This window comes from Pelmatolapia mariae, linkage group LG13 (genome assembly GCF_036321145.2).
Source record: "Pelmatolapia mariae isolate MD_Pm_ZW linkage group LG13, Pm_UMD_F_2, whole genome shotgun sequence".
In the NCBI taxonomy this organism is placed as follows: Eukaryota; Metazoa; Chordata; class Actinopteri; order Cichliformes; family Cichlidae; genus Pelmatolapia; species Pelmatolapia mariae.
This window is the reverse complement of record NC_086238.1, coordinates 24,796,826-24,941,004: the sequence shown is the minus strand read 5'-3', so window position 1 is coordinate 24,941,004 and position 144,179 is coordinate 24,796,826. Positions and strand designations below refer to the sequence as shown.

Genomic DNA, 144,179 nt, shown 5'->3' with positions numbered 1-144,179 from the left:
GCTGGCAGATTTCAGGTTTGATGTCAAATACAGGCCGGGGAAGGTGAACATTGATGCAGACTCATTCTCTTGGAATCGCGCACTGCTGGCACGGTCTCTGCACACAAAAACAAAATCTAACCTGAATTGAAATTAAAATCAAAACTTTAACAATTCTGTTTTGCAGTGTTAGTCAGTAAGTGACTGGCTGCTCCCGTATGGGATTAGAACGATGCCGCCTTATCCCATAGTCCAGCCAATAATGCGATTCACATTCGTATATACGCTGCTAATGAACGTCGTCGACAGGCTATGACAGCGTCCTTATGTGCACCGGTGTTTTAGCTAGCAAAGCGGCGTGGCTGATGTGGAGTGAAGCCACGTTAATGACAACGTGTACAACCATTGGAGATGTGAGCAGGACAGACGGAACAATTGATGGAAAAAGTGTGGACTTTATACCAGTTTTTAAATTGTGTTGATAGGCCACGTAAAACCAGAGTTATGATAAAAATATCTGCAATGTTTGGTTTTCTTCCTGAATACTAGCGTTGTTTATATTTACTGCGGGAAGAAACGGTAGAAACGGCGTTTTATAAGGAAAACACTCGAAAGCACTCTCCGCCTGTGAGCAAAACCAAAACCAAAACCAAAAAAACCCTTTCCTATTGGTCGAAAAATGTACCATGTCGACCAATCAAATAATGATATGGCGGCATTTAGTTGTTTAGGAAGGGGGAAGTTTTAGGAGTGACGGCGGTGTTTTGAGATGCGAGAGATTTGCGACGTTTAGTGCAAATCTTGTGTAGTTAGTGTGTAGTGTAGTCAATAGTTTTGTTGTGTGTGTCAGAACAATGAGGCGACTACTGAGTGTTATCATGGTCACCACCCATCTTGAGGAGTTTGCCCCCTCACACATACTAATGTGCCACAAACAGGACTTTAATATCACCAACCATTCCCATTTTAGTACGGTGTATCCATATAAATGGCACACCCTGTAGTTAAATTTTCTTTGTACATTTCATTTATCCACCATCATACATTAAGCCAAGAGAGGTCATTATACTAACAAGACAAATCAACGCTGGGCCAAAGTTCAGCACGTGGTTAAAGATTGTAATCCAGCCAGGGTGTAAATATCACTCAGCAGCCAGTCGTAGAGCTGAAGCAGGCAGTATCAACACATAAGTCTACTCTACCCGGCTTAAATCACAAGACCACCTCTGACCGAAAAGCTGTAGATTTTTCTTGTTTGCAAAAATCAATTCAGATTCACATTAATTCTGTTCACAGCTCCAACAACATGAGGAAGACGAGAGGGAGAAAAACAATTAGATTGAATTACAATTGGATGGAAGTCGAGGACAAGGAGAAGGAAGCTTAGGATGAGGAGGAAGAAAAGCAGCAGGAGCATCTTTAGGGATCTCTATGATGTCATTGAGGTTTGTTTCATTAATATTGTCCTCTCACAAAGAAAGATGACTTGTTTTAGTTCACCTACTTCCTGTATTAAATAGTGATGTGCAAAACGTTGTGGAAAACCACGGAGCAGGCACGTATAGTGCATCTGCAGGTAAATGAACATCAAATCTCTCAGACTAAAATCTGTATTATACTTTTAGTCTTAAAAACATATGTTGTATATTTATCACCCTTATGATAAAACCCATGTCAGCCATTGGTTTATGGACTTTGTATTTTGAAGCCTCAACATTTGCTTTATTGCTATTGCTATGTGGGTATTTGTTAGCCTTTTGGGACCATATTAGGTGGAGGGATCAGAATCTGGAGTTGTGCAAACTTCTGTTTCATTTAGAGTGTATCCATAAGATTTGTACAGCAGATCCAAGTTGTGCCTTGAAAACAGGAACGTTGTCTGCATAGAGGAGAACTTTAATAGCAGGCTTGTACAAAGTGAGGCTTTGTGCTCACATTTGCTGCAAACACTCATTTTAATTCTGTTACCCTGTTTTGATGCAGAATTCACTTGAAATCAGGCAAGAACTGGACTTGTTTTTTATAATGTGTTCTTGTGAATTGATTGTGTATCGCATACATTTGATTTGACTTTCTGCGAGGCAACAGTCGTCCGCTGGCCAAAAAAGTTTTCCAAATACCTTCACGTTATCAAGCCTGGATTTAGAAAAGAATAGCAAAAAAATCTGCACCTCCTGCTTCACATGCAATTTGTGTTCGTGTGTTCAGAGGCGGCGGTGAGAGGGGAAACCTCGGCTCACCCAGCTGGAGAGACTGACCAGGAAGAGTCGAACATTAACTCTGCTCTTCCAGGGCACCCTGCAGACTCGGCTGCTGGCATTGGTGAGGGAGTGCGGCCGCCGCTGTGATGACGCCAAACTGGAGTCCATCATAGGTCGACTGCAGGTATGCGAGTCAGACCTTCTGAGGATGGTTTCACTTTTCTCTCTTCTTTATAATTGACCCTTGTTTTCTCTCTCTCAGCTCCTTGTCTCAGAGTGGGAGGGATTTGAAGCACAAAGGGAGGAGCTTGTCGTTTGGTTGGCTGATATGGATGTCCACCTGAGTGCGGTTGACCAGCTGACAGGAAACACATGTGAAAAACTGAAACAACTGCAGGTGTGGGCTTGTTTTGATATGACATATATTTGATATGATACATACGTCAGAGACATTGTCCTAAACTGGACTAACAAAGAACCATGAGTCCAACATGAAACTTACCTTACATAACGTAAGGCTGAAGTTCATTGATAATTTTAATCAAAAACTTGTTGAAATATTTTTACAGATTATGCAAACATCTGCTGATGAAAATGTGTTGATTTATTCGTCTGTTATGAAGCAATTGCTATTTCTAATGTGTCTTTATCACTTTCTGATGTTTTATTAATTAAATAATACATGTATTAATTGTTGTGTTATCTATAGATATAGTATTCATATATATATTTATTTAAAGTATAGTAAAAATGTTTAATTATTACTGTTTAAATGACTAATATGTAACATGTATTAGTAGTGATGTGGTGCTGAGGGTTAAAATGCCTTTTTGTCTTTTGGTATATTATGAAATGACAATAAACCATTAATATATGTCTATGCTGTGCTCGTATTTATTTTATCCTACCTAAATTCAATTTATGATACATTTTATTTTGAAAGATTTAAAATGGTTCTTTAAAATGTTTTTTTTAAAGAACCATTTGAAGGAGCTTTTAAAAATGGTTCTCTAAAGAACCATTTTAAAAAAGGTTCTTTGAAAAACCATTAAAGGTTCTTCAATGAACGACTGAAAGAAATGGTTCTTCAAAGAACCATTGTTTGAAAGGTTCTTTGTGGCACCAAAAAAGGTTCTTCTATGGCATCAGTCTAAAGAACCACTTTTGGTTTCAGTTGGCACCTTTATTTTTCTGAGTGTATGTATATATGTATATATATATATATATATATATATATATATATATATACATAAATAATTCCCCACTCGCCCCTGTGGGCGGTTAATCCTTCAAGCTCGGGTCCTCTACCAGAGGCCTGGGAGCTTGAGGGTCCTGCGCAGTATCTTCGCTGTTCCTAGGACTGCGCTCTTCTGGACAGAGATCTCCGATGTTGTTCCCGGGATCTGCTGGAGCCACTCGCCTAGCTTGGGAGTCACCGCACCTAGTGCTCCGATTACCACGGGGACCACCGTCACCTTCACCCTCCACATCTTCTCGAGCTCTTCTCTGAGCCCTTGGTATTTCTCCAGCTTTTTTTGTTCCTTCTTCCTGATGTTGCTTCCTGACCGCTACCATTTTGTCTGTCTGTATCTGGAAGTCCCACAGGATCTTAGCTCGGTCATTCTCCATCACCCTTGGGGGCATCTCCCATTTTGACCTCGGGACTACCAGGTTATACTCGGCACAGATGTTCCTGTACACTATGCCGGCCACTTGGTTATGGCGTTCCATGTATGCCTTGCCTGCTAGCATCTTGCACCCTGCTGTTATGTGCTGGATTGTCTCAGGGGCATCTTTACACAGCCTGGGGTCTTGCCTGGTGTGATAGACCCCAGCCTCTATGGATCTTGTGCTCAGTGCTTGTTCCTGTGCTGCCATGATTAGTGCCTCCGTGCTGTCTTTCAGACCAGCTTTGTCCAGCCACTGGTAGGATTTCTGGATATCAGCCACCTCCGCTATCTGCCGGTGGTACATACCGTGCAGGGGCCTGTCCTTCCATGATGGTTCCTCGCCTTCCTCCTCTTTCTTGGGTTTCTGCTGCCTGAGGTATTCATATTATTATTGTGCAATTTACTGTACAATATAAAGCGCCTTGACGCGACTTTTGTTGTGATTTGGCGCTATATAAATAAAATTGAATTGAATTGAATTGAATTGAACTGAGCACGCTGTCAGTTGGGGCCATCTTCGTGATGTATTTGTGGATGTTCCTTGTCTCATCCTGGACTGTGGTGCTGACACTCACCAGTCCCCGGCCTCCTTCCTTCCACTTAGCGTACAGCCTCAGGATGCTGGACTTGGGGTGAAACCCTCCATGCATGGTAAGGGGCTTTCTTGTCTTTATGTCAGTGGCTTCTATCTCCTCCTTTGGCCAGCCTATTACCCCAGCAGGGTACCTGATCACGGGCAGGGCGTATGTATATATGTATATGTGTGTATATAAAAAACACCCAGCACGCCCCTGCGGGCGGTTTATCCTTCAAGCTCGGGTCCTCTACCAGAGGCCTGGGAGCTTGAGGGTCCTGCGCAGTATCTTCGCTGTTCCTAGGACTGCGATCTTCTGGACAGAGATCTCCGATGTTGTTCCCGGGATCTGCTGGAGCCACTCGCCTAGCTTGGGAGTCACCGCACCTAGTGCTCCGATTACCACGGGGACCACCGTTACCTTCACCCTCCACATCCTCTTGAGCTCTTCTCTGAGCCCTTGGTATTTCTCCAGCTTCTCGTGTTCCTTCTTCCTGGTATTGCTGTCATTCGGAACAGCTACATCGATCACTACAGCCGTCTTCTTCTGTTTGTCTACCACCACTATGTCCGGTTGGTTAGCCACCACCATTTTGTCCGTCTGTATCTGGAAGTCCCACAGGATCTTAGCTCGGTCATTCTCCATCACCCTTGGGGGCATCTCCCATTTTGACCTCGGGACTTCCAGGTTATACTCGGCACAGATGTTCCTGTACACTATGCCGGCCACTTGGTTATGGCGTTCCATGTATGCCTTGCCTGCTAGCATCTTGCACCCTGCTGTTATGTGCTGGATTGTCTCAGGGGCATCTTTACACAGCCTGGGGTCTTGCCTGGTGTGATAGACCCCAGCCTCTATGGATCTTGTGCTCAGTGCTTGTTCCTGTGCTGCCATGATTAGTGCCTCCGTGCTGTCTTTCAGACCAGCTTTGTCCAGCCACTGGTAGGATTTCTGGATATCAGCCACCTCCGCTATCTGCCGGTGGTACTTTTTTTTCTTTTTCGTTTTTTTCACGTGGTGAGTGATATTCTGTCTATAGTTCATGTTGAATGTTAACATTTGTTTTGGTTCTTTAAATGTTAGGGGTTTAAGAGAATCTGTTAAAAGAAAAGCCTTATTTTTGTACTGCAAAGGTAAAAAATCAAACTGTATTTTTCTACAAGAGACTCATTCATCTGATAGTGATGTATCTTTTTGGTCAAACCAATGGGGTAGCAAAATCCTGTTTAGCCATGGCTCAACGAGGTCGGGGGCTGTAGCAATTTTATTCAATAACTTTCCTGGGGATCTTGTAATACAACGGACTGACTTGAATGGTCATTGGTTGATTGCTGTAATGAGAGTTGAAAGTTTGTTTTTCATTTTAGTCAACGTTTATGGATATAATAATGAAAGTCAGAATAAAAATATGTTAGAAGATATAACTTTAAATATTTTTGAACTTAAAGATCGATACCCTACGGAATATATTTTAATGGGTGGTGATTGGAAAATGACTCGTGATGAATGGACTGATAGATGGCCCTCAAGGACAGGTAGACCACAAAAAAATAACCTAATTATAGATTTTTTGATAAACAACAATTTGACAGATATTTGGAGAGTAAGAAATCCAGGAATTAAAAGCTTTTCCTGGTTTAAACCAAATGGAGCTTGTAAATCTAGAATAGACTATTGGCTAGGAAGTGACAACATTCTTAACCACACTGTAAAAGTTGTGATGTCAAATGTACCTCTTTCTGATCATTGCTTTATTGAACTATGCTTTGAATCGGAAATTAGACATTTAAATAAAAGAACTTATTGGAAGTTCAATGCCAAACTTTTACAAAATGAAGATTACTGCAACATAGTCAAAAAAATTATAAAAGATATTATGGCTGACCATTTAATTGTAGGATATATCAGTAAATGGGAATTCATTAAATTCAAAATTAGAGAATTTAGTATTCAATTCAGTAAAAACATAAGTCGAAAGCAAAGAGAATATGAATGTAAATTATTCCAAGAAATTACTTATTGCTGTAGTAAAGATGATCTAAATAGTCAAGAAAGGAGTAAACTTATGGAGTTGCAAACTAAATTAGATCAGCTCTACCTAAATAAAGCAGAAGGAGCTTTTGTGCGTTCACGCGCCAAGTGGATTGAGGAGGGGGAAAGAAATTCCTCATATTTTTTTAATTTAGAAAAGAGCAGACAGAAAAGAAATTTTATATCTTCCCTGTTAATTGATGGCATTGAATGTGACGACCCTAAAATTTTGGAGAATGAAACTTATACATTCTATTCCAATTTATACTCCTCACAGTTCTCCCAAGCAGATTGTGATGTCTTTTTTGATCAAATAGATAATCTGATCCCTAAAATTGATGAATCATTTAAGGAATTTTGTGAATCTGACTTTAGAATTGAAGAGTTAGATGCATCTGTTAAGAAAATGGCGCTTAATAAATCCCCTGGTCCAGATGGGCTTACAGTTAATTTCTTCCAATTTCTTTGGGAAGACTTAAGGGAAATTTTATTCAAAGCTATACTGGCCAGTATTGAAAAGGGAGAATTGATGTCTAGCATGAAACAAGGATTAATTACATTAATTCCTAAACCAAACAAAGATAAACGACAATTGGATAACTTAAGGCCCATAACTTTATTAAATACAGATTATAAAATTTTCTCTAGCTCAATTGCGACAAGGCTCAAACAAGGGGTTTCAAGTATAATTAGTGAGACACAATCAGGGTTTTTGAAAGACAGGAACATTCATAATAATATCAGATTGGCTTTAGACTTACTGGACTACAATGATCTAATTAGTGATGACAGTTTTATTCTTTTCTTGGACTTTTATAAAGCTTTCGATTCAGTAGAACATCCTTTTATTTTAGAAACACTAACTCGATTTGGATTTGGGGATAAATTTAGGAAGATAATAGATATACTGTATAATGATATAAATAGCTCTGTGTCGTTAGGCTATGGCACTGGTAAAAGATTTAGCGTCAAAAGAGGAATTAGGCAAGGGTGTGGAAGCTCTCCGCTGTTATTCATAATGGTTGTGGAGATGCTCGCAATTTTAATTAAAAACAGCAGCGTTGCCGGAATTGAGATTATGGATAATTTTTTAATAATTAGTCAACTTGCGGATGACACTACTCTTTTCTTAAAAAATGAACATCAGATTCCCCTGGTAAAACAAATAATCACTACATTCTCAAAAGCTTCAGGCTTAAAGTTAAATTTAAATAAATGTGAACTATTGGCGTTAAAGGAGTGTCATTCACAATTACTGTACGATATAAAGGTGAAGAAGGAGGTAAAATATTTGGGCATCACAATTTCAAAAGATCACAAAGTCTTAGAAAAAGTAAATATTTCAGATAATGTTGACAAATGTAAGACAATCTTAAATAAGTGGTTACAAAGAGACATCACAATTTTTGGAAGAATATTATTAACCAAAATGGATAGTTTATCTAGATTTATATAGCCAGCTTACTCTTTATCAATATCAAATAAAGTTATTAAAACAATTAATAGCTTGAATTTTAATTTTATTTGGAGGAATAAGTGCCATTATATATCTAAAGATGATTTGGTTAAACCATACATTGAAGGTGGTGGAAACGCAATTGACTTCGATATAATGAATGGTGTTTTGAAACTTAAATGGTTAAAATCCTTCCTAAATAATCCACACTCCATTTGGTTTTTTATACCAAGTAAGGTCTTTAACACATTGGGGGGTATCGATTTTCTCCTAAAGTGTGACTTTGAAATTACTAAGCTACCTGTTAAACTCTCTGAATTCCATAAACAGGTCCTTCTTTATTGGAAAATGTTATTTAAACATAATTTCACTCCACATAATAGCCCAATTTGGAACAATAGATATATACTAATGAACAGAAAATCTATTTTTATTCAAGATTGGTTATCAAAAGGTGTTTGGGCAATTGCCCATTTTGTAGATGAGGAAGGACATGTTCTAGAACATCAAGATTTTTGCCAAAAGTTTAATATCCAATGTTCTAAAAGTAAATTTAATCGGGTTATAAAATCCATTCCATTGTCACTTAAAAACATAGTTGTAAATGATATAATATATTCTGACATATCCCCCAAGTTAAGGCATTTATATATAGATGATATTCGATTTTGTGATGTTAAATGCAATAATAAGTTTCTAAGATCTTCATTAAGGAGTCTTTATTCTCCAAATTTACTTAGACGTAATTACATATTAAAAGATTTCCAAAGGGAAGAAATTGAAAAAATAAGAACTGATTATATCACCTTCCCTATCCCTCCTAAAGGGAAAGAAGTCCAATTTAAAATTTTGAATAAAATTTACCCGACAAATAGACTCCTTGGTGATAGATTCAAAATAGAAACTGGTAATTGTGTATTTTGTGAAACAGAAGAGGAGGATTTGGACCATCTATTCTTTTTGTGCAATTTTATACAAATATTTTGGTTGGATTTTCATACCTGGCTTTTTTCCAGTGGGATTCAAATTACCCCACTTACCTTAAATATGATCATGTTTGGAGTGTTTTTGAAAGAAAAGAAAGCTAATTATGGTGTTAATGTGTTATTAATCTTGTGCAAGCAATTTATACATAAATGTCGTTTTTTTAAGACCAAACCAACACTAGCTTACTGGAAAAACGCCTTAAACCTGTTGGTTAAATCTTTGACTTTAGTTAAAAAGAAAAAGGCTGCTTTTTTTGTCTCCTTTGTGGAAGATTTTGATTTAGTGAGTTAATAATCTGTTAAATTATGTGACCCCATCTTTATATATATATTTTTTCCTATGTATGAAAGTTGTTAATTTGTAAGGAATGTTTATTCTCTGAATGTATAATATATGGTGCATTTTATTTGTATGTTATCTTTACTAATAATAAAAAAAAACACACTATGACCAAATCAGACAATGCAACACAACACGCAGGTCGCCCCAATGAATTGATTCAGCTTGTAGCAGTGACTTGTTAACTTCTCATTTGTCAAGCATATCTCCCATGAATGATATGAAATCATTTAGAGACATAACATTGACATCACAAAGCAGAAGCTGCAATCAGTTTTTAGGAAAGTGAGTTTAATAGGAGTAGGTAAAATAATGCAGTAATTTCTTAGTTTTATAATCCCTTTATAAATCATGTTGGCTACAGCCTATTTAGCAGTGCAAAAGGAGCATCGGACAAACAAACAAACAAATAAATAAACAGTCAACAACAACAAAAAAGTTAGTACCCAGGGATAAAAATGTTGTGTATGAAAGGGAAACCTAATGGACAGATGTGATGCCTGAACAGTGGTGGCTTTAAGTGATGTATCAACTCAAACATGCATCCATGGTCTGTGTTACATAAGTACGATGATCGGTGGTGACGGTTGGCGCCGCTTTGGAAGCAGAAACTGTTGGTTTGAAAGCCTTCAGTGTCTCCTTGTGGCGGGACTCTTATACTGCACTGTAAGATGTCGAGCAGTGTCAGCCGTATGCTAGAAAGTGATACATTAAAATTCCTGGGGTCACCATGAAGAGCTTACTTCCTTTCTTGCTCAGTGTGTAAAATGTGGTACTTAATGGATTGAAAAGAAAAATGATGGCACCCTTGTAGTTCACACAAGTGGTGATGATTCAGGGTTTTAATTTGTAAGGTTTGAATTTTGAGCCATCATAAATTTTAAAAGCGGAAAGTATACTATTTAACATATGTTAAGTCAAAGCTAATATAGCTGCTCATATATAGCTACTTATAATTTGAAGAGCTGCCTACACCAATGAGTAGACTTCCCAGAATGGAAACAGCACTCTTTGTGTGGTTTGAGAAAACAGTCAAGTTGTTAAGAACTATGACTGAGAAGGATGTGCCTGTGTACAGCAGCAGGCTGCCTTCCTAGAATTTGGATATCCCCCGTGCGCTCGTCTCTGCATTATGTGCATTACCTCTCTTGGAAAATTAAAACCACAGCAGCTTTTTATAGTTTTTTTCATTCACTATCAGCTTACACCAAAAGTCTACTCTGAAGAAGATTATTCAAAACATGCAACACAGAATAAAACAAGTTTAAATTAAAATTAAAGAAATCAAAATCTTGTGGACGTATGCCTTTTACATGTTGGCAAAATATTTAGGATGAGATGGAGATATAACACTCATGCACCCTGAAAATTATGAAGGTCTAAATATGTATCAAAGGGGCTCACTGAACATCAGTGGCTTTCTATGGGGCAAACGTACTTAAACCAGCCACTGTGACCATTGCGGCAGAGCAGAATGAATGATACTGATGGGGACTAAGAGGGTTTGTAGTTAAATTCCTGCTCTTACAGGATCAGTGAGTGTCTGTTTAAAGATTATTAACATACTTTTACATCACTATGGAACACCAGCATTTCTGCAGAGGACAGAACTCCCTGCTTTAATCTACCAAGATGCTCTGTGTTATGTTGTCATGGCAATATGAAGTCAAATAAATACAAATATACAAAAATGCACATTTAAAGGAGGACAAGAAGACAGGCAATTGGAAGAGCTTTTGAAGCAGGAAAACTTTTCTGGATTTCTCTTAATTTAACTGGAAATTTTGCGAATACAAGTCAAGAAGGAAACAAGGAGGCAGCTGGTTGGATTATATCTGAGGACAGGATGCATAAAGGAGAAGCATGAGGAGAGAGAAAACAGCAGAGCGATGGTGCAGAGCCAATCATGGATCAAGTCGAAGAAGCAAGCATCAAAACTGTGAGTAAACATAACACACAAAGAGTTAAAAATTACTGTGCTGATTAAGGAAACATTAAATTTGGTTAGTTTGGGGTCTGCAGCTTCAGGTTTGTGGATTCAGTTGGTCTAAAAATTAAGGAAAGACAAAAAATGTTTCTTTTGAAAGGTTGTTGGAGGATTCTTACTGTAAGAAATATCTGGGTGTGCATCTGCTTTTATTTAAAAAGGTTGAATTTTATTTCGTCACATTGGAAAGGGAAAATTGGAGGATCGGGACAATAATGTGGCCAAATTTACTGTTTCCTTAATCAGAACAATAATTTTGATCTGAACTAGAAATTGTAAAATGGGTTATTTTCTTTCTTCTCTACTGATCACTGTGTTAAATGTTGAGTTACTTGTCAGTCTACATTAATGTTAATGGTACTTTTAAAAAATGCAGTTTATTCGTAATTTTGTAGAAAAAGGCTCTGCACCTGTGAAAAAAAACAAGTATCCACACCCCCAAAATCACTGTGGATCAGAGTAGCTAAGCCCTGGTTAACTGCAATTATATTACAGGAGATGAAAAATATTGGAATGATTGAAAGAAACAAAGATTGCTTTAAGGTTTGAAGATTTGACTTTCTTATTAAAAGAGACAAAAACTAATCTATGTGTGACACTGAGAAAAAAACTGAACGCTTAAAAGATCTGGAGGTCTGACTGTTGTTATACAAATGTGCAAACTTGTTTTAATGACATTAGAAAGAAAAATGGGATGTTTAAAAAGGTAATATATAAAATAGTTTCTATATTACTTGAAAAAATGATGTTGGTTAGCGCTGCTGTATTTGGAAAAATGCTGGCTCACCCCTGGTCTATACAGACAATAATCCCCTCACATATGTGATGAGTACTGCAAAGCTGAATGCAGTAGGCCACCGCTGGGTAGGTGAGCTGGCAGATTTCAGGTTTGATGTCAAATACAGGCCGGGGAAGGTGAACATCGATGCAGACTCATTCTCTCGGTTTCCACTTGACATTGACACCTACCTCACAAAGTGTACTGAAGAGCTGACGAGAGAGGCCATTCAGGCTACATGGGAGGGTTGTGAGTCTGCAAAGAGACAAGATGCTGCATATGTCGCTGCCCTGTGCCTAACATGCCCAGCCAGAGACACCTGTGAACATGTCACCATTGCAGCCTGTCACAGTGACCTGGTAAAATCCCAAAGGAAGGATCCCTCTATCAGTTAACTTATCAAACTGAAAGAAACAAAATCAGTAATAACTAATGATGGCAGAAGGAGAGCCAGTGGCCCTGTGAGAGAGCTTATGCACGAGTGGGGAAAGCTTCATATGGAAAATCAGCTGCAACATCGTACAGCGGCTCAGCGAAGGCAGCTTGTGCTGCCAGCACAATATCATCTCCTAGTGCTTAAACATCTCCATGATGACTTGGGTCACGCAGGGCAGAGAGGGTCATTCACTTGGCACGGGACCGTTTCTACTGGCCTTTTATGAAGAAGGACATTGAGGCGTATGTGACCAGAAAACACCCCTGCATTAAGCAAAAGAAACCAGTCAAACACATCAGTAACCCTACGACACCTGGCTGGAGCTGCTCACTCAAGGACAACACCATGCCATCCAAATGGCAACCCAGCTGAGCGATCTAATTGGATATTTCTTCAAATGCTAAGGACACTGGAGGAGAAGGCAAAGAGCAGCTGGAAAGAGCATCTGCCTCAGATACTACATGCATACAACTGCACCAGGCATGAGGAAACAGACTTTTCACCCCACTACCTCATGTTTGGTCGACACCCCCGTCTCCTAGTAGACTTCATTTTTGGCCTGTTAGCCAGAGATGGGACTGAAACACCTCAGAGCTATGCTAAAAAGTGGGTTTTGTGGATGGAAGAGGCTTATCGTATTGCAGCTGAGAACAGCCAGCACTCTAGTGCAAGGGTTAAGAAGAACTATGATCATCACACACAGAACACAGTCACTCTCCAACCTGGTGAGACAGTGTCCTAGTCTGTAACATGAGTGAGAGGGGAGGACCTGGAAAATTGAGACCTTACTGGGAGCAAACTGTGTATGTCGTCAAACAACAAGTGAGTGACAGTCCCATTTACAAAATGTGTTCAGAGACGTAATGTGTTTACTTCATAGAAATCTCCTACACCTCGTGAAAGACCTACCTGTTGACCACTGGGGGACCACTACCACGTAGAGGGAACCAAAAGAAAAGAAGTCATCGTGTTGGGAGACGTGACTGGTTGGAGACACCTGAAAGCAGTGACTGTGAAAACTCTGAAACAGCCAGAGTAGAATAGAATAGCCTTTATTGTCATTGTACAGGGTACAACGAAATTGGAGTGCCACTCCCTTGGTGCAAAATGCAATAATAAATATAATAAAAAAATAGTAAGATATAAAAGGTACAATAAAACAAACATAAGTACTCAACAAAAGTAAGTATGATATTTACAGGATAGCAGCATTAATATAATGACAGTATGACAGTATGAATAGCAGCATAATAATAATAGCATAATATAATGGCAGTGACAATATGGTATGGCTAAGCAGGTTCAATTGTTTTTGTGCTTATTTGCAATGGTGATAGCTCTGGGAAAGAAGCTATCCCTGAATCTGTTTGTTCTGGTTTTATGTGACCTGTACCGTCTGCCTGACGGTAATAGTTCAAACAGTTGATTGCTGGGGTGAGAATGGTCCTTGATGATATTGCCAGCTCTGCTGAGGTATCGAGAGTTTGCAATGACCTCCAGGCTGGGCAGAGAGCAGCCAGTGATCTTCTGGGCTGTGTTGATGACCCTCTGCAGTGCTTTCCTGTCTGCAGCTGAGCACCCTGCATACATGCATTGTTATGCTGTACGTTAGGATGCTCTCTATGGTGGCTCTGTAGAATGTCACCAGCAGCCTCTCCTCCAGGTTGTTCCTCCTGAGCACTCTCAGAAAGTGGAGACGCTGCTGGCTTAGAGTATCACCACAAGCTCAGCATCAAACAGTGAATATGAGAGCAACAATCCGGTTTGGATCTTGCACTTGTGTCCATCCCATTTACCTCGTGCCGCTGGGCCGTGACAGATGTCATATATGGCATACAGCTTGGTGTCATTTATGTCATACAGCCTTGTCTCATGTATGCACTCAGCTTGAAGTCCTGGAACGAGACAGCTTGATATCATATATGCATTCAGATTGATGTCATATAGGCATACAGATTGATGTCATATAGGCATACAGTATGATGTCATATATGCATACAAATTGATGTCAGGTCAGGCATACAGTGTGATGTCATATAGGCATACAGTATGATGTCATATATGCATACGGTATGATGTCATATATGCATACAGTATGATGTCATATAGGCATACAGTATGATGTCATATATGCATACAGTATGATGTCATATAGGCATACAGATTGATGTCAGGTCAGGCATACAGTGTGATGTCATATATGCATGCAGATTGATGTCATATGTCACCACAAGCTCAGCATCAAACAGTGAATCTGAGAGCAACATATCAGCTGCAGAGGAATCCAGAGAGAGTCCAGAAAATAAATACACATTTTATATGTCAGAGCAACCCAGAGTTACCTCACCTGAAAGGGAAACTGAACAAGAACAAATTTCCTCTATCTGCCATTCTGCAATTCATCTCATGTAAACAATAACATGGCGCACAGCGTGACGTGAAAAAAGGCACAAACCTTTGACGTTGCGTGACGAACTCTGTATTCCTCGTCCACACGTAAACGCAAAAAAGGAGTTTTAAAAAATCTCTGTTTTCGGTGATTCGAAACGCTGTTTACGTGTGGACGTAGCATAAAAGAGTTAATAGTTTATTTTATTACTGCCTGTAATTTATTGCAGATTACATTTTTCTTGTAAAACAAAGGGGGGCCCAGGAAAAAAAGTTTGGGAACCACTGCCCTAGAGGAACTTCAGAATCATCCCTGGCTCAAATGACTTATTGATGCCAAGCAAAACAGGGTCACAGAGCAGAAGCTCTAACAGAGCCTGAGTCAGCCTGAGTTATGAATACAGTTGTGGTCTAATGTTTTGTCAGTGGTACAAAGTTTGCTTTTGTGCACTTTGCCACTTCAGTTTGTATTTAGAGCCACAACTGTATACACAACAGACCGAACATGCTCAGCTTTGCCAAAGCTTGCAGGAATTGGAGTTTAATTTGATCAATGAATTATTTCCGAATCAACAAAAAAATGGGCAAATGTAAAGAAATGTATCAATCAGGGAATTAGTAGCAACATTAACTGGACAATCTAAATTTGTTGGTTAATTATTAAATGAATCTGGATAACTCATCCTGCATCTCCTGTGATTTTAAGTCACTGATATTGATTTATTAACGATTATTTGTTTGTACTAATGTGTCACAATTTCCTTGAACGTTAAAGGGTCTGGATTTCTTCTCTTAAGCGCCTCAGGGTGATCATCCTGTCCTGTCAGACTAAGAAATGCAGTTGTGAGTTTTTCATTGCTTCGCCTGCACAAAATACCTAGGCACCAAAAATGGTCCAGCTCTCTCCTGCTGTCCTGTTGTATAAGGCGCACACAATTCACCGTGATGAGAGGATAACTTTTGTCACTGCTCCTGTCCTTGATCCTCTGAGCCACTTAAACACCAAACTACTTGTGCGCTGTAGGGGCTTTTCTAATGGTCGTGCTAAGGAGTCCTTTCCCTCCCATCAGTTGCAGAATGCACTCAGAGTTGTACAACACTGGTGTAAATATCAAGATGATGCAACTTTGAACATATTTAGGTCAACAGACTTTTGACTAAAGTAAGAAGAAAAGTGAATCTAACAAATAATATGAATTGGTGTTAAATAGTTACTAGTTACTAGACAGTAACTAGGCCAGGGGATGCTAATCACCTGCCAAGGGATATTAGTGACTGACTTATTGATGCTAGTTAATAGCTTAGGTATTCTATGTGGTAACCTGGCAAGTAATCACTTGCCTTAAAAGTCTCGCCAGTCCCCTAGGGACACTTGTTGGTGGTATTTATTTGTTCATGTTACAGGCCTTGCTGTAGTGGGCGTGACCACAGATTACAATCCTGTAAAACAGGAGAGATAATGAACAGAGGAAATTTGTTCTTGTTCAGTTTCCCTTTCAGGTGAGGTAACTCTGGGTTGCTCTGACATATAAAATGTGTATTTATTTTCTGGACTCTCTCTGGATTCCTCTGCAGCTGATATGTTGCTCTCAGATTCACTGTTTGATGCTGAGCTTGTGGTGAAATATGACATCATACTGTATGCCTATATGACATCAATCTGTATGCCTATATGACATCAATCTGAATGCATATACGATATCAAGCTGTCTCGTTCCAGGACTTCAAGCTGAGTGCATACATGAGACAAGGCTGTATGACATAAATGACACCAAGCTGTATGCCATATATGACATCTGTCACGGCCCAGCGGCACGAGGTAAATGGGATGGACACAAGTGCAAGATCCAAACCGGATTGTTGCTCTCATATTCACTGTTTGATGCTGAGCTTGTGGTGATACTCTAAGCCAGTACTGTACTCTGGCTGTTTCAGAGTTTTCACAGTCACTGGTTTCGTAGGGTTACTGATGTGTTTGACTGGTTTCTTTTGCTTAATGCAGGGGTGTTTTCTGGTCACATACGCCTCAATGTCCTTCTTCATAAAAGGCCAGTAGAAACGGTCCCGTGCCAAGTGAATGACCCTCTCTGCCCTGCGTGACCCAAGTCATCATGGAGATGTTTAAGCACTAGGAGATGATATTGTGCTGGCAGCACAAGCTGCCTTCGCTGAGCCGCTGTACGATGTTGCAGCTGATTTTCCATATGAAGCTTTCCCCACTCGTGCATAAGCTCTCTCACAGGGCCACTGGCTCTCCTTCTGCCATCATTAGTTATTACTGATTTTGTTTCTTTCAGTTTGATAAGTTAACTGATAGAGGGATCCTTCCTTTGGGATTTTACCAGGTCACTGTGACAGGCTGCAATGGTGACATGTTCACAGGTGTCTCTGGCTGGGCATGTTAGGCACAGGGCAGCGACATATGCAGCATCTTGTCTCTTTGCAGACTCACAACCCTCCCATGTAGCCTGAACACTTTGTGAGGTAGGTGTCAATGTCAAGTGGAAACCGAGAGAATGAGTCTGCATCGATGTTCACCTTCCCCGGCCTGTATTTGACATCAAACCTGAAATCTGCCAGCTCACCTACCCAGCGGTGGCCTACTGCATTCAGCTTTGCAGTACTCATCACATATGTGAGGGGATTATTGTCTGTATAGACCAGGGGTGAGCCAGCATTTTTCCAAATACAGCAGCGCTAACCAACATCATTTTTTCAAGTAATATAGAAACTATTTTATATATTACCTTTTTAAACATCCCATTTTTCTTTCTAATGTCATTAAAACAAGTTTGCACATTTGTATAACAACAGTCAGACCTCCAGATCTTTTAAGCGTTCAGTTTTTTTCTCAGTGTCACACATAGATTAGTTTTCGTCTCTTTCAATAAGAAAGTCAAATCTTCAAACCTTAAAGCAATCTTTGTTTCTTTCAATCATTCCAATATTTTTCATCTCCTGTAATATAATTGCAGTTAACCAGGGCTTAGCTACTCTGATCCACAGTGATTTTGGGGGTGTGGATACTTGTTTTTTTTGACAGGTGCAGAGCCTTTTTCTACAAAATTACGAATAAACTGCATTTTTTAAAAGTACCATTAACATTAATGTAGACTGACAAGTAACTCAACATTTAACACAGTGATCAGTAGAGAAGAAAGAAAATAACCCATTTTACAATTTCTAGTTCAGATCAAAATTATTGTTCTGATTAAGGAAACAGTAAATCTGGCCACATTATTGTCCCGATCCTCCAATTTTCCCTTTCCAATGTGACGAAATAAAATTCAACCTTTTTAAATAAAAGCAGATGCACACCCAGATATTTCTTACAGTAAGAATCCTCCAACAACCTTTCAAAAGAAACATTTTTTGTCTTTCCTTAATTTTTAGACCAACTGAATCCACAAACCTGAAGCTGCAGACCCCAAACTAACCAAATTTAATGTTTCCTTAATCAGCACAGTAATTTTTAACTCTTTGTGTGTTATGTTTACTCACAGTTTTGATGCTTGCTTCTTCGACTTGATCCATGATTGGCTCTGCACCATCGCTCTGCTGTTTTCTCTCTCCTCATGCTTCTCCTTTATGCATCCTGTCCTCAGATATAATCCAACCAGCTGCCTCCTTGTTTCCTTCTTGACTTGTATTCGCAAAATTTCCAGTTAAATTAAGAGAAATCCAGAAAAGTTTTCCTGCTTCAAAAGCTCTTCCAATTGCCTGTCTTCTTGTCCTCCTTTAAATGTGCATTTTTGTATATTTGTATTTATTTGACTTCATATTGCCATGACAACATAACACAGAGCATCTTGGTAGATTAAAGCAGGGAGTTCTGTCCTCTGCAGAAATGCTGGTGTTCCATAGTGATGTAAAAGTATGTTAATAATCTTTAAACAGACACTCACTGATCCTGTAAGAGCAGGAATTTAACTACAAACCCTCTTAGTCCCCATCAGTATCATTCATTCTGCTCTGCCGCAATGGTCACAGTGGCTGGTTTAAGTACGTTTGCCCCATAGAAAGCCACTGATGTTCAGTGAGCCCCTTTGATACATATTTAGACCTTCATAATTTTCAGGGTGCATGAGTGTTATATCTCCATCTCATCCTAAATATTTTGCCAACATGTAAAAGGCATACGTCCACAAGATTTTGATTTCTTTAATTTTAATTTAAACTTGTTTTATTCTGTGTTGCATGTTTTGAATAATCTTCTTCAGAGTAGACTTTTGGTGTAAGCTGATAGTGAATGAAAAAAACTATAAAAAGCTGCTGTGGTTTTAATTTTCCAAGAGAGGTAATGCACATAATGCAGAGACGAGCGCACGGGGGATATCCAAATTCTAGGAAGGCAGCCTGCTGCTGTACACAGGCACATCCTTCTCAGTCATAGTTCTTAACAACTTGACTGTTTTCTCAAACCACACAAAGAGTGCTGTTTCCATTCTGGGAAGTCTACTCATTGGTGTAGGCAGCTCTTCAAATTATAAGTAGCTATATATGAGCAGCTATATTAGCTTTGACTTAACATATGTTAAATAGTATACTTTCCTCTTTTAAAATTTATGATGGCTCAAAATTCAAACCTTACAAATTAAAACCCTGAATCATCACCACTTGTGTGAACTACAAGGGTGCCATCATTTTTCTTTTCAATCCATTAAGTACCACATTTTACACACTGAGCAAGAAAGGAAGTAAGCTCTTCATGGTGACCCCAGGAATTTTAATGTATCACTTTCTAGCATACGGCTGACACTGCTCGACATCTTACAGTGCAGTATAAGAGTCCCGCCACAAGGAGACACTGAAGGCTTTCAAACCAACAGTTTCTGCTTCCAAAGCGGCGCCAACCGTCACCACCGATCATCGTACTTATGTAACACAGACCATGGATGCATGTTTGAGTTGATACATCACTTAAAGCCACCACTGTTCAGGCATCACATCTGTCCATTAGGTTTCCCTTTCATACACAACATTTTTATCCCTGGGTACTAACTTTTTTGTTGTTGTTGACTATTTATTTATTTGTTTGTTTGTTTGTCCGATGCTCCTTTTGCACTGCTAAATAGGCTGTAGCCAACATGATTTATAAAGGGATTATAAAACTAAGAAATTACTGCATTATTTTACCTACTCCTATTAAACTCACTTTCCTAAAAACTGATTGCAGCTTCTGCTTTGTGATGTCAATGTTATGTCTCTAAATGATTTCATATCATTCATGGGAGATATGCTTGACAAATGAGAAGTTAACAAGTCACTGCTACAAGCTGAATCAATTCATTGAGGCGACCTGCGTGTTGTGTTGCATTGTCTGATTTGGTCATAGTGTGTAAACACCTCTAGAGGCCACTGTTGCATAGCTGCTGCAAACTGAATGTGCCCGTACCAGAGGTTATACTTAAAATGGCAGCTGTCAGGAAGTCTCTTTGGAAATTTGTGTTCGCCCTTTATGAAATAGATATGTTGTATTACAAGGTACTAATGCACCCTTGCATTGGTAAAATGAATTCTGTTAGAATAGCTGATACGCCCTCACAGAAGATTTATTTTGACCTTTCTAAAGCCTTCTTTAAAATTTAGAAAATAAAATGAAAACAGGCATATCAAAACAAGCCTACTAGAAATACTACTCTGTATTACATCCTAACACTTGGCTAAATCCTAATATGTAATTCTGGTTTAATAGTTTATTACACTAAATGCACACAGATGTTTTACTTTGGCAGGAGCTTAAACAACTGAGTTGAATTAACACAAGTTCTTCATATTCAATAAACCTGTGCAATTTGTGTTGATAAAATATGATTGAAACATGTTTTGGTGAAGTAATTTGAGCTCTTGGAATATTTTAATCCTTCATAATTTTCACACTTTATTCCAACACTATTCAGTGGCAAACAAACAAAACCGTACATTTTCTGAAATATTTCTGGGTTTTTCTCGTTTGTTTTTATACTACTTAAACACTAAAGTGACCCTCCAATGTGATGACAGTGCCAGCAGTGGCCCACAGCTCATTTAATGCTTTCTCCTAATTGGCTCATAATAGTCTCGCATATGTATGAACTATGTAGGCTATCTCTATTTTAAAATAATGAGTGGGCAATGAGAGCATCTCCTCACGGTGTACTTTACTGACAACAGGACAACAGGGAATACAGAGAACTGACTGAGGACTTTGTCAACTGGTGCCAGCAGAACCACTTCCAGATCAACACTCCGAAAACCAGCGAGCAGGTAGTGGACTCCACCTACACCAGTGAACATCCAGAGAATGGGCATTAAGATAGCTGACTCATATAAGTGATCTAACCAATAAACTGATCTGGAGTAACAACAGAGAGTCCATCTACACAAAAGGATAGAGACGGTTGTATTTGCAACAGAGAAGTCTTTTGGAAGGGAGCAGGGAGAGCTCCTGAAGACCTTCTAGGACTCTGTGGTGGTATTGTCCATGTTTTATGGTGTGGTCTGCTGGGGATAGGAAGAAACTGAACAGGTTGATCAAGAAAACTAGCTCTGTTCTTGGATGCCCTCTTGACCCAGTGGAGGTAGTTATCTCTGTCAGATAACAGCTCCCACCCCATACAGGCCACCCTGACAACACTAACCTGTTTTCCCTCCAGTGATAGGCTGCTGCACCCACAGTGTGCAAAGGGGAGATTTTGGAGGCTTTTCCCTCCAGCTGCTGTCAGCCTGTACACTGCACAACAGCAGTGAATGTACACCACATATGCACACAGTGAGGTCTTTACATATATCAGTGTGCAATACCTGTTAATACCTATTAACACCCAAACACTGCACTATGAAATGTTTCATTCTTCTCCTACTAGTAATCTGTATTATTGCATCATATATATGTATGTATATAGATCTATATATAGATAGATAGATATAGATATATAAACTTACATATATAAGTACATATCTATTTCTTGGTCTATATTTCTTCTATTTTTGCACAGCATTATTGCTGTTAGGTATGCTGCATGTGTTCATTTGTTCCTGCCTTGTGTCCTCTGTTGCAGTAACAATTTGAATTTCCCAACTCTGGGACTAACAAGGGTTATCTTATCTGAAATGTATCTAAACCCAGCTGATGTCTGGCTACATTTTCTGCTGAGCATCCAAATCACACTGCACTGAAGTTTACACACTGTATAATGCCTGATTTCTTGTAAATATTTAACGATGACCTTATGAAATATATATTGACAAAATGCTTACCAGGCCACATTGAACAATGAAAAATAAACAAAATTAAAACAAATAATTAAAAACACTGAAAAACCCTCAAAAATATCTTTTTTTTTTTAGAGATGACTTAACCTGGTTATGCTGTACCATCCAGATGAAGACGTGAGCCAAAGATTCTTTAAGTTTCATTTACATGGACATAACTAAGCACAAACAGAACATGATGGCTGGGGGGAAAACACACGTGACAGAAGGAATGGGTCACAAGGGGAAAACATGTAAACAAGAGGAGGAGACGGGAGAAAAAGACATTACTGAAATACATGAAGGGCCAGGGCTGGGGCAGCCAACCAGTCAGAGACAAAGAGCCACATTTTTTACTGTGTCACCGCAAAGAGCCACATCATACACCTGGGCACACATGAACATCACCCATCCCTTCCTCTGTCCTGAGTTCAGTTCCGGGTTAGGGTATCAAACTCAGGACCCTAACCTCATCAGGCCGGGGTCTTTGCGTGCAGTTTGCATGTTCTCTCCGGCTTCCTCCCACAGTCTAAAGACATGCAGTTAGTGGGGATCGGTGTGAATGGTTGTCTGTGTGTTAGCCCTGCCACGGGCTGGCGACCTGTCCAGGGTGGACCCCGCCTCTTGCCCTATGACAGCTGTGATAGGCTCCAGCCCCCCACGACCCTGATAAGTGAAAGACGGTGGACGGACTTTGATGACCTCAGTGGATGTCAGGCAAACTTTGACTGGATTGTTAACACTGGGCCGCTCTACATGCCTGTTTCCAGTTATCATGTTTACAGACACAGTGACACCAACGCTACCAAACACAGAAGCTGCTTGGCAGAAGTTATGTCACATTATTGTAACTGAGAAACGTCACAGCATTGCTCACAATGTGAGGGCGGGGCTGCAATAACACTGCTGTGCTTTCTAATGTTTCATATTAAGACTAATCTGTGTAGACCTTTCTCTGATTATTGTTTCATAATGAAGAAAGGTCAAATATTACCAAACACATATGAAAAACTCATCTAAACAACATGTAGTGTAAAAATAAATGTCAGATATTTTAATTGTCGGGTTTGGATTCATGTTTTTTAAAAGTTGAGGACATTTTGAGTTTTGTTGATGATAGCGTTAACGTTTAGAGCGTTCCTAGAATTCATATCCTTGGTAATAACGATTCCCAAATATATTACACAACTTTTCACTGGGATACCGGAAACATAGGACACGGTACACTTGTTCACTGGTAGCAGTTCACACTTATTGCGGTTTAGGAAGAGGCCCGATGCTCTGGAGAAAGACTCAAGGGTGCTGATTGCAACTGAAACCTGAGAAACATCTTTAAGGAAGAGCACTGTGTCATCTGCCAGCTGACTGATAAAAATCTCTCTTCCTGAGGTCTGAGTCCAGCTTTGCAACTCCAGCCAGGTCACATGACACAGGGGTGTGCTCTGATGTCAGCAGGCAGGTCGGTGGAGCCCTCTGGTGATGGATATATGTCAGTGAAACAGGAGGAGGCCTGAGAACAGACAGCAGGCTTAACTAGCAGGACAAAGTAGCATGTAGTACTTGAAGGAGTCATCACAGCCAATCAGTTCTCAGGAAAATGGAACATCACATAAATATTTCTCTTCTTTGATTTTCATCAATGTATTTCCTTTGATATATTTTCTGTCAATACTTCTGCCTGATTAGAAGCTCATAGGCAGTTCCTGTCACTCTACAATAAAATAATGTAAAGGCTGCCCTCTCTGCCCTCCCACTAGCTGACCTAACTGACACAAGTAAACTGTGCTAAGATACCCTACATGGACTAAGGTTCTTGGCCACATACATATAGATTTGCTTGGCTGTAGAAAACCATGCCATGAAGCTCCCAGCGCACATTTTTGATGCTTCTGTTTGTGGCAGAGGAGGTTTGGAGCTCTGCAGAGCCTTGGTGACTTTTACTGACTATGCACCCCTACCCATTTATTATGAACAAACAGCACAACGGTTTTTGCTTTTTTTTTCTATAATACACATGTATGATTTAGATTTGTACTTATGTGGCAGCTATTTACTGACCTGACAAAGTTATTGGAAATGATGTCATGCCATGAATAACACAAGTTATTTTCCATGAAAACTAAAAGTGGGGAGATTCTCAAAAAATGAATGAGACGTGCATGACCTTCTATGACTCTGTGGCGGCCTCAGCCATCTTTTAGGGTGTGGTCTGCTGGGGCAGCAGCATCTCTGCTGGGGACAGGAAGAGACTGAACAGGCTGATCAGAAGGGCCAGCTGTGTTCTAGGACGCCCTCTGGACCCAGTGGAGGTGGTGAGTGACAGGAGAATGGTGGCTAAGCTGTCATCCCTGTTGGACAACATCTCCCACCCCGTGCAGGAGTCTCTGACAACACTGAGCAGCTCCTTCAGTGGCAGGCTGCGGCACCCACGATGTGGGATGGAGAGATTTTGCAGGTCTTTCCTCCCTACTGCTGTCAGACTCCACAACAAAGACTTCAACTGATCAAACACACCCATCCACACATGTGCAATAGCAATAACAGTAAGTGCAATACTCTTTTCCGGCATCGTTGTATTATACTCAATTGTATATAGCATTTGTATTCTATTGTTTTTGATTGTATATATATTTATTTTATTTTATTTTATTTTATTCTATTCTATTGTGTACAGTTTCTATTGATATCACACTCCATTCCAGTGTTTTTCTTTTTTCTAATTCTCCATGTAACTTTGCAGTGTCCACCGCTGTAACAAAACAAATTTCCCGCGCGTGGGACTAATGAAGGTTATCTTATCTTATCTTATGTAATTTGACATATTTTGTTGTTTTGTGTGTGTGTTTGTCTGTGTGAAGCTTTGATGTGTATCTGAAAAACACAATTTTGAAAACACTGGAAAAAGACCTCAAGACATTTTTTCCTTTACTTTCTATGCAAACAAAAATTCCCACCAAGGCTTTTTAGTGTGAAATTTAGTGCGTATAGAAAATACCTGTGCCAGGTTGTCACCATCTAGTGGTGAACATGGCCTTACCACTACATCAGGTGAGTTTTTCACTGTGCACAGTGACACAAAACTCATTTAACAACACAAACTATTTTTAAAAAATGCATTTTAAAATGATGTAGGCAGATCAAGGCAATGTTATAGATTCAGTAAGAACTGAAGTTTATCGTAATCCTTCAAATATGCAGGGCGTCACACTAACACAGTTGCTTATGTCCAGCATAGCTCTGTTATTATCAATTGGATTCAAAGCGCGACCAGTTTAATGTCTTAAACTAAACTGGCATTGAAGTTTCAGTGAACTAAAGTGGTCAATAAAGAGATGCTGAAGAGCATGTTCATGCAAACATCGTCGGGTCTGCCGTGGTAAGTTTAATATGGGACTTCTGCTCCTGAACCTCTGCGCACAGCGTCTGCAAATCAGGGCGTCATGAAGTCACTTTCATCTACGCAGGACTGTAAGCTGTCGTCTGTGAGGCGTGAGTTGTGTTTGTTTGTAACACAGTTCATGGTGGAGAATAGCTGCTCACATACGTATGTGGATCTGAAGATCGACAGGACTCCAAATGCATATTTCTTCATGTTTATGTGTCGGGGATGGCATTCAATGTTTCAAACAAGGTTCTCAGTATCACTCCATTTGTGATTCTGAACAAGAGTGGCCTTCTGATGGGCAACATCTTCAAGATCCTCTGTCAAGCGTATGAATTTGGACACCCTCATATCTTTGTCAGCTATGTCAGCCAGCTCCAGCTCCAGATCAGGTTGACTTATACCTGAAAATCCAGTCACATTTAACAGGGATGGATCGATGGTCAGGGCAGTGACGGGGAAGGATAATGTGGGTTTTTCCTCTCTGAACTCGTGGAATTATTTCCCAAATAATTATGGTGTTTGCAGACTGCAAATGCTCTGAATTTATCACCTTGTGAGCTTGTTTGAACTCCCTTAAAGAGGGGAAGTGAAACAGTGTGCCTCTCTGTGAATCTCTGGCTAAAACTGTCAGTTTGCACTCAAACGCTAACACCTCCTCCAGCATGTGTAACGCTGTGCCTCCTCTCCCCTGCAGAGTTGTATTCAGCTTCTTCAGGTTCGCTGTAATGTCCACGAAGTGCAGCTTTTTCAGCCACTCTGGCTGTTCCAGCTCAGAAAAGGTGAGCCCTTTGCTGCTCATGAAAGTTTTCACCTCTCCCAGACATGCAGCAAAGCGTTTCAGCACCTCTCCTCTGGACACTCTGTTATACAGCAGGAGATCAGGGTAAATGCTCTCCACCTCATCCAGTATTGAACAGAACTGACTGGGATTTAAACCTTTTGCCATTATTTTATTGATGATCTGAATGACAACATTTATGACCTCTGTGCATTCTGGAGGAAAGGTTTGCGCACACAATGCCTCTTGGTGCAGGATGCAGTGAAACGTCAGCAGCTTTCTATCCAGTGACTTCTGCAGCCAGGCCACAAAGCCCCTGTGCCCTCCAGTCATACTTGGTGCCCCATCAGTAGCTACTGACACTAGGTGGCTTGTTTTTATTTCTTTGACTCTTAAACAATCATCACAGCCTCACAGATGTCCTCCCCCGTGTCTGGCATTTTAGTGCTATCAGCTCAATCATTTCTTGCTGTGGTCAGCAGAGTTCACATATCGCTAAAACAGCGCTATTTGTTCACTGTCACTTTTGTCTTTGGACTCATCACAGGCAATTGAGTACGCTGCAGCTGAACTGACGTCTTTAATTTGCTGTCTTGTGATATTTTCTGCCATTTTGATGGTTCTGTCTTTGATAGTCTTTGCAGAGAGAGGCATCGCTCTGATTTTCTGCACGGAGATTGTGCACTCTGGTTTTTAAAGTCAGCGAATAGGTGTTCTGAAATCTTAATGAATGATTCCTTCATATATTCTCTGTCCGTCAACGGCTTCCCACGCCTGACTATTTCCTGAGCGGCCACAAAACTTGCATATGCAGACTTCATCCACTTCTTGAATTGATGTTTCCACAGATCAGCCTTCCAAATCACTTCCAAAAAGGCTTTTTTCCTCTCTTCTCCCTCTGGATATTTTTCAGCAAAGGCTGTGTTTTTATTTCGACATTTGACCTTTTATTGTTAGCCAGTCTCTCTCCACAAATTAGGCATACTGGTAGGCCACTCTCGTCAGAAGTAAATGCAAATGAATCTGCCCAGGCATCATTAAATGTTCTATTTTCTTCTGATATTTTTCTTTTCTTACATTTCTCCATACTTGGCCTACCCGAGGTTGAAAGTCTCGATAAATGCATGGCGTTTTGGCGGGTACACCGGCTTCCACGTTATGCGATGCTTATTTTGAGCAACAAAAATAATAAAATATAATTTTATTATATTTATTATATAACTTAATACTTATCATTAAATACTTATCAATTTAATGATAAGTATTAAATGGAAGTGTATTGTCCCAAGCCACGCGGAGCCGCAGTATAAGGATGAAAGAGCCACATGCGACCCCTGGTCTATACAGACAATAATCCCCTCACATTGCTCTCTTTGGCTCTCAGCGAAGGCGGTCGCACTTTTCTCCTCTCCTCTCCCTTATCTTCCCTGCTTCTTATGTCCTTGTCTCGTCTCATGTGTTTCTTTTCACTTCCCTGGAACAATCTCTCACAGTCTGTGTCTAAAACCAAAAGAGAAGTATGGATTTGATCAACTGGTCTCTGAATGCTATTGACACCCTTTTCTCAACGAGAAGTCTGGGCTCGGGAGAGCCTGAGTGCCCTGGAGGGACTTTCCCTGCTGGATACACGATGGATGGGTGGCAGAAGTGGAGGATCGTGTGCCTGGCGGGACTGTCGATCGAGGACGCTGAAGATATCTACCTATTCGGAACCATGATAACAGGGTTCTTGCTGATCGGAGCTGGCTTGGCCCTGGCTTATCGGAGAATTAAGAAAGCGGAACCGGCTGTTCAAACCCCCACAAGGCTGCCCGCTGGGATTGAATCGATGGGACAAGGTGCGGTTTCTCAGAAAGGGCTCACGGATGGCAGCATGGTAAAGAGCTTGGAAGCACTTGCGGATGCAGTGAATACTCAGAATAAGATCTCTGAGCGGATGATGGGACACATCAGGGAAGAATCCGCTCTGTTCAACACCTATGGGCGGAAGCTGGAAAACATCACGGATCAGTTGGCTGCGGTCGTGAGGTCTCAGAATCTGCTCTGTGAGCAAAAGACTGACAAGACCACGGAGTTAAAGGTAAACAACATCATGGAGAGACTGGCAGCTATCCAAAGGGAGATCGAGAGACCAGTGTCGGAGTGTTAAAACAGCTCGAAATTCTCATGAGTTGTTGTAAAAGAAAATCACAAAGAAAATCACCACCATAATACGGCTACCTCTCCGCCGCCAGCTGTGGGCTCAAGGCTGGAGCTGAACAAAAACTCCCTGATAACGACTGTGTTGAGTCTGTTCCTTCCCATTCCATGCAAGGCCACCTGGGTTGGCTGGAAGACTGTTTACTTAGCCTGGCAGGGCGAAGGACACTGTCTCAGCTGAACTATGGACACGCATACACATACACTTACACTGATAAGCAAACACTGATCCCCCTCCCTTTCCAAACACCTTCGATGCTTGTTTCCTGCGGGGGTAGACGGCGGGTCTGTGTGCCGCGCTGGAATGGTAGCGCTGTGCAGGATGACTGTTGTGTTTCCTCCTCATTACTCCTCACCCCTTACCCAACCCTGTGGCTTGTCACGTGCTCAAATGTTGTACTGTGGACATTTATGTGCTTTCTGTGCAGAGGAGTTTTTTTGTTTCCTGTTCTCATGCTGTCCTCCCACAGGTGCCCAGCATGAGTAGAGGTCTCTTTTTTTCCTCTTGTACTTTCCCATTGTTGTGTACTTTTCTGTGTTTTTCTGTAACGCTGCCGATCTCTGACCTGTATTCCCATGTGATGTCTATGTTGTGTGTGTAGGTCAGGGGGGGTTCTATTCCTCTGCGGGGCAACCTGCATATGGCCAATAAAGCATTCATTCATTCATTCATTCATTCATTCATATGTGATGAGTACTGCAAAGCTGAATGCAGTAGGCCACCGCTGGGTAGGTGAGCTGGCAGATTTCAGGTTTGATGTCAAATACAGGCCGGGGAAGGTGAACATTGATGCAGACTCATTCTCTCAGAATTGTGCACTGCTGGCACGGTCTCTGCGCACAAAAAGAAAATCTAACCTGAATTGAAATTAAAATCAAAACTTTAACAATTCTGTTTTGCAGTGTTAGTCAGTAAGTGACTGGCTGCTCCCGTATGGGATTAGAACGATGCCGCCTTATCCCATAGTCCAGCCAATAATGCGATTCACATTCGTATATACGCTGCTAATGAACGTCGTCGACAGGCTATGACAGCGTCCTTATGTGCACCGGTGTTTTAGCTAGCAAAGTGGCGTGGCTGATGTGAAGTGAAGCCACGTTAATGACAACGTGTACAACCACTGGAGATGTGAGCAGGACAGACGGAACAATTGATGGAAAAAGTGTGGACTTTATACCAGTTTTTAAATTGTGTTGATAGGCCACGAAAACCAGAGTTATGATAAAAATATCTGCAATGTTTGGTTTTCTTCCTGAATACTAGCGTTGTTTATATTTACTGCGGGAAGAAACGGCGTTTTATAAGGAAAACACTCGAAAGCACTCTCCGCCTGTGAGCAAAACCAAAACCAAAAAACCCCTTTCCTATTGGTCGAAAAATGTACCATGTCGACCAATCAAATAATGATATGGCGGCATTTAGTTGTTTAGGAAGGGGGAAGTTTTAGGAGTGACGGCGACGTTTAGTGCAAATCTTGTGTAGTTAGTGTGTAGTGTAGTCAATAGTTTTGTTGTGTGTGTCAGAACAATGAGGCGACTACTGAGTGTTACCATGGTCACCACCCATCTTGAGGAGTTTGCCCCCTCACACATACTAATGTGCCACAAACAGGACTTTAATATCACCAACCATTCCCATTTTAGTACGGTGTATCCATATAAATGGCACACCCTGTAGTTAAATTTTCTTTGTACATTTCATTTATCCACCATCATACATTAAGCCAAGAGAGGTCATTATACTAACAAGACAAATCAACGCTGGGCCAAAGTTCAGCACGTGGTTAAAGATTGTAATCCAGCCAGGGTGTAAATATCACTCAGCAGCCAGTCGTAGAGCTGAAGCAGGCAGTATCAACACATAAGTCTACTCTACCCGGCTTAAATCACAAGACCACCTCTGACCGAAAAGCTGTAGATTTTTCTTGTTTGCAAAAATCAATTCAGATTCACATTAATTCTGTTCACAGCTCCAACAACATGAGGAAGACGAGAGGGAGAAAAACAATTAGATTGAATTACAATTGGATGGAAGTCGAGGACAAGGAGAAGGAAGCTTAGGATGAGGAGGAAGAAAAGCAGCAGGAGCATCTTTAGGGATCTCTATGATGTCATTGAGGTTTGTTTCATTAATATTGTCCTCTCACAAAGAAAGATGACTTGTTTTAGTTCACCTACTTCCTGTATTAAATAGTGATGTGCAAAACGTTGTGGAAAACCACGGAGCAGGCACGTATAGTGCATCTGCAGGTAAATGAACATCAAATCTCTCAGACTAAAATCTGTATTATACTTTTAGTCTTAAAAACATATGTTGTATATTTATCACCCTTATGATAAAACCCATGTCAGCCATTGGTTTATGGACTTTGTATTTTGAAGCCTCAACATTTGCTTTATTGCTATTGCTATGTGGGTATTTGTTAGCCTTTTGGGACCATATTAGGTGGAGGGATCAGAATCTGGAGTTGTGCAAACTTCTGTTTCATTTAGCGTGTATCCATAAGATTTGTACAGCAGATCCAAGTTGTGCCTTGAAAACAGGAACGTTGTCTGCATAGAGGAGAACTTTAATAGCAGGCTTGTACAAAGTGAGGCTTTGTGCTCACATTTGCTGCAAACACTCATTTTAATTCTGTTACCCTGTTTTGATGCAGAATTCACGTGAAATCAGGCAAGAACTGGACTTGTTTTTTATAATGTGTTCTTGTGAATTGATTGTGTATCGCATACATTTGATTTGACTTTCTGCGAGGCAACAGTCGTCCGCTGGCCAAAAAGGTTTTCCAAATACCTTCACGTTATCAAGCCTGGATTTAGAAAAGAATAGCAAAAAAATCTGCACCTCCTGCTTCACATGCAATTTGTGTTCGTGTGTTCAGAGGCGGCGGTGAGAGGGGAAACCTCGGCTCACCCAGCTGGAGAGACTGACCAGGAAGAGTCGAACATTAACTCTGCTCTTCCAGGGCACCCTGCAGACTCGGCTGCTGGCATTGGTGAGGGAGTGCGGCCGCCGCTGTGATGACTGGAGTCCATCATAGGTCGACTGCAGGTATGCGAGTCAGACCTTCTGAGGATGGTTTCACTTTTCTCTCTTCTTTATAATTGACCCTTGTTTTCTCTCTCTCAGCTCCTTGTCTAAGAGTGGGAGGGATTTGAAGCACAAAGGGAGGAGCTTGTCGTTTGGTTGGCTGATATGGATGTCCACCTGAGTGCGGTTGACCAGCTGACAGGAAACACATGTGAAAAACTGAAACAACTGCAGGTGTGGGCTTGTTTTGATATGACATATATTTGATATGATACATACGTCAGAGACATTGTCCTAAACTGGACTAACAAAGAACCATGAGTCCAACATGAAACTTACCTTACATAACGTAAGGCTGAAGTTCATTGATAATTTTAATCAAAAACTTGTTGAAATATTTTTACAGATTATGCAAACATCTGCTGATGAAAATGTGTTGATTTATTCGTCTGTTATGAAGCAATTGCTATTTTTAATGTGTCTTTATCACTTTCTGATTTTTTATTAATTAAATAATACATGTATTAATTGTTGTGTTATCTATAGATATAGTATTCATATATATATTTATTTAAAGTATAGTAAAAATGTTTAATTATTACTGCTTAAATGACTAATATGTAACATGTATTAGTAGTGATGTGGTGCTGAGGGTTAAAATGCCTTTTTGTCTTTTGGTATATTATGAAATGACAATAAACCATTAATATATGTCTATGCTGTGCTCGTATTTATTTTATCCTACCTAAATTCAATTTATGATACATTTTATTTTGAAAGATTTAAAATGGTTCTTTAAAATGTTTTTTTTAAAGAACCATTTGAAGGAGCTTTTAAAAATGCTTCTCTAAAGAACCATTTTAAAAAAGGTTCTTTGAAGAACCATTAAAGGTTCTTCAATGAACGACTGAAAGAAATGGTTCTTGAAAGGTTCTTTGTGGCACCAAAAAAGGTTCTTCTATGGCATCAGTCTAAAGAACCACTTTTGGTTTCAGTTGGCACCTTTATTTTTCTGAGTGTATATATATATATATATATATATATATATATAAATAATTCCCCACTCGCCCCTGTGGGCGGTTAATCCTTCAAGCTCGGGTCCTCTACCAGAGGCCTGGGAGCTTGAGGGTCCTGCGCAGTATCTTAGCTGTTCCTAGGACTGCGCTCTTCTGGACAGAGATCTCCGATGTTGTTCCCGGGATCTGCTGGAGCCACTCGCCTAGCTTGGGAGTCACCGCACCTAGTTCTCCGATTACCACGGGGACCACCGTCACCTTCACCCTCCACATCTTCTCGAGCTCTTCTCTGAGCCCTTGGTATTTCTCCAGCTTCTCGTGTTCCTTCTTCCTGATGTTGCTTCCTGACCGCTACCATTTTGTCTGTCTGTATCTGGAAGTCCCACAGGATCTTAGCTCGGTCATTCTCCATCACCCTTGGGGGCATCTCCGATTTTGACCTTGGGACTACCAGGTTATACTCGGCACAGATGTTCCTGTACACTATGCCGGCCACTTGGTTATGGCGTTCCATGTATGCCTTGCCTGCTAGCATCTTGCACCCTGCTGTTATGTGCTGGATTGTCTCAGGGGCATCTTTACACAGCCTGGGGTCTTGCCTGGTGTGATAGACCCCAGCCTCTATGGATCTTGTGCTCAGTGCTTGTTCCTGTGCTGCCATGATTAGTGCCTCCGTGCTCTCTTTCAGACCAGCTTTGTCCAGCCACTGGTAGGATTTCTGGATATCAGCCACCTCCGCTATCTGCCGGTGGTACATACCGTGCAGGGGCCTGTCCTTCCATGATGGTTCCTTGCCTTCCTCCTCTTTCTTGGGTTTCTGCTGCCTGAGGTATTCACTGAGCACGCTGTCAGTTGGGGCCATCTTCGTGATGTATTTGTGGATGTTCCTTGTCTCATCCTGGACTGTGGTGCTGACACTCACCAGTCCCCGGCCTCCTTCCTTCCACTTAGCGTACAGCCTCAGGATGCTGGACTTGGGGTGAAACCCTCCATGCATGGTAAGGAGCTTTCTTGTCTTTATGTCACTGGCTTCTATCTCCTCCTTTGGCCAGCCTATTACCCCAGCAGGGTACCTGATCACGGGCAGGGCGTATGTATATATATATATATATATGTGTGTGTGTGTGTGTGTATATAAAAAACACCCAGCACGCCCCTGCGGGCGGTTTATCCTTCAAGCTCGGGTCCTCTACCAGAGGCCTGGGAGCTTGAGGGTCCTGCGCAGTATCTTAGCTGTTCCCAGGACTGCGATCTTCTGGACAGAGATCTCCGATGTTGTTCCCGGGATCTGCTGGAGCCACTCGCCTAGCTTGGGAGTCACCGCACCTAGTGCTCCGATTACCACGGGGACCACCGTTACCTTCACCCTCCACATCCTCTCGAGCTCTTCTCTGAGCCCTTGGTATTTCTCCAGCTTCTCGTGTTCCTTCTTCCTGATATTGCTGTCATTCGGAACCGCTACATCGATCACTACAGCCGTCGTCTTCTGTTTGTCTACCACCACTATGTCCGGTTGGTTAGCCACCACCATTTTGTCCGTCTGTATCTGGAAGTCCCACAGGATCTTAGCTCGGTCATTCTCCATCACCCTTGGGGGCATCTCCCATTTTGAAATCGGGACTTCCAGGTTATACTCGGCACAGATGTTCCTGTACACTATGCCGGCCACTTGGTTATGGCGTTCCATGTATGCCTTGCCTGCTAGCATCTTGCACCCTGCTGTTATGTGCTGGATTGTCTCAGGGGCATCTTTACACAGCCTGGGGTCTTGCCTGGTGTGATAGACCCCAGCCTCTATGGAACTTGTGCTCAGTGCTTGTTCCTGTGCTGCCATGATTAGTGCCTCCGTGCTGTCTTTCAGACCAGCTTTGTCCAGCCACTGGTAGGATTTCTGGATATCAGCCACCTCCGCTATCTGCCGGTGGTACATACCGTGCAGGGGCCTGTCCTTCCATGATGGTTCCTCGCCTTCCTCCTCTTTCTTGGGTTTCTGCTGCCTGAGGTATTCATATTATTATTGTGCAATCTACTGTACAATATAAAGCGCCTTGACGCGACTTTTGTTGTGATTTGGCGCTATATAAATAAAATTGAATTGAATTGAATTGAATTGAACTGAGCACGCTGTCAGTTGGGGCCATCTTCGTGATGTATTTGTGGATGTTCCTTGTCTCATCCTGGACTGTGGTGCTGACACTCACCAGTCCCCGGCCTCCTTCCTTCCACTTAGCGTACAGCCTCAGGATGCTGGACTTGGGGTGAAACCCTCCATGCATGGTAAGGGGCTTTCTTGTCTTTATGTCAGTGGCTTCTATCTCCTCCTTTGGCCAGCCTATTACCCCAGCAGGGTACCTGATCACGGGCAGGGCGTATGTATATATGTATATGTGTGTATATAAAAAACACCCAGCACGCCCCTGCGGGCGGTTTATCCTTCAAGCTCGGGTCCTCTACCAGAGGCCTGGGAGCTTGAGGGTCCTGCGCAGTATCTTCGCTGTTCCTAGGACCGCGATCTTCTGGACAGAGATCTCCGATGTTGTTCCCGGGATCTGCTGGAGCCACTCGCCTAGCTTGGGAGTCACCGCACCTAGTGCTCCGATTACCACGGGGACCACCGTTACCTTCACCCTCCACATCCTCTCGAGCTCTTCTCTGAGCCCTTGGTATTTCTCCAGCTTCTCGTGTTCCTTCTTCCTGATATTGCTGTCATTCGGAACCGCTACATCGATCACTACAGCCGTCGTCTTCTGTTTGTCTACCACCACTATGTCCGGTTGGTTAGCCACCACCATTTTGTCCGTCTGTATCTGGAAGTCCCACAGGATCTTAGCTCGGTCATTCTCCATCACCCTTGGGGGCATCTCCCATTTTGACCTCGGTACTTCCAGGTTATACTTGGCACAGATGTTCCTGTACACTATGCCGGCCACTTGGTTATGGCGTTCCATGTATGCCTTGCCTGCTAGCATCTTGCACCCTGCTGTTATGTGCTGGATTGTCTCTGGGGCATCTTTACACAGCCTGCACCTGGGGCCTTGCCTGGTGTGATAGACCCCAGCCTCTATGGATCTTGTACTCAGAGCTTGTTCTTGTGCTGCCATGATTAGTGCCTCTGTGCTGTCTTTCAGTCCAGCTTTGTCCAGCCACTGGTAGGATTTCTGGATATCAGCCACCTCCTCTATCTGCCGGTGGTACATACCGTGCAGGGGCCTGTCCTTCCATGATGGTTCCTCGTCTCCCTCCTCTTTCTTGGGTTTCTGCTGCCTGAGGTATTCACTGAGCACTCGGTCAGTTGGGGCCAGCAGCCTATCACTGGAGGGAAAACAGGTTAGTGTTGTCAGGGTGGCCTGTATGGGGTGGGAGCTGTTATCTGACAGAGATAACTACCTCCACTGGGTCAAGAGGGCATCCAAGAACAGAGCTAGTTTTCTTGATCAACCTGTTCAGTTTCTTCCTATCCCCAGCAGACCACACCATAAAACATGGACAATACCACCACAGAGTCCTAGAAGGTCTTCAGGAGCTCTCCCTGCTCCCTTCCAAAAGACTTCTCTGTTGCAAATACAACCGTCTCTATCCTTTTGTGTAGATGGACTCTCTGTTGTTACTCCAGATCAGTTTATTGGTTAGATCACTTATATGAGTCAGCTATCTTAATGCCCATTCTCTGGATGTTCACTGGTGTAGGTGGAGTCCACTACCTGCTCGCTGGTTTTCGGAGTGTTGATCTGGAAGTGGTTCTGCTGGCACCAGTTGACAAAGTCCTCAGTCAGTTCTCTGTATTCCCTGTTGTCCTGTTGTCAGTAAAGTACACCGTGAGGAGATGCTCTCATTGCCCAGTCATTATTTTAAAATAGAGATAGCCTACATAGTTCATACATATGCAAGACTATTATGAGCCAATTAGGAGAAAGCATTAAATGAGCTGTGGGCCACTGCTGGCACTGTCATCACATTGGAGGGTCACTTTAGTGTTTAAGTAGTATAAAAACAAACGAGAAAAACCCACAAATATTTCAGAAAATGTACGGTTTTGTTTGTTTGCCACTGAATAGTGTTGGAATAAAGTGTGAAAATTATGAAGGATTAAAATATTCCAAGAGCTCAAATTACTTCACCAAAACATGTTTCAATCATATTTTATCAACACAAATTGCACAGGTTTATTGAATATGAATAACTTGTGTTAATTCAACTCAGTTGTTTAAGCTCCTGCCAAAGTAAAACATCTGTGTGCATTTAGTGTAATAAACTATTAAACCAGAATTACATATTAGGATTTAGCCAAGTGTTAGGATGTAATACAGAGTAGTATTTCTAGTAGGCTTGTTTTGATATGCCTGTTTTCATTTTATTTTCTAAATTTTAAAGAAGGCTTTAGAAAGGTCAAAATAAATCTTCTGTGAGGGCGTATCAGCTATTCTAACAGAATTCATTTTACCAATGCAAGGGTGCATTAGTACCTTGTAATACAACATATCTATTTCATAAAGGGCGAACACAAATTTCCAAAGAGACTTCCTGACAGCTGCCATTTTAAGTATAACCTCTGGTACGGGCACATTCAGTTTGCAGCAGCGGTGGCACCAAGATGGCAGCTTGAACGCTCGTGTTTTTTCAGGAGCTCCGAAAGACCGCAAAATTTGCTAAGGAACTTTATTCTCTTTCCACTCGAATTACAACTATGGATGCCCAAAAGGTTATTAAGAATGCAAAGCTGCAATTTGTGCCGTCAAACCCCAATGTTAAGACGTCTTCGCATGCTAAAGTCAGTGACCATGGCTATGCTACCACTGAAGCTGCCAACGTGAGCCTAAACAAGCGAGAACGGGGAGCAGACTCTGCGCCGCCAACTCCATCAAAACAACCGCCGGAGGAGAAAAGAACAAAATCTTCAGAGAAGGAAGATGATATCTCCAATAAAACTATTTTTGAAGCCATTCTGGGACTTGAGAAGAAATTTGAAGTACAACTGGAAGATATCAAGGAACAAAACAGACAAAGTGCAGCTATGGTTGCCAGCTTGGCTAAGGCTGTGGAGTTTAATGCTGCAGAGATAGTTGATTGCAAACTGAAAGTTGTTAAACTGGCAAATGCGAATGAACAGCTGCTTAAAGAAAACGAAGACTTGAAAAGAAGAGTGAGAGAACAAGAGCGCTACCGAATGAGGTGGTGCTTAAAGCTGAAAGGGGTGAAGGAAGACAAAGACGAAAACATTAGAGTGAAGGTTTTGCAAACGCTTCAGAAGATTGCCCCTGACTTGAACTTAGAAGAGGCCGTTGATATTGTTCATCGCTTAGGGAAACGAGTTGATGGCAGAAACAGAAACATCATTATTTTATTCACACAAAGGCGAATCAAAGAAGAATTGTGGAGGCGCACCAAAGATTCTTCAATCTGCAAACAAGAAGGCATCAGCTTTGCAGAGATGTTGCCGCAGGAGGACATACAAGATCGACAGCGCCTATGGCCTCTGGTGGAGGAGGCAAGACGTGCGGGTAAACGAGCCTACTTTCGTGGTCCACATGCCTTCATTGATGGACGCAAAGTTGAAGAAACACAGGAGAACTAAAAATGACAAAAACTGAAATAGTGGAAACTTGTTCGCGGTCTGAGGAGCTCAGCATTTAGTACTTTTTTTTCTTTTTCGTTTTTTTCACGTGGTGAGTGATATTCTGTCTATAGTTCATGTTGAATGTTAACATTTGTTTTGGTTCTTTAAATGTTAGGGGTTTAAGAGAATCTGTTAAAAGAAAAGCCTTATTTTTGTACTGCAAAGGTAAAAAATCAAACTGTATTTTTCTACAAGAGACTCATTCATCTGATAGTGATGTATCTTTTTGGTCAAACCAATGGGGTAGCAAAATCCTGTTTAGCCATGGCTCAACGAGGTCGGGGGCTGTAGCAATTTTATTCAATAACTTTCCTGGGGATCTTGTAATACAACGGACTGACTTGAATGGTCATTGGTTGATTGCTGTAATGAGAGTTGAAAGTTTGTTTTTCATTTTAGTCAACGTTTATGGATATAATAATGAAAGTCAGAATAAAAATATGTTAGAAGATATAACTTTAAATATCTTTGAACTTAAAGATCGATACCCTACGGAATATATTTTAATGGGTGGTGATTGGAATATGACTCCTGATGAATGGACTGATAGATGGCCCTCAAGGACAGGTAGACCACAAAAAAATAACCTAATTATAGATTTTTTGATAAACAACAATTTGACAGATATTTGGAGAGTAAGAAATCCAGGAATTAAAAGCTTTTCCTGGTTTAAACCAAATGGAGCTTGTAAATCTAGAATAGACTATTGGCTAGGAAGTGACAACATTCTTAACCACACTGTAAAAGTTGTGATGTCAAATGCACCTCTTTCTGATCATTGCTTTATTGAACTATGCTTTGAATCGGAAATTAGACAATCAAATAAAAGAACTTATTGGAAGTTCAATGCCAAACTTTTACAAAATGAAGATTACTGCAACATAGTCAAAAAAATTATAAAAGATATTATGGCTGACCATTTAATTGTAGGATATATCAGTAAATGGGAATTCATTAAATTCAAAATTAGAGAATTTAGTATTCAATTCAGTAAAAACATAAGTCGAAAGCAAAGAGAATATGAATGTAAATTATTCCAAGAAATTACTTATTGCTGTAGTAAAGATGATCTAAATAGTCAAGAAAGGAGTAAACTTATGGAGTTGCAAACTAAATTAGATCAGCTCTACCTAAATAAAGCAGAAGGAGCTTTTGTGCGTTCACGCATAGTTGATATCTTCCCTGTTAATTGATGGCATTGAATGTGACGACCCTAAAATTTTGGAGAATGAAACTTATACATTCTATTCCAATTTATACTCCTCACAGTTCTCCCAAGCAGATTGTGATGTCTTTTTTGATCAAATAGATAATCTGATCCCTAAAATTGATGAATCGTTTAAGGAATTTTGTGAATCTGACTTTAGAATTGAAGAGTTAGATGCATCTGTTAAGAAAATGGCGCTTAATAAATCCCCTGGTCCAGATGGGCTTACAGTTAATTTCTTCCAATTTCTTTGGGAAGACTTAAGGGAAATTTTATTCAAAGCTATACTGGCCAGTATTGAAAAGGGAGAATTGATGTCTAGCATGAAACAAGGATTAATTACATTAATTCCTAAACCAAACAAAGATAAACGACAATTGGATAACTTAAGGCCCATAACTTTATTAAATACAGATTATAAAATTTTCTCTAGCTCAATTGCGACAAGGCTCAAACAAGGGGTTTCAAGTATAATTAGTGAGACACAATCAGGGTTTTTGAAAGACAGGAACATTCATAATAATATCAGATTGGCTTTAGACTTACTGGACTACAATGATCTAATTAGTGATGACAGTTTTATTCTTTTCTTGGACTTTTATAAAGCTTTCGATTCAGTAGAACATCCTTTTATTTTAGAAACACTAACTCGATTTGGATTTGGGGATAAATTTAGGAAGATAATAGATATACTGTATAATGATATAAATAGCTCTGTGTCGTTAGGCTATGGCACTGGTAAAAGATTTAGCGTCAAAAGAGGAATTAGGCAAGGGTGTGGAAGCTCTCCGCTGTTATTCATAATGGTTGTGGAGATGCTCGCAATTTTAATTAAAAACAGCAGCGTTGCCGGAATTGAGATTATGGATAATTTTTTAATAATTAGTCAACTTGCGGATGACACTACTCTTTTCTTAAAAAATGAACATCAGATTCCCCTGGTAAAACAAATAATCACTACATTCTCAAAAGCTTCAGGCTTAAAGTTAAATTTAAATAAATGTGAACTATTGGCGTTAAAGGAGTGTCATTCACAATTACTGTACGATATAAAGGTGAAGAAGGAGGTAAAATATTTGGGCATCACAATTTCAAAAGATCACAAAGTCTTAGAAAAAGTAAATATTTCAGATAATGTTGACAAATGTAAGACAATCTTAAATAAGTGGTTACAAAGAGACATCACAATTTTTGGAAGAATATTATTAACCAAAATGGATAGTTTATCTAGATTTATATAGCCAGCTTACTCTTTATCAATATCAAATAAAGTTATTAAAACAATTAATAGCTTGAATTTTAATTTTATTTGGAGGAATAAGTGCCATTATATATCTAAAGATGATTTGGTTAAACCATACATTGAAGGTGGTGGAAACGCAATTGACTTCGATATAATGAATGGTGTTTTGAAACTTAAATGGTTAAAATCCTTCCTAAATAATCCACACTCCATTTGGTTTTTTATACCAAGTAAGGTCTTTAACACATTGGGGGGTATCGATTTTCTCCTAAAGTGTGACTTTGAAATTACTAAGCTACCTGTTAAACTCTCTGAATTCCATAAACAGGTCCTTCTTTATTGGAAAATGTTATTTAAACATAATTTCACTCCACATAATAGCCCAATTTGGAACAATAGATATATACTAATGAACAGAAAATCTATTTTTATTCAAGATTGGTTATCAAAAGGTGTTTGGGCAATTGCCCATTTTGTAGATGAGGAAGGACATGTTCTAGAACATCAAGATTTTTGCCAAAAGTTTAATATCCAATGTTCTAAAAGTAAATTTAATCGGGTTATAAAATCCATTCCATTGTCACTTAAAAACATAGTTGTAAATGATATAATATATTCTGACATATCCCCCAAGTTAAGGCATTTATATATAGATGATATTCGATTTTGTGATGTTAAATGCAATAATAAGTTTCTAAGATCTTCATTAAGGAGTCTTTATTCTCCAAATTTACTTAGACGTAATTACATATTAAAAGATTTCCAAAGGGAAGAAATTGAAAAAATAAGAACTGATTATATCACCTTCCCTATCCCTCCTAAAGGGAAAGAAGTCCAATTTAAAATTTTGAATAAAATTTACCCGACAAATAGACTCCTTGGTGATAGATTCAAAATAGAAACTGGTAATTGTGTATTTTGTGAAACAGAAGAGGAGGATTTGGACCATCTATTCTTTTTGTGCAATTTTATACAAATATTTTGGTTGGATTTTCATACCTGGCTTTTTTCCAGTGGGATTCAAATTACCCCACTTACCTTAAATATGATCATGTTTGGAGTGTTTTTGAAAGAAAAGAAAGCTAATTATGGTGTTAATGTGTTATTAATCTTGTGCAAGCAATTTATACATAAATGTCGTTTTTTTAAGACCAAACCAACACTAGCTTACTGGAAAAACGCCTTAAACCTGTTGGTTAAATCTTTGACTTTAGTTAAAAAGAAAAAGGCTGCTTTTTTTGTCTCCTTTGTGGAAGATTTTGATTTAGTGAGTTAATAATCTGTTAAATTATGTGACCCCATCTTTATATATATTTTTTTTCCTATGTATGAAAGTTGTTAATTTGTAAGGAATGTTTATTCTCTGAATGTATAATATATGGTGCATTTTATTTGTATGTTATCTTTACTAATAATAAAAAAAAACACACTATGACCAAATCAGACAATGCAACACAACACGCAGGTCGCCCCAATGAATTGATTCAGCTTGTAGCAGTGACTTGTTAACTTCTCATTTGTCAAGCATATCTCCCATGAATGATATGAAATCATTTAGAGACATAACATTGACATCACAAAGCAGAAGCTGCAATCAGTTTTTAGGAAAGTGAGTTTAATAGGAGTAGGTAAAATAATGCAGTAATTTCTTAGTTTTATAATCCCTTTATAAATCATGTTGGCTACAGCCTATTTAGCAGTGCAAAAGGAGCATCGGACAAACAAACAAACAAATAAATAAACAGTCAACAACAACAAAAAAGTTAGTACCCAGGGATAAAAATGTTGTGTATGAAAGGGAAACCTAATGGACAGATGTGATGCCTGAACAGTGGTGGCTTTAAGTGATGTATCAACTCAAACATGCATCCATGGTCTGTGTTACATAAGTACGATGATCGGTGGTGACGGTTGGCGCCGCTTTGGAAGCAGAAACTGTTGGTTTGAAAGCCTTCAGTGTCTCCTTGTGGCGGGACTCTTATACTGCACTGTAAGATGTCGAGCAGTGTCAGCCGTATGCTAGAAAGTGATACATTAAAATTCCTGGGGTCACCATGAAGAGCTTACTTCCTTTCTTGCTCAGTGTGTAAAATGTGGTACTTAATGGATTGAAAAGAAAAATGATGGCACCCTTGTAGTTCACACAAGTGGTGATGATTCAGGGTTTTAATTTGTAAGGTTTGAATTTTGAGCCATCATAAATTTTAAAAGAGGAAAGTATACTATTTAACATATGTTAAGTCAAAGCTAATATAGCTGCTCATATATAGCTACTTATAATTTGAAGAGCTGCCTACACCAATGAGTAGACTTCCCAGAATGGAAACAGCACTCTTTGTGTGGTTTGAGAAAACAGTCAAGTTGTTAAGAACTATGACTGAGAAGGATGTGCCTGTGTACAGCAGCAGGCTGCCTTCCTAGAATTTGGATATCCCCCGTGCGCTCGTCTCTGCATTATGTGCATTACCTCTCTTGGAAAATTAAAACCACAGCAGCTTTTTATAGTTTTTTTCATTCACTATCAGCTTACACCAAAAGTCTACTCTGAAGAAGATTATTCAAAACATGCAACACAGAATAAAACAAGTTTAAATTAAAATTAAAGAAATCAAAATCTTGTGGACGTATGCCTTTTACATGTTGGCAAAATATTTAGGATGAGATGGAGATATAACACTCATGCACCCTGAAAATTATGAAGGTCTAAATATGTATCAAAGGGGCTCACTGAACATCAGTGGCTTTCTATGGGGCAAACGTACTTAAACCAGCCACTGTGACCATTGCGGCAGAGCAGAATGAATGATACTGATGGGGACTAAGAGGGTTTGTAGTTAAATTCCTGCTCTTACAGGATCAGTGAGTGTCTGTTTAAAGATTATTAACATACTTTTACATCACTATGGAACACCAGCATTTCTGCAGAGGACAGAACTCCCTGCTTTAATCTACCAAGATGCTCTGTGTTATGTTGTCATGGCAATATGAAGTCAAATAAATACAAATATACAAAAATGCACATTTAAAGGAGGACAAGAAGACAGGCAATTGGAAGAGCTTTTGAAGCAGGAAAACTTTTCTGGATTTCTCTTAATTTAACTGGAAATTTTGCGAATACAAGTCAAGAAGGAAACAAGGAGGCAGCTGGTTGGATTATATCTGAGGACAGGACGCATGAAGGAGAAGCATGAGGAGAGAGAAAACAGCAGAGCGATGGTGCAGAGCCAATCATGGATCAAGTCGAAGAAGCAAGCATCAAAACTGTGAGTAAACATAACACACAAAGAGTTAAAAATTACTGTGCTGATTAAGGAAACATTAAATTTGGTTAGTTTGGGGTCTGCAGCTTCAGGTTTATGGATTCAGTTGGTCTAAAAATTAAGGAAAGACAAAAAATGTTTCTTTTGAAAGGTTGTTGGAGGATTCTTACTGTAAGAAATATCTGGGTGTGCATCTGCTTTTATTTAAAAAGGTTGAATTTTATTTCGTCACATTGGAAAGGGAAAATTGGAGGATCGGGACAATAATGTGGCCAAATTTACTGTTTCCTTAATCAGAACAATAATTTTGATCTGAACTAGAAATTGTAAAATGGGTTATTTTCTTTCTTCTCTACTGATCACTGTGTTAAATGTTGAGTTACTTGTCAGTCTACATTAATGTTAATGGTACTTTTAAAAAATGCAGTTTATTCGTAATTTTGTAGAAAAAGGCTCTGCACCTGTGAAAAAAAACAAGTATCCACACCCCCAAAATCACTGTGGATCAGAGTAGCTAAGCCCTGGTTAACTGCAATTATATTACAGGAGATGAAAAATATTGGAATGATTGAAAGAAACAAAGATTGCTTTAGGGTTTGAAGATTTGACTTTCTTATTGAAAGAGACGAAAACTAATCTATGTGTGACACTGAGAAAAAAACTGAACGCTTAAAAGATCTGGAGGTCTGACTGTTGTTATACAAATGTGCAAACTTGTTTTAATGACATTAGAAAGAAAAATGGGATGTTTAAAAAGGTAATATATAAAATAGTTTCTATATTACTTGAAAAAATGATGTTGGTTAGCGCTGCTGTATTTGGAAAAATGCTGGGTCACCCCTGGTCTATACAGACAATAATCCCCTCACATATGTGATGAGTACTGCAAAGCTGAATGCAGTAGGCCACCGCTGGGTAGGTGAGCTGGCAGATTTCAGGTTTGATGTCAAATACAGGCCGGGGAAGGTGAACATCGATGCAGACTCATTCTCTCGGTTTCCACTTGACATTGACACCTACCTCACAAAGTGTACTGAAGAGCTGACGAGAGAGGCCATTCAGGCTACATGGGAGGGTTGTGAGTCTGCAAAGAGACAAGATGCTGCATATGTCGCTGCCCTGTGCCTAACATGCCCAGCCAGAGACACCTGTGAACATGTCACCATTGCAGCCTGTCACAGTGACCTGGTAAAATCCCAAAGGAAGGATCCCTCTATCAGTTAACTTATCAAACTGAAAGAAACAAAATCAGTAATAACTAATGATGGCAGAAGGAGAGCCAGTGGCCCTGTGAGAGAGCTTATGCACGAGTGGGGAAAGCTTCATATGGAAAATCAGCTGCAACATCGTACAGCGGCTCAGCGAAGGCAGCTTGTGCTGCCAGCACAATATCATCTCCTAGTGCTTAAACATCTCCATGATGACTTGGGTCACGCAGGGCAGAGAGGGTCATTCACTTGGCACGGGACCGTTTCTACTGGCCTTTTATGAAGAAGGACATTGAGGCGTATGTGACCAGAAAACACCCCTGCATTAAGCAAAAGAAACCAGTCAAACACATCAGTAACCCTACGAAACCAGTGACTGTGAAAACTCTGAAACAGCCAGAGTACAGTACTGGCTTAGAGTATCACCACAAGCTCAGCATCAAACAGTGAATATGAGAGCAACAATCCGGTTTGGATCTTGCACTTGTGTCCATCCCATTTACCTCGTGCCGCTGGGCCGTGACAGATGTCATATATGGCATACAGCTTGGTGTCATTTATGTCATACAGCCTTGTCTCATGTATGCACTCAGCTTGAAGTCCTGGAACGAGACAGCTTGATATCATATATGCATTCAGATTGATGTCATATATGCATACAGATTGATGTCATAAAGGCATACAGATTGATGTCATATAGGCATACAGTATGATGTCATATAGGCATACAGTATGATGTCATATTTCACCACAAGCTCAGCATCAAACAGTGAATCTGAGAGCAACATATCAGCTGCAGAGGAATCCAGAGAGAGTCCAGAAAATAAATACACATTTTATATGTCAGAGCAACCCAGAGTTACCTCACCTGAAAGGGAAACTGAACAAGAACAAATTTCCTCTGTTCATTATCTCTCCTGTTTTACAGGATTGTAATCTGTGGTCACGCCCACTACAGCAAGGCCTGTAACATGAACAAATAAATACCACCAACAAGTGTCCCTAGGGGACTGGCGAGACTTTTAAGGCAAGTGATTACTTGCCAGGTTACCACATAGAATACCTAAGCTATTAACTAGCATCAATAAGTCAGTCACTAATATCCCTTGGCAGGTGATTAGCATCCCCTGGCCTAGTTACTGTCTAGTAACTAGTAACTATTTAACACCAATTCATATTATTTGTTAGATTCACTTTTCTTCTTACTTTAGTCAAAAGTCTGTTGACCTAAATATGTTCAAAGTTGCATCATCTTGATATTTACACCAGTGTTGTACAACTCTGAGTGCATTCTGCAACTGATGGGAGGGAAAGGACTCCTTAGCACGACCATTAGAAAAGCCCCTACAGCACACAAGTAGTTTGGTGTTTAAGTGGCTCAGAGGATCAAGGACAGGAGCAGTGACAAAAGTTATCCTCTCATCACGGTGAATTGTGTGCGCCTTATACAACAGGACAGCAGGAGAGAGCTGGACCATTTTTGGTGCCTAGGTATTTTGTGCAGGCGAAGCAATGAAAAACTCACAACTGCATTTCTTAGTCTGACAGGACAGGATGATCACCCTGAGGCGCTTAAGAGAAGAAATCCAGACCCTTTAACGTTCAAGGAAATTGTGACACATTAGTACAAACAAATAATCGTTAATAAATCAATATCAGTGACTTAAAATCACAGGAGATGCAGGATGAGTTATCCAGATTCATTTAATAATTAACCAACAAATTTAGATTGTCCAATTAATGTTGCTACTAATTCCCTGATTGATACATTTCTTTACATTTGCCCATTTTTTTGTTGATTCAGAAATAATTCATTGATCAAATTAAACTCCAATTCCTGCAAGCTTTGGCAAAGCTGAGCATGTTCGGTCTGTTGTGTATACAGTCGTGGCTCTAAATACAAACTGAAGTGGCAAAGTGCACAAAAGCAAACTTTGTACCACTGACAAAACATTAGACCACAACTGTATTCATAACTCAGGCTGACTCAGGCTCTGTTAGAGCTTCTGCTCTGTAACCCTGTTTTGCTTGGCATCAATAAGTCATTTGAGCCAGGGATGATTCTGAAGTTCCTCTAGGGTGAGGCGGTCTTCATGGTTCTGACAGTAACAACCCAACAGAAAACACTTGCAGTCTGTTCAGAAATACAACAGAGGGGTTTGAGTTTATCACGTTGGTGTTTATATAAGTCTGCGTGTGCATAAGTGATACAGATAAAGACAGATAACACCGAAAACAGAATTTTCAAGCCTTGTAATGCGACAGGTTAAAGAATTAACATTCAGCTTACCCTCGGAAATGTCAGAGTGCATCTCAGATGTGTTGTTGTCATCAGGGATGATGTGACGTACCAGCCAATCCATCACCGCACCCAGCTGCAAAACTGTGACGCAATCTGCTTTGGTGGCATTAAAGTCCTGCCAGTTTACAGCGGCTGATTTGGTCCCTAAAATCCAGAGAGTAATTATTCATGGTAAGGAATTCATGTGGACACTAAGCGTGTGGGCAGGCAAGGACATTTAAACAGTGAGGCTGACGACCTACCATTTCTTCGTGTGACTGCTTCTGCTCTAAAAGGGACTCCAATGCCAAAATCGATGAATTTGACACATAGAAATGCTGGATGATCAGGCGATGTGTCAAACACAATATTGTCTGGCTTAATGTCTCGATGGAAGACACCCTTGGATTGCATTTCAGCGGCTGCATGTACCAGCTGTCTCATTATGACCTGACAGACAAATGAAAAATACGTTCAAATAATCAGATTTACATTATCCATTAAAGATTGCCACTAGAAGAATTGTAAAGTGCACACATAAGAAGCCATACTGGGAAATTGTCTTCTCTGCGTTTTCCAAAGAAGACAGTCCCAAAGCCTCCTTCACCCAGCTTATCCTGCTCTTCGTATTTTTCTTCAAAGTCCTCTACAGAGAGACAAAACTAACACAGGGGTTGTGATTAGTTGTATGTAGGAAAGCTGACTTTGCCTCAATGTACACATTCATACAGTCTTTGTTAGAAGCTTCCTAGTGATTAGCAGATGGATACCAGCTAAACTCTGAGAGCTTGGGAAAGAGGCTCTATCACTGCAGGTGTGGTGTGAACTTACCTATGTACTTCTTACCTTTAGTGTGACTTTTGTATGTGCTGTGTGTATCTGACTCGTAGACGGAGCAGCTGGCCTCCTCCTGTGAGCTTGATGTCTTGCTCTTTTTACTGCGTGGTTGTTTTGTTCCATCGCTGCTTGACTTTCCTTTGCTGCTCTTCTTTCTGAAAGCAGCTGCAAAAACCAAAACCAATTAGACCTCTGAACTCCACACAGGCCTACAGATGATCAATAACTGTAAAACAAAAAATCTCTGAATGTCTCACTTACACTTCTCCAAGACAAGATGGCTGAGGCCTGGGGTTGGACTTTTGCTGTCCTTGCTTCTTTTGGAAGCTTTTTCCAGTCTTTCTGTGGCACAATCTTTGCGTTTGGAGCTCTTGATTCGCCCATCTGACGTCCTGTCCTCTATCCTGAGGAACCAGGGATCAGTGTGGCGGTCTGCAGTTTGTACAAAGATCACTTGGTTACTACTGAATCAAAACACCTGAAGTAAAAGCCCCAAATTAAGATGAATTTAACAGGTAAAGGAGACTTTACTCACCTAGATATTTACGCACACCCACAGCACGTGGTGTGGTAAAGGTCGGCCAAGATTTTGACCACATGTCAGAAACTGGTTCAAACTTGTACTAAACTCACTTGAACTCTGACTTTGTCTGCACTTAGAACTATCACAAGACATTAAAACAAAACATCGGGCATTGATGACATCACAGCAATCTAACATTCTAATCTATGCAAACTGTCTCCAAGGCTACATAATATCAAATGAAATCATAGCAAAGGAGTAAAAAGCAGGATCAGTCTTAGGGTGTATGTTACATGTTTGCCAGTTTGGATGAGTGAGTGCAATACTTCATCGGCCTGTGTTGTAGCAACCTGTTGAACCTGCTGAGAAACTTTTCTTTGTCCACTCTGCCCCAAACTTCACATGCTCCATAAAAGTGGAGGCCTAGAGACCTCTGCATAGTTATTGCAATTAGCATTAGGTTATCAGTATCATCTGATATACAGTGGCTTGCAAAAGTATTCGGCCCCTTGAACTTTTCCACATTTTGTCACATTACAGCCACAAACATGAATCAGTTTTATTGGAATTCCACGTGAAAGACCAATACAAAGTGGTGTACACTTGAGAAGTGGAATGAAAATCATACATGATACCAAACATTTTTTACAAATAAATAACTGCAAAGTGGGGACACCTGGCTGGAGATGCTCACTCAAGGACAACACCATACCATCCAAATGGCAACCCATTTCCAGCTGAGCCATTTAATTGGATATTTCTTCAAATGCTAAGGACACTGGAGGAGAAGGCAAAGAGCAGCTGGAAAGAGCATCTGCCTCAGATAGTACATGCATACAACTGCACCAGGCATGAGGCAACAGGCTTTTCACCCCACTACCTCTTGTATGGTCGACACCCCCGTCTCCTAGTAGACTTAATTTTTGGCCTGTTAGCCAGAGATGGGACTGAAAGACCTCAGAGCTATGCCAGATTTGCGTCTCTACTGTGATGTCAAATATCAATACCAGAATGTGTGTCGATGTATGTGCATTCATTTGTGCATGCGTGGAGATCTGAGGTTGGCTGGTAGGGTGGACCTCTGTGCATAATCACAAGTGTGTGCAAACATTTCCATGATTGGATTTCTTGGAATTTGGTTTCTTTGGGGGATTTTTTTCAAGTTTTTGTAATGTGACAGGTTAAAGAATTAACATTCAGCTTCCCCTCTGAAATGTCAGAGTGCATCTCAGATGTGTTGTTGTCATCAGGGATGATGTGACGTACCAGCCAATCCATCACCGCACCCAGCTGCAAAACTGTGACGCAATCTGCTGTGGTGGCATTAAAGTCCTGCCAGTTTACAGCGGCTGATTTGGTCCCTAAAATCCAGAGAGTAATTATTCATGGTAAGGAATTCATGTGGACACTAAGCGTGTGGGCAGGCAAGGACATTTAAACAGTGAGGCTGACGACCTACCATTTCTTCGTGTGACTGCTTCTGCTCTAAAAGGGACTCCAATGCCAAAATCGATGAATTTGACACATAGAAATGCTGGATGATCAGGCGATGTGTCAAACACAATATTGTCTGGCTTAATGTCTCGATGGAAGACACCCTTGGATTGCATTTCAGCGGCTGCATGTACCAGCTGTCTCATTATGACCTGACAGACAAATGAAAAATACGTTCAAATAATCAGATTTACATTATCCATTAAAGATTGCCACTAGAAGAATTGTAAAGTGCACACATAAGAAGCCATACTGGGAAATTGTCTTCTCTGCGTTTTCCAAAGAAGACAGTCCCAAAGCCTCCTTCACCCAGCTTATCCTGCTCTTCGTATTTTTCTTCAAAGTCCTCTACAGAGAGACAAAACTAACACAGGGGTTGTGATTAGTTGTATGTAGGAAAGCTGACTTTGCCTCAATGTACACATTCATACAGTCTTTGTTAGAAGCTTTCTAGTGATTAGCAGATGGATACCAGCTAAACTCTGAGAGCTTGGGAAAGAGGCTCTATCACTGCAGGTGTGGTGTGAACTTACCTATGTACTTCTTACCTTTAGTGTGACTTTTGTATGTGCTGTGTGTATCTGACTCGTAGACGGAGCAGCTGGCCTCCTCCTGTGAGCTTGATGTCTTGCTCTTTTTACTGCGTGGTTGTTTTGTTCCATCGCTGCTTGACTTTCCTTTGCTGCTCTTCTTTCTGAAAGCAGCTGCAAAAACCAAAACCAATTAGACCTCTGAACTCCACACAGGCCTACAGATGATCAATAACTGTAAAACAAAAAATCTCTGAATGTCTCACTTACACTTCTCCAAGACAAGATGGCTGAGGCCTGGGGTTGGACTTTTGCTGTCCTTGCTTCTTTTGGAAGCTTTTTCCAGTCTTTCTGTGGCACAATCTTTGCGTTTGGAGCTCTTGATTCGCCCATCTGACGTCCTGTCCTCTATCCTGAGGAACCAGGGATCAGTGTGGCGGTCTGCAGTTTGTACAAAGATCACTTGGTTACTACTGAATCAAAACACCTGAAGTAAAAGCCCCAAATTAAGATGAATTTAACAGGTAAAGGAGACTTTACTCACCTAGATATTTACGCACACCCACAGCACGTGGTGTGGTAAAGGTCGGCCAAGATTTTGACCACATGTCAGAAACTGGTTCAAAATTGTACTAAACTCACTTGAACTCTGACTTTGTCTGCACTTAGAACTATCACAAGACATTAAAACAAAACATCGGGCATTGATGACATCACAGCAATCTAACATTCTAATCTATGCAAACTGTCTCCAAGGCTACATAATATCAAATGAAATCATAGCAAAGGAGTAAAAAGCAGGATCAGTCTTAGGGTGTATGTTACATGTTTGCCAGTTTGGATGAGTGAGTGCAATACTTCATCGGCCTGTGTTGTAGCAAGCTGTTGAACCTGCTGAGAAACTTTTCTTTGTCCACTCTGCCCCAAACTTCACATGCTCCATAAAGGTCGAGGCCTAGAGACCTCTGCATAGTTATTGCAATTAGCATTAGGTTATCAGTGTCATCTGATATACAGTGGCTTGCAAAAGTATTCGGCCCCCTTGAACTTTTCCACATTTTGTCACATTACAGCCACAAACATGAATCAGTTTTTTTGGAATTCCACGTGAAAGACCAATACAAAGTGGTGTACACTTGAGAAGTGGAACGAAATTCATACATGATACCAAACATTTTTTACAAATAAATAACTGCAAAGTGGGGACACCTGGCTGGAGATGCTCACTCAAGGACAACACCATACCATCCAAATGGCAACCCATTTCCAGCTGAGCCATTTAATTGGATATTTCTTCAAATGCTAAGGACACTGGAGGAGAAGGCAAAGAGCAGCTGGAAAGAGCATCTGCCTCAGATAGTACATGCATACAACTGCATCAGGCATGAGGCAACAGGCTTTTCACCCCACTACCTCTTGTATGGTCGACACCCCCGTCTCCTAGTAGACTTAATTTTTGGCCTGTTAGCCAGAGATGGGACTGAAAGACCTCAGAGCTATGCCAGATTTGCGTCTCTACTGTGGTGTCAAATATCAATACCAGAATGTGTGTCGATGTATGTGCATTCATTTGTGCATGCGTGGAGATCTGAGGTTGGCTGGTAGGGTGGACCTCTGTGCATAATCACAAGTGTGTGCAAACATTTCCATGATTGGATTTCTTGGAATTTGGTTTCTTTGGGGGATTTTTTCAAGTTTTTGTAATGTGACAGGTTAAAGAATTAACATTCAGCTTACCCTCTGAAATGTCAGTGTGCATCTCAGATGTGTTGTTGTCATCAGGGATGATGTGACGTACCAGCCAATCCATCACCGCACCCAGCTGCAAAACTGTGACGCAATCTGCTGTGGTGGCATTAAAGTCCTGCCAGTTTACAGCGGCTGATTTGGTCCCTAAAATCCAGAGAGTAATTATTCATGGTAAGGAATTCATGTGGACACTAAGCGTGTGGGCAGGCAAGGACATTTAAACAGTGAGGCTGACGACCTACCATTTCTTCGTGTGACTGCTTCTGCTCTAAAAGGGACTCCAATGCCAAAATCGATGAATTTGACACATAGAAATGCTGGATGATCAGGCGATGTGTCAAACACAATATTGTCTGGCTTAATGTCTCGATGGAAGACACCCTTGGATTGCATTTCAGCGGCTGCATGTACCAGCTGTCTCATTATGACCTGACAGACAAATGAAAAATACGTTCAAATAATCAGATTTACATTATCCATTAAAGATTGCCACTAGAAGAATTGTAAAGTGCACACATAAGAAGCCATACTGGGAAATTGTCTTCTCTGCGTTTTCCAAAGCCTCCTTCACCCAGCTTATCCTGCTCTTCGTATTTTTCTTCAAAGTCCTCTACAGAGAGACAAAACTAACACAGGGGTTGTGATTAGTTGTATGTAGGAAAGCTGACTTTGCCTCAATGTACACATTCATACAGTCTTTGTTAGAAGCTTCCTAGTGATTAGCAGATGGATACCAGCTAAACTCTGAGAGCTTGGGAAAGAGGCTCTATCACTGCAGGTGTGGTGTGAACTTACCTATGTACTTCTTACCTTTAGTGTGACTTTTGTATGTGCTGTGTGTATCTGACTCGTAGACGGAGCAGCTGGCCTCCTCCTGTGAGCTTGATGTCTTGCTCTTTTTACTGCGTGGTTGTTTTGTTCCATCGCTGCTTGACTTTCCTTTGCTGCTCTTCTTTCTGAAAGCAGCTGCAAAAACCAAAACCAATTAGACCTCTGAACTCCACACAGGCCTACAGATGATCAATAACTGTAAAACAAAAAATCTCTGAATGTCTCACTTACACTTCTCCAAGACAAGATGGCTGAGGCCTGGGGTTGGACTTTTGCTGTCCTTGCTTCTTTTGGAAGCTTTTTCCAGTCTTTCTGTGGCACAATCTTTGCGTTTGGAGCTCTTGATTCGCCCATCTGACGTCCTGTCCTCTATCCTGAGGAACCAGGGATCAGTGTGGCGGTCTGCAGTTTGTACAAAGATCACTTGGTTACTACTGAATCAAAACACCTGAAGTAAAAGCCCCAAATTAAGATGAATTTAACAGGTAAAGGAGACTTTACTCACCTAGATATTTACGCACACCCACAGCACGTGGTGTGGTAAAGGTCGGCCAAGATTTTGACCACATGTCAGAAACTGGTTCAAAATTGTACTAAACTCACTTGAACTCTGACTTTGTATGCACTTAGAACTATCACAAGACATTAAAACAAAACATCGGGCATTGATGACATCACAGCAATCTAACATTCTAATCTATGCAAACTGTCTCCAAGGCTACATAATATCAAATGAAATCATAGCAAAGGAGTAAAAAGCAGGATCAGTCTTAGGGTGTATGTTACATGTTTGCCAGTTTGGATGAGTGAGTGCAATACTTCATCGGCCTGTGTTGTAGCAACCTGTTGAACCTGCTGAGAAACTTTTCTTTGTCCACTCTGCCCCAAACTTCACATGCTCCATAAAGGTCGGGGCCTAGAGACCTCTGCATAGTTATTGCAATTAGCATTAGGTTATCAGTGTCATCTGATATACAGTGGCTTGCAAAAGTATTCGGCCCCCTTGAACTTTTCCACATTTTGTCACATTACAGCCACAAACATGAATCAGTTTTATTGGAATTCCACGTGAAAGACCAATACAAAGTGGTGTACACTTGAGAAGTGGAACGAAAATCATACATGATACCAAACATTTTTTACAAATAAATAACTGCAAAGTGGGGACACCTGGCTGGAGATGCTCACTCAAGGACAACACCATACCATCCAAATGGCAACCCATTTCCAGCTGAGCCATTTAATTGGATATTTCTTCAAATGCTAAGGACACTGGAGGAGAAGGCAAAGAGCAGCTGGAAAGAGCATCTGCCTCAGATAGTACATGCATACAACTGCACCAGGCATGAGGCAACAGGCTTTTCACCCCACTACCTCTTGTATGGTCGACACCCCCGTCTCCTAGTAGACTCAATTTTTGGCCTGTTAGCCAGAGATGGGACTGAAAGACCTCAGAGCTATGCCAGATTTGCGTCTCTACTGTGATGTCAAATATCAATACCAGAATGTGTGTCGATGTATGTGCATTCATTTGTGCATGCGTGGAGATCTGAGGTTGGCTGGTAGGGTGGACCTCTGTGCATAATCACAAGTGTGTGCAAACATTTCCATGATTGGATTTCTTGGAATTTGGTTTCTTTGGGGCATTTTTTCAAGTTTTTGTAATGTGACAGGTTAAAGAATTAACATTCAGCTTCCCCTCTGAAATGTCAGAGTGCATCTCAGATGTGTTGTTGTCATCAGGGATGATGTGACGTACCAGCCAATCCATCACCGCACCCAGCTGCAAAACTGTGACGCAATCTGCTGTGGTGGCATTAAAGTCCTGCCAGTTTACAGCGGCTGATTTGGTCCCTAAAATCCAGAGAGTAATTATTCATGGTAAGGAATTCATGTGGACACTAAGCGTGTGGGCAGGCAAGGACATTTAAACAGTGAGGCTGACGACCTACCATTTCTTCGTGTGACTGCTTCTGCTCTAAAAGGGACTCCAATGCCAAAATCGATGAATTTGACACATAGAAATGCTGGATGATCAGGCGATGTGTCAAACACAATATTGTCTGGCTTAATGTCTCGATGGAAGACACCCTTGGATTGCATTTCAGCGGCTGCATGTACCAGCTGTCTCATTATGACCCGACAGACAAATGAAAAATACGTTCAAATAATCAGATTTACATTATCCATTAAAGATTGCCACTAGAAGAATTGTAAAGTGCACACATAAGAAGCCATACTGGGAAATTGTCTTCTCTGCTTTTTCCAAAGAAGACAGTCCCAAAGCCTCCTTCACCCAGCTTATCCTGCTCTTCGTATTTTTCTTCAAAGTCCTCTACAGAGAGACAAAACTAACACAGGGGTTGTGATTAGTTGTATGTAGGAAAGCTGACTTTGCCTCAATGTACACATTCATACAGTCTTTGTTAGAAGCTTCCTAGTGATTAGCAGATGGATACCAGCTAAACTCTGAGAGCTTGGGAAAGAGGCTCTATCACTGCAGGTGTGGTGTGAACTTACCTATGTACTTCTTACCTTTAGTGTGACTTTTGTATGTGCTGTGTGTATCTGACTCGTAGACGGAGCAGCTGGCCTCCTCCTGTGAGCTTGATGTCTTGCTCTTTTTACTGCGTGGTTGTTTTGTTCCATCGCTGCTTGACTTTCCTTTGCTGCTCTTCTTTCTGAAAGCAGCTGCAAAAACCAAAACCAATTAGACCTCTGAACTCCACACAGGCCTACAGATGATCAATAACTGTGTCAATAGAAAATTGTATTTTTTAGTCAGTATAAGCTTTTAATGATATAAGTTTGCTTGTGATAGAATGCTGCATGATGATCATTTCCTTGCTTAGAACTGATTGTTCTTTTCATTGTTCAGGATTGATTCTTCTTCATAACACGTGTTCTGATATTTGTATCTGAGTCTTCTCACAGCGATAGTAAGAAGAATAACAAGCAGTTCTGACCTCGAACACACACACACACACACAACACACACACACACACTCACAATCACATACGCATATGCTCACGTCAAATGTATTCATTTTTCTTGTGTATAAATAAAGACAAGTGCAAGAGCAGAGCGCGCATCGCAGGGCCCCCACTCTGGTGTGAGCGTTCTGTGATCGCCCTTGTATACAAGCAAATGCTGCAGCGTCTGTGTGTGTTTCTCCTCTTAGACTCTCAGCTGAAGAAGTGTCTTTAGAATAAATCTCTTGACATTTATTTTGGTCCTTCGAAGCCGGGGCAGAAACATCAGAACTGTTATCTGTGACTCTGTTCCAGGATCCAGCACTGCCTCCCGACGCCGTGGGAAGCCAGCACCGAAGTCTGTGCACAGCCCTCTTAGACGAGGCCGAAAGACCTGGGACGCTAAAATTCGGGTCCAGGCCGGTGTTTTTAGTCTGGTACACGGCGGTGGGATTCAGTCTGACGATCCGAACCACCAGTGAGACGTCTGAGGGTGAGAGAAACGCTATTTTGGTTAGGAATCGCCGTAATGAACCGAATAACAAACAAAATAGAAAAATAAAATAGGTTAGGATTCGCCAAAATGAACCGAATTAGATTTAGGTTTTAGAAGTAGCCGCAATTACTTCATAACAAATTAAAATAGGTTAGGATTCGCCGTAACGAACCGAATTAGACTTAGGTTTTAGAAGTAGCCGTAATTACTTCATAACAAATTGTAAAAGCGCGCAAATGTCTATGTGTGTATGTGTCTAGAAGTAAGTTGATTTTACAGCACAATACGCTGCTGAACTACTTCTATTTTATTTTGTTTTCTTTGCTGAGGCTCACGTACTGGTGACATTGGAGAACGGTTGGGCTTCGTCTCGTAACACTGATACCGCTTGACCTTTAGGGTCAAGTCGAAGGCCGTATCAGTAACCACTCTGAAGTCGAGCGTGCCAGTGATGGCCCAGCAAAATCTTTAAAAATGGGGAATAAACAAGCAAAATTAACACCTGATGAGGGATGGTTAGACAAACAACAAGCCGGAGCAGGAATAATCCAAAAGAAGGAGAGAGGAATGGAGAGGAAGACAGGCAACAAAGAGTAAAAGCATTAACAAACAAAGAAGACAGTGACTCAGAACAGGATAGCAGCTCAGGTGAAGAGAATAGTTCAGATCAGGAAGGACATAATAATCCCTCACCAAGTGAAAAATTCAAGACCAAAGTAGAAGTTTAAAAGGGCTGGAAACAGACCCGACTCAATACATGTAAATACAAGAGGAATAAAGTTAAATAAACAAAAGGCTAAATTGAATTAGAACTTAACTGTAATGTATTCAAGTTGATGATAGCAAGGATAACAACCTGTAAACTGGTATTAACAATGGCACATAGTTGGGATGAAGACCATGCCCAGGATGAACAGGTTGTGTGAATCAAGCAAGATTCACACAACCACATATTAAATAAATATTGTTCAGCCAAGGAAAGTGTGTGAAAAGGAAAATGTCTCCAGCTTGGGAGGGGGTGAAACTGCAGATCACCCTCAGCCCTTGGTGGATACAAATAAAAAATAAATAAATATTGTGATACACTATTGCTGTTATATAAAGAGATAATAACATTAATAATGAAATAATATTAATATGAAGAGGCACCTTAGTCAGTTATGATGTGAGGTGGATAATTGTTGGAAGTAGTCTGCATCAAACTTAAGGTTGCTCAAATTCAGTACAATGACATATGAGAGGATGAAAATAAAGACATTATCTAAACCAATTAAGTGCATAGAGGCACTTGACCTACTTGAAAACCTGTCATCCTAGATGAGACATTGCTGAAATATAGAGCACACCTATACTAACAACTAATAATTTAAAACCTGTATACAATGGCTAACGCTACAAAATTGAGAAGCTGAATTAAATATGTGGTCACTGCTAAGCTGATGAGCAGGTTACACTTTTTTACTACATACTGATTACACAAGAAGTCTGATGTGGCCTACAGCGGTGTCATGATTCACTCATTTTGATTACAGGTATAATGTAATGTATAACAGCATAATAATCTCACAGCTGCTAATAGCACATTTGCCTTTTTGTAACACACATGAGAGAAAGGCAACTGTTAAGAAAATGCCCTTCTGGGTGAGACAGGCCCAGAGGCCCTGCATGCAAGCATACTAACACACATGAAGAACAATGAAGAACAGCTTACACTATAGCACACACTATATACATGCGCCTCTATATCTCTCATTGGTGTTAAAGCAGGAAAAACTTAACAGAGTTTTTTTATCAAATGCTGAACTTATCCACCGCTGACATTTAACTCTTCAGCTTGACAATAGGTGAAACGTTTGTGAAAACAGAGAAGCATAAATAAAGACAGAGAGAGCCTGGTATGACCAAGCAGTAATCAGACAATAAATTTAGTTGGTAATACAATAAATTGTGAAATGCTTTCTGTTTGATTGATGCAAAACAAGTAATTTACTGTATGAAGGAAATTCTCTTTTGTGATAATATTTTGAACGTGTATTTCTGTTGACCTGTCAACTTAGTGCATTATGAGCTGATATGCAAATTAGTTGATTGATACTAGATTCGAAGGAATGACTGGATTATAAATAAATGAATAAAATATAACAACGGTTGAAATTAGTTTCTTATTTCTAGTGTGTGGAGGAAGATTTTATCATGGCACACATCTGTTTACATGGGAGAAAACTCGTCATGTGATATGACGTTTAGCAATATGCTTCTGATGTTCAGCACATCAGAAGGATGACTCTGAAATTAGAAAGGGAAACAATTTTGCTGACAAAGCTGAAAAAACAGCAGCAGCAAAAAAAACCACAGTTTTATTAACAACTCGTGAAAATCAGACCATTCGACTGTCTGTACTGCAGGACGAACAAAAAGCAGCACCATCTAAAGAACAGAAAACAATGGCTAAAACACAGAGCAGTACTAGACACTGATGACATATTGAAAATAGCAGGAAAGCCCATTCTTCCCAAATCATTACACAAAACAGCCGCTCTAGTGAGTCATAGTTTTGAGCCATGGCTCATCAGGAGGGGTGATCCAAGGAATGGTCCTTATTAGAAACCGACAATTTTACACTATTAATTTTGAAACTTTGAAACATCCAAAAAGTGCAGGATTAGTGGAGAAAACAAATGGCACTATAAAACAAAGGCTCAGAAAACAATGGAAGAAACTGGCAGACCATGGCCAGAATGTGTAGGCCTAGTCAAAATGTGGATGAGAATAACACAAGGAAATAACAAACTGTCCCCATTTGAAATCATACATGGGCGACCTTTTCCATTGCCAGTTATTAGCGAGCCACTAGATAAGTCAATCCGTGAAACCACTCTGGCAGATTGGATGACTCAATTGTTGACAAACAGAGAAGTCGTTTTGAACAATAAACCGCCGCAAGACTCTTTTTCACCTATTTCCTGCAGGTTGAAGCCAGGTGATTGGATCCTTGTCCGAGTACTCCAAAGGAAAAATTGGAGCTCGCCCCGCTGGGAAGGTCCCTACCAAGTGCTCATCACCACTCCAACTGCCTGCAAAATAGCAGAGAGACCCTCCTGGATACATCAGAGCCACTGCAAAAAGGTTGAGGTCCCAGGAAACCCCGACACGAGGTAATCATCGTCGAAAACGCTGGACTTGACAACGGAACGTGTGACCGGCTCTTCTGGATCAACTTCAACGTGACGAATCGGAACACGTCCATTCACTTCCCAGTGTTTTTGGACCAAACCCCAGGGAAGAACCACTCCATGTGCTACCGACAAGACAACGGTAACAGACCCCTAGGCAACACCACCAACTGTAACCAAACCGCAGCCAATGGAGAGGGTGCACCTGTAAACACGTCCGCGCCCAGCAACGGCACCTACTGGGTGCAGGGAATGGCCTGGCTGTGTGGACAACATGCCTACTTCATACTGCCACCCGGATGGACGGGCACCTGTGCCCCAATCTTCATCTCAGACCACACCTTCAGGATGTCAGCTGTAAATGACTCTCAGACTACAAGACGACGACGAGACGTCTCCACACTACAACCACATGACCCCATCTATGGCAGTGATGTGCCAGAGGAATTTAAGCTTTGGACCACCGGACAAAAGGTTCTCCACTCACTGTTTCCATGGGTGGGCACCGGAAAGAACATGTTAAGAATTGAAACTTTGGACTACCGTTTTGGACACTGGCTCCTGGCTACAGGTGCTAAAGAGACTACTCATCGGAGTTGGAGTATTTTTACTTTTATTTTGTGTTTTTGTAACATGTATCCTGCCATGTCTAAAACTCATGATTAACCGCATAATCATTTCCACTGTAGCTGCATACATAGCCGTGACAAATGATGATGATGATGACTCCGACCTGTTGGAATGTGAAGACTTTGCGTGATTAATGATGATGTGACAGAAAATGTGCAACAAGATGTTACATACTGATATCTCACTTAAAGGTTATACTGACAACAGGAGGGAATGTCAATAGAAAATTGTATTTTTTAGTCAGTATAAGCTTTTAATGATATAAGTTTGCTTGTGATAGAATGCTGCATGATGATCATTTCCTTGCTTAGAACTGATTGTTCTTTTCATTGTTCAGGACTGATTCTTCTTCATAACACGTGTTCTGATATTTGTATCTGAGTCTTCTCACAGCGATAGTAAGAAGAATAACAAGCAGTTCTGACCTCGAACACACACACACACACACACACAACACACACACACACACACACACTCACACACTCACAATCACATACGCATATGCTCACGTCAAATGTATTCATTTTTCTTGTGTATAAATAAAGACAAGTGCAAGAGCAGAGCGCGCATCGCAGGGCCCCCACTCTGGTGTGAGCGTTCTGTGATCGCCCTTGTATACAAGCAAATGCTGCAGCGTGTGTGTGTGTTTCTCCTCTTAGACTCTCAGCTGAAGAAGTGTCTTTAGAATAAATCTCTTGACATTTATTTTGGTCCTTCGAAGCCGGGGCAGAAACATCAGAACTGTTATCTGTGACTCTGTTCCAGGATCCAGCACTGCCTCCCGACGCCGTGGGAAGCCAGCACCGAAGTCTGTGCACAGCCCTCTTAGACGAGGCCGAAAGACCTGGGACGCTAAAATTCAGGTCCAGGCCGGTGTTTTTAGTCTGGTACACGGCGGTGGGATTCAGTCTGACGATCCGAACCACCAGTGAGACGTCTGAGGGTGAGAGAAACGCTATTTTGGTTAGGAATCGCCGTAATGAACCGAATAACAAACAAAATAGAAAAATAAAATAGGTTAGGATTCGCCAAAATGAACCAAATTAGATTTAGGTTTTAGAAGTAGCTGCAATTACTTCATAACAAATTAAAATAGGTTAGGATTCGCCGTAATGAACCGAATTAGACTTAGGTTTTAGAAGTAGCCGTAATTACTTCATAACAAATTGTAAAAGCGCGCAAATGTCTATGTGTGTATGTGTCTAGAAGTAAGTTGATTTTACAGCACAATACGCTGCTGAACTACTTCTATTTTATTTTGTTTTCTTTGCTGAGGCTCACGTACTGGTGACATTGGAGAACGGTTGGGCTTCGTCTCGTAACACTGATACCGCTTGACCTTTAGGGTCAAGTCGAAGGCCGTATCAGTAACCACTCTGAAGTCGAGCGTGCCAGTGATGGCCCAGCAAAATCTTTAAAAATGGGGAATAAACAAGCAAAATTAACACCTGATGAGGGATGGTTAGACAAACAACAAGCCGGAGCAGGAATAATCCAAAAGAAGGAGAGAGGAATGGAGAGGAAGACAGGCAACAAAGAGTAAAAGCATTAACAAACAAAGAAGACAGTGACTCAGAACAGGATAGCAGCTCAGGTGAAGAGAATAGTTCAGATCAGGAAGGACATAATAATCCCTCACCAAGTGAAAAATTCAAGACCAAAGTAGAAGTTTAAAAGGGCTGGAAACAGACCCGACTCAATACATGTAAATACAAGAGGAATAAAGTTAAATAAACAAAAGGCTAAATTGAATTAGAACTTAACTGTAATGTATTCAAGTTGATGATAGCAAGGATAACAACCTGTAAACTGGTATTAACAATGGCACATAGTTGGGATGAAGACCATGCCCAGGATGAACAGGTTGTGTGAATCAAGCAAGATTCACACAACCACATATTAAATAAATATTGTTCAGCCAAGGAAAGTGTGTGAAAAGGAAAATGTCTCCAGCTTGGGAGGGGGTGAAACTGCAGATCACCCTCAGCCCTTGGTGGATACAAATAAAAAATAAATAAATATTGTGATACACTATTGCTGTTATATAAAGAGATAATAACATTAATAATGAAATAATATTAATATGAAGAGGCACCTTAGTCAGTTATGATGTGAGGTGGATAATTGTTGGAAGTAGTCTGCATCAAACTTAAGGTTGCTCAAATTCAGTACAATGACATATGAGAGGATGAAAATAAAGACATTATCTAAACCAATTAAGTGCATAGAGGCACTTGACCTACTTGAAAACCTGTCATCCTAGATGAGACATTGCTGAAATATAGAGCACACCTATACTAACAACTAATAATTTAAAACCTGTATACAATGGCTAACGCTACAAAATTGAGAAGCTGAATTAAATATGTGGTCACTGCTAAGCTGATGAGCAGGTTACACTTTTTTACTACATACTGATTACACAAGAAGTCTGATGTGGCCTACAGCGGTGTCATGATTCACTCATTTTGATTACAGGTATAATGTAATGTATAACAGCATAATAATCTCACAGCTGCTAATAGCACATTTGCCTTTTTGTAACACACATGAGAGAAAGGCAACTGTTAAGAAAATGCCCTTCTGGGTGAGACAGGCCCAGAGGCCCTGCATGCAAGCATACTAACACACATGAAGAACAATGAAGAACAGCTTACACTATAGCACACACTATATACATGCGCCTCTATATCTCTCATTGGTGTTAAAGCAGGAAAAACTTAACAGAGTTTTTTTATCAAATGCTGAACTTATCCACCGCTGACATTTAACTCTTCAGCTTGACAATAGGTGAAACGTTTGTGAAAACAGAGAAGCATAAATAAAGACAGAGAGAGCCTGGTATGACCAAGCAGTAATCAGACAATAAATTTAGTTGGTAATACAATAAATTGTGAAATGCTTTCTGTTTGATTGATGCAAAACAAGTAATTTACTGTATGAAGGAAATTCTCTTTTGTGATAATATTTTGAACGTGTATTTCTGTTGACCTGTCAACTTAGTGCATTATGAGCTGATATGCAAATTAGTTGATTGATACTAGATTCGAAGGAATGACTGGATTATAAATAAATGAATAAAATATAACAACGGTTGAAATTAGTTTCTTATTTCTAGTGTGTGGAGGAAGATTTTATCATGGCACACATCTGTTTACATGGGAGAAAACTCGTCATGTGATATGACGTTTAGCAATATGCTTCTGATGTTCAGCACATCAGAAGGATGACTCTGAAATTAGAAAGGGAAACAATTTTGCTGACAAAGCTGAAAAAACAGCAGCAGCAAAAAAAACCACAGTTTTATTAACAACTCGTGAAAATCAGACCATTCGACTGTCTGTACTGCAGGACGAACAAAAAGCAGCACCACCTAAAGAACAGAAAACAATGGCTAAAACACAGAGCAGTACTAGACACTGATGACATATTGAAAATAGCAGGAAAGCCCATTCTTCCCAAATCATTACACAAAACAGCCGCTCTAGTGAGTCATAGTTTTGAGCCATGGCTCATCAGGAGGGGTGATCCAAGGAATGGTCCTTATTAGAAACCGACAATTTTACACTATTAATTTTGAAACTTTGAAACATCCAAAAAGTGCAGGATTAATGGAGAAAACAAATGGCACTATAAAACAAAGGCTCAGAAAACAATGGAAGAAACTGGCAGACCATGGCCAGAATGTGTAGGCCTAGTCAAAATGTGGATGAGAATAACACAAGGAAATAACAAACTGTCCCCATTTGAAATCATACATGGGCGACCTTTTCCATTGCCAGTTATTAGCGAGCCACTAGATAAGTCAATCCGTGAAACCACTCTGGCAGATTGGATGACTCAATTGTTGACAAACAGAGAAGTCGTTTTGAACAATAAACCGCCGCAAGACTCTTTTTCACCTATTTCCTGCAGGTTGAAGCCAGGTGATTGGATCCTTGTCCGAGTACTCCAAAGGAAAAATTGGAGCTCGCCCCGCTGGGAAGGTCCCTACCAAGTGCTCATCACCACTCCAACTGCCTGCAAAATAGCAGAGAGACCCTCCTGGATACATCAGAGCCACTGCAAAAAGGTTGAGGTCCCAGGAAACCCCGACACGAGGTAATCATCGTCGAAAACGCTGGACTTGACAACGGAACGTGTGACCGGCTCTTCTGGATCAACTTCAACGTGACGAATCGGAACACGTCCATTCACTTCCCAGTGTTTTTGGACCAAACCCCAGGGAAGAACCACTCCATGTGCTACCGACAAGACAACGGTAACAGACCCCTAGGCAACACCACCAACTGTAACCAAACCGCAGCCAATGGAGAGGGTGCACCTGTAAACACGTCCGCGCCCAGCAACGGCACCTACTGGGTGCAGGGAATGGCCTGGCTGTGTGGACAACATGCCTACTTCATACTGCCACCCGGATGGACGGGCACCTGTGCCCCAATCTTCATCTCAGACCACACCTTCAGGATGTCAGCTGTAAATGACTCTCAGACTACAAGACGACGACGAGACGTCTCCACACTACAACCACATGACCCCATCTATGGCAGTGATGTGCCAGAGGAATTTAAGCTTTGGACCACCGGACAAAAGGTTCTCCACTCACTGTTTCCATGGGTGGGCACCGGAAAGAACATGTTAAGAATTGAAACTTTGGACTACCGTTTTGGACACTGGCTCCTGGCTACAGGTGCTAAAGAGACTACTCATCGGAGTTGGAGTATTTTTACTTTTATTTTGTGTTTTTGTAACATGTATCCTGCCATGTCTAAAACTCATGATTAACCGCATAATCATTTCCACTGTAGCTGCATACATAGCCGTGACAAATGATGATGATGATGACTCCGACCTGTTGGAATGTGAAGACTTTGCGTGATTAATGATGATGTGACAGAAAATGTGCAACAAGATGTTACATACTGATATCTCACTTAAAGGTTATACTGACAACAGGAGGGAATGTCAATAGAAAATTGTATTTTTTAGTCAGTATAAGCTTTTAATGATATAAGTTTGCTTGTGATAGAATGCTGCATGATGATCATTTCCTTGCTTAGAACTGATTGTTCTTTTCATTGTTCAGGATTGATTCTTCTTCATAACACGTGTTCTGATATTTGTATCTGAGTCTTCTCACAGCGATAGTAAGAAGAATAACAAGCAGTTCTGACCTCGAACACACACACACACACACAACACACACACACACACTCACAATCACATACGCATATGCTCACGTCAAATGTATTCATTTTTCTTGTGTATAAATAAAGACAAGTGCAAGAGCAGAGCGCGCATCGCAGGGCCCCCACTCTGGTGTGAGCGTTCTGTGATCGCCCTTGTATACAAGCAAATGCTGCAGCGTCTGTGTGTGTTTCTCCTCTTAGACTCTCAGCTGAAGAAGTGTCTTTAGAATAAATCTCTTGACAAACTGTAAAACAAAAAATCTCTGAATGTCTCACTTACACTTCTCCAAGACAAGATGGCTGAGGCCTGGGGTTGGACCTTTGCTGTCCTTGCTTCTTTTGGAAGCTTTTTCCAGTCTTTCTGTGGCACAATCTTTGCGTTTGGAGCTCTTGATTCGCCCATCTGACGTCCTGTCCTCTATCCTGAGGAACCAGGGATCAGTGTGGCGGTCTGCAGTTTGTACAAAGATCACTTGGTTACTACTGAATCAAAACACCTGAAGTAAAAGCCCCAAATTAAGATGAATTTAACAGGTAAAGGAGACTTTACTCACCTAGATATTTACGCACACCCACAGCACGTGGTGTGGTAAAGGTCGGCCAAGATTTTGACCACATGTCAGAAACTGGTTCAAAATTGTACTAAACTCACTTGAACTCTGACTTTGTCTGCACTTAGAACTATCACAAGACATTAAAACAAAACATCGGGCATTGATGACATCACAGCAATCTAACATTCTAATCTATGCAAACTGTCTCCAAGGCTACATAATATCAAATGAAATCATAGCAAAGGAGTAAAAAGCAGGATCAGTCTTAGGGTGTATGTTACATGTTTGCCAGTTTGGATGAGTGAGTGCAATACTTCATCGGCCTGTGTTGTAGCAACCTGTTGAACCTGCTGAGAAACTTTTCTTTGTCCACTCTGCCCCAAACTTCACATGCTCCATAAAGGTCGAGGCCTAGAGACCTCTGCATAGTTATTGCAATTAGCATTAGGTTATCAGTATCATCTGATATACAGTGGCTTGCAAAAGTATTCGGCCCCCTTGAACTTTTCCACATTTTGTCACATTACAGCCACAAACATGAATCAGTTTTATTGGAATTCCACGTGAAAGACCAATACAAAGTGGTGTACACTTGAGAAGAGGACTTTGAAGAAAAATACGAAGAGCAGGATAAGCTGGGTGAAGGAGGCTTTGGGACTGTCTTCTTTGGAAAACGCAGAGAAGACAATTTCCCAGTATGGCTTCTTATGTGTGCACTTTACAATTCTTCTAGTGGCAATCTTTAATGGATAATGTAAATCTGATTATTTGAACGTATTTTTCATTTGTCTGTCGGGTCATAATGAGACAGCTGGTACATGCAGCCGCTGAAATGCAATCCAAGGGTGTCTTCCATCGAGACATTAAGCCAGACAATATTGTGTTTGACACATCGCCTGATCATCCAGCATTTCTATGTGTCAAATTCATCGATTTTGGCATTGGAGTCCCTTTTAGAGCAGAAGCAGTCACACGAAGAAATGGTAGGTCGTCAGCCTCACTGTTTAAATGTCCTTGCCTGCCCACACGCTTAGTGTCCACATGAATTCCTTACCATGAATAATTACTCTCTGGATTTTAGGGACCAAATCAGCCGCTGTAAACTGGCAGGACTTTAATGCCACCACAGCAGATTGCGTCACAGTTTTGCAGCTGGGTGCGGTGATGGATTGGCTGGTACGTCACATCATCCCTGATGACAACAACACATCTGAGATGCACTCTGACATTTCAGAGGGGAAGCTGAATGTTAATTCTTTAACCTGTCACATTACAAAACCTTGAAAAAATCCCCCAAAGAAACCAAATTCCAAGAAATCCAATCATGGAAATGTTTGCACACACTTGTGATTATGCACAGAGGTCCACCCTACCAGCCAACCTCAGATCTCCACGCATGCACAAATGAATGCACATACATCGACACACATTCTGGTATTGATATTTGACATCACAGTAGAGACGCAAATCTGGCATAGCTCTGAGGTCTTTCAGTCCCATCTCTGGCTAACAGGCCAAAAATTAAGTCTACTAGGAGACGGGGGTGTCGACCATACAAGAGGTAGTGGGGTGAAAAGCCTGTTGCCTCATGCCTGGTGCAGTTGTATGCATGTACTATCTGAGGCAGATGCTCTTTCCAGCTGCTCTTTGCCTTCTCCTCCAGTGTCCTTAGCATTTGAAGAAATATCCAATTAAATGGCTCAGCTGGAAATGGGTTGCCATTTGGATGGTATGGTGTTGTCCTTGAGTGAGCATCTCCAGCCAGGTGTCCCCACTTTGCAGTTATTTATTTGGATTGGATTTCTTGGAATTTGGTTTCTTTGGGGGATTTTTTTCAAGTTTTTGTAATGCGACAGGTTAAAGAATTAACATTCAGCTTCCCCTCTGAAATATCAGTGTGCATCTCAGATGTGTTGTTGTCATTAGGGATGATGTGACGTACCAGCCAATCCATCACCGCACCCAGCTGCAAAACTGTGACGCAATCTGCTGTGGTGGCATTAAAGTCCTGCCAGTTTACAGCGGCTGATTTGGTCCCTAAAATCCAGAGAGTAATTATTCATGGTAAGGAATTCATGTGGACACTAAGCGTGTGGGCAGGCAAGGACATTTAAACGGTGAGGCTGACGACCTACCATTTCTTCGTGTGACTGCTTCTGCTCTAAAAGGGACTCCAATGCCAAAATCGATGAATTTGACACATAGAAATGCTGGATGATCAGGCGATGTGTCAAACACAATATTGTCTGGCTTAATGTCTCGATGGAAGACACCCTTGGATTGCATTTCAGCGGCTGCATGTACCAGCTGTCTCATTATGACCTGACAGACAAATGAAAAATACGTTCAAATAATCAGATTTACATTATCCATTAAAGATTGCCACTAGAAGAATTGTAAAGTGCACACATAAGAAGCCATACTGGGAAATTGTCTTCTCTGCGTTTTCCAAAGAAGACAGTCCCAAAGCCTCCTTCACCCAGCTTATCCTGCTCTTCGTATTTTTCTTCAAAGTCCTCTACAGAGAGACAAAACAAACACAGGGGTTGTGATTAGTTGTATGTAGGAAAGCTGACTTTGCCTCAATGTACACATTCATACAGTCTTTGTTAGAAGCTTCCTAGTGATTAGCAGATGGATACCAGCTAAACTCTGAGAGCTTGGGAAAGAGGCTCTATCACTGCAGGTGTGGTGTGAACTTACCTATGTACTTCTTACCTTTAGTGTGACTTTTGTATGTGCTGTGTGTATCTGACTCGTAGACGGAGCAGCTGGCCTCCTCCTGTGAGCTTGATGTCTTGCTCTTTTTACTGCGTGGTTGTTTTGTTCCATCGCTGCTTGACTTTCCTTTGCTGCTCTTCTTTCTGAAAGCAGCTGCAAAAACCAAAACCAATTAGACCTCTGAACTCCACACAGGCCTACAGATGATCAATAACTCTAAAACAAAAAATCTCTGAATGTCTCACTTACACTTCTCCAAGACAAGATGGCTGAGGCCTGGGGTTGGACTTTTGCTGTCCTTGCTTCTTTTGGAAGCTTTTTCCAGTCTTTCTGTGGCACAATCTTTGCGTTTGGAGCTCTTGATTCGCCCATCTGACGTCCTGTCCTCTATCCTGAGGAACCAGGGATCAGTGTGGCGGTCTGCAGTTTGTACAAAGATCACTTGGTTACTACTGAATCAAAACACCTGAAGTAAAAGCCCCAAATTAACCCTTGGATGCACAACCTACCAATACCTACACTCTTCCAGAAGTGGGGTCAAAAATGACCCCAAATAGAAACAATGCATTTTGCTATAAACTCGGTTGTTATTCTTCAAAATCTTTAAAACGAAGAGTTGTAATATTTTCATATTTGAGGTATTCCTCATAAAACATGTTTGTGACATGAGGCCCTTTGCATTTTTATTTATTTTTTTATTAATTTTAAGAAATTGCAGTTTTTGTATCACTTGTATCACTTTTGAATGCTTGCTCTGCATATACTGCAGAAGCTGGGTCTTCCCTCTGAAAGGCACAAATTGTTCATCCACTGTAACACAATCACTGAGGATGAATTTCTGCCTGCAGTTGACCAGGAACAGGCCCCATATGTAGCGGAAAGCTGCCATGTGATTTGTTTTCAGTCAGTAGGCTCTGGTCCTCTTGTCATCAAAGTGCAAGAAACGGCGAATATCTTTAAATCTTTGAATTGACATAGTGGCCTTGTACAATGGGTTATGCAGAGGACTCCCAAAAAACACACTGACTGGTACATCCCAGTTCTTCTCACTTCCTGCAAGAATGATCAATCAAATGAAGGCTAGGAGCTTATGTTTGATTACTTTTTTCTACTCTTTTCCCCTGTCAATGGCTACTCTTCATGCCTCCTTGTTTGTGCATGTCAGAACCTCTTCTATTATATTATCAGACATGAACATCTTCCATGCATCTATTGGGGAGACTAAACCCAGGTGCAAGCCCTGGCCGACTAATTCAGAATATTGTGGCTAGAGCAGTAAAAGGGAGGATCATTCTGTTAGACTCAATATCCATTTCCTCTTCAGAGGACTCATCAGAGGACTCCTCTGTATCTGACTGGCCTTGTTCAGTGGGGGGGACAATAGTCTGGGTCCTCTATATCTTAGATGTCAGATTCTGAGTCAGTGCCTCCGATGGGCCCTTCATCTCATCCGTCTTGGATCATTTGTAGGGCAAGGTCTACAGGGATCCTAGCTGGCCTCATAGCAGCCATGTTACTTTAGATATTAAAAAAAACATCAGAAAGGACAATGTTTGAAATGCAGAGGAAATTATAAACAGGGCTGCACATAAATGGTGCGCAGGTGCGCATTCGCTGTCAAAATAAAAGACGCGCACCAGATAAGAAGTTGGAACGCGTGTTTGCGTACATAAGATGTTCTGGAGGAGGACAGACATTTGTTCAGAACTCTTAAGATGTCGAAGAAGCAAGCTCCGTAAGAAATTACTTTGGTGTTCCTCCACCACAAAAGAAGCGCGTATTCTCTGAATTTCCGGGAATACTTTTATTTTGACAGTGAATGCACACCTGCAGACCACTTATGTGCAGCCCTGACTATAAATCATGTATGTTATTGTGTAAAAATTAATTCTTGATCCATCAGAAGTGTAAGTGGGTCAGTCAGAGTTGCTAAGAATGAAAGTTTCATAGAAGATTCCATAGGAACTGCTTGGGGTCATTTTTGACCTCACTTGTGGAAGAGTGGGGTAGTGATACAAAAACTGCATTTTGTTTAAATTAATGAAAAAATAAATAAAAATGCAAATGGCCTCATGTTACAAACATATTTTATGAGGAATACCTGGAATATGAATATATTACAACTTTGCATTTTAAAGATTTTGAAGAAAAACAACCCGTGGGGTCATCTTTGACCCCACGTGTGCATCTAAGGGTTAAGATGAATTTAACAGGTAAAGGAGACTTTACTCACCTAGATATTTACGCACACCCACAGCACGTGGTGTGGTAAAGGTCGGCCAAGATTTTGACCACATGTCAGAAACTGGTTCAAAATTGTACTAAACTCACTTGAACTCTGACTTTGTCTGCACTTAGAACTATCACAAGACATTAAAACAAAACATCGGGCATTGATGACATCACAGCAATCTAACATTCTAATCTATGCAAACTGTCTCCAAGGCTACATAATATCAAATGAAATCATAGCAAAGGAGTAAAAAGCAGGATCAGTCTTAGGGTGTATGTTACATGTTTGCCAGTTTGGATGAGTGAGTGCAATACTTCATCGGCCTGTGTTGTAGCAAGCTGTTGAACCTGCTGAGAAACTTTTCTTTGTCCACTCTGCCCCAAACTTCACATGCTCCATAAAGGTCGAGGCCTAGAGACCTCTGCATAGTTATTGCAATTAGCATTAGGTTATCAGTATCATCTGATATACAGTGGCTTGCAAAAGTATTCGGCCCCCTTGAACTTTTCCACATTTTGTCACATTACAGCCACAAACATGAATCAATTTTATTGGAATTCCACGTGAAAGACCAATACAAAGTGGTGTACACTTGAGAAGTGGAACGAAAATCATACATGATACCAAACATTTTTTACAAATAAATAACTGCAAAGTGGGGACACCTGGCTGGAGATGCTCACTCAAGGACAACACCATACCATCCAAATGGCAACCCATTTCCAGCTGAGCCATTTAATTGGATATTTCTTCAAATGCTAAGGACACTGGAGGAGAAGGCAAAGAGCAGCTGGAAAGAGCATCTGCCTCAGATAGTACATGCATACAACTGCACCAGGCATGAGGCAACAGGCTTTTCACCCCACTACCTCTTGTATGGTCGACACCCCCGTCTCCTAGTAGACTCAATTTTTGGCCTGTTAGCCAGAGATGGGACTGAAAGACCTCAGAGCTATGCCAGATTTGCGTCTCTACTGTGGTGTCAAATATCAATACCAGAATGTGTGTCGATGTATGTGCATTCATTTGTGCATGCGTGGAGATCTGAGGTTGGCTGGTAGGGTGGACCTCTGTGCATAATCACAAGTGTGTGCAAACATTTCCATGATTGGATTTCTTGGAATTTGGTTTCTTTGGGGCATTTTTTCAAGTTTTTGTAATGTGACAGGTTAAAGAATTAACATTCAGCTTACCCTCTGAAATGTCAGTGTGCATCTCAGATGTGTTGTTGTCATCAGGGATGATGTGACGTACCAGCTGTTACGGGTTCGAAATTGAGGACGAGAGTAAAACAATGATGGTCCAGAAGAGGTCGGTCAAACAATTGATTTTAATGAATGCACGCAGCGTGGAGAGGTGTAAACTGCAAAACATCAGTTGTACATCTCTACCCAAAATACACTCTAGATTGCTTTTATAACATCAGGGTATTGTAACGCCCCTTCTTGCGTTTACAAGCACATAATTTGCATGTACAAAACATCCATGTATTTTAAGAGATAACTGCAGACACAGAAGTTCCCCATCCATCCAAATATGGTAAAGATCTCAGGCCTTTGAGGTCCCCATGGACTGGACATCCTTTCGTCACCTGTAACTAAGCAAACTCAAATACCACAAGAAGCTGAATACATTCAGGCCTTTGCTCAGCTACTATTTTACTGTAACCATATACTCAGGCTCTGAGTTATGATATATATATATTAACTCAATCATTTTAAAGTAGTTATAACTGCACCTGTAATAAACATGTTAATATTTGATTATGATAACCCCTATAATATAACTTATAACATAATGCCAGCAGCTTCAATAAACACTTTGATGAAATGATAATTAATGTAATGTTAAGGATGATGGTTATATACAGTTCAGCAGTGACCTAATTTCTTTAAATATTACAATTCCCTCTCTTGATGTCTCTCCAGAGACATCACCACACCATTTCCTTGTGTCACTCCTCGACCCACTCTGTCACCTCTACATCCATTAATGGCATCATGGGCCCCGAAACCACCATTCCCAGGTCCACTTCCTTCGCTCTGACCCTCTCTAGCCGTCCTCTGACTCAGCAAATCAGAAAACCACCTCATGTCCTCTAGGTGGTCCAGTAATAAAACACCAGCTCCCACTTGAAAACACTTCATGCTTAAGTGGTCTCTGCTCCTTTTCTGGGTCCCTCTCTAGTGGAAATCTTCTCCTGTAAGGGATAAAACAAACAGCCTCTCTCTGCTACACCTCACTAACCTACTTTGTTCATCTAATGTTCCTTTAATTATTCAAAGTTGGTTCACAACATCATGTTCTGGGCTCTATCCATTATATTAACTTTACCTAATCTCAATACTCTTTATGTGTGTGAGCAACGCTTTTAGTTCTATTAAAAACACCCCGGGTAAAATATACACCATCCCTATGTCAGCCTAAATGTCCGCTAGAAAACACACTTCAAAATTTTCTATCATCATTTACTCCTCTTTTTGCTTCAAGCATATACATAACATGCAAAAGTTACTGTTCATATCAGTTTAGACAAGTTTCCATTATCTACAACATTTTGTTTCACCCGACTCAGTAGTTGCTAAGCAGAAACAAAGCAACATGTGGTCCACCTTTACCCTACAAAATAAATCCATGTCATGTTTGTGTCTGTAAGCATGTTTTGCATTCATTCATTACACTCCACGCCATTCCTGCAAGTTAGGAGCTGTAAATTTAAAAGCTACATAAAGTCCAGGCCTTCGGCCTGGCCTATATTTAAATCATGTGTGTTTGTAAGCGTGCATGCAATTAACCTGCTATGTTCTCATCTTCCCTCAACATGTATCACCTGGACACTCTCACCCGTGAAGCTTAAAACCCTTTGGACGGAACATCAACTCTAAACAAGCACAGTTATGCATTGTGTCTGAAATGAACTCAACCTGTAAATAGAGACATCACTGTTATCACAAACATATTCAATACTATTAAAATTATAATATTTAATAATCCACATTTCACTATTTTATTCTTCGGTTCAAATTTTTATTCTGTATTGTTCTTTATTTGTTATTATTTATGTTTAGATTGTTTATTGCTAGTCTTGGTTTGTTGTTGTCTGTTTGGGAGCTGACATAGTCTCTATGGATAAGCTTCTTTTGGTGGAGTAGCATCAGGAGAGAAGCTCCAGAGAGGCATCTTCCATGTTAAACACTAAAATATAACAAAAGAGATCTCCTCAACGTGTTGTATATTTTTAATATTTCCTTATTATTTTGTCATAAAATAAATCAACCAAATAACTTAAGCTGTGTGACAGCACCTTGCGTTTACGCCGGGCTGTGAACTGCCCTGAAGCTACGCCCCCTTTTACCCCATTTAATTTCTCAATCTTACTTTAAACTATTCCTGACCTTCTCCTTCTCTCATCTGATCATCTCAAGTACGTCCTGTACCAAATTTGCTTCCTCTTTTCAAGTCCCACATTTAATTACAAGCTCTAATACATTTGCCCTATATGGCTATTCCGACGTGTTTCCTGTCAACTTAACAGAGTTATTCTCAAAACTCAGAGCTGAAGTTCCCCTTTTCTAAGTCTGTATGTTCTACAAAAGAGCAAGTCGGTAAACAAGTTTATCATCACAAAGGTTGTTAGGTAAAGGTCACGTAGACATTTGCTTAGTAACCCTAAAAGAGCACATTTCATGTAGCTAATCGCATATATTAAGACCCCCCTTTTTGTGACACATCTCATGTGTTACAAACTCAAAATCCTTCACTCAGGTTAGGGAATTAAAAGAAAAGTTAATCATATCATATTATGTATACATCCTCCGAGCCTTCAAACCTGTGTTTAAGGAATGAAATCAAATTAATCATCATGTCAAAATCCCTTCTTGGCTCCATCCACAGCCTGCATCCTTGAAACGTCCTATAAACAAAAGCCTGTGTGTTAACCAGAACATCACCTTTTATACTCACTTTCTCCACTTATGATCCAACCTGTGTTATAAAAGAAAAGTTAAAACAGAACAATTATCAGTCATGTGTCCAACCTTAGTCCAGTCTTTTGTCAGTGTCCAGTCGGTCCAACCTATGGGACCTGATAAAAAAGGTGGGCGTTCGAAACCTTAAGGCTGAACTACCATGGACACCACCCACAGAGACAGCATTCATTTCACTGAAACAAGATCTGTCAAGAGCCACAGATCTGGCCACACCCAACTATGACGAACCATTTTATCTTGATGTTTCTGAAACAAATGAGATTGTAAATGGGGTCTTGTTTCAGAAAAAGGAGGAGGTAGGGATGTTCTTATGTATCCTGTCCATTCCCACACATTCACTCACACGCATTAACATCGGGTGTTGGTAGACCTCCACACAAATAATCAGATTTACCACCTTCAGCAAACTCAGTTTATTTATATAATCATTTATTTTCTTTTTACTCGTTTCTTAAGAAGATAGTTCTTTATACTTTTGGACTGGATTGGCTCGCTGCAATCCTCTTAGACAGGGACCCACAATCTGACCCATTGTAATTCGGAAAAGGTCACCTTACTTTTTGTTTTCCTGAGACTATTGTCGGCGCCGTTATTCATTGTTGTCTTTTGCAGGCCTGCTTAGAACAAAAATGAGAAAAAAGAGAGCTAAGTATTAGCTCATCAAAGTACAAAACAAAATCACCTGACAGGTTTTTTCTTTATAAGTGCACTGTTACAAAACCCCTTAAACATGTCCATGTTTATTAAAACTCCCTCTTTAAAAATAAAACAACAACCTCAAAAATCTTCAACAATCTTAAATTTCAGCCATAGAACACACCCAAAACGTAAAAAGCTACACCGTTTCGTACACAATATCCCCCTTTAAGCACCTTACCAAACTCACATTCAACCAAACATATAAGCACGTTCTCACAATATGTCAACACTAATTTATAAATCTCTTAATCAAATTTTCACCTCGTAACAGTCTACTTCTCCTCTAAGGTCTCAATCACACACACAGCAAGCTCCTCTGTCATCACTCACATTAGCTCTCCAACTAATTTTCATACTCAGTCACAAGATAAATGCATGTTTAAACCTTATCACATTATTCAATTATTTTCATTTTCTTCCTATACTAATCGCCTACTTTTAGAAATCAGTACGAGAGCACTCCTAAGGCACTCTTTTAAAACTGCGTTAATACTTTTCTTGTGTTTTTTCCATCTTTTTAAATCTTTCCATCAATTTTATTAACCATTCACACCATTCTCTCACTCATACAAGCAGCAAGCAGATCTTCATTGCATATGCTTATGTTCTTAGCCAGGTTTATTCAATGTCTCTATGCATTAAACTTCATGAGCTTGTCTGTGTAGAGTTAATGCATTTTCTGTTTGTGTGTGTTATTTATGCATCTATGGCTTCGCAGTCTTTCAAACTCCTTCCCAATTCTCCAGTTAAGCAGTCAGTTTTTTCTTTCCCCGAATTACTAACCCTCTATTTTAATTTCCCACCTTAAATAAGCACTCCTAATCTTCAGCCCGGAGCTAGGGCCTGTTTTCCAGGTTCATGGACACATGATTCTGTGAACAATTCAACCAGAAACTTGCCTTAACATATCCATTGGCGTTAACCTACAATTTTCTTCCAACTGCTGGATCTGGAGAGTTGGTCCGGGTCTGCTTTGCTCCTAAAAATAACAAACTAAGACATTTGCATTATTATCACGGGTGCCTAAACGACCCATTTCTCTTTTTCTAGTCAAAAATACCAATTATGTCATGTATGTAAGCGTGTTCTTCCTTGCGTTATATGGTCATGTAAATCCAGTGTAAGCTGTTTTCTTCATTGCATGCCAGGTGATCATCTTAATTAAGTGTAAGCAGTTTCTTCATTGCATGAGTGTAAGCTGCTTCTTCATTGCATCCTTATGTATTCATTGCATTTTCATGTATCCATATTTAATTTATTCATCTTTTCACTGAGCTCTACATCCAAACTATCTCACTTCTGATTCGTTTCGAAAATAATCTCAGATGTAACAGTTTGTATATGTGTGTTTTCTATTCATTAATATAATTGTCAGTTATTTTGATTATCTTTACCTTTTGTATTGTTTACCTCTTTTGTTGTGATGTGGTGGACATCCCTAAAACCTCAAGAGTCCAGCGTTCAACTTCAACCCAATCATATCCTATATGCTCGCAGTCAAACTTATCCTGGTTCACCTGACCTTGGTCCCTCTCTTCCCACTGTCCTGTTCGGCCTTCAAAGCAAACACAGTCTGTTTCTTCTCTGTCTTGATCTTTCCGTCTTCTTCTTTTACGTTAAGTTCCAGTCTGGCAAAATACCACATTCAGTTCCTTCGCCTCAGTGCCCCCCAGTCATTTGACACTGTTCTTGACCAGCCTCCAGTTCCCCCTGCATATTTCATCATGGGGTTTCCTCCATTCTGCTTCTGGAGTCGTCAGTCAATCTTATTTTCATTTACTGTCTTGTTCTTCTCCAGCCATCTTTCAGTCTTCTCTTTCAAGCATGGCAAACATGAAACTCAGTGCCCAATGCTTTTCCACAGTTCTTTATCCCACTGTTCAACTGCCCAGCCTGTAATTCACAGTACATGTTGCATACATGCTGCTGCTGGCGTCGTCAGTGTTAATAGTTCGGTTCCTTTTGTCTGCTGTTGATCCACGATGTTCTGTCGGTCTTCATCAGGAGATTAGCTGGCCTTTGAGCTTCTTCTCAGAGTCAAGGACAAAGTGCCAGGTGAAGCTATAATTTTAAGCCAAAGAGTGGCCTGTTTTTCCCAATTGTGTTAATCTATGCTTTTGCTGCTGTGCTCAAGGGTTCCAGGTTTAGAGACGTTCACCTGTATTAACACACTAAAGCATATAATTAGTATCATATTCATTGTTTATCTTAAAACCTCCCTTTTGCTTCATCTGCCCACAGTTAACTCTCTCTCTCGACTCTGGGTGCACACTTGTCACCGTGAGCTTCCCTTTTATGGGCATGCATTTCCTGTCCCAGACACACACACGGTTTCCTGTTTCTACAGCTTCTGCAGAGACTTCTTTTTAAGTTCACAGTCTACAAATAATCAGTAATTCTACTAAATCTTTATTTAAAATCAATATGCCTTCATTTCACTCACACACATTTTAATAGCGCTCTTTCACACATCAGGACAACTAACACTTCTCCACACACATCACCATTCTTTAGGTCAGTTTTGTAGCATCAGTCACACAATCATTTCTTGAGTGGGTGTACTAAGTGCATATACTTATGTGTTTTCAATCAGCGTCAGTGGGATTTAGATTTCTATCCTGCCTACAGTATAATTCCAGGGCCCGAAATATAACAATACTACTACATGCAAAATCTAATAATGCTTCTTCTGATCGCCTTATTACTGAAGTTACTAAAAAGCCGTAATGAGTATCTGAAACCACAGCGTGACATCGACAGGTTACGTCATAAACATCCCCTGTCCATGTATATTCAACTACACAATACCCTGAATCCAACATGTGTATTTACACAAACTGTTATAAAATGTTAGTCAAAAAACACGGTGTCAGTACAAAGAGTCAATAAAACACATGTCCTATTACTTTCAACAAGTATTACGTCGTTCAAGGACGTGTAAAGCAAAACCCATACTCCAATTCTACATGTATCATAAAGTAGTCATCGTATTTAACAACCGTAATGCCAACAAAGTAGAAATAAAAGCAATTCTTCCCTTAAAACACCAATAAGTCGTCCTTAACCCAAGCTCTGCAGTCAGTCATCATATGCTCATTAGTAAACAGGAAATGTCACTGTAAAAAGTCACAGGCACCTCATTTACATAGACACACACACACTCTCAAAATAACCAGCTTGCTGCAGTGCCCGTGGCAGACAGAGCCTATATACAAACATAGAAATTATATCTAGAAATTATAACACAGAGACGTCTGATAAAAGAAATAATATTTACAAGGCCTTAAAGTGCATAACCTACAGAATTTAGACAAAATTTTAAGTTAACCCTCCAAGGGACAAACTCCAAGTTTTTTATTGTCAATAACCCAGTATCAGGTCCAACCTGTGTCTGGTCTAATTGCTAAAGTTCCCAAATCAATTTAAAAGCGTCCAACGCCCAAGGTCCAACCTTTGCTACCCAAAAAAGTGCAAACACCGTTCCAAACGGTCAACTGATCCAATCAGTAGCTATTTTGGACCGTCCTCAGTTGTCCACGATTGCCAATCGGACTATCCCTTCCAAAGGAAAATCCTGAGCGTCCCCAGGAAATTGGGAGCGTCACCTCCGAACAAATGCACTTCTTAGAACATCCCACAGTTCCGTCCTACAGAAATTTAATTATGTTTTTAAAGACATCCTATGAAACCACAAAACCGACTGCATTGATGTTCAAGCCCAGCTTTATATTCAATTATAACTGTATGACCATATACAGATTTCAAATGACCTATTTCCTAAATTCAGTAGTCCAACTACTTTAACTTGTCCTTTACCTATTTCCGTTACTTTTACCTATTCCTATTTAGTAGTCCAACTACTTAAATCCTTGTAGCAGTCCAACTGCTTTTCCTTTAATCAGTACTGTCACTTAACCTTACATTATCATTACTTCAACTTCAATTCTCATGAGATTTTCACCAAAATCAAAACAGACCTTTACCAGTAATTTTCAGTGAGTAGACTTTCAATTTTGTAATCGTCAATCTGGCACAGTTTGGAAATAATTCAACAGGTAGTGCCTTACCTTTAGATAAGCCGGCTTATATCCACTCACTTCGACCACTGACTCGTGTCTGCCTGTTTGAGCACCTTGGACCCTCTCGGTCTCAATCTCCAACTTTCTCCCTCTCTCAACCCTCGGCCAATGCACCAAATGTTACGGGTTCGAAATTGAGGACGAGAGTAAAACAATGATAGTCCAGAAGAGGTCGGTCAAACAATTGATTTTAATGAATGCACGCAGCGTGGAGAGGTGCAAACTGCAAAACATCAGTTGTACATCTCTACCCAAAATACACTCTAGATTGCTTTTATAACATCAGGGTATTGTAACGCCCCTTCTTGCGTTTACAAGCACATAATTTGCATGTACAAAACATCCATGTATTTTAAGAGATAACTGCAGACACAGAAGTTCCCCATCCATCCAAATATGGTGAAGATCTCAGGCCTTTGAGGTCCCCATGGACTGGACATCCTTTCGTCACCTGTAACTAAGCAAACTCAAATACCACAAGAAGCTGAATACATTCAGGCCTTTGCTCAGCTACTATTTTACTGTAACCATATACTCAGGCTCTGAGTTATGATATATATATATTAACTCATTCATTTTAAAGTAGTTATAACTGCACCTGTAATAAACATGTTAATATTTGATTATGATAACCCCTATAATATAACTTATAACATAATGCCAGCAGCTTCAATAAACACTTTGATGAAATGATAATTAATGTAATGTTAAGGATGATGGTTATATACAGTTCAGCAGTGACCTAATTTCTTTAAATATTACACAGCCAATCCATCACCGCACCCAGCTGCAAAACTGTGACGCAATCTGCTGTGGTGGCATTAAAGTCCTGCCAGTTTACAGCGGCTGATTTGGTCCCTAAAATCCAGAGAGTAATTATTCATGGTAAGGAATTCATGTGGACACTAAGCGTGTGGGCAGGCAAGGACATTTAAACAGTGAGGCTGACGACCTACCATTTCTTCGTGTGACTGCTTCTGCTCTAAAAGGGACTCCAATGCCAAAATCGATGAATTTGACACATAGAAATGCTGGATGATCAGGCGATGTGTCAAACACAATATTGTCTGGCTTAATGTCTCGATGGAAGACACCCTTGGATTGCATTTCAGCGGCTGCATGTACCAGCTGTCTCATTATGACCTGACAGACAAATGAAAAATACGTTCAAATAATCAGATTTACATTATCCATTAAAGATTGCCACTAGAAGAATTGTAAAGTGCACACATAAGAAGCCATACTGGGAAATTGTCTTCTCTGCGTTTTCCAAAGAAGACAGTCCCAAAGCCTCCTTCACCCAGCTTATCCTGCTCTTCGTATTTTTCTTCAAAGTCCTCTACAGAGAGACAAAACAAACACAGGGGTTGTGATTAGTTGTATGTAGGAAAGCTGACTTTGCCTCAATGTACACATTCATACAGTCTTTGTTAGAAGCTTCCTAGTGATTAGCAGATGGATACCAGCTAAACTCTGAGAGCTTGGGAAAGAGGCTCTATCACTGCAGGTGTGGTGTGAACTTACCTATGTACTTCTTACCTTTAGTGTGACTTTTGTATGTGCTGTGTGTATCTGACTCGTAGACGGAGCAGCTGGCCTCCTCCTGTGAGCTTGATGTCTTGCTCTTTTTACTGCGTGGTTGTTTTGTTCCATCGCTGCTTGACTTTCCCTTGCTGCTCTTCTTTCTGAAAGCAGCTGCAAAAACCAAAACCAATTAGACCTCTGAACTCCACACAGGCCTACAGATGATCAATAACTGTAAAACAAAAAATCTCTGAATGTCTCACTTACACTTCTCCAAGACAAGATGGCTGAGGCCTGGGGTTGGACTTTTGCTGTCCTTGCTTCTTTTGGAAGCTTTTTCCAGTCTTTCTGTGGCACAATCTTTGCGTTTGGAGCTCTTGATTCGCCCATCTGACGTCCTGTCCTCTATCCTGAGGAACCAGGGATCAGTGTGGCGGTCTGCAGTTTGTTCAAAGATCACTTGGTTACTACTGAATCAAAACACCTGAAGTAAAAGCCCCAAATTAAGATGAATTTAACAGGTAAAGGAGACTTTACTCACCTAGATATTTACGCACACCCACAGCACGTGGTGTGGTAAAGGTCGGCCAAGATTTTGACCACATGTCAGAAACTGGTTCAAAATTGTACTAAACTCACTTGAACTCTGACTTTGTCTGCACTTAGAACTATCACAAGACATTAAAACAAAACATCGGGCATTGATGACATCACAGCAATCTAACATTCTAATCTATGCAAACTGTCTCCAAGGCTACATAATATCAAATGAAATCATAGCAAAGGAGTAAAAAGCAGGATCAGTCTTAGGGTGTATGTTACATGTTTGCCAGTTTGGATGAGTGAGTGCAATACTTCATCGGCCTGTGTTGTAGCAACCTGTTGAACCTGCTGAGAAACTTTTCTTTGTCCACTCTGCCCCAAACTTCACATGCTCCATAAAGGTCGAGGCCTAGAGACCTCTGCATAGTTATTGCAATTAGCATTAGGTTATCAGTGTCATCTGATATACAGTGGCTTGCAAAAGTATTCGGCCCCCTTGAACTTTTCCACATTTTGTCACATTACAGCCACAAACATGAATCAGTTTTTTTGGAATTCCACGTGAAAGACCAATACAAAGTGGTGTACACTTGAGAAGTGGAACGAAAATCATACATGATACCAAACATTTTTTACAAATAAATAACTGCAAAGTGGGGACACCTGGCTGGAGATGCTCACTCAAGGACAACACCATACCATCCAAATGGCAACCCATTTCCAGCTGAGCCATTTAATTGGATATTTCTTCAAATGCTAAGGACACTGGAGGAGAAGGCAAAGAGCAGCTGGAAAGAGCATCTGCCTCAGATAGTACATGCATACAACTGCACCAGGCATGAGGCAACAGGCTTTTCACCCCACTACCTCTTGTATGGTCGACACCCCCGTCTCCTAGTAGACTCAATTTTTGGCCTGTTAGCCAGAGATGGGACTGAAAGACCTCAGAGCTATGCCAGATTTGCGTCTCTACTGTGATGTCAAATATCAATACCAGAATGTGTGTCGATGTATGTGCATTCATTTGTGCATGCGTGGAGATCTGAGGTTGGCTGGTAGGGTGGACTTCTGTGCATAATCACAAGTGTGTGCAAACATTTCCATGATTGGATTTCTTGGAATTTGGTTTCTTTGGGGGATTTTTTCAAGTTTTTGTAATGTGACAGGTTAAAGAATTAACATTCAGCTTACCCTCTGAAATGTCAGTGTGCATCTCAGATGTGTTGTTGTCATCAGGGATGATGTGACGTACCAGCCAATCCATCACCGCACCCAGCTGCAAAACTGTGACGCAATCTGCTGTGGTGGCATTAAAGTCCTGCCAGTTTACAGCGGCTGATTTGGTCCCTAAAATCCACAGAGTAATTATTCATGGTAAGGAATTCATGTGGACACTAAGCGTGTGGGCAGGCAAGGACATTTAAACAGTGAGGCTGACGACCTACCATTTCTTCGTGTGACTGCTTCTGCTCTAAAAGGGACTCCAATGCCAAAATCGATGAATTTGACACATAGAAATGCTGGATGATCAGGCGATGTGTCAAACACAATATTGTCTGGCTTAATGTCTCGATGGAAGACACCCTTGGATTGCATTTCAGCGGCTGCATGTACCAGCTGTCTCATTATGACCTGACAGACAAATGAAAAAATACGTTCAAATAATCAGATTTACATTATCCATTAAAGATTGCCACTAGAAGAATTGTAAAGTGCACACATAAGAAGCCATACTGGGAAATTGTCTTCTCTGCGTTTTCCAAAGAAGACAGTCCCAAAGCCTCCTTCACCCAGCTTATCCTGCTCTTCGTATTTTTCTTCAAAGTCCTCTACAGAGAGACAAAACTAACACAGGGGTTGTGATTAGTTGTATGTAGGAAAGCTGACTTTGCCTCAATGTACACATTCATACAGTCTTTGTTAGAAGCTTCCTAGTGATTAGCAGATGGATACCAGCTAAACTCTGAGAGCTTGGGAAAGAGGCTCTATCACTGCAGGTGTGGTGTGAACTTACCTATGTACTTCTTACCTTTAGTGTGACTTTTGTATGTGCTGTGTGTATCTGACTCGTAGACGGAGCAGCTGGCCTCCTCCTGTGAGCTTGATGTCTTGCTCTTTTTACTGCGTGGTTGTTTTGTTCCATCGCTGCTTGACTTTCCTTTGCTGCTCTTCTTTCTGAAAGCAGCTGCAAAAACCAAAACCAATTAGACCTCTGAACTCCACACAGGCCTACAGATGATCAATAACTGTAAAACAAAAAATCTCTGAATGTCTCACTTACACTTCTCCAAGACAAGATGGCTGAGGCCTGGGGTTGGACTTTTGCTGTCCTTGCTTCTTTTGGAAGCTTTTTCCAGTCTTTCTGTGGCACAATCTTTGCGTTTGGAGCTCTTGATTCGCCCATCTGACGTCCTGTCCTCTATCCTGAGGAACCAGGGATCAGTGTGGCGGTCTGCAGTTTGTACAAAGATCACTTGGTTACTACTGAATCAAAACACCTGAAGTAAAAGCCCCAAATTAAGATGAATTTAACAGGTAAAGGAGACTTTACTCACCTAGATATTTACGCACACCCACAGCACGTGGTGTGGTAAAGGTCGGCCAAGATTTTGACCACATGTCAGAAACTGGTTCAAAATTGTACTAAACTCACTTGAACTCTGACTTTGTATGCACTTAGAACTATCACAAGACATTAAAACAAAACATCGGGCATTGATGACATCACAGCAATCTAACATTCTAATCTATGCAAACTGTCTCCAAGGCTACATAATATCAAATGAAATCATAGCAAAGGAGTAAAAAGCAGGATCAGTCTTAGGGTGTATGTTACATGTTTGCCAGTTTGGATGAGTGAGTGCAATACTTCATCGGCCTGTGTTGTAGCAACCTGTTGAACCTGCTGAGAAACTTTTCTTTGTCCACTCTGCCCCAAACTTCACATGCTCCATAAAGGTCGAGGCCTAGAGACCTCTGCATAGTTATTGCAGTTAGCATTAGGTTATCAGTGTCATCTGATATACAGTGGCTTGCAAAAGTATTCGGCCCCCTTGAACTTTTCCACATTTTGTCACATTACAGCCACAAACATGAATCAATTTTGTTGGAATTCCACGTGAAAGACCAATACAAAGTGGTGTACACTTGAGAAGTGGAACGAAAATCATACATGATACCAAACATTTTTTACAAATAAATAACTGCAAAGTGGGGACACCTGGCTGGAGATGCTCACTCAAGGACAACACCATACCATCCAAATGGCAACCCATTTCCAGCTGAGCCATTTAATTGGATATTTCTTCAAATGCTAAGGACACTGGAGGAGAAGGCAAAGAGCAGCTGGAAAGAGCATCTGCCTCAGATAGTACATGCATACAACTGCACCAGGCATGAGGCAACAGGCTTTTCACCCCACTACCTCTTGTATGGTCGACACCCCCGTCTCCTAGTAGACTCAATTTTTGGCCTGTTAGCCAGAGATGGGACTGAAAGACCTCAGAGCTATGCCAGATTTGCGTCTCTACTGTGGTGTCAAATATCAATACCAGAATGTGTGTCGATGTATGTGCATTCATTTGTGCATGCGTGGAGATCTGAGGTTGGCTGGTAGGGTGGACCTCTGTGCATAATCACAAGTGTGTGCAAACATTTCCATGATTGGATTTCTTGGAATTTGGTTTCTTTGGGGGATTTTTTCAAGTTTTTGTAATGTGACAGGTTAAAGAATTAACATTCAGCTTACCCTCTGAAATGTCAGAGTGCATCTCAGATGTGTTGTTGTCATCAGGGATGATGTGACGTACCAGCCAATCCATCACCGCACCCAGCTGCAAAACTGTGACGCAATCTGCTGTGGTGGCATTAAAGTCCTGCCAGTTTACAGCGGCTGATTTGGTCCCTAAAATCCACAGAGTAATTATTCATGGTAAGGAATTCATGTGGACACTAAGCGTGTGGGCAGGCAAGGACATTTAAACAGTGAGGCTGACGACCTACCATTTCTTCGTGTGACTGCTTCTGCTCTAAAAGGGACTCCAATGCCAAAATCGATGAATTTGACACATAGAAATGCTGGATGATCAGGCGATGTGTCAAACACAATATTGTCTGGCTTAATGTCTCGATGGAAGACACCCTTGGATTGCATTTCAGCGGCTGCATGTACCAGCTGTCTCATTATGACCTGACAGACAAATGAAAAAATACGTTCAAATAATCAGATTTACATTATCCATTAAAGATTGCCACTAGAAGAATTGTAAAGTGCACACATAAGAAGCCATACTGGGAAATTGTCTTCTCTGCGTTTTCCAAAGAAGACAGTCCCAAAGCCTCCTTCACCCAGCTTATCCTGCTCTTCGTATTTTTCTTCAAAGTCCTCTACAGAGAGACAAAACTAACACAGGGGTTGTGATTAGTTGTATGTAGGAAAGCTGACTTTGCCTCAATGTACACATTCATACAGTCTTTGTTAGAAGCTTCCTAGTGATTAGCAGATGGATACCAGCTAAACTCTGAGAGCTTGGGAAAGAGGCTCTATCACTGCAGGTGTGGTGTGAACTTACCTATGTACTTCTTACCTTTAGTGTGACTTTTGTATGTGCTGTGTGTATCTGACTCGTAGACGGAGCAGCTGGCCTCCTCCTGTGAGCTTGATGTCTTGCTCTTTTTACTGCGTGGTTGTTTTGTTCCATCGCTGCTTGACTTTCCTTTGCTGCTCTTCTTTCTGAAAGCAGCTGCAAAAACCAAAACCAATTAGACCTCTGAACTCCACACAGGCCTACAGATGATCAATAACTGTAAAACAAAAAATCTCTGAATGTCTCACTTACACTTCTCCAAGACAAGATGGCTGAGGCCTGGGGTTGGACTTTTGCTGTCCTTGCTTCTTTTGGAAGCTTTTTCCAGTCTTTCTGTGGCACAATCTTTGCGTTTGGAGCTCTTGATTCGCCCATCTGACGTCCTGTCCTCTATCCTGAGGAACCAGGGATCAGTGTGGCGGTCTGCAGTTTGTACAAAGATCACTTGGTTACTACTGAATCAAAACACCTGAAGTAAAAGCCCCAAATTAAGATGAATTTAACAGGTAAAGGAGACTTTACTCACCTAGATATTTACGCACACCCACAGCACGTGGTGTGGCAAAGGTCGTCCAAGATTTTGACCACATGTCAGAAACTGGTTCAAAATTGTACTAAACTCACTTGAACTCTGACTTTGTCTGCACTTAGAACTATCACAAGACATTAAAACAAAACATCGGGCATTGATGACATCACAGCAATCTAACATTCTAATCTATGCAAACTGTCTCCAAGGCTACATATTATCAAATGAAATCATAGCAAAGGAGTAAAAAGCAGGATCAGTCTTAGGGTGTATGTTACATGTTTGCCAGTTTGGATGAGTGAGTGCAATACTTCATCGGCCTGTGTTGTAGCAAGCTGTTGAACCTGCTGAGAAACTTTTCTTTGTCCACTCTGCCCCAAACTTCACATGCTCCATAAAAGTGGAGGCCTAGAGACCTCTGCATAGTTATTGCAATTAGCATTAGGTTATCAGTATCATCTGATATACAGTGGCTTGCAAAAGTATTCGGCCCCTTGAACTTTTCCACATTTTGTCACATTACAGCCACAAACATGAATCAATTTTATTGGAATTCCACGTGAAAGACCAATACAAAGTGGTGTACACTTGAGAAGTGGAACGAAAATCATACATGATACCAAACATTTTTTACAAATAAATAACTGCAAAGTGGGGACACCTGGCTGGAGATGCTCACTCAAGGACAACACCATACCATCCAAATGGCAACCCATTTCCAGCTGAGCCATTTAATTGGATATTTCTTCAAATGCTAAGGACACTGGAGGAGAAGGCAAAGAGCAGCTGGAAAGAGCATCTGCCTCAGATAGTACATGCATACAACTGCACCAGGCATGAGGCAACAGGCTTTTCACCCCACTACCTCTTGTATGGTCGACACCCCCGTCTCCTAGTAGACTTAATTTTTGGCCTGTTAGCCAGAGATGGGACTGAAAGACCTCAGAGCTATGCCAGATTTGCGTCTCTACTGTGATGTCAAATATCAATACCAGAATGTGTGTCGATGTATGTGCATTCATTTGTGCATGCGTGGAGATCTGAGGTTGGCTGGCAGGGTGGACCTCTGTGCATAATCACAAGTGTGTGCAAACATTTCCATGATTGGATTTCTTGGAATTTGGTTTCTTTGGGGGATTTTTTCAAGTTTTTGTAATGTGACAGGTTAAAGAATTAACATTCAGCTTACCCTCTGAAATGTCAGAGTGCATCTCAGATGTGTTGTTGTCATCAGGGATGATGTGACGTACCAGCCAATCCATCACCGCACCCAGCTGCAAAACTGTGACGCAATCTGCTGTGGTGGCATTAAAGTCCTGCCAGTTTACAGCGGCTGATTTGGTCCCTAAAATCCACAGAGTAATTATTCATGGTAAGGAATTCATGTGGACACTAAGCGTGTGGGCAGGCAAGGACATTTAAACAGTGAGGCTGACGACCTACCATTTCTTCGTGTGACTGCTTCTGCTCTAAAAGGGACTCCAATGCCAAAATCGATGAATTTCACACGTAGAAATGCTGGATGATCAGGCGATGTGTCAAACACAATATTGTCTGGCTTAATGTCTCGATGGAAGACACCCTTGGATTGCATTTCAGCGGCTGCATGTACCAGCTGTCTCATTATGACCTGACAGACAAATGAAAAATACGTTCAAATAATCAGATTTACATTATCCATTAAAGATTGCCACTAGAAGAATTGTAAAGTGCACACATAAGAAGCCATACTGGGAAATTGTCTTCTCTGCGTTTTCCAAAGCCTCCTTCACCCAGCTTATCCTGCTCTTCGTATTTTTCTTCAAAGTCCTCTACAGAGAGACAAAACTAACACAGGGGTTGTGATTAGTTGTATGTAGGAAAGCTGACTTTGCCTCAATGTACACATTCATACAGTCTTTGTTAGAAGCTTCCTAGTGATTAGCAGATGGATACCAGCTAAACTCTGAGAGCTTGGGAAAGAGGCTCTATCACTGCAGGTGTGGTGTGAACTTACCTATGTACTTCTTACCTTTAGTGTGACTTTTGTATGTGCTGTGTGTATCTGACTCGTAGACGGAGCAGCTGGCCTCCTCCTGTGAGCTTGATGTCTTGCTCTTTTTACTGCGTGGTTGTTTTGTTCCATCGCTGCTTGACTTTCCTTTGCTGCTCTTCTTTCTGAAAGCAGCTGCAAAAACCAAAACCAATTAGACCTCTGAACTCCACACAGGCCTACAGATGATCAATAACTGTGTCAATAGAAAATTGTATTTTTTAGTCAGTATAAGCTTTTAATGATATAAGTTTGCTTGTGATAGAATGCTGCATGATGATCATTTCCTTGCTTAGAACTGATTGTTCTTTTCATTGTTCAGGATTGATTCTTCTTCATAACACGTGTTCTGATATTTGTATCTGAGTCTTCTCACAGCGATAGTAAGAAGAATAACAAGCAGTTCTGACCTCGAACACACACACACACACACAACACACACACACACACTCACAATCACATACGCATATGCTCACGTCAAATGTATTCATTTTTCTTGTGTATAAATAAAGACAAGTGCAAGAGCAGAGCGCGCATCGCAGGGCCCCCACTCTGGTGTGAGCGTTCTGTGATCGCCCTTGTATACAAGCAAATGCTGCAGCGTCTGTGTGTGTTTCTCCTCTTAGACTCTCAGCTGAAGAAGTGTCTTTAGAATAAATCTCTTGACATTTATTTTGGTCCTTCGAAGCCGGGGCAGAAACATCAGAACTGTTATCTGTGACTCTGTTCCAGGATCCAGCACTGCCTCCCGACGCCGTGGGAAGCCAGCACCGAAGTCTGTGCACAGCCCTCTTAGACGAGGCCGAAAGACCTGGGACGCTAAAATTCGGGTCCAGGCCGGTGTTTTTAGTCTGGTACACGGCGGTGGGATTCAGTCTGACGATCCGAACCACCAGTGAGACGTCTGAGGGTGAGAGAAACGCTATTTTGGTTAGGAATCGCCGTAATGAACCGAATAACAAACAAAATAGAAAAATAAAATAGGTTAGGATTCGCTAAAATGAACCAAATTAGATTTAGGTTTTAGAAGTAGCCGCAATTACTTCATAACAAATTGTAAAAGCGCGCAAATGTCTATGTGTGTATGTGTCTAGAAGTAAGTTGATTTTACAGCACAATACGCTGCTGAACTACTTCTATTTTATTTTGTTTTCTTTGCTGAGGCTCACGTACTGGTGACATTGGAGAACGGTTGGGCTTCGTCTCGTAACACTGATACCGCTTGACCTTTAGGGTCAAGTCGAAGGCCGTATCAGTAACCACTCTGAAGTCGAGCGTGCCAGTGATGGCCCAGCAAAATCTTTAAAAATGGGGAATAAACAAGCAAAATTAACACCTGATGAGGGATGGTTAGACAAACAACAAGCCGGAGCAGGAATAATCCAAAAGAAGGAGAGAGGAATGGAGAGGAAGACAGGCAACAAAGAGTAAAAGCATTAACAAACAAAGAAGACAGTGACTCAGAACAGGATAGCAGCTCAGGTGAAGAGAATAGTTCAGATCAGGAAGGACATAATAATCCCTCACCAAGTGAAAAATTCAAGACCAAAGTAGAAGTTTAAAAGGGCTGGAAACAGACCCGACTCAATACATGTAAATACAAGAGGAATAAAGTTAAATAAACAAAAGGCTAAATTGAATTAGAAGTTAACTGTAATGTATTCAAGTTGATGATAGCAAGGATAACAACCTGTAAACTGGTATTAACAATGGCACATAGTTGGGATGAAGACCATGCCCAGGATGAACAGGTTGTGTGAATCAAGCAAGATTCACACAACCACATATTAAATAAATATTGTTCAGCCAAGGAAAGTGTGTGAAAAGGAAAATGTCTCCAGCTTGGGAGGGGGTGAAACTGCAGATCACCCTCAGCCCTTGGTGGATACAAATAAAAAATAAATAAATATTGTGATACACTATTGCTGTTATATAAAGAGATAATAACATTAATAATGAAATAATATTAATATGAAGAGGCACCTTAGTCAGTTATGATGTGAGGTGGATAATTGTTGGAAGTAGTCTGCATCAAACTTAAGGTTGCTCAAATTCAGTACAATGACATATGAGAGGATGAAAATAAAGACATTATCTAAACCAATTAAGTGCATAGAGGCACTTGACCTACTTGAAAACCTGTCATCCTAGATGAGACATTGCTGAAATATAGAGCACACCTATACTAACAACTAATAATTTAAAACCTGTATACAATGGCTAACGCTACAAAATTGAGAAGCTGAATTAAATATGTGGTCACTGCTAAGCTGATGAGCAGGTTACACTTTTTTACTACATACTGATTACACAAGAAGTCTGATGTGGCCTACAGCGGTGTCATGATTCACTCATTTTGATTACAGGTATAATGTAATGTATAACAGCATAATAATCTCACAGCTGCTAATAGCACATTTGCCTTTTTGTAACACACATGAGAGAAAGGCAACTGTTAAGAAAATGCCCTTCTGGGTGAGACAGGCCCAGAGGCCCTGCATGCAAGCATACTAACACACATGAAGAACAATGAAGAACAGCTTACACTATAGCACACACTATATACATGCGCCTCTATATCTCTCATTGGTGTTAAAGCAGGAAAAACTTAACAGAGTTTTTTTATCAAATGCTGAACTTATCCACCGCTGACATTTAACTCTTCAGCTTGACAATAGGTGAAACGTTTGTGAAAACAGAGAAGCATAAATAAAGACAGAGAGAGCCTGGTATGACCAAGCAGTAATCAGACAATAAATTTAGTTGGTAATACAATAAATTGTGAAATGCTTTCTGTTTGATTGATGCAAAACAAGTAATTTACTGTATGAAGGAAATTCTCTTTTGTGATAATATTTTGAACGTGTATTTCTGTTGACCTGTCAACTTAGTGCATTATGAGCTGATATGCAAATTAGTTGATTGATACTAGATTCGAAGGAATGACTGGATTATAAATAAATGAATAAAATATAACAACGGTTGAAATTAGTTTCTTATTTCTAGTGTGTGGAGGAAGATTTTATCATGGCACACATCTGTTTACATGGGAGAAAACTCGTCATGTGATATGACGTTTAGCAATATGCTTCTGATGTTCAGCACATCAGAAGGATGACTCTGAAATTAGAAAGGGAAACAATTTTGCTGACAAAGCTGAAAAAACAGCAGCAGCAAAAAAAACCACAGTTTTATTAACAACTCGTGAAAATCAGACCATTCGACTGTCTGTACTGCAGGACGAACAAAAAGCAGCACCACCTAAAGAACAGAAAACAATGGCTAAAACACAGAGCAGTACTAGACACTGATGACATATTGAAAATAGCAGGAAAGCCCATTCTTCCCAAATCATTACACAAAACAGCCGCTCTAGTGAGTCATAGTTTTGAGCCATGGCTCATCAGGAGGGGTGATCCAAGGAATGGTCCTTATTAGAAACCGACAATTTTACACTATTAATTTTGAAACTTTGAAACATCCAAAAAGTGCAGGATTAGTGGAGAAAACAAATGGCACTATAAAACAAAGGCTCAGAAAACAATGGAAGAAACTGGCAGACCATGGCCAGAATGTGTAGGCCTAGTCAAAATGTGGATGAGAATAACACAAGGAAATAACAAACTGTCCCCATTTGAAATCATACATGGGTGACCTTTTCCATTGCCAGTTATTAGCGAGCCACTAGATAAGTCAATCCGTGAAACCACTCTGGCAGATTGGATGACTCAATTGTTGACAAACAGAGAAGTCGTTTTGAACAATAAACCGCCGCAAGACTCTTTTTCACCTATTTCCTGCAGGTTGAAGCCAGGTGATTGGATCCTTGTCCGAGTACTCCAAAGGAAAAATTGGAGCTCGCCCCGCTGGGAAGGTCCCTACCAAGTGCTCATCACCACTCCAACTGCCTGCAAAATAGCAGAGAGACCCTCCTGGATACATCAGAGCCACTGCAAAAAGGTTGAGGTCCCAGGAAACCCCGACACGAGGTAATCATCGTCGAAAACGCTGGACTTGACAACGGAACGTGTGACCGGCTCTTCTGGATCAACTTCAACGTGACGAATCGGAACACGTCCATTCACTTCCCAGTGTTTTTGGACCAAACCCCAGGGAAGAACCACTCCATGTGCTACCGACAAGACAACGGTAACAGACCCCTAGGCAACACCACCAACTGTAACCAAACCGCAGCCAATGGAGAGGGCGCACCTGTAAACACGTCCGCGCCCAGCAACGGCACCTACTGGGTGCAGGGAATGGCCTGGCTGTGTGGACAACATGCCTACTTCATACTGCCACCCGGATGGACGGGCACCTGTGCCCCAATCTTCATCTCAGACCACACCTTCAGGATGTCAGCTGTAAATGACTCTCAGACTACAAGACGACGACGAGACGTCTCCACACTACAACCACATGACCCCATCTATGGCAGTGATGTGCCAGAGGAATTTAAGCTTTGGACCACCGGACAAAAGGTTCTCCACTCACTGTTTCCATGGGTGGGCACCGGAAAGAACATGTTAAGAATTGAAACTTTGGACTACCGTTTTGGACACTGGCTCCTGGCTACAGGTGCTAAAGAGACTACTCATCGGAGTTGGAGTATTTTTACTTTTATTTTGTGTTTTTGTAACATGTATCCTGCCATGTCTAAAACTCATGATTAACCGCATAATCATTTCCACTGTAGCTGCATACATAGCCGTGACAAATGATGATGATGATGACTCCGACCTGTTGGAATGTGAAGACTTTGCGTGATTAATGATGATGTGACAGAAAATGTGCAACAAGATGTTACATACTGATATCTCACTTAAAGGTTATACTGACAACAGGAGGGAAAGTCAATAGAAAATTGTATTTTTTAGTCAGTATAAGCTTTTAATGATATAAGTTTGCTTGTGATAGAATGCTGCATGATGATCATTTCCTTGCTTAGAACTGATTGTTCTTTTCATTGTTCAGGATTGATTCTTCTTCATAACACGTGTTCTGATATTTGTATCTGAGTCTTCTCACAGCGATAGTAAGAAGAATAACAAGCAGTTCTGACCTCGAACACACACACACACACACACAACACACACATACACACACACACACTCACACACACACAATCACATACGCATATGCTCACGTCAAATGTATTCATTTTTCTTGTGTATAAATAAAGACAAGTGCAAGAGCAGAGCGCGCATCGCAGGGCCCCCACTCTGGTGTGAGCGTTCTGTGATCGCCCTTGTATACAAGCAAATGCTGCAGCGTGTGTGTGTGTTTCTCCTCTTAGACTCTCAGCTGAAGAAGTGTCTTTAGAATAAATCTCTTGACAAACTGTAAAACAAAAAATCTCTGAATGTCTCACTTACACTTCTCCAAGACAAGATGGCTGAGGCCTGGGGTTGGACTTTTGCTGTCCTTGCTTCTTTTGGAAGCTTTTTCCAGTCTTTCTGTGGCACAATCTTTGCGTTTGGAGCTCTTGATTCGCCCATCTGACGTCCTGTCCTCTATCCTGAGGAACCAGGGATCAGTGTGGCGGTCTGCAGTTTGTACAAAGATCACTTGGTTACTACTGAATCAAAACACCTGAAGTAAAAGCCCCAAATTAAGATGAATTTAACAGGTAAAGGAGACTTTACTCACCTACATATTTACGCACACCCACAGCACGTGGTGTGGTAAAGGTCGGCCAAGATTTTGACCACATGTCAGAAACTGGTTCAAAATTGTACTAAACTCACTTGAACTCTGACTTTGTCTGCACTTAGAACTATCACAAGACATTAAAACAAAACATCGGGCATTGATGACATCACAGCAATCTAACATTCTAATCTATGCAAACTGTCTCCAAGGCTACATAATATCAAATTAAATCATAGCAAAGGAGTAAAAAGCAGGATCAGTCTTAGGGTGTATGTTACATGTTTGCCAGTTTGGATGAGTGAGTGCAATACTTCATCGGCCTGTGTTGTAGCAACCTGTTGAACCTGCTGAGAAACTTTTCTTTGTCCACTCTGCCCCAAACTTCACATGCTCCATAAAAGTGGAGGCCTAGAGACCTCTGCATAGTTATTGCAATTAGCATTAGGTTATCAGTGTCATCTGATATACAGTGGCTTGCAAAAGTATTCGGCCCCCTTGAACTTTTCCACATTTTGTCACATTACAGCCACAAACATGAATCAATTTTATTGGAATTCCACGTGAAAGACCAATACAAAGTGGTGTACACTTGAGAAGTGGAACGAAAATCATACATGATACCAAACATTTTTTACAAATAAATAACTGCAAAGTGGGGACACCTGGCTGGAGATGCTCACTCAAGGACAACACCATACCATCCAAATGGCAACCCATTTCCAGCTGAGCCATTTAATTGGATATTTCTTCAAATGCTAAGGACACTGGAGGAGAAGGCAAAGAGCAGCTGGAAAGAGCATCTGCCTCAGATAGTACATGCATACAACTGCACCAGGCATGAGGCAACAGGCTTTTCACCCCACTACCTCTTGTATGGTCGACACCCCCGTCTCCTAGTAGACTCAATTTTTGGCCTGTTAGCCAGAGATGGGACTGAAAGACCTCAGAGCTATGCCAGATTTGCATCTCTACTGTGATGTCAAATATCAATACCAGAATGTGTGTCGATGTATGTGCATTCATTTGTGCATGCGTGGAGATCTGAGGTTGGCTGGTAGGGTGGACCTCTGTGCATAATCACAAGTGTGTGCAAACATTTCCATGATTGGATTTCTTGGAATTTGGTTTCTTTGGGGGATTTTTTCAAGTTTTTGTAATGTGACAGGTTAAAGAATTAACATTCAGCTTACCCTCTGAAATGTCAGTGTGCATCGCAGATGTGTTGTTGTCATCAGGGATGATGTGACGTACCAGCCAATCCATCACCGCACCCAGCTGCAAAACTGTGACGCAATCTGCTGTGGTGGCATTAAAGTCCTGCCAGTTTACAGCGGCTGATTTGGTCCCTAAAATCCAGAGAGTAATTATTCATGGTAAGGAATTCATGTGGACACTAAGCGTGTGGGCAGGCAAGGACATTTAAACAGTGAGGCTGACGACCTACCATTTCTTCGTGTGACTGCTTCTGCTCTAAAAGGGACTCCAATGCCAAAATCGATGAATTTGACACATAGAAATGCTGGATGATCAGGCGATGTGTCAAACACAATATTGTCTGGCTTAATGTCTCGATGGAAGACACCCTTGGATTGCATTTCAGCGGCTGCATGTACCAGCTGTCTCATTATGACCTGACAGACAAATGAAAAATACGTTCAAATAATCAGATTTACATTATCCATTAAAGATTGCCACTAGAAGAATTGTAAAGTGCACACATAAGAAGCCATACTGGGAAATTGTCTTCTCTGCGTTTTCCAAAGAAGACAGTCCCAAAGCCTCCTTCACCCAGCTTATCCTGCTCTTCGTATTTTTCTTCAAAGTCCTCTACAGAGAGACAAAACTAACACAGGGGTTGTGATTAGTTGTATGTAGGAAAGCTGACTTTGCCTCAATGTACACATTCATACAGTCTTTGTTAGAAGCTTCCTAGTGATTAGCAGATGGATACCAGCTAAACTCTGAGAGCTTGGGAAAGAGGCTCTATCACTGCAGGTGTGGTGTGAACTTACCTATGTACTTCTTACCTTTAGTGTGACTTTTGTATGTGCTGTGTGTATCTGACTTGTAGACGGAGCAGCTGGCCTCCTCCTGTGAGCTTGATGTCTTGCTCTTTTTACTGCGTGGTTGTTTTGTTCCATCGCTGCTTGACTTTCCTTTGCTGCTCTTCTTTCTGAAAGCAGCTGCAAAAACCAAAACCAATTAGACCTCTGAACTCCACACAGGCCTACAGATGATCAATAACTGTAAAACAAAAAATCTCTGAATGTCTCACTTACACTTCTCCAAGACAAGATGGCTGAGGCCTGGGGTTGGACTTTTGCTGTCCTTGCTTCTTTTGGAAGCTTTTTCCAGTCTTTCTGTGGCACAATCTTTGCGTTTGGAGCTCTTGATTCGCCCATCTGACGTCCTGTCCTCTATCCTGAGGAACCAGGGATCAGTGTGGCGGTCTGCAGTTTGTACAAAGATCACTTGGTTACTACTGAATCAAAACACCTGAAGTAAAAGCCCCAAATTAAGATGAATTTAACAGGTAAAGGAGACTTTACTCACCTAGATATTTACGCACACCCACAGCACGTGGTGTGGTAAAGGTCGGCCAAGATTTTGACCACATGTCAGAAACTGGTTCAAAATTGTACTAAACTCACTTGAACTCTGACTTTGTCTGCACTTAGAACTATCACAAGACATTAAAACAAAACATCGGGCATTGATGACATCACAGCAATCTAACATTCTAATCTATGCAAACTGTCTCCAAGGCTACATAATATCAAATGAAATCATAGCAAAGGAGTAAAAAGCAGGATCAGTCTTAGGGTGTATGTTACATGTTTGCCAGTTTGGATGAGTGAGTGCAATACTTCATCGGCCTGTGTTGTAGCAAGCTGTTGAACCTGCTGAGAAACTTTTCTTTGTCCACTCTGCCCCAAACTTCACATGCTCCATAAAAGTGGAGGCCTAGAGACCTCTGCATAGTTATTGCAATTAGCATTAGGTTATCAGTATCATCTGATATATATGACATTTACAGTACAGTACTCACACATGACATAGGAGGGAAGAAATATGAACTTTTTGACATAAATTTGATCATATGAAATTGGATTTTTTTAAAATATGAAATAATGTAACTTTTTCCTTCTGTCATACTTCAGAAATATAATATCTTAAGTTTTGAACATTTTTAAACATTTAAGTTTGCTCCTACATGGATGTGCTCCACAATGATTGGTCAGTCATGTTAAAATCCATTATCAGTGGAAAACAAACCTGATCCTCTACTAGAGGCGATTGTGTAATACCTTTTAGACATAACACTAAGCAAACAGTTATTATCAGTTAAAGGTAGTGAGATTTGGAGTGATACATGACACATGATGGAATAAGACACGCAGGCTTAATGCACATTAGTCTGCACACATCCAGACATTAACAGATACACACACATGGCCACCCTTTATATCGGTGGACCTCCCCCAGGCCTCACTGCCCTCCCCTTCTCAGAGAAACCCTCAACAGAAGAGTTGAGAAACACAAAACTTGTGAGATCTGAATGTTCTGGTGAGTCTCCATCTGTTACAGGTGGGTGCTGCCTGGACTGTCTCAAGACAGACCAGACCAGGTGCACCACAGACACTTCAAACCTCATCTCAGGACAAAAACCAAAAGAACAACATAAAAAATGAGAAAACTTGCCTTAGAAACATGCAGGGTTAGAGGAGACGGCAGCCGTGTAGAGGTGAGCCTGTGTGAGTCTCTTTTCTTTTAGTGAACAACAGAAAAACAGAAAAAAGAAAGAAAACTTACCTTAAAAATCTGTAGGGTTGTTTTCTCTGAGACATGTTGGAATCTGTAAACAGTTACTCCGAAAAGGATCCAGATGTTTCAAAATACTTCTCTGGCAAATGTTTCAATTCTGCGAACATAAATGCTGTGATTAATGGACTAAAAGTCATCGCTTCTTACCCATATTTATGGATTTAAGGATCAAAGGATCAAATTGGTGGTAAGATTCTAAATATATGTGATGTCATAGTCCTGTTAAATAGTCCCAATTTCAAACCTCATGTGAGGGCAAAAACCACAAGAACAACATAAAAAAGGAGAAACCGTACCTTAGAAACATGCCGGGATACAGGAGACGGCAGCACTGCAGAGGTGAGGACACGCATCTGTTTGAAATAAACAAAACAATAAGCACAGTTATACATACACACACACACACTCCCAAAAACTAGCCAGCCCTCATGAGGAGGTTGCGACGCCCTCCAGGTGCGGGAAAGAAAGCAGGAAAAACCGGGAGTGGGCCGCCTCACCGCTCTTAACATTGGTGGACCGCCCCAAAGAAATCCAAACATGGAAATGCTTGCACACACATGTGATTATGCATAGAGGTCCATCCTACCAGCCAACATCAGATCTCCACGCATGCACACATGAATGCACATACATTTACACACATCCAGAGATAAACTCCCCCAAAGAAACCAAATTCCCAGAAATTAAAACATGGAAATGTTTGCACACACTTGTGATTATGCGTAGACGTCCACCCTACCAGCAAACCTCAGGACTCCACGCAGGCACACATGAATGCACATACATTTACACACATCCAGAGATAAACTCCCCAAAAGAAATCCGAACATGGAAATTTTGCGCACACTGCACACACATTCAGAGTTCTGAATGTACTGGTGAGTCTCCACCTGTTACAGGTGGGTGCAACCTGGACTGTCTCAAGACAGACGAGACCAGATCCACCAAAGAAACTGCAGATGTGCATCTTTTTGAAATATATAACACAATAAACACAGTCGTGCAGACACATACACTCACACAGGCTGCGAAAGCCTAGCCAGCCCTCGTGATGGTGTGGCACCACCCCTCAGGCGTGTGAAAGAAAGCAGAAAAAACCCAGACTGGGCCGCCTGGCCACCCATTATAAAGGTGGACCTCCTCCGGAGAGAAACCCTTTATAGAAGAGTTGAGAAAGACAAAATTTGTGAGGTCTGAATGTTCTGGTGAGTCTCCACCTGCTGCAGGTGAGTGCAGCCTGGACTGTCTCGAGACAGACCAGATCAGCTGCACCACAGACACTTCATACCTCATCTCAGGAGAAAAACTGAAAGAGCAACATAAAAAAGGAGAAAACCGACCTCAGAAACATGACCAACATCTGTTTGATTAGACTAACAAATAATGGTTGGCCATTTTCAGGTCCTCGCCTAACCTTCAGTCGATGTTCGAGGTCATCGAAACGCTTAGATTTTATATCGACTTTCCTTGGACTGATAATCTGTCTCGTATTGAAATTGTTCTTTGGTCAGTTTTGCCTGTTGCAGAATTTCAGGGTCGCTCTTGTTGACTTTAATAGCCACGATCTGTCTGTTTGCTCTGTGAATTGGTTAGAAACAAAACTGAACTTGTTTTGGTTTCTGTCCTAAAATGTTCTCAAAACGTCTCGAAAGGGTTTGGGTTGGTGTCAGGTCAACGTCCGTTATGCCATAAAGTATAATAGGTGAGCGCTGGTATTTATGGGTTTTGGGATCAAAGCAAAGCTACCAGTCATACAGGATCAAAGCAAAGTTACCGCATCACAAGGGATCAAAGTGATTCTAATGTATGCGCAGGCGCACACACACATGTTTGTTTGTGTAATATTGTTCACACTGAATTTGACCGTAGGAAATTTAATATGAGTCAATCAAAGAAAATGTTAGTTTTGAAGAATTTTGAAATTACGAAACTGACAATTACGAGAATTGTTTTTTTTTCTTTTGCATAACATGTCGAGCTTTTCTGTATATAGTCATTTCGTACAAGAAATTGATGAAAATGTTCTATTTTATTTTAACAATCATCAACTTCATATGCAGGTTTCGTACGGGTGCTTGAAATCCTTGAACAATCTTGGATTTTAATATTGTAGTGCTTCTATTTGGGATTTTGTGCTTAAAACGTCTTGAAACTGTATTTCATTCACCACAAATAACTATCTGATTGAATAGTTTTCTTATCAGATAGAGAAATAAAAAGTCTAAAAGCAACATTTCTCTGCCTGGGCTGCCTTGTAGCTCTGCACGTCAGTCTGTTTCAATTTGTGACCCCCCACCCCCTCCCCGAACAGTCGGGGGTGAGTGCACTAACGTGCCTGGAGGCCGTTTTAATGAGTGTTTGCTGGAAAACCAAAAATACAAGAAGGATTTGTACGTTTTCACAATGGGGGAGTTTGCGTAAGTCCTAGTAAATCATTTTCTCGAGTGTGTACGTTACACATGCTAATTTTTAAAATCGTTTTTATTATTTTGCTAGCTAGCAAACTCGCGGGATAAATGATTGAAATGCACTCAGTGTGATGCAATACGGTGCCGCTATTATAACAGTTAGTTATTGCAGGGTAATTTATGGAATATGCTGTGAATTTAACCAAGATTACACAGCAGTAGCAGTAATGCGAGTTACTTCTCCAAAGTGAAAGCTTTAAACGTTAGCCCGATGCTTAACTAGCCAACTTAAGGCTTTCTGATTGAAGGCTAAAAGCGGCGTTGTCACCAAGTAAACAGAATATTGATTATATTTTTGTGTATTGCTGCAGTTTTTTCAAGTATTAACTTGGTGCTTTTGGCAACCTTAGGGGGAAATAATGGTAATATGACTGATCCATATGGACACAAAGAATATAGACTTTTTTGTGCTACCGAAGTTTCGTGGCTTTCATTCAAAATCTGTTTATCGTTAAACAACTTAAACATTATAATGGCTTCAAACTCACATTGAGGCCTGTGGGGCACTATCAGCCACTGAAACAGTAGACAAATGAATATTTCATACCTGAAGGCTGCCTGTTTATCTAAGGGAGATGAACAATACATTATAATTGTATATAATAATATCACAGATGATAGATTAAATAGGTTTTTGATAGATGCTTGTGCATTCTTAAAGTCTTATATGTTGAATTGAACTGAGTATGTCATCTGTTCAAAGCCTCTCCCAGTCAGTGCTGTTCTCTATGCCTGTCTTACTCTACATGATATTTTTTAACATCAGCATGCTAAAGGACTTGTTTGGAAGAGACTGCTATTTTATATGCTAAAATATGTTTTTCTTCTGGGCCAAGTTGGTGAAAACACTTTATTATCCTCTAATAGATTTTGTAAATGCTTGGTGATGGTAGTACCCAAAACTAGCTGCATCAGGTACTTCCCTGTGTATTTGGAGAGGATCAGAAGTCCCAGGAATAAAAAAAGCCCCCAAAACAAAAACGGCAACTAATTATTTATCTGCACAGCCGTACAAGTGGCTGACTGCTAGTTTGGTCCTCTGAGGCCGTGTCCTAGTCAGAGTGTCTCGCTAGATTTCTCTCTCTTCTGTTAATTGAGCGTTTTTTGTTTGTTTGTTTTGTTGCAGTTCTGGGTAATAAGTTAAATTAATAAAATAAATATTGTAATTGCATTTGTTTGTTCTGTACTTGCTAACTGTCAATTCAGAAGAAAATGTAGCTGCTGTCTTCCTGTTGCTGTTTGCCAACAAACTCAGTTCCTTTGCCCGATAATTTACTTAAAAAAAATGCCTACATGTATATTTATAAGCTGAGTTATTATATAGCTGAATAATTATATCTTTCAATTCATAACTAATAATGTTTTATTTTAAATTTGTGTCTGTGTCTTTTAGCTTCTTCTGCTTATTATTGTTATCCATCCATTTTCTTCTGCTTATCAAGGACTGGTTTACCCGGGCAGCAGCCTAAGCAGAGAAGCCCACATCTCCCTCTCCCCAGCCACCTCCTCCACTTCTTCTGGGATAACACCAAGACATCCTCAGGCCAGCTGAGAGATATAGCCTCTCCAGAGTGTCCTGGGTCTGCCCTGGGGCCTCTTTCTCCTTTTCTCATCAGCCTCTCTTCAACGTGAAGGAATAGCAGTTCTACTCTGAGCCCCTTTTGAGTAGCTGAACTCCTCAGCCTGTCTTTAAGGGAGAGGCAACACCCTTAGAGAAAGCTCATTTTTTTTCATCTGTCAGTCCTCTGCTCAGCTGTCCCCAAACTCCTAAACGAGACCCAGAGAAGATTAAACTCCTCCGCTTGATGCTGCAAGTCATTGTTTTTTCTTGTCTTTTTCTCAACATTTTCCGATAATTCTAAAAATATATGTACAACAGTTTGTTTGTACAGTCAGCATTTGTATATATACAGCAGTATTCTCAAACAAGCAATAGTGAACGCACCTGTGTGAGGCAAATTCCACAATCACAGTTCAATCAGTCCCCCCACCCTGACACTTTTTTCCGCTTTAAGTGAGGAAATGGAATTAAATCTGGACACATCTTTATCTTTTTTGGACATATCAACATATCTTTTTACGGTTAAGAGAATATGGTCATCAGATTGGAGAAGCTGAACAATCAGAGCTGTGATAATGATATTTAAGGTGTGTTGACTGGTTCATAATGTCAGCTCATGTCAGAAAACATCCCATGCTAAAAGTTGCCACTAGCTGCTGGTTGATGGTGAATTTATTGTGTATTTTCCACAGTCTGTACAGATGAAGAGTAGCAGAGCTGGAGATGAGGCAGGAGGAAGTGTTGACTCAATTCAATTTCAGTTTATTTATATAGCGTTAATCACAACAACAGTCACCTCAAGACACTTTATACTGCAAGGTGGAGGCCCTATTGTAATACAGAGAAAACTAAATGATCAAAAAAAAACCTTTTGAGCGAGCACTTGGTGACTGTGGGAAGGAAAAACACCATTTTAACTGGAAGAAACTTCCAGCAGAACCAGGTATAGGGAGGGGCAGCCTCTGAGGACTGGTTGGGGTTGAGGGGAGGGAGAAAGGACAAAGGACACGCTGTGGAAGAGAGCCACTCTATGAGCTGTTCATTCAGTTTGTGGTTTAGCTTGACTCCATGACGTTTCGAACTAATGCTTTGCTCAATTAATGTTGCAATGAATTATGGGTGGATTTTACTGATATTCTATCTTTATGTTGTCACCAAACAGATCTACAGATTTGGGATAAGCTACAGGCTCCTCCACCCCTGCTGGCTCTTCTGTCCTGCCCAGGTTGGCGCTCCTGGTGCCCCCTCGTCAGGTCCAGCAGTCCTACCGTCCATCCAACAGCTCCTTCTCCCCTCTTACAGCCTCTATGGGAGCTCCATCTGTGGTGGCTACAGGCCTTACAGCTACAGCTATGGTGGCGGCTATGGTGGTGGCTACAGCCTGGGAGGATACAGACACACACCTCACCTTGAAGACGTCCCCCCCAGCAGGTTTGTGCAGCAGGTGGAAGAGATGGAACAGCAAGCACTTACATATTCACATGAGTACATTTTGTTGTTTTGAGAGGTGTACTCAACACAGGACAGTGGCTGCAGGTGCTAATTGTTTTGAGTTAAAGTAATTAAGGCTGCTGTTGTAAAGTTTGATAATAGAATCTGAACCTGGTAATGTTCAGGGCTGCAGTACACGTGTAAAGATGAGTCTGCTTGTATGACATCATATGTGCCTTTGTGTAACTCTGTGGCAAATAAATTGGGTACCATAGCTCCATATGCCATTAGTTACTTTACAAGTGTAAGGAAAAGCAGAAGGACTTGTTTTTGGTTAAGACCAGTTAAAATTATGAATGTCGTTAATTCAGTTTCCTTGCTTGGTTTAGACACTAACTGGGCGAGCGAGGAGGACGACCACGTGGTGGCCAGAGGAGAATATGACTTGACAGCTGCTTCTCAGGAGGAGCTTTCTATGCGAGCTGGAGAGATGCTCAACCTCGCTCCTAAAGGTGATGAGCTTTTTACTGGCTGCGGGACATTTGATTCTGAGTGCTTTGACCCAAAACCTTCTATTTTTGTTTTCCTTATCTTACAACTAACAGATGAGGGCTCTTCTTTTGTGTGAGCGTGCCCCATGTTTACATCTATCACAGTGTTTTCCTCTCCCTCGTGTTTAGAGCTACAGCCCCGTGTGCGTGGCTGGCTCCTGGCCAGTGTGGACGGTGAGACCACATGCTCGTCCCAGCCAACTACGTTAAGATCCTCAGCAAGAGAAGAGACCGCCGGGCCACAGATATGAGAGGCTCGCTCAGGCCCAGCAGGCAAACACGCAGGCACCCCAAACAACCTCGTCTGCACAAATACCCTAATCTGTGCCTCTCCTGCAGCCCATAAACGTACAGCATCTACCCACATCATGTACAGTACTTGAATGATCCATCTCGTCTTTCAGCTCAGTCTCGTCAGATTCATTAGGCTCAGCTGTGTCCCCCTCCTGTGTGCAGTTTCCTCGTTTCCCTCTGTGTGTATTTATAGTAGTGATGGCCAAACAAAGCTTTCTGAAGCATTGAAGCTTGTGTTGAAAAACGATTCATTACTGGAAGCTTTTTAACACAGTCCTCTCTGGTGACATCTGGTGGTCAAAAATATGAAGAGCAGCTTGAATCTACAAAAAAACTGAACTGCGTCATTATGATTGCCCACTCTACACAGTGGAATTCACAATTCACAATTGGACATCACTGATCACGTGACTGTGGCCAAACGAATCAAGCATCGACAGAGTGCTTCTGAAGCGGTGTGTTGGTGTTTTTTGACACACGCGCCGGAGCGTCAGCTTCAAGCGGGCCCTCACTAATTTATAGCATTTGTCCTCTTGTGTGTGTTACTGGTCCGTCTGTGCTCCTCCATGCTGTTTTTCCTGCTTGTCATCCTTTGTGTTTTAACTCCATTCCCTTGTGTCCAGGTTTGTTATTTGGTTCTCAGCTTTCCCAGTTTAGGTTTTCTTAGTTTTGTTTCTCGCCTCCCTCGCCTTTGTTTGTATGTCACTCTCCATGAATAAAGCTCTCACATCAGCAGTGCCTGCATCTTGGGTCCTCCATTCATATCTCAACACGCAAACCCTGACATTTATGGTGTAGTTACATACTACTAGGAAGTGCTGACAAAATATGAAATTATGATGCTATTTATATAGAGGCACAATACCAACACAGAACAGCGGGGACACAGAACCAAAACCTAAGAACTAACAAAGACACATCAAGAAATCAAAGATTAATAAAACAAAACAGAAAACACTGGGCCATCGACCCAGGACCGTGACATTCAGTTTCTCAAGGAATAATCAAAGCAAACATTTTTTTCTTTTTATGAATAAGAGATTTCCTTTTTTGGGTTACATGATGGTGTAAGTTCCAGCACAGCTCATTTAGTTTGCAGAAGTGCTCCGAGGCCCCTATGAAACACATAATTGAAAGAATCTAATAAATTAGAGGGTGCAGTAGCTGTAGTATGACTTTTTGTCCTCATGCTGCATGACGACTTTACTTTTTTTTGTTTTTTTGGTGGGAGGAAGTTGACATCTCAGTCCATTGTGACGTGCAGATCTTTGACTGGCTTATGAACTCCCTCAGGAGGAACTCTGCAGGAGAGGGAAACAAGGACAAACAAACCCAGCTTGGTAAAAAGGAACAAGAACAGAAAAAAATCAACATTATTACCCATCCCTGATCTGTCATTTACACCACCTGTGGCGCTTGATTTATTGGTCACTAAACGTGGTGTGTGTTTGGTGCGTCACTGGCTGCGTGTTCTGTGTTATTTGTCGGTGGTGGGGTTTGGGCATTGATATTTGAAATCACAGCAGAGAGACTGCATGTGATGTCAGAACCCTCTAAATCTTGTAATTTACAGATATTTAATTCCAAATGATTTGACTGCATCGTTGTGTCTTTGAGTTATGACCCAAACTATCTATCAACTTTGTGAATAAATTCACGTCCCCCTGTGACCTCATAATTACACCACAGTTCAGATGGCATGAATGAGTCATGAGGTCACACCAACAGTGACAACATCAGCAGTGACATCACTAAAGTTGCCAGGTGAGTCCATAAATAGAACCCGTGACGTGGAGCAGGTACCGCCGTTTGGACAATGCCACGACGCAGGTATAGACGCAAACATGCGAGGTCTTCTCGCCCCGTTCGCAGACGCAGGAGACCCCACAAGGCCTCCGGTGTCCGCAGACGTGGGAGAAGATACCGTGGCAGACATTAGACAATCTCAATAAACATGTAGGATGAACATCAAAACTGTGGTCCAATCAAGTTTTTTTTAGATAAGATATGTTGTTGTTGTTTTGTGCGTGTTTGTTATCAATGTTGTGAAAAAAGTTAAGGTTAGTAAGACATCAAGCACTGATTACTCGTAGGAAAAGCACCAATAGGAGACAGAACAGGCTGCATGCTAATTAGAAGGTGTTATTATTCAGTCTGTACATCGAATAGAAGGCACTAACCACAAGGTGATCTTCAATGCATCTCTGTGTGAATGCGAACAAGGTGAGAAGATCCCCACTAACTGCATGTCTTTAGACTGTGGGAGGAAGCCGGAGAGAACATGCAAACTCCACACAAAGACCCCAGCCTGATAGGGTTAGGGTCCTGAGTTTGATACCCTAACCCGGAACTGAACTCAGGAAAGAGGAATGGATGGGTGATGTTCATGTGTGCCCAGGTGTATGATGTGGCTCTTTGCGGTGACACAGTAAAAAATGTAGCTCTTTGTCTGTGACTGGTTGGCTGCCCCAGCCCTGGCCCTTCATGTATTTCAGTAAAGTCTTTTTCCCCCCGTCTCCTCCTCTCGTTTACATGTTTTCCCCATGTGACCCATTCCTTCTGTCACGTGTGTTTCCCCCCCCCAGCCATCAAGTTCTGTTTGTGCTTAGTTATGTCCATGTCTCATCTCCAGTCCCCTTTTCCCTCTGTAACAACTGTTTGCTGAGTGTTATGTCTAAAAGGTATTGCACAATCGCCTCTAGTAGAGGATCAGGTTTGTTTTCCACTGATAATGGATTTTAACATGACTGACCAATGATTGTGGAGCACGTCCATGTAGGATCTTATAAATACAACCAGCAAACTTAAATGTTTTCAAATGTTCAAAACTTAAGATATTGTATTTCTGAAGTATGACGGAAGGAAAAAGTTTGATATTTAAAAAAAATCCAATTTCATGTGATCAAATTTATGTCAAAAAGTTCATATTTCTTCCCTCCTATGTCATGTGTGAGTACTGTACTGTAAATGTCATATATATCAGATGATACTGATAACCTAATGCTAATTGCAATAACTATGCAGAGGTCTCTAGGCCTCCACTTTTATGGAGCATGTGAAGTTTGGGGCAGAGTGGACAAAGAAAAGTTTCTCAGCAGGTTCAACAGGTTGCTACAACACAGGCCGATGAAGTATTGCACTCACTCATCCAAACTGGCAAACATGTAACATACACCCTAAGACTGATCCTGCTTTTTACTCCTTTGCTATGATTTCATTTGATATTATGTAGCCTTGGAGACAGTTTGCATAGATTAGAATGTTAGATTGCTGTGATGTCATCAATGCCCGATGTTTTGTTTTAATGTCTTGTGATAGTTCTAAGTGCAGACAAAGTCAGAGTTCAAGTGAGTTTAGTACAATTTTGAACCAGTTTCTGACATGTGGTCAAAATCTTGGCCGACCTTTACCACACCACGTGCTGTGGGTGTGCGTAAATATCTAGGTGAGTAAAGTCTCCTTTACCTGTTAAATTCATCTTAACCCTTAGATGCACACGTGGGGTCAAAGATGACCCCACGGGTTGTTTTTCTTCAAAATCTTTAAAATGCAAAGTTGTAATATATTCATATTCCAGGTATTCCTCATAAAATATGTTTGTAACATGAGGCCATTTGCATTTTTATTTATTTTTTCATTAATTTAAACAAAATGCAGTTTTTGTATCACTACCCCACTCTTCCACAAGTGGGGTCAAAAATGACCCCAAGCAGTTCCTATGGAATCTTCTATGAAACTTTCATTCTTAGCAACTCTGACTGACCCACTTACACTTCTGATGGATCAAGAATTAATTTTTACACAATAACATACATGATTTATAGTCAGGGCTGCACATAAGTGGTCTGCAGGTGTGCATTCACTGTCAAAATAAAAGTATTCCCGGAAATTGAGAGAATACGCGCTTCTTTTGTGGTGGAGGAACACCAAAGTAATTTCTTACGGAGCTTGCTTCTTCGACATCTTAAGAGTTCTGAACAAATGTCTGTCCTCCTCCAGAACATCTTATGTACGCAAACACGCGTTCCAACTTCTTATCTGGTGCGCGTCTTTTATTTTGACAGCGAATGCGCACCTGCGCACCATTTATGTGCAGCCCTGTTTATAATTTCCTCTGCATTTCAAACATTGTCCTTTCTGATGTTTTTTTTAATATCTAAAGTAACATGGCTGCTATGAGGCCAGCTAGGATCCCTGTAGACCTTGCCCTACAAATGATCCAAGACGGATGGGATGAAGGGCCCATCGGAGGCACTGACTCAGAATCTGACATCTAAGATATAGAGGACCCAGACTATTGTCCCCCCCACTGAACAAGGCCAGTCAGATACAGAGGAGTCCTCTGATGAGTCCTCTGAAGAGGAAATGGATATTGAGTCTAACAGAATGATCCTCCCTTTTACTGCTCTAGCCACAATATTCTGAATTAGTCGGCCAGGGCTTGCACCTGGGTTTAGTCTCCCCAATAGATGCATGGAAGATGTTCATGTCTGATAATATAATAGAAGAGGTTCTGACATGCACAAACAAGGAGGCATGAAGAGTAGCCATTGACAGGGGAAAAGAGTAGAAAAAAGTAATCAAACATAAGCTCCTAGCCTTCATTTGATTGATCATTCTTGCAGGAAGTGAGAAGAACTGGGATGTACCAGTCAGTGTGTTTTTTGGGAGTCCTCTGCATAACCCATTGTACAAGGCCACTATGTCAATTCAAAGATTTAAAGATATTCGCCGTTTCTTGCACTTTGATGACAAGAGGACCAGAGCCTACTGACTGAAAACAAATCACATGGCAGCTTTCCGCTACATATGGGGCCTGTTCCTGGTCAACTGCAGGCAGAAATTCATCCTCAGTGATTGTGTTACAGTGGATGAACAATTTGTGCCTTTCAGAGGGAAGACCCAGCTTCTGCAGTATATGCAGAGCAAGCATACAAAAGTGATACAAGTGATACAAAAACTGCAATTTCTTAAAATTAATAAAAAAATAAATAAAAATGCAAAGGGCCTCATGTCACAAACATGTTTTATGAGGAATACCTCAAATATGAAAATATTACAACTCTTCGTTTTAAAGATTTTGAAGAATAACAACCGAGTTTATAGCAAAATGCATTGTTTCTATTTGGGGTCATTTTTGACCCCACTTCTGGAAGAGTGTAGGTATTGGTAGGTTGTGCATCCAAGGGTTAATTTGGGGCTTTTACTTCAGGTGTTTTGATTCAGTAGTAACCAAGTGATCTTTGTACAAACTGCAGACCGCCACACTGATCCCTGGTTCCTCAGGATAGAGGACAGGACGTCAGATGGGCGAATCAAGAGCTCCAAACGCAAAGATTGTGCCACAGAAAGACTGGAAAAAGCTTCCAAAAGAAGCAAGGACAGCAAAAGTCCAACCCCAGGCCTCAGCCATCTTGTCTTGGAGAAGTGTAAGTGAGACATTCAGAGATTTTTTGTTTTACAGTTATTGATCATCTGTAGGCCTGTGTGGAGTTCAGAGGTCTAATTGGTTTTGGTTTTTGCAGCTGCTTTCAGAAAGAAGAGCAGCAAAGGAAAGTCAAGCAGCGATGGAACAAAACAACCACGCAGTAAAAAGAGCAAGACATCAAGCTCACAGGAGGAGGCCAGCTGCTCCGTCTACGAGTCAGATACACACAGCACATACAAAAGTCACACTAAAGGTAAGAAGTACATAGGTAAGTTCACACCACACCTGCAGTGATAGAGCCTCTTTCCCAAGCTCTCAGAGTTTAGCTGGTATCCATCTGCTAATCACTAGGAAGCTTCTAACAAAGACTGTATGAATGTGTACATTGAGGCAAAGTCAGCTTTCCTACATACAACTAATCACAACCCCTGTGTTAGTTTTGTCTCTCTGTAGAGGACTTTGAAGAAAAATACGAAGAGCAGGATAAGCTGGGTGAAGGAGGCTTTGGGACTGTCTTCTTTGGAAAACGCAGAGAAGACAATTTCCCAGTATGGCTTCTTATGTGTGCACTTTACAATTCTTCTAGTGGCAATCTTTAATGGATAATGTAAATCTGATTATTTGAACGTATTTTTCATTTGTCTGTCAGGTCATAATGAGACAGCTGGTACATGCAGCCGCTGAAATGCAATCCAAGGGTGTCTTCCATCGAGACATTAAGCCAGACAATATTGTGTTTGACACATCGCCTGATCATCCAGCATTTCTATGTGTCAAATTCATCGATTTTGGCATTGGAGTCCCTTTTAGAGCAGAAGCAGTCACACGAAGAAATGGTAGGTCGTCAGCCTCACTGTTTAAATGTCCTTGCCTGCCCACACGCTTAGTGTCCACATGAATTCCTTACCATGAATAATTACTCTCTGGATTTTAGGGACCAAATCAGCCGCTGTAAACTGGCAGGACTTTAATGCCACCACAGCAGATTGCGTCACAGTTTTGCAGCTGGGTGCGGTGATGGATTGGCTGGTACGTCACATCATCCCTGATGACAACAACACATCTGAGATGCACTCTGACATTTCAGAGGGTAAGCTGAATGTTAATTCTTTAACCTGTCACATTACAAAAACTTGAAAAAATCCCCCAAAGAAACCAAATTCCAAGAAATCCAATCATGGAAATGTTTGCACACACTTGTGATTATGCACAGAGGTCCACCCTACCAGCCAACCTCAGATCTCCACGCATGCACAAATGAATGCACATACATCGACACACATTCTGGTATTGATATTTGACATCACAGTAGAGACGCAAATCTGGCATAGCTCTGAGGTCTTTCAGTCCCATCTCTGGCTAACAGGCCAAAAATTGAGTCTACTAGGAGACGGGGGTGTCGACCATACAAGAGGTAGTGGGGTGAAAAGCCTGTTGCCTCATGCCTGGTGCAGTTGTATGCATGTACTATCTGAGGCAGATGCTCTTTCCAGCTGCTCTTTGCCTTCTCCTCCAGTGTCCTTAGCATTTGAAGAAATATCCAATTAAATGGCTCAGCTGGAAATGGGTTGCCATTTGGATGGTATGGTGTTGTCCTTGAGTGAGCATCTCCAGCCAGGTGTCCCCACTTTGCAGTTATTTATTTGTAAAAAATGTTTGGTATCATGTATGATTTTCGTTCCACTTCTCAAGTGTACACCACTTTGTATTGGTCTTTCACGTGGAATTCCAATAAAACTGATTCATGTTTGTGGCTGTAATGTGACAAAATGTGGAAAAGTTCAAGGGGGCCGAATACTTTTGCAAGCCACTGTATATCAGATGACACTGATAACCTAATGCTAATTGCAATAACTATGCAGAGGTCTCTAGGCCTCCACTTTTATGGAGCATGTGAAGTTTGGGGCAGAGTGGACAAAGAAAAGTTTCTCAGCAGGTTCAACAGCTTGCTACAACACAGGCCGATGAAGTATTGCACTCACTCATCCAAACTGGCAAACATGTAACATACACCCTAAGACTGATCCTGCTTTTTACTCCTTTGCTATGATTTCATTTGATATTATGTAGCCTTGGAGACAGTTTGCATAGATTAGAATGTTAGATTGCTGTGATGTCATCAATGCCCGATGTTTTGTTTTAATGTCTTGTGATAGTTCTAAGTGCAGACAAAGTCAGAGTTCAAGTGAGTTTAGTACAATTTTGAACCAGTTTCTGACATGTGGTCAAAATCTTGGCCGACCTTTACCACACCACGTGCTGTGGGTGTGCGTAAATATCTAGGTGAGTAAAGTCTCCTTTACCTGTTAAATTCATCTTAACCCTTAGATGCACACGTGGGGTCAAAGATGACCCCACGGGTTGTTTTTCTTCAAAATCTTTAAAATGCAAAGTTGTAATATATTCATATTCCAGGTATTCCTCATAAAATATGTTTGTAACATGAGGCCATTTGCATTTTTATTTATTTTTTCATTAATTTAAACAAAATGCAGTTTTTGTATCACTACCCCACTCTTCCACAAGTGGGGTCAAAAATGACCCCAAGCAGTTCCTATGGAATCTTCTATGAAACTTTCATTCTTAGCAACTCTGACTGACCCACTTACACTTCTGATGGATCAAGAATAAATTTTTACACAATAACATACATGATTTATAGTCAGGGCTGCACATAAGTGGTCTGCAGGTGTGCATTCACTGTCAAAATAAAAGTATTCCCGGAAATTCAGAGAATACGCGCTTCTTTTGTGGTGGAGGAACACCAAAGTAATTTCTTACGGAGCTTGCTTCTTCGACATCTTAAGAGTTCTGAACAAATGTCTGTCCTCCTCCAGAACATCTTATGTACGCAAACACGCGTTCCAACTTCTTATCTGGTGCGCGTCTTTTATTTTGACAGCGAATGCGCACCTGCGCACCATTTATGTGCAGCCCTGTTTATAATTTCCTCTGCATTTCAAACATTGTCCTTTCTGATGTTTTTTTTAATATCTAAAGTAACATGGCTGCTATGAGGCCAGCTAGGATCCCTGTAGACCTTGCCCTACAAATGATCCAAGACGGATGGGATGAAGGGCCCATCGGAGGCACTGACTCAGAATCTGACATCTAAGATATAGAGGACCCAGACTATTGTCCCCCCCACTGAACAAGGCCAGTCAGATACAGAGGAGTCCTCTGATGAGTCCTCTGAAGAGGAAATGGATATTGAGTCTAACAGAATGATCCTCCCTTTTACTGCTCTAGCCACAATATTCTGAATTAGTCGGCCAGGGCTTGCACCTGGGTTTAGTCTCCCCAATAGATGCATGGAAGATGTTCATGTCTGATAATATAATAGAAGAGGTTCTGACATGCACAAACAAGGAGGCATGAAGAGTAGCCATTGACAGGGGAAAAGAGTAGAAAAAAGTAATCAAACATAAGCTCCTAGCCTTCATTTGATTGATCATTCTTGCAGGAAGTGAGAAGAACTGGGATGTACCAGTCAGTGTGTTTTTTGGGAGTCCTCTGCATAACCCATTGTACAAGGCCACTATGTCAATTCAAAGATTTAAAGATATTCGCCGTTTCTTGCACTTTGATGACAAGAGGACCAGAGCCTACTGACTGAAAACAAATCACATGGCAGCTTTCCGCTACATATGGGGCCTGTTCCTGGTCAACTGCAGGCAGAAATTCATCCTCAGTGATTGTGTTACAGTGGATGAACAATTTGTGCCTTTCAGAGGGAAGACCCAGCTTCTGCAGTATATGCAGAGCAAGCATACAAAAGTGATACAAGTGATACAAAAACTGCAATTTCTTAAAATTAATAAAAAAATAAATAAAAATGCAAAGGGCCTCATGTCACAAACATGTTTTATGAGGGATACCTCAAATATGAAAATATTACAACTCTTCGTTTTAAAGATTTTGAAGAATAACAACCGAGTTTATAGCAAAATGCATTGTTTCTATTTGGGGTCATTTTTGACCCCACTTCTGGAAGAGTGTAGGTATTGGTAGGTTGTGCATCCAAGGGTTAATTTGGGGCTTTTACTTCAGGTGTTTTGATTCAGTAGTAACCAAGTGATCTTTGTACAAACTGCAGACCGCCACACTGATCCCTGGTTCCTCAGGATAGAGGACAGGACGTCAGATGGGCGAATCAAGAGCTCCAAACGCAAAGATTGTGCCACAGAAAGACTGGAAAAAGCTTCCAAAAGAAGCAAGGACAGCAAAAGTCCAACCCCAGGCCTCAGCCATCTTGTCTTGGAGAAGTGTAAGTGAGACATTCAGAGATTTTTTGTTTTACAGTTATTGATCATCTGTAGGCCTGTGTGGAGTTCAGAGGTCTAATTGGTTTTGGTTTTTGCAGCTGCTTTCAGAAAGAAGAGCAGCAAAGGAAAGTCAAGCAGCAATGGAACAAAACAACCACGCAGTAAAAAGAGCAAGACATCAAGCTCACAGGAGGAGGCCAGCTGCTCCGACTACGAGTCAGATACACACAGCACATACAAAAGTCACACTAAAGGTAAGAAGTACATAGGTAAGTTCACACCACACCTGCAGTGATAGAGCCTCTTTCCCAAGCTCTCAGAGTTTAGCTGGTATCCATCTGCTAATCACTAGGAAGCTTCTAACAAAGACTGTATGAATGTGTACATTGAGGCAAAGTCAGCTTTCCTACATACAACTAATCACAACCCCTGTGTTAGTTTTGTCTCTCTGTAGAGGACTTTGAAGAAAAATACGAAGAGCAGGATAAGCTGGGTGAAGGAGGCTGTGGGACTGTCTTCTTTGGAAAACGCAGAGAAGACAATTTCCCAGTATGGCTTCTTATGTGTGCACTTTACAATTCTTCTAGTGGCAATCTTTAATGGATAATGTAAATCTGATTATTTGAACGTATTTTTCATTTGTCTGTCAGGTCATAATGAGACAGCTGGTACATGCAGCCGCTGAAATGCAATCCAAGGGTGTCTTCCATCGAGACATTAAGCCAGACAATATTGTGTTTGACACATCGCCTGATCATCCAGCATTTCTATGTGTCAAATTCATCGATTTTGGCATTGGAGTCCCTTTTAGAGCAGAAGCAGTCACACGAAGAAATGGTAGGTCGTCAGCCTCACTGTTTAAATGTCCTTGCCTGCCCACACGCTTAGTGTCCACATGAATTCCTTACCATGAATAATTACTCTCTGGATTTTAGGGACCAAATCAGCCGCTGTAAACTGGCAGGACTTTAATGCCACCACAGCAGATTGCGTCACAGTTTTGCAGCTGGGTGCGGTGATGGATTGGCTGGTACGTCACATCATCCCTGATGACAACAACACATCTGAGATGCACTCTGACATTTCAGAGGGTAAGCTGAATGTTAATTCTTTAACCTGTCGCATTACAAGGCTTGAAAATTCTGTTTTCGGTGTTATCTGTCTTTATCTGTATCACTAATGCACACGCAGACTTATATAAACACCAACGTGATAAACTCAAACCCCTCTGTTGTATTTCTGAACAGACTGCAAGTGTTTTCTGTTGGGTTGTTACTGTCAGAACCATGAAGACCGCCTCACCCTAGAGGAACTTCAGAATCATCCCTGGCTCAAATGACTTATTGATGCCAAGCAAAACAGGGTCACAGAGCAGAAGCTCTAACAGAGCCTGAGTCAGCCTGAGTTATGAATACAGTTGTGGTCTAATGTTTTGTCAGTGGTACAAAGTTTGCTTTTGTGCACTTTGCCACTTCAGTTTGTATTTAGAGCCACAACTGTATACACAACAGACCGAACATGCTCAGCTTTGCCAAAGTTTGCAGGAATTGGAGTTTAATTTGATCAATGAATTATTTCTGAATCAACAAAAAAATGGGCAAATGTAAAGAAATGTATCAATCGGGGAATTAGTAGCAACATTAATTGGACAATCTAAATTTGTTGGTTAATTATTAAATGAATCTGGATAACTCATCCTGCATCTCCTGTGATTTTAAGTCACTGATATTGATTTATTAACGATTATTTGTTTGTACTAATGTGTCACAATTTCCTTGAACGTTAAAGGGTCTGGATTTCTTCTCTTAAGCGCCTCAGGGTGATCATCCTGTCCTGTCAGACTAAGAAATGCAGTTGTGAGTTTTTCATTGCTTCGCCTGCACAAAATACCTAGGCACCAAAAATGGTCCAGCTCTCTCCTGCTGTCCTGTTGTATAAGGCGCACACAATTCACCGTGATGAGAGGATAACTTTTGTCACTGCTCCTGTCCTTGATCCTCTGAGCCACTTAAACACCAAACTACTTGTGCGCTGTAGGGGCTTTTCTAATGGTCGTGCTAAGGAGTCCTTTCCCTCCCATCAGTTGCAGAATGCACTCAGAGTTGTACAACACTGGTGTAAATATCAAGATGATGCAACTTTGAACATATTTAGGTCAACAGACTTTTGACTAAAGTAAGAAGAAAAGTGAATCTAACAAATAATATGAATTGGTGTTAAATAGTTACTAGTTACTAGACAGTAACTAGGCCAGGGGATGCTAATCACCTGCCAAGGGATATTAGTGACTGACTTATTGATGCTAGTTAATAGCTTAGGTATTCTATGTGGTAACCTGGCAAGTAATCACTTGCCTTAAAAGTCTCGCCAGTCCCCTAGGGACACTTGTTGGTGGTATTTATTTGTTCATGTTACAGGCCTTGCTGTAGTGGGCGTGACCACAGATTACAATCCTGTAAAACAGGAGAGATAATGAACAGAGGAAATTTGTTCTTGTTCAGTTTCCCTTTCAGGTGAGGTAACTCTGGGTTGCTCTGACATATAAAATGTGTATTTATTTTCTGGACTCTCTCTGGATTCCTCTGCAGCTGATATGTTGCTCTCAGATTCACTGTTTGATGCTGAGCTTGTGGTGAAATATGACATCATACTGTATGCCTATATGACATCATACTGTATGCCTATATGACATCAATCTGTATGCCTATATGACATCAATCTGTATGCATATACGATATCAAGCTGTCTCGTTCCAGGACTTCAAGCTGAGTGCATACTGCATACATGAGACAAGGCTGTATGGTGGGGGGTGGTGGGGGGCGGCATCACGGGCATCGGCAAAAAAAAACCCAAAACATGCTTGTACTCATGCTGCCCCGACATCATGCCAGCGCATATTGGGAATGGCATAGGCACCGATCGGTTTTCTATCGCCCAGTAGCTGGGAGTAACGGCGCCCTCAGTTTGCGAGGTGCGCCTGCTGCTTGCGGCACAGGGAGGAGAGGGCGGGGCGGCGGGGGATTCTCTGGCTGGCTGGAGCAGCATCTAATAACCAACTCGCAAAATAAAACTAAATAAAAACAAACCAACAACACGAAAACACCAGACATTATGATACAGACTCATAATTTGCACCGATGTTTTTTCAAAATTCTATACGCGAAAAGTGAGCGTGAGAGCCCTCGGTGCGTCTGCTCGCTGCTGAAGTCAAAGTAAACTTTATTGTCATCTCCGCTACATACAGTCCAGTATATAGAGAGACGAGACGACGAGGCTCCAGTTACAGCAGTGCAAGTAAACGAACAATAAATATTTAAGAGTTTCACAAATAAATATACACTTTAGGACTTGGGGTAAAGGGATCAATAACAATTTAAAATGTATATTTTATATTTTGTTGATTTAAAGTCTCATACACAACCCGTTTTTAAAGTTTAAAAAAAAAGAGAAAAGAAGAGGAGTGTAGCGACTTCCACAGTCGTTGAGCCTGCCTGACGCGCTGTCAACTTTACGTAATAATGCCAGAGGTGGAATTGCTTGCTTGTTTATTAAAGTGCTTGAAAAGTACTTTAATAAACGTGATCGGCTCGCGATTCAAACTCTTAAAACATCACAGGCTCTAATGCAACAAGGGGAAACTCGTTGTGCTGCGGTCAACAAAAACTACCAGCCCTCCTCTCTGTCAAAATCAAACCAGTGAAAGACAGACTGACAACGCCCTCTTAATGTCGCCGCTACCACCCACGTGACTCCCGTTACACATCACCATTCCAACCAAACAAATGAAAACCCAGTGATCATTAAAATTCAATACATTTAATTATGACTCCTACAAGGAGAAACGAGCAAAAGATACAGGTAAGCAGATGTGTCATTGGATAATGGCAGGTCATGTATCCTAAAACATTAAGAATCAGAATACTTTCTTAATCCCTAAGGAAATTATGTGGGTTACAGTTCCTCCAAGAAGAAATGGTAAAATAGTAACAGTAGCAGACTAAACTCCAAACAATATATACAATAATATAATGTTAATTAGTCAGTGTCAATTGCTGATTTGTCCTGTTCTCATTGTATGACGAATTATGATGTCTGTTTAGTAGCCGTTTACATACTATGCATACTCTCTCTCTCTTCATATGTGTGTGTGTGTGTGTGTGTGTGTGTGTGTGTGTGTTTGATGCTGAGCTTGTGGTGATACTCTAAGCCAGTACTGTACTCTGGCTGTTTCAGAGTTTTCACAGTCACTGGTTTCGTAGGGTTACTGATGTGTTTGACTGGTTTCTTTTGCTTAATGCAGGGGTGTTTTCTGGTCACATACGCCTCAATGTCCTTCTTCATAAAAGGCCAGTAGAAACGGTCCCGTGCCAAGTGAATGACCCTCTCTGCCCTGCGTGACCCAAGTCATCATGGAGATGTTTAAGCACTAGGAGATGATATTGTGCTGGCAGCACAAGCTGCCTTCGCTGAGCCGCTGTACGATGTTGCAGCTGATTTTCCATATGAAGCTTTCCCCACTCGTGCATAAGCTCTCTCACAGGGCCACTGGCTCTCCTTCTGCCATCATTAGTTATTACTGATTTTGTTTCTTTCAGTTTGATAAGTTAACTGATAGAGGGATCCTTCCTTTGGGATTTTACCAGGTCACTGTGACAGGCTGCAATGGTGACATGTTCACAGGTGTCTCTGGCTGGGCATGTTAGGCACAGGGCAGCGACATATGCAGCATCTTGTCTCTTTGCAGACTCACAACCCTCCCATGTAGCCTGAATGGCCTCTCTCGTCAGCTCTTCAGTACACTTTGTGAGGTAGGTGTCAATGTCAAGTGGAAACCGAGAGAATGAGTCTGCATCGATGTTCACCTTCCCCGGCCTGTATTTGACATCAAACCTGAAATCTGCCAGCTCACCTACCCAGCGGTGGCCTACTGCATTCAGCTTTGCAGTACTCATCACATATGTGAGGGGATTATTGTCTGTATAGACCAGGGGTGAGCCAGCATTTTTCCAAATACAGCAGCGCTAACCAACATCATTTTTTCAAGTAATATAGAAACTATTTTATATATTACCTTTTTAAACATCCCATTTTTCTTTCTAATGTCATTAAAACAAGTTTGCACATTTGTATAACAACAGTCAGACCTCCAGATCTTTTAAGCGTTCAGTTTTTTTCTCAGTGTCACACATAGATTAGTTTTCGTCTCTTTCAATAAGAAAGTCAAATCTTCAAACCCTAAAGCAATCTTTGTTTCTTTCAATCATTCCAATATTTTTCATCTCCTGTAATATAATTGCAGTTAACCAGGGCTTAGCTACTCTGATCCACAGTGATTTTGGGGGTGTGGATACTTGTTTTTTTTCACAGGTGCAGAGCCTTTTTCTACAAAATTACGAATAAACTGCATTTTTTAAAAGTACCATTAACATTAATGTAGACTGACAAGTAACTCAACATTTAACACAGTGATCAGTAGAGAAGAAAGAAAATAACCCATTTTACAATTTCTAGTTCAGATCAAAATTATTGTTCTGATTAAGGAAACAGTAAATCTGGCCACATTATTGTCCCGATCCTCCAATTTTCCCTTTCCAATGTGACGAAATAAAATTCAACCTTTTTAAATAAAAGCAGATGCAGACCCAGATATTTCTTACAGTAAGAATCCTCCAACAACCTTTCAAAAGAAACATTTTTTGTCTTTCCTTAATTTTTAGACCAACTGAATCCACAAACCTGAAGCTGCAGACCCCAAACTAACCAAATTTAATGTTTCCTTAATCAGCACAGTAATTTTTAACTCTTTGTGTGTTATGTTTACTCACAGTTTTGATGCTTGCTTCTTCGACTTGATCCATGATTGGCTCTGCACCATCGCTCTGCTGTTTTCTCTCTCCTCATGCTTCTCCTTCATGCGTCCTGTCCTCAGATATAATCCAACCAGCTGCCTCCTTGTTTCCTTCTTGACTTGTATTCGCAAAATTTCCAGTTAAATTAAGAGAAATCCAGAAAAGTTTTCCTGCTTCAAAAGCTCTTCCAATTGCCTGTCTTCTTGTCCTCCTTTAAATGTGCATTTTTGTATATTTGTATTTATTTGACTTCATATTGCCATGACAACATAACACAGAGCATCTTGGTAGATTAAAGCAGGGAGTTCTGTCCTCTGCAGAAATGCTGGTGTTCCATAGTGATGTAAAAGTATGTTAATAATCTTTAAACAGACACTCACTGATCCTGTAAGAGCAGGAATTTAACTACAAACCCTCTTAGTCCCCATCAGTATCATTCATTCTGCTCTGCCGCAATGGTCACAGTGGCTGGTTTAAGTACGTTTGCCCCATAGAAAGCCACTGATGTTCAGTGAGCCCCTTTGATACATATTTAGACCTTCATAATTTTCAGGGTGCATGAGTGTTATATCTCCATCTCATCCTAAATATTTTGCCAACATGTAAAAGGCATACGTCCACAAGATTTTGATTTCTTTAATTTTAATTTAAACTTGTTTTATTCTGTGTTGCATGTTTTGAATAATCTTCTTCAGAGTAGACTTTTGGTGTAAGCTGATAGTGAATGAAAAAAACTATAAAAAGCTGCTGTGGTTTTAATTTTCCAAGAGAGGTAATGCACATAATGCAGAGACGAGCGCACGGGGGATATCCAAATTCTAGGAAGGCAGCCTGCTGCTGTACACAGGCACATCCTTCTCAGTCATAGTTCTTAACAACTTGACTGTTTTCTCAAACCACACAAAGAGTGCTGTTTCCATTCTGGGAAGTCTACTCATTGGTGTAGGCAGCTCTTCAAATTATAAGTAGCTATATATGAGCAGCTATATTAGCTTTGACTTAACATATGTTAAATAGTATACTTTCCTCTTTTAAAATTTATGATGGCTCAAAATTCAAACCTTACAAATTAAAACCCTGAATCATCACCACTTGTGTGAACTACAAGGGTGCCATCATTTTTCTTTTCAATCCATTAAGTACCACATTTTACACACTGAGCAAGAAAGGAAGTAAGCTCTTCATGGTGACCCCAGGAATTTTAATGTATCACTTTCTAGCATACGGCTGACACTGCTCGACATCTTACAGTGCAGTATAAGAGTCCCGCCACAAGGAGACACTGAAGGCTTTCAAACCAACAGTTTCTGCTTCCAAAGCGGCGCCAACCGTCACCACCGATCATCGTACTTATGTAACACAGACCATGGATGCATGTTTGAGTTGATACATCACTTAAAGCCACCACTGTTCAGGCATCACATCTGTCCATTAGGTTTCCCTTTCATACACAACATTTTTATCCCTGGGTACTAACTTTTTTGTTGTTGTTGACTGTTTATTTATTTGTTTGTTTGTTTGTCCGATGCTCCTTTTGCACTGCTAAATAGGCTGTAGCCAACATGATTTATAAAGGGATTATAAAACTAAGAAATTACTGCATTATTTTACCTACTCCTATTAAACTCACTTTCCTAAAAACTGATTGCAGCTTCTGCTTTGTGATGTCAATGTTATGTCTCTAAATGATTTCATATCATTCATGGGAGATATGCTTGACAAATGAGAAGTTAACAAGTCACTGCTACAAGCTGAATCAATTCATTGGGGCGACCTGCGTGTTGTGTTGCATTGTCTGATTTGGTCATAGTGTGTTTTTTTTTATTATTAGTAAAGATAACATACAAATAAAATGCACCATATATTATACATTCAGAGAATAAACATTCCTTACAAATTAACAACTTTCATACATAGGAAAAAAAATATATATAAAGATGGGGTCACATAATTTAACAGATTATTAACTCACTAAATCAAAATCTTCCACAAAGGAGACAAAAAAAGCAGCCTTTTTCTTTTTAACTAAAGTCAAAGATTTAACCAACAGGTTTAAGTCGTTTTTCCAGTAAGCTAGTGTTGGTTTGGTCTTAAAAAAACGACATTTATGTATAAATTGCTTGCACAAGATTAATAACACATTAACACCATAATTAGCTTTCTTTTCTTTCAAAAACACTCCAAACATGATCATATTTAAGGTAAGTGGGGTAATTTGAATCCCACTGGAAAAAAGCCAGGTATGAAAATCCAACCAAAATATTTGTATAAAATTGCACAAAAAGAATAGATGGTCCAAATCCTCCTCTTCTGTTTCACAAAATACACAATTACCAGTTTCTATTTTGAATCTATCACCAAGGAGTCTATTTGTCGGGTAAATTTTATTCAAAATTTTAAATTGGACTTCTTTCCCTTTAGGAGGGATAGGGAAGGTGATATAATCAGTTCTTATTTTTTCAATTTCTTCCCTTTGGAAATCTTTTAATATGTAATTACGTCTAAGTAAATTTGGAGAATAAAGACTCCTTAATGAAGATCTTAGAAACTTATTATTGCATTTAACATCACAAAATCGAATATCATCTATATATAAATGCCTTAACTTGGGGGATATGTCAGAATATATTATATCATTTACAACTATGTTTTTAAGTGACAATGGAATGGATTTTATAACCCGATTAAATTTACTTTTAGAACATTGGATATTAAACTTTTGGCAAAAATCTTGATGTTCTAGAACATGTCCTTCCTCATCTACAAAATGGGCAATTGCCCAAACACCTTTTGATAACCAATCTTGAATAAAAATGGATTTTCTGTTCATTAGTATATATCTATTGTTCCAAATTGGGCTATTATGTGGAGTGAAATTATGTTTAAATAACATTTTCCAATAAAGAAGGACCTGTTTATGGAATTCAGAGAGTTTAACAGGTAGCTTAGTAATTTCAAAGTCACACTTTAGGAGAAAATCGATACCCCCCAATGTGTTAAAGACCTTACTTGGTATAAAAAACCAAATGGAGTGTGGATTATTTAGGAAGGATTTTAACCATTTAAGTTTCAAAACACCATTCATTATATCGAAGTCAATTGCGTTTCTACCACCTTCAATGTATGGTTTAACCAAATCATCTTTAGATATATAATGGCACTTATTCCTCCAAATAAAATTAAAATTCAAGCTATTAATTGTTTTAATAACTTTATTTGATATTGATAAAGAGTAAGCTGGCTATATAAATCTAGATAAACTATCCATTTTGGTTAATAATATTCTTCCAAAAATTGTGATGTCTCTTTGTAACCACTTATTTAAGATTGTCTTACATTTGTCAACATTATCTGAAATATTTACTTTTTCTAAGACTTTGTGATCTTTTGAAATTGTGATGCCCAAATATTTTACCTCCTTCTTCACCTTTATATCGTACAGTAATTGTGAATGACACTCCTTTAACGCCAATAGTTCACATTTATTTAAATTTAACTTTAAGCCTGAAGCTTTTGAGAATGTAGTGATTATTTGTTTTACCAGGGGAATCTGATGTTCATTTTTTAAGAAAAGAGTAGTGTCATCCGCAAGTTGACTAATTATTAAAAAATTATCCATAATCTCAATTCCGGCAACGCTGCTGTTTTTAATTAAAATTGCGAGCATCTCCACAACCATTATGAATAACAGCGGAGAGCTTCCACACCCTTGCCTAATTCCTCTTTTGACGCTAAATCTTTTACCAGTGCCATAGCCTAACGACACAGAGCTATTTATATCATCATACAGTATATCTATTATCTTCCTAAATTTATCCCCAAATCCAAATCGAGTTAGTGTTTCTAAAATAAAAGGATGTTCTACTGAATCGAAAGCTTTATAAAAGTCCAAGAAAAGAATAAAACTGTCATCACTAATTAGATCATTGTAGTCCAGTAAGTCTAAAGCCAATCTGATATTATTATGAATGTTCCTGTCTTTCAAAAACCCTGATTGTGTCTCACTAATTATACTTGAAACCCCTTGTTTGAGCCTTGTCGCAATTGAGCTAGAGAAAATTTTATAATCTGTATTTAATAAAGTTATGGGCCTTAAGTTATCCAATTGTCGTTTATCTTTGTTTGGTTTAGGAATTAATGTAATTAATCCTTGTTTCATGCTAGACATCAATTCTCCCTTTTCAATACTGGCCAGTATAGCTTTGAATAAAATTTCCCTTAAGTCTTCCCAAAGAAATTGGAAGAAATTAACTGTAAGCCCATCTGGACCAGGGGATTTATTAAGCGCCATTTTCTTAACAGATGCATCTAACTCTTCAATTCTAAAGTCAGATTCACAAAATTCCTTAAATGATTCATCAATTTTAGGGATCAGATTATCTATTTGATCAAAAAAGACATCACAATCTGCTTGGGAGAACTGTGAGGAGTATAAATTGGAATAGAATGTATAAGTTTCATTCTCCAAAATTTTAGGGTCGTCACATTCAATGCCATCAATTAACAGGGAAGATATAAAATTTCTTTTCTGTCTGCTCTTTTCTAAATTAAAAAAATATGAGGAATTTCTTTCCCCCTCCTCAATCCACTTGGCGCGTGAACGCACAAAAGCTCCTTCTGCTTTATTTAGGTAGAGCTGATCTAATTTAGTTTGCAACTCCATAAGTTTACTCCTTTCTTGACTATTTAGATCATCTTTACTACAGCAATAAGTAATTTCTTGGAATAATTTACATTCATATTCTCTTTGCTTTCGACTTATGTTTTTACTGAATTGAATACTAAATTCTCTAATTTTGAATTTAATGAATTCCCATTTACTGATATATCCTACAATTAAATGGTCAGCCATAATATCTTTTATAATTTTTTTGACTATGTTGCAGTAATCTTCATTTTGTAAAAGTTTGGCATTGAACTTCCAATAAGTTCTTTTATTTGATTGTCTAATTTCCGATTCAAAGCATAGTTCAATAAAGCAATGATCAGAAAGAGGTGCATTTGACATCACAACTTTTACAGTGTGGTTAAGAATGTTGTCACTTCCTAGCCAATAGTCTATTCTAGATTTACAAGCTCCATTTGGTTTAAACCAGGAAAAGCTTTTAATTCCTGGATTTCTTACTCTCCAAATATCTGTCAAATTGTTGTTTATCAAAAAATCTATAATTAGGTTATTTTTTTGTGGTCTACCTGTCCTTGAGGGCCATCTATCAGTCCATTCATCAGGAGTCATATTCCAATCACCACCCATTAAAATATATTCCGTAGGGTATCGATCTTTAAGTTCAAAAATATTTAAAGTTATATCTTCTAACATATTTTTATTCTGACTTTCATTATTATATCCATAAACGTTGACTAAAATGAAAAACAAACTTTCAACTCTCATTACAGCAATCAACCAATGACCATTCAAGTCAGTCCGTTGTATTACAAGATCCCCAGGAAAGTTATTGAATAAAATTGCTACAGCCCCCGACCTCGTTGAGCCATGGCTAAACAGGATTTTGCTACCCCATTGGTTTGACCAAAAAGATACATCACTATCAGATGAATGAGTCTCTTGTAGAAAAATACAGTTTGATTTTTTACCTTTGCAGTACAAAAATAAGGCTTTTCTTTTAACAGATTCTCTTAAACCCCTAACATTTAAAGAACCAAAACAAATGTTAACATTCAACATGAACTATAGACAGAATATCACTCACCACGTGAAAAAAAGAAAAAAGAAAAAAAAGTACTACATGCTGAGCTCCTCAGACCGCGAACAAGTTTCCACTATTTCAGTTTTTGTCATTTTTAGTTCTCCTGTGTTTCTTCAACTTTGCGTCCATCAATGAAGGCATGTGGACCACGAAAGTAGGCTCGTTTACCCGCACGTCTTGCCTCCTCCACCAGAGGCCATAGGCGCTGTCGATCTTGTATGTCCTCCTGCGGCAACATCTCTGCAAAGCTGATGCCTTCTTGTTTGCAGATTGAAGAATCTTTGGTGCGCCTCCACAATTCTTCTTTGATTCGCCTTTGTGTGAATAAAATAATGATGTTTCTGTTTCTGCCATCAACTCGTTTCCCTAAGCGATGAACAATATCAACGGCCTCTTCTAAGTTCAAGTCAGGGGCAATCTTCTGAAGCGTTTGCAAAACCTTCACTCTAATGTTTTCGTCTTTGTCTTCCTTCACCCCTTTCAGCTTTAAGCACCACCTCATTCGGCAGCGCTCTTGTTCTCTCACTCTTCTTTTCAAGTCTTCGTTTTCTTTAAGCAGCTGTTCATTCGCATTTGCCAGTTTAACAACTTTCAGTTTGCAATCAACTATCTCTGCAGCATTAAACTCCACAGCCTTAGCCAAGCTGGCAACCATAGCTGCACTTTGTCTGTTTTGTTCCTTGATATCTTCCAGTTGTACTTCAAATTTCTTCTCAAGTCCCAGAATGGCTTCAAAAATAGTTTTATTGGAGATATCATCTTCCTTCTCTGAAGATTTTGTTCTTTTCTCCTCCGGCGGTTGTTTTGATGGAGTTGGCGGCGCAGAGTCTGCTCCCCGTTCTCGCTTGTTTAGGCTCACGTTGGCAGCTTCAGTGGTAGCATAGCCATGGTCACTGACTTTAGCATGCGAAGACGTCTTAACATTGGGGTTTGACGGCACAAATTGCAGCTTTGCATTCTTAATAACCTTTTGGGCATCCATAGTTGTAATTCGAGTGGAAAGAGAATAAAGTTCCTTAGCAAATTTTGCGGTCTTTCGGAGCTCCTGAAAAAACACGACCGTTCAAGCTGCCATCTTGGTGCCACCGCTGCTGCAAACTGAATGTGCCCGTACCAGAGGTTATACTTAAAATGGCAGCTGTCAGGAAGTCTCTTTGGAAATTTGTGTTCGCCCTTTATGAAATAGATATGTTGTATTACAAGGTACTAATGCACCCTTGCATTGGTAAAATGAATTCTGTTAGAATAGCTGATACGCCCTCACAGAAGATTTATTTTGACCTTTCTAAAGCCTTCTTTAAAATTTAGAAAATAAAATGAAAACAGGCATATCAAAACAAGCCTACTAGAAATACTACTCTGTATTACATCCTAACACTTGGCTAAATCCTAATATGTAATTCTGGTTTAATAGTTTATTACACTAAATGCACACAGATGTTTTACTTTGGCAGGAGCTTAAACAACTGAGTTGAATTAACACAAGTTATTCATATTCAATAAACCTGTGCAATTTGTGTTGATAAAATATGATTGAAACATGTTTTGGTGAAGTAATTTGAGCTCTTGGAATATTTTAATCCTTCATAATTTTCACACTTTATTCCAACACTATTCAGTGGCAAACAAACAAAACCGTACATTTTCTGAAATATTTGTGGGTTTTTCTCGTTTGTTTTTATACTACTTAAACACTAAAGTGACCCTCCAATGTGATGACAGTGCCAGCAGTGGCCCACAGCTCATTTAATGCTTTCTCCTAATTGGCTCATAATAGTCTTGCATATGTATGAACTATGTAGGCTATCTCTATTTTAAAATAATGAGTGGGCAATGAGAGCATCTCCTCACGGTGTACTTTACTGACAACAGGACAACAGGGAATAGAGAGAACTGACTGAGGACTTTGTCAACTGGTGCCAGCAGAACCACTTCCAGATCAACACTCCGAAAACCAGCGAGCAGGTAGTGGACTCCACCTACACCAGTGAACATCCAGAGAATGGGCATTAAGATAGCTGACTCATATAAGTGATCTAACCAATAAACTGATCTGGAGTAACAACAGAGAGTCCATCTACACAAAAGGATAGAGACGGTTGTAATTGCAACAGAGAAGTCTTTTGGAAGGGAGCAGGGAGAGCTCCTGAAGACCTTCTAGGACTCTGTGGTGGTATTGTCCATGTTTTATGGTGTGGTCTGCTGGGGATAGGAAGAAACTGAACAGGTTGATCAAGAAAACTAGCTCTGTTCTTGGATGCCCTCTTGACCCAGTGGAGGTAGTTATCTCTGTCAGATAACAGCTCCCACCCCATACAGGCCACCCTGACAACACTAACCTGTTTTCCCTCCAGTGATAGGCTGCTGGCCCCAACTGACCGAGTGCTCAGTGAATACCTCAGGCAGCAGAAACCCAAGAAAGAGGAGGGAGACGAGGAACCATCATGGAAGGACAGGCCCCTGCACGGTATGTACCACCGGCAGATAGAGGAGGTGGCTGATATCCAGAAATCCTACCAGTGGCTGGACAAAGCTGGACTGAAAGACAGCACAGAGGCACTAATCATGGCAGCACAAGAACAAGCTCTGAGTACAAGATCCATAGAGGCTGGGGTCTATCACACCAGGCAAGACCCCAGGTGCAGGCTGTGTAAAGATGCCCCAGAGACAATCCAGCACATAACAGCAGGGTGCAAGATGCTAGCAGGCAAGGCATACATGGAACGCCATAACCAAGTGGCCGGCATAGTGTACAGGAACATCTGTGCCGAGTATAACCTGGAAGTCCCGAGGTCAAAATGGGAGATGCCCCCAAGGGTGATGGAGAATGACCGAGCTAAGATCCTGTGGGACTTCCAGATACAGACGGACAAAATGGTGGTGGCTAACCAACCGGACATAGTGGTGGTAGACAAACAGAAGAAGACGGCTGTAGTGATCGATGTAGCGGTTCCGAATGACAGCAATATCAGGAAGAAGGAACACGAGAAGCTGGAGAAAGACCAAGGGCTCAGAGAAGAGCTCGAGAGGATGTGGAGGGTGAAGGTAACGGTGGTCCCCGTGGTAATCGGAGCACTAGGTGCGGTGACTCCCAAGCTAGGCGAGTGGCTCCAGCAGATCCCGGGAACAACATCGGAGATCTCTGTCCAGAAGAGCGCAGTCCTGGGAACAGCTAAGATACTGCGCAGGACCCTCAAGCTCCCAGGCCTCTGGTAGAGGACCCGAGCTTGAAGGATAAACCGCCCGCAGGGGCGTGCTGGGTGTTTTTTATATACACACACACGCCCTGCCTGTGATCAGGTACCCTGCTGGGGTAATAGGCTGGCCAAAGGAGGAGATAGAAGCCACTGACATAAAGACAAGAAAGCTCCTTACCATGCATGGAGGGTTTCACCCCAAGTCCAGCATCCTGAGGCTGTACGCTAAGTGGAAGGAAGGAGGCCGGGGACTGGTGAGTGTCAGCACCACAGTCCAGGATGAGACAAGGAACATCCACAAATACATCACGAAGATGGCCCCAACTGACAGCGTGCTCAGTGAATACCTCAGGCAGCAGAAACCCAAGAAAGAGGAGGAAGGCAAGGAACCATCATGGAAGGACAGGCCCCTGCACGGTATGTACCACCGACAGATAGCGGAGGTGGCTGATATCCAGAAATCCAACCAGTGGCTGGACAAAGCTGGTCTGAAAGACAGCACGGAGGCACTAATCATGGCAGCACAGGAACAAGCACTGAGCACAAGATCCATAGAGGCTGGGGTCTATCACACCAGGCAAGACCCCAGGCTGTGTAAAGATGCCCCAGAGACAATCCAGCACATAACAGCAGGGTGCAAGATGCTAGCAGGCAAGGCATACATGGAACGCCATAACCAAGTGGCCGGCATAGTGTACAGGAACATCTGTGCCGAGTATAACCTGGTAGTCCCGAGGTCAAAATGGGAGATGCCCCCAAGGGTGATGGAGAATGACCGAGCTAAGATCCTGTGGGACTTCCAGATACAGACGGACAAAATGGTAGCGGTCAGGAAGCAACATCAGGAAGAAGGAACACGAAAAGCTGGAGAAATACGAAGGGCTCAGAGAAGAGCTCGAGAAGATGTGGAGGGTGAAGGTGACGGTGGTCCCCGTGGTAATCGGAGCACTAGGTGCAGTGACTCCCAAGCTAGGCGAGTGGCTCCAGCAGATCCCGGGAACAACATCGGAGATCTCTGTCCAGAAGAGCGCAGTCCTGGGAACAGCTAAGATACTGCGCAGGACCCTCAAGCTCCCAGGCTTCTGGTAGAGGACCCGAGCTTGAAGGATTAACCGCCCACAGGGGCGAGTGGGGAATTATTTATATATATATATATATATATATATATATATATATATATATATATATATATATGTACACTCAGAAAAATAAAGGTGCCAACTGAAACCAAAAGTGGTTCTTTAGACTGATGCCATAGAAGAACCTTTTTTGGTGCCACAAAGAACCTTTCAAACAATGGTTCTTTGAAGAACCATTTCTTTCAGTCGTTCATTGAAGAACCTTTAATGGTTTTTCAAAGAACCTTTTTTAAAATGGTTCTTTAGAGAAGCATTTTAAAAAGCTCCTTCAAATGGTTCTTTAAAAAAAACATTTTAAAGAACCATTTTAAATCTTTCAAAATAAAATGTATCATAAATTGAATTTAGGTAGGATAAAATAAATACGAGCACAGCATAGACATATATTAATGGTTTATTGTCATTTCATAATATACCAAAAGACAAAAAGGCATTTTAACCCTCAGCACCACATCACTACTAATACATGTTACATATTAGTCATTTAAACAGTAATAATTAAACATTTTTACTATACTTTAAATAAATATATATATGAATACTATATCTATAGATAACACAACAATTAATACATGTATTATTTAATTAATAAAACATCAGAAAGTGATAAAGACACATTAGAAATAGCAATTGCTTCATAACAGACGAATAAATCAACACATTTTCATCAGCAGATGTTTGCATAATCTGTAAAAATATTTCAACAAGTTTTTGATTAAAATTATCAATGAACTTCAGCCTTACGTTATGTAAGGTAAGTTTCATGTTGAACTCATGGTTCTTTGTTAGTCCAGTTTAGGACAATGTCTCTGACATATGTATCATATCAAATATATGTCATATCAAAACAAGCCCACACCTGCAGTTGTTTCAGTTTTTCACATGTGTTTCCTGTCAGCTGGTCAACCGCACTCAGGTGGACATCCATATCAGCCAACCAAACGACAAGCTCCTCCCTTTGTGCTTCAAATCCCTCCCACTCTGAGACAAGGAGCTGAGAGAGAGAAAACAAGGGTCAATTATAAAGAAGAGAGAAAAGTGAAACCATCCTCAGAAGGTCTGACTCGCATACCTGCAGTCGACCTATGATGGACTCCAGTTTGGCGTCATCACAGCGGCGGCCGCACTCCCTCACCAATGCCAGCAGCCGAGTCTGCAGGGTGCCCTGGAAGAGCAGAGTTAATGTTCGACTCTTCCTGGTCAGTCTCTCCAGCTGGGTGAGCCGAGGTTTCCCCTCTCACCGCCGCCTCTGAACACACGAACACAAATTGCATGTGAAGCAGGAGGTGCAGATTTTTTTGCTGTTCTTTTCTAAATCCAGGCTTGATAACGTGAAGGTATTTGGAAAACGTTTTTGGCCAGCGGACGACTGTTGCCTCGCAGAAAGTCAAATCAAATGTATGCGATACACAATCAATTCACAAGAACACATTATAAAAAACAAGTCCAGTTCTTGCCTGATTTCACGTGAATTCTGCATCAAAACAGGGTAACAGAATTAAAATGAGTGTTTGCAGCAAATGTGAGCACAAAGCCTCACTTTGTACAAGCCTGCTATTAAAGTTCTCCTCTATGCAGACAACGCTCCTGTTTTCAAGGCACAACTTGGATCTGCTGTACAAATCTTATGGATACACGCTAAATGAAACAGAAGTTTGCACAACTCCAGATTCTGATCCCTCCACCTAATATGGTCCCAAAAGGCTAACAAATACCCACATAGCAATAGCAATAAAGCAAATGTTGAGGCTTCAAAATACAAAGTCCATAAACCAATGGCTGACATGGGTTTTATCATAAGGGTGATAAATATACAACATATGTTTTTAAGACTAAAAGTATAATACAGATTTTAGTCTGAGAGATTTGATGTTCATTTACCTGCAGATGCACTATACGTGCCTGCTCCGTGGTTTTCCACAACGTTTTGCACATCACTATTTAATACAGGAAGTAGGTGAACTAAAACAAGTCATCTTTCTTTGTGAGAGGACAATATTAATGAAACAAACCTCAATGACATCATAGAGATCCCTAAAGATGCTCCTGCTGCTTTTCTTCCTCCTCATCCTAAGCTTCCTTCTCCTTGTCCTCGACTTCCATCCAATTGTAATTCAATCTAATTGTTTTTCTCCCTCTCGTCTTCCTCATGTTGTTGGAGCTGTGAACAGAATTAATGTGAATCTGAATTGATTTTTGCAAACAAGAAAAATCTACAGCTTTTCGGTCAGAGGTGGTCTTGTGATTTAAGCCGGGTAGAGTAGACTTATGTGTTGATACTGCCTGCTTCAGCTCTACGACTGGCTGCTGAGTGATATTTACACCCTGGCTGGATTACAATCTTTAACCACGTGCTGAACTTTGGCCCAGCGTTGATTTGTCTTGTTAGTATAATGACCTCTCTTGGCTTAATGTATGATGGTGGATAAATGAAATGTACAAAGAAAATTTAACTACAGGGTGTGCCATTTATATGGATACACCGTACTAAAATGGGAATGGTTGGTGATATTAAAGTCCTGTTTGTGGCACATTAGTATGTGTGAGGGGGCAAACTCCTCAAGATGGGTGGTGACCATGATAACACTCAGTAGTCGCCTCATTGTTCTGACACACACAACAAAACTATTGACTACACTACACACTAACTACACAAGATTTGCACTAAACGTCGCAAATCTCTCGCATCTCAAAACACCGCCGTCACTCCTAAAACTTCCCCCTTCCTAAACAACTAAATGCCGCCATATCATTATTTGATTGGTCGACATGGTACATTTTTCGACCAATAGGAAAGGGTTTTTTTGGTTTTGGTTTTGGTTTTGCTCACAGGCGGAGAGTGCTTTCGAGTGTTTTCCTTATAAAACGCCGTTTCTACCGTTTCTTCCCGCAGTAAATATAAACAACGCTAGTATTCAGGAAGAAAACCAAACATTGCAGATATTTTTATCATAACTCTGGTTTTACGTGGCCTATCAACACAATTTAAAAACTGGTATAAAGTCCACACTTTTTCCGTCAATTGTTCCGTCTGTCCTGCTCACATCTCCAGTGGTTGTACACGTTGTCATTAACGTGGCTTCACTTCACATCAGCCACGCCACTTTGCTAGCTAAAACACCGGTGCACATAAGGACGCTGTCATAGCCTGTCGACGACGTTCATTAGCAGCGTATATACGAATGTGAATCGCATTATTGGCTGGACTATGGGATAAGGCGGCATCGTTCTAATCCCATACGGGAGCAGCCAGTCACTTACTGACTAACACTGCAAAACAGAATTGTTAAAGTTTTGATTTTAATTTCAATTCAGGTTAGATTTTGTTTTTGTGCGCAGAGACCGTGCCAGCAGTGCGCGATTCCAAGAGAATGAGTCTGCATCAATGTTCACCTTCCCCGGCCTGTATTTGACATCAAACCTGAAATCTGCCAGCTCACCTACCCAGCCGTGGCCTACTGCATTCAGCTTTGCAGTACTCATCACATATGTGAGGGGATTATTGTCTGTATAGACCAGGGGTCGCATGTGGCACTTTCATCCTTATACTGCGGCTCCGCGTGGCTTGGGACAATACACTTCCATTTAATATTTATCATTAAATTGATAAGTATTTAATGATAAGTATTAAGTTATATAATAAATATAATAAAATTATATTTTATTATTTTTGTTGCTCAAAATAAGCATCGCATAACGTGGAAGCCGGTGTACCCGCCAAAACGCCATGCATTTATCGAGACTTTCAACCTCGGGTAGGCCAAGTATGGAGAAATGTAAGAAAAGAAAAATATCAGAAGAAAATAGAACATTTCATGATGCCTGGGCAGATTCATTTGCATTTACTTCTGACGAGAGTGGCCTACCAGTATGCCTAATTTGTGGAGAGAGACTGGCTAACAATAAAAGGTCAAATGTCGAAATAAAAACACAGCCTTTGCTGAAAAATATCCAGAGGGAGAAGAGAGGAAAAAAGCCTTTTTGGAAGTGATTTGGAAGGCTGATCTGTGGAAACATCAATTCAAGAAGTGGATGAAGTCTGCATATGCAAGTTTTGTGGCCGCTCAGGAAATAGTCAGGCGTGGGAAGCCGTTGACGGACAGAGAATATATGAAGGAATCATTCATTAAGATTTCAGAACACCTATTCGCTGACTTTAAAAACCAGAGTGCACAATCTCCGTGCAGAAAATCAGAGCGATGCCTCTCTCTGCGAAGACTATCAAAGACAGAACCATCAAAATGGCAGAAAATATCACAAGACAGCAAATTAAAGACGTCAGTTCAGCTGCAGCGTACTCAATTGCCTGTGATGAGTCCAAAGACAAAAGTGACAGTGAACAAATAGCGCTGTTTTAGCAATATGTGAACTCTGCTGACCACAGCAAGAAATGATTGAGCTGATAGCACTAAAATGCCAGACACGGGGGAGGACATCTGTGAGGCTGTGATGATTGTTTAAGAGTCAAAGAAATAAAAACAAGCCACCTAGTGTCAGTAGCTACTGATGGGGCACCAAGTATGACTGGAGGGCACAGGGGCTTTGTGGCCTGGCTGCAGAAGTCACTGGATAGAAAGCTGCTGACGTTTCACTGCATCCTGCACCAAGAGGCATTGTGTGCGCAAACCTTTCCTCCAGAATGCACAGAGGCCATAAATGTTGTTATTCAGATCATCAATAAAATAATGGCAAAAGGTTTAAATCCAGAACTGTTCATTACTGGATGAGGTGGAGAGCATTTACCCTGATCTCCTGCTGTATAACAGAGTCCTGCTGTCCAGAGGAGAGGTGCTGAAACGCTTTGCTGCATGTCTGGGAGAGGTGAAAACTTTCATGAGCAGCAAAGGGCTCACCTTTTCTGAGCTGGAACAGCCAGAGTGGCTGAAAAAGCTGCACTTCGTGGACATTACAGCGAACCTGAAGAAGCTGAATACAACTCTGCAGGGGAGAGGAGGCACAGCGTTACACATGCTGGAGGAGGTGTTAGCGTTTGAGTGCAAACTGACAGTTTTAGCCAGAGATTCACAGAGAGGCACACTGTTTCACTTCCCCTCTTTAAGGGAGTTCAAACAAGCTCACAAGGTGATAAATTCAGAGCATTTGCAGTCTGCAAACACCATAATTATTTGGGAAATAATTCCACGAGTTCAGAGAGGAAAAACCCACATTATCCTTCCCCGTCACAGCCCTGACCATCGATCCATCCCTGTTAAATGTGACTGGATTTTCAGGTATAAGTCAACCTGATCTGGAGCTGGAGCTGGCTGACATAGCTGACAAAGATATGAGGGTGTCCAAATTCAAACGCTTGACAGAGGATCTTGAAGATGTTGCCCATCAGAAGGCCACTCTTGTTCAGAATCACAAATGGAGTGATACTGAGAACCTTGTTTGAAACATTGAATGCCATCCCCGACACACAAACATGAAGAAATATGCATTTGGAGTCCTGTCGATCTTCAGATCCACATACGTATGTGAGCAGCTATTCTCCACCATGAACTGTGTTACAAACAAACACAACTCACGCCTCACAGACGACAGCTTACAGTCCTGCGTAGATGAAAGTGACTTCATGACGCCCTGATTTGCAGACGCTGTGCGCAGAGGTTCAGGAGCAGAAGTCCCATATTAAACTTACCACGGCAGACCCGACGATGTTTGCATGAACATGCTCTTCAGCATCTCTTTATTGACCACTTTAGTTCACTGAAACTTCAATGCCAGTTTAGTTTAAGACATTAAACTGGTCGCGCTTTGAATCCAATTGATAATAACAGAGCTATGCTGGACATAAGCAACTGTGTTAGTGTGACGCCCTGCATATTTGAAGGATTACGATAAACTTCAGTTCTTACTGAATCTATAACATTGCCTTGATCTGCCTACATCATTTTAAAATGCATTTTTTAAAAATAGTTTGTGTTGTTAAATGAGTTTTGTGTCACTGTGCACAGTGAAAAACTCACCTGATGTAGTGGTAAGGCCATGTTCACCACTAGATGGTGACAACCTGGCACAGGTATTTTCTATACGCACTAAATTTCACACTAAAAAGCCTTGGTGGGAATTTTTGTTTGCATAGAAAGTAAAGGAAAAAATGTCTTGAGGTCTTTTTCCAGTGTTTTCAAGATTGTGTTTTTCAGATACACATCAAAGCTTCACACAGACAAACACACACACAAAACAACAAAATATGTCAAATTACATAAGATAAGATAAGATAACCTTTATTAGTCCCACGCGTGGGAAATTTGTTTTGTTACAGCGGTGGACACTGCAAAGTTACATGGAGAATTAGAAAAAAGAAAAACACTGGAATGGAGTGTGATATCAATAGAAACTGTACACAATAGAATAGAATAAAATAAAATAAAATAAATATATATACAATCAAAAACAATAGAATACAAATGCTATATACAATTGAGTATAATACAACGATGCCGGAAAAGAGTATTGCACTTACTGTTATTGCTATTGCACATGTGTGGATGGGTGTGTTTGATCAGTTGAAGTCTTTGTTGTGGAGTCTGACAGCAGTAGGGAGGAAAGACCTGCGAAATCTCTCCATCCCTCATCGTGGGTGCCGCAGCCTGCCACTGAAGGAGCTGCTCAGTGTTGTCAGAGTCTCTTGCACGGGGTGGGAGATGTTGTCCAACAGGGATGACAGCTTAGCCACCATTCTCCTGTCACTCACCACCTCCACTGGGTCCAGAGGGCGTCCTAGAACCCTTCTGATCAGCCTGTTCAGTCTCTTCCTGTCCCCAGCAGAGATGCTGCTGCCCCAGCAGACCACACCCTAAAAGATGGCTGAGGCCGCCACAGAGTCATAGAAGGTCATGCACGTCTCATTCATTTTTTGAGAATCTCCCCACTTTTAGTTTTCATGGAAAATAACTTGTGTTATTCATGGCATGACATCATTTCCAATAACTTTGTCAGGTCAGTAAATAGCTGCCACATAAGTACAAATCTAAATCATACATGTGTATTATAGAAAAAAAAGCAAAAACCGTTGTGCTGTTTGTTCATAATAAATGGGTAGGGGTGCATAGTCAGTAAAAGTCACCAAGGCTCTGCAGAGCTCCAAACCTCCTCTGCCACAAACAGAAGCATCAAAAATGTGCGCTGGGAGCTTCATGGCATGGTTTTCTACAGCCAAGCAAATCTATATGTATGTGGCCAAGAACCTTAGTCCATGTAGGGTATCTTAGCACAGTTTACTTGTGTCAGTTAGGTCAGCTAGTGGGAGGGCAGAGAGGGCAGCCTTTACATTATTTTATTGTAGAGTGACAGGAACTGCCTATGAGCTTCTAATCAGGCAGAAGTATTGACAGAAAATATATCAAAGGAAATACATTGATGAAAATCAAAGAAGAGAAATATTTATGTGATGTTCCATTTTCCTGAGAACTGATTGGCTGTGATGACTCCTTCAAGTACTACATGCTACTTTGTCCTGCTAGTTAAGCCTGCTGTCTGTTCTCAGGCCTCCTCCTGTTTCACTGACATATATCCATCACCAGAGGGCTCCACCGACCTGCCTGCTGACATCAGAGCACACCCCTGTGTCATGTGACCTGGCTGGAGTTGCAAAGCTGGACTCAGACCTCAGGAAGAGAGATTTTTATCAGTCAGCTGGCAGATGACACAGTGCTCTTCCTTAAAGATGTTTCTCAGGTTTCAGTTGCAATCAGCACCCTTGAGTCTTTCTCCAGAGCATCGGGCCTCTTCCTAAACCGCAATAAGTGTGAACTGCTACCAGTGAACAAGTGTACCGTGTCCTATGTTTCCGGTATCCCAGTGAAAAGTTGTGTAATATATTTGGGAATCGTTATTACCAAGGATATGAATTCTAGGAACGCTCTAAACGTTAACGCTATCATCAACAAAACTCAAAATGTCCTCAACTTTTAAAAAACATGAATCCAAACCCGACAATTAAAATATCTGACATTTATTTTTACACTACATGTTGTTTAGATGAGTTTTTCATATGTGTTTGGTAATATTTGACCTTTCTTCATTATGAAACAATAATCAGAGAAAGGTCTACACAGATTAGTCTTAATATGAAACATTAGAAAGCACAGCAGTGTTATTGCAGCCCCGCCCTCACATTGTGAGCAATGCTGTGACGTTTCTCAGTTACAATAATGTGACATAACTTCTGCCAAGCAGCTTCTGTGTTTGGTAGCGTTGGTGTCACTGTGTCTGTAAACATGATAACTGGAAACAGGCATGTAGAGCGGCCCAGTGTTAACAATCCAGTCAAAGTTTGCCTGACATCCACTGAGGTCATCAAAGTCCGTCCACCGTCTTTCACTTATCAGGGTCGTGGGGGGCTGGAGCCTATCACAGCTGTCATAGGGCGAGAGGCGGGGTCCACCCTGGTTCCACAGGTCGCCAGCCCGTGGCAGGGCTAACACACAGACAACCATTCACACCGATCCCCACTAACTGCATGTCTTTAGACTGTGGGAGGAAGCAGGAGAGAACATGCAAACTGCACGCAAAGACCCCAGCCTGATGAGGTTAGGGTCCTGAGTTTGATACCCTAACCCGGAACTGAACTCAGGACAGAGGAAGGGATGGGTGATGTTCATGTGTGCCCAGGTGTATGATGTGGCTCTTTGCGGTGACACAGTAAAAAATGTGGCTCTTTGTCTCTGACTGGTTGGCTGCCCCAGCCCTGGCCCTTCATGTATTTCAGTAATGTCTTTTTCTCCCGTCTCCTCCTCTTGTTTACATGTTTTCCCCTTGTGACCCATTCCTTCTGTCACGTGTGTTTTCCCCCCAGCCATCATGTTCTGTTTGTGCTTAGTTATGTCCATGTAAATGAAACTTAAAGAATCTTTGGCTCACGTCTTCATCTGGATGGTACAGCATAACCAGGTTAAGTCATCTCTAAAAAAAAAAGATATTTTTGAGTGTTTTTCAGTGTTTTTAATTATTTGTTTTAATTTTGTTTATTTTTCATTGTTCAATGTGGCCTGGTAAGCATTTTGTCAATATATATTTCATAAGGTCATCGTTAAATATTTACAAGAAATCAGGCATTATACAGTGTGTAAACTTCAGTGCAGTGTGATTTGGATGCTCAGCAGAAAATGTAGCCAGACATCAGCTGGGTTTAGATACATTTCAGATAAGATAACCCTTGTTAGTCCCAGAGTTGGGAAATTCAAATTGTTACTGCAGCAGAGGACACAAGGCAGGAACAAATGAACACATGCAGCATACCTAACAGCAATAATGCTATGCAAAAATAGAAGAAATATAGACCAAGAAATAGATATGTACTTATATATGTAAGTTTATATATCTATATCTATCTATCTATATATAGATCTATATACATATATATATATATGATGCAATAATACAGATTACTAGTAGGAGAAGAATGAAACATTTCATAGTGCAGTGTTTGGGTGTTAATAGGTATTAACAGGTATTGCACACTGATTTATGTAAAGACCCCAGTGTGTGCATATGTGGTGTACATTCACTGCTGTTGTGCAGTGTACAGTCTGACAGCAGCTGGAGGGAAAAGCCTCCAAAATCTCCCCTTTGCACACTGTGGGTGCAGCAGCCTATCACTGGAGGGAAAACAGGTTAGTGTTGTCAGGGTGGCCTGTATGGGGTGGGAGCTGTTATCTGACAGAGATAACTACCTCCACTGGGTCAAGAGGGCATCCAAGAACAGAGCTAGTTTTCTTGATCAACCTGTTCAGTTTCTTCCTATCCCCAGCAGACCACACCATAAAACATGGACAATACCACCACAGAGTCCTAGAAGGTCTTCAGGAGCTCTCCCTGCTCCCTTCCAAAAGACTTCTCTGTTGCAATTACAACCGTCTCTATCCTTTTGTGTAGATGGACTCTCTGTTGTTACTCCAGATCAGTTTATTGGTTAGATCACTTATATGAGTCAGCTATCTTAATGCCCATTCTCTGGATGTTCACTGGTGTAGGTGGAGTCCACTACCTGCTCGCTGGTTTTCGGAGTGTTGATCTGGAAGTGGTTCTGCTGGCACCAGTTGACAAAGTCCTCAGTCAGTTCTCTCTATTCCCTGTTGTCCTGTTGTCAGTAAAGTACACCGTGAGGAGATGCTCTCATTGCCCACTTATTATTTTAAAATAGAGATAGCCTACATAGTTCATACATATGCAAGACTATTATGAGCCAATTAGGAGAAAGCATTAAATGAGCTGTGGGCCACTGCTGGCACTGTCATCACATTGGAGGGTCACTTTAGTGTTTAAGTAGTATAAAAACAAACGAGAAAAACCCACAAATATTTCAGAAAATGTACGGTTTTGTTTGTTTGCCACTGAATAGTGTTGGAATAAAGTGTGAAAATTATGAAGGATTAAAATATTCCAAGAGCTCAAATTACTTCACCAAAACATGTTTCAATCATATTTTATCAACACAAATTGCACAGGTTTATTGAATATGAAGAACTTGTGTTAATTCAACTCAGTTGTTTAAGCTCCTGCCAAAGTAAAACATCTGTGTGCATTTAGTGTAATAAACTATTAAACCAGAATTACATATTAGGATTTAGCCAAGTGTTAGGATGTAATACAGAGTAGTATTTCTAGTAGGCTTGGTTTGATATGCCTGTTTTCATTTTATTTTCTAAATTTTAAAGAAGGCTTTAGAAAGGTCAAAATAAATCTTCTGTGAGGGCGTATCAGCTATTCTAACAGAATTCATTTTACCAATGCAAGGGTGCATTAGTACCTTGTAATACAACATATCTATTTCATAAAGGGCGAACACAAATTTCCAAAGAGACTTCCTGACAGCTGCCATTTTAAGTATAACCTCTGGTACGGGCACATTCAGTTTGCAGCAGCTATACAACAGTGGCCTCTAGAGGTGTTTACACACTATGACCAAATCAGACAATGCAACACAACACGCAGGTCACCCCAATGAATTGATTCAGCTTGTAGCAGTGACTTGTTAACTTCTCATTTGTCAAGCATATCTCCCATGAATGATATGAAATCATTTAGAGACATAACATTGACATCACAAAGCAGAAGCTGCAATCAGTTTTTAGGAAAGTGAGTTTAATAGGAGTAGGTAAAATAATGCAGTAATTTCTTAGTTTTATAATCCCTTTATAAATCATGTTGGCTACAGCCTATTTAGCAGTGCAAAAGGAGCATCGGACAAACAAACAAACAAATAAATAAACAGTCAACAACAACAAAAAAGTTAGTACCCAGGGATAAAAATGTTGTGTATGAAAGGGAAACCTAATGGACAGATGTGATGCCTGAACAGTGGTGGCTTTAAGTGATGTATCAACTCAAACATGCATCCATGGTCTGTGTTACATAAGTACGATGATCGGTGGTGACGGTTGGCGCCGCTTTGGAAGCAGAAACTGTTGGTTTGAAAGCCTTCAGTGTCTCCTTGTGGCGGGACTCTTATACTGCACTGTAAGATGTCGAGCAGTGTCAGCCGTATGCTAGAAAGTGATACATTAAAATTCCTGGGGTCACCATGAAGAGCTTACTTCCTTTCTTGCTCAGTGTGTAAAATGTGGTACTTAATGGATTGAAAAGAAAAATGATGGCACCCTTGTAGTTCACACAAGTGGTGATGATTCAGGGTTTTAATTTGTAAGGTTTGAATTTTGAGCCATCATAAATTTTAAAAGAGGAAAGTATACTATTTAACATATGTTAAGTCAAAGCTAATATAGCTGCTCATATATAGCTACTTATAATTTGAAGAGCTGCCTACACCAATGAGTAGACTTCCCAGAATGGAAACAGCACTCTTTGTGTGGTTTGAGAAAACAGTCAAGTTGTTAAGAACTATGACTGAGAAGGATGTGCCTGTGTACAGCAGCAGGCTGCCTTCCTAGAATTTGGATATCCCCCGTGCGCTCGTCTCTGCATTATGTGCATTACCTCTCTTGGAAAATTAAAACCACAGCAGCTTTTTATAGTTTTTTTCATTCACTATCAGCTTACACCAAAAGTCTACTCTGAAGAAGATTATTCAAAACATGCAACACAGAATAAAACAAGTTTAAATTAAAATTAAAGAAATCAAAATCTTGTGGACGTATGCCTTTTACATGTTGGCAAAATATTTAGGATGAGATGGAGATATAACACTCATGCACCCTGAAAATTATGAAGGTCTAAATATGTATCAAAGGGGCTCACTGAACATCAGTGGCTTTCTATGGGGCAAACGTACTTAAACCAGCCACTGTGACCATTGCGGCAGAGCAGAATGAATGATACTGATGGGGACTAAGAGGGTTTGCAGTTAAATTCCTGCTCTTACAGGATCAGTGAGTGTCTGTTTAAAGATTATTAACATACTTTTACATCACTATGGAACACCAGCATTTCTGCAGAGGACAGAACTCCCTGCTTTAATCTACCAAGATGCTCTGTGTTATGTTGTCATGGCAATATGAAGTCAAATAAATACAAATATACAAAAATGCACATTTAAAGGAGGACAAGAAGACAGGCAATTGGAAGAGCTTTTGAAGCAGGAAAACTTTTCTGGATTTCTCTTAATTTAACTGGAAATTTTGCGAATACAAGTCAAGAAGGAAACAAGGAGGCAGCTGGCTGGATTATATCTGAGGACAGGACGCATGAAGGAGAAGCATGAGGAGAGAGAAAACAGCAGAGCGATGGTGCAGAGCCAATCATGGATCAAGTCGAAGAAGCAAGCATCAAAACTGTGAGTAAACATAACACACAAAGAGTTAAAAATTACTGTGCTGATTAAGGAAACATTAAATTTGGTTAGTTTGGGGTCTGCAGCTTCAGGTTTATGGATTCAGTTGGTCTAAAAATTAAGGAAAGACAAAAAATGTTTCTTTTGAAAGGTTGTTGGAGGATTCTTACTGTAAGAAATATCTGGGTGTGCATCTGCTTTTATTTAAAAAGGTTGAATTTTATTTCGTCACATTGGAAAGGGAAAATTGGAGGATCGGGACAATAATGTGGCCAAATTTACTGTTTCCTTAATCAGAACAATAATTTTGATCTGAACTAGAAATTGTAAAATGGGTTATTTTCTTTCTTCTCTACTGATCACTGTGTTAAATGTTGAGTTACTTGTCAGTCTACATTAATGTTAATGGTACTTTTAAAAAATGCAGTTTATTCGTAATTTTGTAGAAAAAGGCTCTGCACCTGTGAAAAAAAACAAGTATCCACACCCCCAAAATCACTGTGGATCAGAGTAGCTAAGCCCTGGTTAACTGCAATTATATTACAGGAGATGAAAAATATTGGAATGATTGAAAGAAACAAAGATTGCTTTAGGGTTTGAAGATTTGACTTTCTTATTAAAAGAGACGAAAACTAATCTATGTGTGACACTGAGAAAAAAACTGAACGCTTAAAAGATCTGGAGGTCTGACTGTTGTTATACAAATGTGCAAACTTGTTTTAATGACATTAGAAAGAAAAATGGGATGTTTAAAAAGGTAATATATAAAATAGTTTCTATATTACTTGAAAAAATGATGTTGGTTAGCGCTGCTGTATTTGGAAAAATGCTGGCTCACCCCTGGTCTATACAGACAATAATCCCCTCACATATGTGATG

General features: G+C 40.7%; 1 protein-coding gene across 1 annotated transcript; it reads left to right on the top strand.

The window, feature by feature from the left end:
- The first annotated feature begins 31,555 nt into the window (after nucleotides 1–31,555).
- LOC134640034 (peroxisomal membrane protein PEX13-like) lies at nucleotides 31,556–106,052 on the top strand. The gene is made up of 4 exons (XM_063491594.1): nucleotides 31,556–31,687; nucleotides 103,865–104,133; nucleotides 104,523–104,645; nucleotides 104,814–106,052. Exons 2-4 carry the CDS (start codon nucleotides 104,010–104,012, stop codon nucleotides 104,933–104,935), a joined length of 369 nt encoding a protein of 122 aa, XP_063347664.1. The 5' UTR covers nucleotides 31,556–31,687; nucleotides 103,865–104,009; the 3' UTR covers nucleotides 104,936–106,052.
- The last annotated feature ends 38,127 nt before the right edge of the window (nucleotides 106,053–144,179 follow it).

Coding starts and splice junctions, on each gene's coding strand:
- LOC134640034 (XM_063491594.1), top strand. CDS start 104,010: ATGGGAGCTCCATCTGTGGTGGCTACAGGCCTTACAGCTACAGCTATG. Junction 104,134..104,522: donor GAAGACGTCCCCCCCAGCAG/GTTTGTGCAGCA, acceptor TGCTTGGTTTAG/ACACTAACTGGGCGAGCGAG. Junction 104,646..104,813: donor GCTCAACCTCGCTCCTAAAG/GTGATGAGCTTT, acceptor CCTCGTGTTTAG/AGCTACAGCCCCGTGTGCGT.